General features: G+C 38.2%; 5 protein-coding genes across 10 annotated transcripts in view; 4 read left to right on the top strand and 1 right to left on the bottom strand.

Moving 5' to 3' along the window:
- The first annotated feature begins 1,960 nt into the window (after nt 1-1,960).
- On the top strand, nt 1,961-39,502 carry LOC109092056 (protein spire homolog 2-like). 2 transcript variants are annotated; one of them, XM_042752928.1, is made up of 15 exons: nt 1,970-2,707; nt 15,847-15,887; nt 15,985-16,362; nt 19,320-19,400; nt 27,155-27,319; nt 27,551-27,637; nt 29,113-29,233; nt 29,334-29,500; nt 31,374-31,569; nt 33,700-33,812; nt 36,431-36,568; nt 36,657-36,724; nt 36,830-36,857; nt 37,847-37,938; nt 38,710-39,502. In XM_042752928.1, exons 1-15 carry the CDS (start codon nt 2,443-2,445, stop codon nt 38,945-38,947), a joined length of 2,178 nt encoding a protein of 725 aa, XP_042608862.1. In that variant the 5' UTR covers nt 1,970-2,442; the 3' UTR covers nt 38,948-39,502. The 2 variants fall into 2 exon arrangements, 1 of the variants encoding a protein (XP_042608862.1); XR_006158576.1 differs by lacking the exon at nt 36,830-36,857 and having other exon boundaries at nt 1,961-2,707; nt 38,710-38,733.
- A 925-nt stretch (nt 39,503-40,427) lies between these two features.
- LOC109048802 (beta-2-syntrophin-like) lies at nt 40,428-56,767 on the top strand. Its single transcript, XM_042752553.1, has 7 exons — nt 40,428-41,180; nt 46,151-46,352; nt 47,138-47,345; nt 50,708-50,850; nt 50,947-51,143; nt 52,920-53,098; nt 54,345-56,767. The coding sequence occupies exons 1-7, from the start codon at nt 40,652-40,654 to the stop codon at nt 54,435-54,437; spliced, it is 1,551 nt and encodes a 516-aa protein (XP_042608487.1). The 5' UTR covers nt 40,428-40,651; the 3' UTR covers nt 54,438-56,767.
- Nucleotides 56,768-56,845: 78 nt separating this feature from the next.
- Nucleotides 56,846-72,527, top strand: LOC109065805 (vacuolar protein sorting-associated protein 4A). The gene is made up of 11 exons (XM_042752552.1): nt 56,846-57,019; nt 58,534-58,645; nt 59,140-59,284; nt 59,380-59,441; nt 59,547-59,666; nt 62,773-62,929; nt 63,001-63,149; nt 64,338-64,419; nt 64,510-64,729; nt 67,203-67,343; nt 71,912-72,527. The coding sequence occupies exons 1-11, from the start codon at nt 56,999-57,001 to the stop codon at nt 72,011-72,013; spliced, it is 1,311 nt and encodes a 436-aa protein (XP_042608486.1). The 5' UTR covers nt 56,846-56,998; the 3' UTR covers nt 72,014-72,527.
- A 1,770-nt stretch (nt 72,528-74,297) lies between these two features.
- Nucleotides 74,298-89,644, bottom strand: LOC109062898 (cyclin-dependent kinase 10-like). Of its 4 annotated transcripts, none has more exons than XM_042752678.1 (15): nt 89,285-89,644; nt 88,038-88,279; nt 87,311-87,479; nt 87,150-87,222; nt 86,609-86,680; nt 84,931-85,033; nt 84,761-84,842; nt 83,860-83,927; nt 82,387-82,439; nt 81,982-82,051; nt 81,829-81,888; nt 77,799-77,922; nt 77,549-77,688; nt 75,722-75,774; nt 74,298-75,631 (listed from the first exon to the last, which is right to left on the bottom strand). In XM_042752678.1, exons 3-15 carry the CDS (start codon nt 87,398-87,400, stop codon nt 75,537-75,539), a joined length of 1,083 nt encoding a protein of 360 aa, XP_042608612.1. In that variant the 5' UTR covers nt 87,401-87,479; nt 88,038-88,279; nt 89,285-89,644; the 3' UTR covers nt 74,298-75,536. The 4 variants fall into 4 exon arrangements, with proteins under 4 accessions (XP_042608612.1, XP_042608614.1, XP_042608613.1 ...); XM_042752680.1 differs by having other exon boundaries at nt 87,311-87,448; XM_042752679.1 differs by having other exon boundaries at nt 88,038-88,174.
- An 8,030-nt stretch (nt 89,645-97,674) lies between these two features.
- Nucleotides 97,675-121,896, top strand: part of LOC122142422 (coiled-coil domain-containing protein 136-like) — a 26,162-nt gene continuing 1,940 nt past the window's right edge. Inside the window, exons 1-9 of one of the 2 annotated variants that reach the window (XM_042753051.1) lie at nt 97,675-97,821; nt 101,479-101,644; nt 110,444-110,647; nt 114,948-115,022; nt 116,119-116,421; nt 117,900-118,011; nt 119,110-119,374; nt 119,459-119,590; nt 121,656-121,726. In XM_042753051.1, the coding sequence (XP_042608985.1) occupies nt 110,476-110,647; nt 114,948-115,022; nt 116,119-116,421; nt 117,900-118,011; nt 119,110-119,374; nt 119,459-119,590; nt 121,656-121,661 (1,065 nt within the window). In that variant the 5' untranslated portion in view covers nt 97,675-97,821; nt 101,479-101,644; nt 110,444-110,475 and the 3' untranslated portion in view covers nt 121,662-121,726. The remainder of the gene's footprint in view (nt 97,822-101,478; nt 101,645-110,443; nt 110,648-114,947; nt 115,023-116,118; nt 116,422-117,899; nt 118,012-119,109; nt 119,375-119,458; nt 119,591-121,655; nt 121,727-121,896) is intronic. The other variant, XM_042753052.1, reaches the window with a different exon arrangement.

Genomic DNA, 121,896 nt, shown 5'->3' with positions numbered 1-121,896 from the left:
GCTGTCGCCTCTGGCTTGCTTAGTTGGGGACACTTCATTTACAGTGATATTGTTGACTTGATTGCAAATGATTACACAGATACTATTTAAACTGAACTGAGCTGCATAATGACATCACTGAATTCAATGATGAACTGCTTTAACTGTGATTTTGCATTATTGACACTGTTTTCCTAATTAATGTTGTTCAGTTGCTTTGGCGCAATCTTTTTTGTTTAAAGCGCTATATAAATAAAGGTGACTTGACTTGACTTGACAGAATGGAGAAAACCACATTAACCACATTATTTTAGAAAGCTGAGTTAGTGAGTTTCACTAGCCACACCTAGACTTGATTACTGCCAGACCTGGTGAATAAAAAAATCTCTTAAATAGAAGCTATCTGACAAAGTGAAGCATGCTTAAAGAGCAACACATCATGTTGTGAGCTAAAGAAATTCAAGAACAGATGATAAATACAAAATAGCTGACATGTATCAGTCTGGAAAGGGTTATTAAGCCATTTCTAAGGTCATGGTCAGAGCCGTTATCCACAAATGGACAAAACTTGGAACAGTGGTGAACCTTCCCAGGAGTGGCCTATCTACCAAAATTACCCCAAGAGCATAACGACGAGTCATCCAGGAGGTCATAAAAGAACCCAGAACATCATCTAAAGAACTGCAGGCCTCACTAGCCTCAATTAAAGTCAGTGTTCATGCTTCAACAATAAGAAAGACACTGGGCAAAAATGCGATCCATGGGAGAGTTCCAAGGAAAAAACCACTGCTGACCAAAAAGAACACAAAGGCTTGCCTCACATTTGCCAAAAAATGTCTTGATTATTCCCAAGAATTTTGGGCAAATGTTCTGTGGACTGATGTGACAAAAGTTTAACATTTTGGAAGGTGTGTGTCCCGTTACATCTGTCATAAAACCAACACAACATTTCATAAAAAGAACATCATACCAACAGTCAAACATGGTGGTAGTGTGATGGTCTGGGGCTGCTATGCAGCTTCAGCACCTGGACGACTTGCCATAATTGATGGAAGCTTGAATTCTGCCCTCTATTAGAAAATCCTGAAGGAGAATGTCCGGCCATCAGTTTGTGACCTCAAGCTCAAGCGCACTTGGGTTATGCAGCAGGACAGTGATCCCAAACACACCAGCAAGTCCACCTCTGAATGGCTCAAGAAAAACAACATCAAGTTTTGGAGTGACCAAGTCAAAGTCTGGACTTAAATCCTATTGAGATGCTGTGGCATGACCTTAAACAGTCCATTCATGCTCAAAAACTCCAGTGGGGCTGAATTAAAACAATTCTGCAAAGAAGAGTGGGCCAAAATTCCTCCACAGCGATGTGAAAGACTCACTGACAAACGCTTGATTGCAGTTGTTGCTGCAAAGGGTGGCACAACCAGTTTTTAGATTTAGGGGGCCATTACTTTTTCACGGAGGGCCAGGCAGGTTTGGACATTTTTTTTTCTTAATAAATTAAATCACCAATTAAAAACTGCATTTTTGTATATACTTGCATTATATTTGTGTAATATTAAAATTTGTTTGATGATCTGAATCTTTTAAGAATGACAAATGCAAAAAAAAAAAAAAAAAAAAAAAAAAAAAACAGGAAGGGGCAAAAACCTTTGTTGTGTATATATGAAAAGTTAATCTGTAAAAACGGATAACTCCGTTTTTAACAATTTTCAAAAATCATGTTTTTTCATTTAGCATTCCAATTAATCTCAATTAAACTGCAGTTGGGCTATTTTGATTAAGTAAAAATAACTAAAAAATACAGCTAACCCAATAAAAACATGATAACATAATAAAAACATTTTGAAAATTAAAAAAAACGGAGTTATCTGTTTTTGCAAATTAACTCTTCATATATATTTCTGCCTTTTTCAAACAGATACAACACCAACAACATCCGGCATTTGAGATGCATTCACACCGTGATTTTGTCCAGAATGTGCTGAATAATTTTAAGTTGTCCCCGCGTCCCAGTGTGCATACTATCCACCCTATCTGCACTACTAAATAGTATTGAAAATTACTAATATCACATGGAATTTAGGATGGATAGTATTCACATTGGGACGCAGGCTATGTCTCACAACTAGTTCCCCTGCAAGTTCAGCTCATCTGTTTCATTGGTCCAGTATGTGGGAGGAGCTCGGAGAGCACTTTGCAGAGGATGCAGGATATGACACCCATCCAGACATGAGGAAGGAAACTTGACCGATGCGAAAGATTCATCATACAGCATACATGCACTAGGCAATATAATGGTCATGAAGTTTGTTTTTTCTCTATCTTGCACTGTCTTCTGCTACAATTGCGCCGCCTCCGCTCCTCTGACTGACGTTACTGCATTCGCTTCGTTCCCGGAATGAACCGCAGAATCATCACTGCGTTCCCAGACACACTCGAGAGGGTCCCGAGGAAATTGTAGACATGGCCAGATCGGCGACCAGAAGTGGCAAGGACGGAGACGCAAGGGTCTCCTCTCCCGCGGAGAGAGCTGAGATCAGGGAGCTGTCTCTGAAGGAGGTGCTGGAGTCTTACGAGCAGCCCATCAACGAGGAGCAGGCTTGGGCAGTGTGTTTCCAGTGCTGCAGAGAGCTGCGAGCGCCGCGCCCGCCGGAGCTCCTGATCCGGGGTCCGTCATCGATCATCCTGCACAGAGACGGCACGGTCACCGCGCATCTGGACAGCGGCGGTGAGCACCTGACATTCACGCAGAGAAACTTCTGCAACAGGCTCAAGAAAAAATTTAAGAGTTGAAGAGTTTCTTTCGTCCATGCACATTTGATTTTACATCCATTCCATTTTATTCCATCAGTAATTCTATGATAGCTGCCTCCTCCATTGAAAGATACGACTAATAAAAACAATAATATTAATATTAAAACAATAAAGTCAGCACTTAAACGCATCCGCGACGATGCTCATATTTGTTTTAATCCCCACCTGTGCGATACCACTTATTTTGTTTTGATACGATACCGATACTTTTAATGTCCAGTATCGTCGATATCGATACCGATACGATACTTCTAAACTGAACTTTTAAATTATGAAATTTCTGATATCATTAAATTACTAAGAGTACAATTTGTAATAATACCTACTTAACTTTATATATGAAATGTATTTTAACATTCAGTACGCCTTAATTATAACTTATTAGGTTATATCTTTGTTTACACATGGTTAAAATATGTTTACTGTAGTGGTAACCATGGAAAACTACAAATACTATAGTTAAACTATGGTCACTTTAGGAAAACCATGGTTCATTGTCATAAGAGACTTATATAAGAGACTTATATATATGACTAAAGTCATAAGAGACTTTGTATGAACAATACAGAATAGAACATGAGTAATATTAACTTTTAATATTCACATTTAAATAAATTTACTGCACAAACTAGGATACAATTTCAATATGTTTATTGTGAAATAACTCACACATATGTTTTTTTTTTTCTGCATTGTTCTGGGCTGGCATTCCCAAAAACATCAATGCTTTCTTATTATAGTCTACTTTTGGGAAAGCAGCTCTATTTAAATGCACTGTCAGAAGTGAGTGAAAAAATAATTTATTGATTTATTGATTCTGCCTTGCAACATTTGTGTGTGTTCAGATGAGCAGGGAAATCCCTTCCACACAATTATTTGCTAACATAGGTTATTTGTCCAATTTAATGCATATTGTATGCATTATTTTTTGTTAAATAAACAAAAACACTGGAAAATAATAACACCTTTAGTATCGATATTTTTATTTGAGTATATACTTTCGATACTCGCATCAGTATCGATTTGTGACCCTGGACCACAAAACCAGTCATAAGGATCGAAATTGAAATTTAGTATGTTTGGTTTGTTTAGGAGGACGATATTTGGCTGAGATACAAGTATTTGAATATCTATAATCTGAGGGTGCAATAAAATCAAAATATGGAGAAAATCGCCTTCAAATTTGCAAATGAAGTTCTTAGCAATGCATATTACTAATCAAAAAATCAGTTTCAATATATTTACAGTTGGAAATTTACAAAATATCTTCATGGAACATGATCTTTACTTAATATCCTAATGATTTTTGGCATGAAAGAAAAATCAATAATTTTGACCCATGCAATGCATTTTTGGCTATTGCTGCAAATATAGCTACCCGTGATACTTATGACTGCTTTGGTGCTCCAGGGTCACATATTATAGTTTATATTTTTGATTCCTTATCTTCCTAATCTTCTGATGCATTATGACTTGCTCTGTGTTTATTGATTACATAAGAGTCTAGTGTTGTTTTGCTGAAGCTTTTGTCTTCTTACCACTGTTTTTAAATTCAATTAACAATACAATGTTTTGTAAACAGCTGCAAAACTTGGCTATTGTGTTTTATTCTAGAATACTTCTGCATTGGCCTGAGACAAATGTAGCATCAGAGGGCCCTGCGGTGTGTGTTTGTAGGCTTACACTCATCTCAAAACACGCTGCATGAGCGTGCATTCACTGTTTTGGAAATGAGGCAGAGGTCGATAGACAAAGGATGCTTTAACATGCCTTTTACATTGTATTTTAGTAGGATTTTCCATGTCTTGTTTAATGATGACAATAGACTTGAGAAATTTCATAATTTTACATGAGCACAACTACATTTTCAGTTCTGCTCAATCGCTTTCACACAGTTCAGATCTCTGAACAATAAAGAGAAAGTAATTTTTTTTTCCGGTTTGCACTAATAAAATAATAAATTAATGTCAATATAGCATCCTGATCAAAACTGAACTGATTATGCAGTGAAACTGTCATACTCTTCACTTTTAAACATTCTGTCATTGTGTGAGCCATCACCTGTGTTCTCCCTGTGTTTTTCGTACATTGCTTGATGTAACAGACTTTTCTGAGTTCTCCTTCCTATAACTCTACTCACTAACAGGCCTCATCATCAATGAAAAAACTTTCCAACAAACAAAAAAAACACTGTAAAAAATAAGTGTCATTTTAACTGTACAATTTTGTAAAAACGCTACAAAAAAAAAAGTGTTAATAGGTTAACAGTAAGTTCCTGTACTATATACAGGGAAAAACTGTAAAAGATCTAACCAGACATTTCATGTAATTTTACAGTAAAATGCTGTTAATTTTACAGTTTTTAGAAATAAAAAAAGAACAACAATCAATGTATAATTTACAGCCAAAAACTGTAAACTGATATTCCCAGAATTCCCTGTGTGACGCTCCACATTTGAAAGTATTTTGTTTAAATAATCATGTTTTTTAATAGTTTTTTTGTTATCAGTTGTACATTTGGGCTTTATGTTACATCTTCTGCTGTTTAATGAAAGTTTATTGAATTGTTTAAGTATCGTGTGTCACCATGATGGTGTTTTGTGTTTTTGCATGAATGACTTTGTGCACCTTCTATATATTAATATAAACTTCTGCTTGTGGCGAAGCTACTTGTGATGAACTTCGATTCTTCATGTGGCTTTCTCTTTTACCACCTGCATTATTATGGTGGTTGTCAGTATGTTAAAGGTACAAAACAGATTTTAATAGCAGTGTGCGTTGTTGAATTTACTGGTTTACATTAAAATTTTCTTGTTTGTAAATAACAGTTTTATACTGTAAAATTTACAGTTTTTGGCCGTAATTGTTTTTACAGTTTTTCTGTATTTTTTACAAAAGTATTCTGGCAACCACAGCTGCCAAAATTATTTTGTAAAAAACTACAGACTTTTTTTTTACAGTGTATTTTTTACAAAAGTATTCTGGCAACCACAGCTGCCAAAATTATTTTGTAAAAACTACAGACTTTTTTTTACAGTGTATGCTTGGGTTCTTTATCTCTACGTTTGAGTCACAATTGCTAGAGGAGGAGACTGCAGACAGAAGAGCATACGTGATCCTCAGCAGGCATCCCTTATACCAACCCAACAACACTGAATCGCTGAGTCGTAATTGGAGAAAATGTACAGTCAGTTGCTTCACAGATGGCCTGAGATCCCAAGTACTGACTAACAGGCCTCATCATCAATGAAATACCTTTCCAACACTGAGTTAAATCGTTCTGTAGAGACACTTGGATCAAATATGCAGACATTGGCTAAAATTTGACCTCTTTGATGCTATTGAACTGAATGTATGAAGCACACTGTTTGCTGAAATTTCCACAACACTGAACTGAAGAGCTCACAGTATTATTATTATTAAAATGCCTTAAGATTTCAATCATCAGTGAAGATCTAAATATTTGAACTCAATGCTACTCTGCTGCCTCAGGGTCTGGACACTTTGCAATCATTGAAAGAACAATGGATTCAGAAGTCTATCAAGATATTTTTTCTTGAAAATCAAGGATAGCAGGTTATGATTTAAACTCTATAGAGTGGGAGTGCTGCAAGAAGACAATGACACAAATCACACAAGCAAATCAAGTAAAAAAGGGCTAAAAAATGTTTTCCTGGGTCCCGACCTGAAGCCCAATGAGATGCAGTAGCATAACCTAAAGCAGGCTGTGCTATCAAGAGAGACAACCCAGGAATAGTGATAAATTAAACAGATTTGTGAGGAGAGATGCTCCAAAACCAATCAATACTTTAATAAGTTTGGTGGAGGTTTTGCTGCTAAAGGAGGATCTACAAGCTCCGATATTCAAAACAAGGATTAACACACTTCCTCCACCCTTTGAATGATTACTCAATATAGTATAATATAATAAAAATGTGATAAGTGTGTGATTATTTGTTTAGTCCGATTTGTCTATAATTGTGAGTTAAATAAAGACCACATACATATATTTTCAAAGGGTTCATAAACTTGTTCTTGCCACTGTATATTTTATGCATTTAGCAGACGCTTTTATCTGGAAAATTAATCCAGTCTAAATAGTCCAGCTTTGTTTTTGCTATAATTGCTGTGCATATGTAAACATACTTAGCCTATGTTGATTTTAATAAAGACTGGGAGCAGTGATTTCCTTGTTAAACGCACAGATCAAAAACTGCGTCATACTTTATTGCTTGTTCAAAGAAAGTGTACATCTCTTCTTTAGTAAAAGAACCAGAATACAAAACATATGCTTGGGGCCTTAAAGAATTTAGAAGAATTCAAATGAGACAGCTTGATAAATTAACAGCTCAAGCTAAAAACATAATTATTCTGGTAAGAATGTATTATTTTTTTTTCCAACACTCCTTCTCACTCACAAACAAAATAATTAATTAAGCCAACTGTCTCAGCATTGTGAACTTTTCTTCACTCAGTCCTTTGGTGAATATGTCAGCAACCATGTCTTCAGTCTTGCAGTATTTCAGGTCTATGACTCCACCTACAATTTGCTCTCGAATGAAGTGGTATTTGATGTCAATGTGTTTGGCATGTCCATAAAATTGTGGGTTCTTTGCCATACAGATAGCAGACTGATTATCCTCAAACATCAACGTCAGTCCTGTTTGGTTGACCTTTAGACTCAAATCTGACTACTGGACTGAATGTTTTGTCATAGTCTGATCCAAACTTTTGTGAAAAACCTTGTGCAATCAAGACGTGCTTTGTGTCTCTCAAATGTTCCATCAGCATCAACTTTGACTTTGAACACCCATTTACTGCCCACTGCTTTTCGATCTTTTGGTAGTTCTACCAGATTCCACACATTGTTTGAATACAGCGACTCTATCTCTTTCTTCAAAGCTTCTTTCCATTTCGCCTTGTCTGGACTGCTGAAAACATCTTTTACAGTTTTGGGTTCAGTTGCCTGGTTAAGTGTTACCCACTCTCCATAGTAGTCAGGTGGTTTTCTCACTCTTGCTGATCTTTGGATATCTTGTTCCGCTGAGTCCTCACTGTAAGGATCTTGAGAGTCAAATTCCACATACCGTTCACAGTGTTATCCTCACTTGCATTAGGCTCCTTCTCAACTGCATGATCAGACTCATTGAATATCACATCTCAACTGTAGAAAACCTTTGCAAGTTGTGTATCATAGAGTCAATATCCTTTCGTTTCTGTTCCATAGCCCAGAAGGATACATTTCTTTGCTTTGGGATCAAGTTTCTTCCGTTCATCTTTGGGTACATGTGCATATACATTATTTCCAAATATATAAGTAGATGATCAACATTTGGTTTCTCACCTGTCCAGGCTTCAAAAGAAGTCATTCCTTTCACTGCTTTCGTTGGACTTCTGTTTCTCAGATACACAGCAATTTATAGTGCTTCAGCCCAGAACTTCTGAGGTAGCTTTGCATGAGCTAACATTGATCTCACTGTCTCCATCAGTGTTTTATTCATTCGTTCAGCTACTTTATTTTGCTCAGGAGTCTTTGGCACTGTGAGCTCATGTCGAACTCCTTCTTTCTTCAGGAAATCTTGTAATTCAGATGAAGTATATTCTCCTCCATTATCTGTGCGTAAGACTTTCAGTTGTCTTCCAGTAGATTTTTCTGTCATGGCTAACCATTCCAGGAACTTCTGAAAAACTTAATCTTTCCGCTTCAGAACATTAACCCATATAGTAAGTATTTTCATCAATGAATGTCAGGAAGTATTCATCTCCACTCAAAGATTTTGCATTCATTTTCCCACATACATCATTGCGCTCTAAGCCAAGTGGTTTAACAGCTCTTTTGCGATCACTAGTTGTGAACTTACTGCGATGATGCTTTCTCTTTAGCACATGAGTCACAGAAGTCTGTCTTTTGACACATCAAAGTCAAAGCCATTAACTAGACACTCATTATGCAGCTTCTTCAGATTTTTTACACCTAGATGACCATAACGTCGGTGCCAGGTTTGTTCCTTAGTCTCTTTATGCACATTCACATTTTCTGTTACACACACATTTTCACTTTCTCTACAGTTCACATCGAAAAATACTGCCTTTTTTGTTGCAGTAGCAATCAGCTTTTGATAAACATCCGTGATGCAGCATCTGTTCTCTGTGAAATTTCCTTTTTTTCCAGACTGAGTTACCTTGGACACACTCAGTAAGTTGTATGACAATTGTGGTACATACAAAACATCATTCAACTTGCATTCTTTTTTCTTACAATCAGTCAGTGTTATCTTCAGCTGCACAACTACACGTCCTGTTGCTTCAACAGAGTAACTATCTCCCAGTGCTTCTGGTGAGGGTTCCAGGCCTTTAAATACAACAAACTGTTTCTTGTCATTACACATGTGACATGTTGCTCCTGAATCTACAATCCAGCAATCGATTCCTTCATCAGAACTTGTTGATAGTGCATGACTCCCCCCCCCAAACAACTTAGTCACTTGAATCTTTAGAATTTGTTCATCAAAAACGTTCAGTAGATTACCGCACTAGAGACTTTTTGTCTATTATGTGTGTGTGAGTCATTGAATTACTCACTCAACAGATTAAGAGATATTACTAGGCATAATAGACAAAGTATTTCAAGCATGCCAAATTGCTCCACCAGTCAGTCTACAGGATGCAGACTCTATACTTCAAACTCTTAATTTTACATGTACTTACAGTTCAGATAATAGGAAGTCAAAAGCAGTTGGCTTTCTCACATTAATAGTCAAGTCAAGTCAAGTCATCTTTATTTATATAGCGCTTTAAACAAAAAAGATTGCGTCAAAGCAACTGAACAACATTAATTAGGAAAACAGTGTGTCAATAATGCAAAATGACAGTTAAAGGCAGATCATCATTGAATTAAGTGACGTCATCATGCAGCTCAGTTCAGTTTAAATAGTATTTGTGCAATAATTTGCAATCAAGTCAATGATATCGCTGTAAATGAAGTGTCCCCAACTAAGCAAGCCAGAGGCGACCGCGGCAAGGAACCAAAACTCCATCAGTGACAGAATGGAGAAAAAAACTTTGGGAGAAACCAGGCTCAGTTGGGGGGCCAGTTCTCCCCTGGCCAGACGAAACCAGCAGTTCAATTCCAGGCTGCAGCAAAGTCAGATTGTGCAGAAGTTTCCTGTGGTCTTGTCCCGGTGGTCGTCTGAGACAAGGTCTTTACAGGGGATCTTTCTCTGGGGCTCTAGTTGTCCTGGTCTCCACTGTCTTTCAGGGCTGTAGAGGTCCTTTCTAGGTGCTGATCCACCATCTGGGCTGGATACAGACTGGATCCGGGTGACTGCAGTGACCCTCTGACTTGGATACAGACTGGATCTGGTGGCTACGGTGACCTCGGAATAAGAGAGAAACAGAATAATATGAGCGTAGATGCCATTCTTCTAACGATGTAGCAAGTACATCGGGTGTTATGGGAAGTGTTCCCGGTTCCCGGATATTAGAAGTGTATTAGTATGTTATGTGTAAGCCAGGTTAAAGAGATGGGTCTTTAATCTAGATTTAAACTGCAAGAGTGTGTCTGCCTCCCGAACAATGTTAGGTAGGTTATTCCAGAGTTTGGGCGCTAAATAGGAGAAGGATCTGCTGCCCGCAGTTGACTTTGATATTCTAGGTATTATCAAATTGCCAGAGTTTTGAGAGCGGAGCGGACATGGAGGACTATAATGTAACAAGAGGTCGTTCAAATAATGAGGTGCTAAACCATTCAGGGCTTTATAAGTAATAAGCAAGATTTTAAAATCTATACGATGTTTGATAGGGAGCCAGTGCAGTGTTGACAGGACCGGGCTAATATGATCATACTTCCTGGTTCTAGTAAGAACTCTAGCTGCTGCATTTTGGACTAACTGGAGTTTGTTTACTAAGCATGCAGAACAACCACCCAATAGAGCGTTACAATAGTCTAACCTTGAGGTCATAAACGCATGGATTAACATTTCTGCATTTGACATTGAGAGCATAGGCCGTAATTTAGATATATTTTTGAGATGGAAAAATGCAGTATTACAAATGCTAGAAACGTGGCTTTCTAAGGAAAGGTTGCTATCAAATAGCACACCTAGGTTCCTAACTGATGACGAAGAATTGACAGAGGAGCCATCAAGGCTTAGACAGCGTTCTAGGGTCATTACATGCAGAGCTTTTAGGCCCTATAATTAACACCTCTGTTTTTTCAGAATTTAGCAGTAAGAAATTACTCGTCATCCAGTTTTTTATATCGACTATGCATTCCGTTAGTTTTTCAAATTGGTATGTTTCGCCGGGCCACGAAGAAATATAGAGCTGTGTATCATCAGCATAACAGTGAAAGCTAACACCGTGTTTCCTGATGATATCTCCCAAGGGTAACATGTAAAGTGTGAAGAGTAACGGCCCTAGTACTGAGCCTTGCGGTACTCCATACTAATCATTCTTGGGGACTTTAATAAAGCCAATCTCTCCCGTGAACTGCCAAAATACAGACAGCATGTTACATGTCCCACAAGAGACAGTAATATATTGGATCACTGTTACACCACAATAAAGGATTCATATCACTCTGTTCCACGAGCAGCTTTGGGACGTTCTGATCACTGTCTGGTTCATCTTATACCGACCTACAGGCAGAAACTAAAATCAGCTAAACCTGTAGTAAAGACTTTAAAAAGATGTCCATCTTTTTACAGTCTTTACTACAGGTTTAGCTGATTTTGAGCTAATGAAGCAGAGCAGGATTTACGATCTTGTTTTGACCTCACTGATTGGAGTGTTTTTGAAGCTGCTGCCATCGATCTGGACGAACTCACAGAGACTGTAACATCTTATATCAGTTTCTGTGAGGATATGTGTATTCCTACCAGGACTCAACTAATTTACAACAATGACAAACCGTGATTCACTGTAAAACTCAGACAGCTCCGTCATGCCAAAGAAGATGCTTACAGGAAGGGGGACAATGTCTTGTATAAACAGGCTAAATACACACCGGAAAAGGAGATCAAAGTGGCAAAGAGGAATTATTCTGATAAAATAAGGACTCAGTTCACTTCCAACGACTCAGCATCAATGTGGAAAAGTCTGAAAGAGATCACCAATCACAAGACACCACCCCCCAGCACTGTGGAGAATCAACGACTGGCAGACGATCTGAACGAGTTTTACTGCAGGTTTGAAAGAAGAACACCCATCACCTGCCCTGAACGCCTCTCCACCCAACCGTTCACACCATTCACAACTCCTGCAACCCACCTTGAATGCCTCTCCAAACAACCATTCTCACCATTCACAACTCTTGCAACCCGTCCTGAACACCATTCCAAACAACCGCCCTCACCATTCACACCTTCTGCATCCCCCCTCTCCCCCACACCTGCAATACAGATAAGCGAGGATGCGGTGCGCCAGGTCTTCCGGAAGCAGAAAAGGAAAAAAGCACCAGGCCCAGACTGTGTTACACCAGCTTGTCTGAAATCCTGTGCTGACCAGCTGGCCCCCATCTTCACAAAGATCTTCAACAGATCACTGGAGCTGTGTGAAGTCCCTTCATGCTTCAAATGCTCTACCATCATCCCCATCCCAAAGAAATCCAAAATTACAGGACTAAATGACTACAGGCCTGTGGCTTTAACGTCTGTGGTCATGAAGTCATTTGAAAAACTGGTGCTGGCCCACCTGAATGACATCACTGGACCCTTACTTGATCCTCTTCAGTTTGCCTACAGAGCAAACAGGTCTGTGGACGATGCAGTAAAAATTGGACTGCATTATGTTCTGCAACACCTAGACAGACCAGGGACTTATGTGAGAATCCTGTTTGTGGACTTCAGCTCGGCCTTCAACACGATCATCCCAAACCTCCTCCTGCCCAAACTAAATCATCTCTCCGTGCCCACCTCCATCTCTCAGTGGATCAACAGCTTCCTGACAGACAGGAAGCAGCTAGTGAGGTTGGGATCATATAATCAGCACTGGAGCTCCTCAGGTTTGTGTTCTCTCACCACTGCTCTTCTCCCTCTACACAAATGACTGCATATCTAAAGACCCCTCTGTCAAGCTCCTGAAGTTTGCAGACGACACCACACTCATCGGCCTCATTCAGGACGGTGACGAGTCTGCTTACAGACAGGAGGTTAAAGAGCTGGCTGTGTCTGGTGTACTCTCAACAACCTGGAGCTTAACACGCTCAAAACAGTGGAGATGATCGTGGACTTCAGGAGAAACCCTCCTGCTCTCCCCCCACTAACCATCATGAACAGCACTGTGACTGCAGTGGAGTCATTCAGGTTCCTGGGCACCACCATCTCTCAGGACCTGAAGTGGGACATTCACATTGACTCCATTGTAAAAAAGGCCCAGAATACAACCTACCACATTCGCAAACAAAGGAAGTTTAACCTGCCACAGGAGCTGCTGAAACAGTTCTACTCCACCATCATTGAATCCGTCCTCTGCACTTCAGTAACTGTCTGGTTCAGCTCAGCTGACTGCAGAGAGAATCATCGGTACAACCCTCCCGTCTATTCAAGAACTGTACTTATCCAGAGTGAGCAAAAGGGCTGGCAAAATCACTCTGGACCCCTCACATCCAGCACACTCCCTCTTTGAACTGTTGCCATCTGGTCGATGCTACAGAGCACTGAGCACCAGAACGGCCAGACACAGGAACAGTTTCTTCCCCCAGGCAATCCATCTAATGAACACTTGATAATAACTGTGGAACACATTACACTATTTATATTTACAGACACATACACTTATTATCTAACACACATACTTAGTGTACACTTAAATTAATTATTTTTTTTGCACATAATATACCTGTACATACATAACTGCTCGTAATATATCTGCCATTTGTATATTGTCATTCCTTACCTACTGATTTGTATTTTTTGTATTTTTTATTCTTTTATTGTGTGTTTTTTGGAGCTTCTGTCACAAAAACAAATTCCTCGTATGTGTAAACATACCTGGCAATAAAGCTCATTCTGATTCTGATACCTCTAGTTTAGTTTTCCTCCAGCTGCGCTCCATTTTCCGGGCTGCTCTCTTTAGGGTGCGAGTGTGCTCATTACACCACGGTGTCAGATTGTTTTCCTTAACCTTCCTTAAGCGTAAAGGAGCAACTGTATTTAAAATTCTAGAAAAGAGAGAGTCCATAGTTTCTGTTACATCATCAAGTTGTTCTGAGGTTTTGGATATGCTAAGGAATTGGGATACATCAGGAAGATTACTTACAAAGCAGTCTTTTGTGGTAGAAGTGATGGTTCTACCATACTTGTAACAAGAAGTAGAATTTACAGTTTTAGCTATATGAAGTTTGCACAAAACTAAATAATGATCTGAGATATCATCGCTTGGCTGCATAATTTAAACACCATCAACATTTATTCCATGTGACAGTATTAAATCTAGAGTATGACTTCGACAATGAGTAGGTCCTGAGACGTGTTGTCTAACCCCAATAGAGTTCAGAATGTCTATAAATGCTGATCCCAATACATCTTCTTTCATTATCAACATGGATATTAAAATCACCAACAATTAAAACTTTATCTGCAGCCAGCACTAACTCGGATGTAAAATCAGCAAACTCTTTAATAAAGTCTGTATTGTGCCCTGGTGGCCTGTATACAGTAGCCAGTACAAACATCACAGGGGATTTATCATTAACATTTGTTACTCTGGATAATGTTATATTAAGCACCAATACTTCAAACGAGTTATACTTGAAGCCTGCCCTCTGAGAAATCCTGAAAACATTGTTATAAATTGAAGCAACACCTCAATTAAGTTTGTTTGAGCTGTAGCCTCTACTGTGCAGAAGTAAATTTACATTTCAGCCTGAGGCTTTTGGTGTGAAAGGGCTTTTACATTACATTACAGAACTTTTATATATAAAAAAAAACAAACAAGCAAAGCCCAGCCCAGATGAGACAAAGTGATGCAATGCATTACTTTCCATAAAAAGTAATAAAGTAACGCAACAATCACTTTTTTAGGGAGTAACACAATATTTAGTTTTCAAGTTTTTTTTTTTGTTTACCTACATTACAACACTAGGACGATAAAATTATTTACCAGTTTGGAATATATTTGGCCAGGTGTTTCACATTTGTGTCTTTTCAAAGGCATTCTATCAAATAGTCTTGCGCAAAACCCCATTCGGACTTGCCAGTGAAGTTACAGCCACTTCTTCATTGTTTTGTGCATAATATACATTGGACGGTCGGTGGCGGTGGAGATGTGCATCCCCAGTTCACTTCATGGCTATCTGGAGTTTTCTGCCAGTTACTGAATATGGCAAATAGTCTCACATCTGTCACCCATCTAGGAGACTTGGAATAATGACTTTTACTGAGTCTGTCACACCCAGTTAACTTCTAGACCTGAGGAAAACCTTGGATGGGCTTGTGCTTCTGCCATACCATTATTAAACTGCAGAGAGCATCTAGTCTTCTTGGCATCTTTTTCATAATGGAAATCATGATACTTTTGCATGTTTTGTTTTATGTTGAAATATAGAAAACTTTCAACCTTTTTATACTCAAGTACTTTGCTTTGATATTCTCGAGTAGCCTTCCCTGTCAGAACCTCAGTGTTTTCTCTGCTATTCTTTCAATTTTCATGATCTTGACATATTTTTACACGACACTGACCCCCTGAAAGTATAATGGTATTGCATATTGAGAAACTGTAAAAGCCTTCCCAAATAATAATAAGCTTAAATATTCAATGTATTCAACACATCTCAGTTTATTTACATTTACATTTTCAGTAGACTGCAAACAAATTAACTGTTATTTAGTGTGATTCATAAAAAAAAAATTCGTCTGTAAGTAAAATGTGGCAAAGTAAGCAAAAACCTTTGACATCTTTAACATTTCTTGTATTTTCATTCACCTGGATGGTTCCAACACTAGTACAGTGTAATTACATCTGTTGGGTTAGAAGGAAAAGTAAAGAAAGAAAAGTCTAGAATTTCAAGTGTCACTTTCCTGTTCCTTAATTATTCTTTTCTTTATTTTCTAGATGACTGTAATGCAAATCATGTTTCTGCTGCTGATGGAAAGGTGAGACTGTAATGAGACTATTGTGGTAATATGGGACATTTTGGCACTCTCCATCCCCTAACACAACCCGTTTTTTCTTCATTATATGTGGGTGCAGCTGGTTCAGTCCATGGGTGTAGCAATCTACCATGCTCTGGACTGGGGCCTGAATGACAGCGAGGAGCGGGAACTGAGCCCTCAGCTCGAGCAGCTCATTGAGTTTATGGTCGGTGGTCAGGACAGCAGTGAGAGCAAACACTGCGGCAGTAATGCAGCTAAAGACGAGGGCTACAGTGGCCAAGATGAGGATGAAGAAGAGGAGGAAGAAGGTGCAGTGCATAGCTTTCATACGGTTCATCAAGTGATGGCGCTTTGTGCCCGCAGACTGGCAAATCCAGCGCTGGCTCCCGAGCACTACCAGGCCGTGTGTCGAGCGCTTTTTCTGGAGACCCTTGAGCTGCAGACGTTCCTCAGCAGGATAAGAGACGCCAAAGAGGTGAGGAAAAAGAAAACTAGGAAAAACACACAAAATTACATATAAATAACATATGTGAAGACAGCATAGGTTTAAACCAGGTAATTTATTCTGATCTCAGACAGCAGAGAAATGCTAAATGCAATTAATAAAATGCAATGCTTAAAAATAATAAAATTTAATACTTTTCTGTAGGATAGGTTACTTTCCCGCCAAGCAATACGAAATACCTCTAGTTTTGTTTTCCTCCAGCTGCACTCCATTTTCCGGGCTGCTTTCTTTAGGGTGCGAATGTGATCATTATACCACGGTGTCAGACTGTTTTCCTTAATCTTCCTTAAGTGTAAAGGAGCATCTGTATTTAAAATGCTAGAAAAGAGAGAGTCCATAGTTTCTGGTACATCATATAAAGTTTACACAAAACTAAATAATTATCTGAGATATCATCGCTTGGCTGCATAATTTCAACACCATCAACATCAATTCCATGTGACAGTATTAAATCTAGAATATGGTTTCGACAATGAGTAGGCCCTGAGACGTGTTGTCTAACCCCAATAGAGTTCAGAATGTCTATAAATGCTGAGCCAAAACGCGCTGTTTTTTTGTGTTTGTCCCCTTTAAATGAAAATGAGCTGCTGCTCCTGCCTCCCTTCTCAGAAGAGTGCAGAGCATCAAGAGCTCATGCTCATGGGCATACCACCGGTGTTATGGTTTAACTGGTGGTGACCATGTTACTGACCTCACATTGCTTCCAAATGCAATTTTTAACTACCACATTCCTATTTGCAATCATTCTGGTAGCACGTGAAGGCAGCATTAGTGAAAACAGGCAGAGACATTGGAAGCTTTATTAACATTAGCCTTACAGAGATCCAAGAAGCTCTTTTGGAAAACAAAATATGATGCGTGATGCTTTGTCTGGAGTCTGGATATTTGCGCACAAAGCATTGGTATCGATCCCTCTTTCAGAAGCAATCTTTGCACAACTCCAGCACTGAACTGACCCTCGTTTGTGAGGCAGTTCGGCGTAAAATGTTAGCACAATCGTATAGGATTTTTCAGGGTTTTTTTTCCCGGGACATTTCCTTTGAAAATGGCAACCTAAGTGAAAGTGAAAGTTGTACCACCAACACTCCTATGTTCGTTGGCGCATCCCAAAACACAACACTTTTAATGGGGTTTTTGGCGCTGACATTGTATCTCCAGCAACTACAGAAAGAAAACAGTAATGGACCACTGCTTCTCACTCAGGGCTGTGTATATGCTTATAGGGCAGAGAGCGTCACAAATGGGCGGGACTTTCCCCTAGTATGACGTCATAGTAGTAAGAAATCTGGAACTGCTAGTGTGGAGAGACTGTTTATGATTTATTAGGATTATAAAACAATGAGTGGGTGGATTTTTACCATTATAGGCTGGTTGTATTCACACACTGCGGCCACACAACTGTGTTCAAACACCTTATAAAAGTGATTTTTGCATTCTATGGCACCTTTCAAGTAACTACATAAATTATCCTGGTCACACTTTAGATTAAGGTCCAATTCTCATAATTAACTAACTATTAACTGACCTTTGCCTCAATATACTTCTAATTACGGCTTATTAATACTTAGTAAAGTAGTTGTTATGTTTAAGAATTGGGTAGGATTAAGGATTTAGAATAGCGTCTTGCAGAATAATACATTAATATGTGTTTTTTAAGTAATAATAAACAGTCAATATCCCAGTAATATTCATGCTAATAACCAATTAGTTATTAGTGAGAATTGGACACTAAAGTGTTACCAATATTCTTATTAACTCAACAAAGTAATAAAAGTGAAAAGGGTACATAAAAGCATGCATTTAAGGTTAGACTTTATATTTTGATGTTAAATCCGCTATTGTATTGTAAATGTTCTACAGTCTATACACAGTATTAAGTTCAATTACATAAGAAGGTACTGTAATTAAATTACAGAAAAAAAGAGTAATCCCTTACTGGGAAAATTATTACTTAGTAATTAAATAATTACTTAGTAACTAGTTACACCCAACACTGGTTGACAAAAATAATTTTAACACCACTACAGCAGCGTGGTAGTGATCTCACACACACATCTTACGTGCACCATTCATCCACATTTAAACCGAGTGGACAGTGAAATTGTTGTAAATACAGACTGAAAAGAAAAAATCAAGCTTGTTTTAAAATCCAGCAACACAACTGTAGCTGTATAGCTTTACAACAGCAACACTGCTTTAACAACAACAAAAAAAAAACACAGCAAGATTTATTTGACATCATCGCTCTGATGTCATACACAGTACGCTCTGTGCAGTGCTGCTTCAAGTCAAACACCTGTGTTTTGTTAGGAGATGCACAGTTGTTGTGCTGGGGCTTTATAGGTAATATTTTCGTTTACACAATTTAGCAAAATCATTACAATATTGTGTCTAATATATACCAGAATATTAATTTCTTATTATTCAATCAAAAATATCCCATTTGCAACTGGTCAGTGTTAAAAAATGCTGGGAAATCATTTCGTATAACCCTAAAGAATGATTACCGATAGGCTGCCAAAAAAATCACATTTTAGAGAAGAAAAAAAAAAATCACCCACTGACTTTCAAAGCTGCTACATAGTAACGACTTTCTACTTCGAGGACCTTAAATGTAGTGAAGTGAAAAGTACCATATTTGTCTTTCAAATGTAGTGAAGTTAAAGTCGTATGCTTCCTGAAAAAATTAAAAAATACTCAAGTAAAGTACAGATACTCAAAAAGTGTCATTACTGTCCACCTCTGGAAACCCTGAAATCCTAGACTCAATCAAAGCTTTAGAATCGACTGCAGTGCGGGATTCGCTCTTCACCAGTTGGCAGTTTGGGGAAAAAGCCACACTTTTATATAGTTTGAAACACCACAATACATAGCTTGTGTGAGAATTTAGGATTCTGTTCTGATGAGTGTCTGATATTTTACTGCAGATGCTGAAGAAGATCAGGACGGAGGAACCGCAGGAGGACAGTTCCACAGCTGAGCTTGACGCTCTTCAACACACTGACTGGGTAAAAGACGTGCTTAATACAGCTGTAGCTGAAAGGGTTTACTCATATTTACTCATATGTGTGACCCTAGACCACAAAAATTTGATTTATATATCATCTGAAAGCTGAATAAATAAACAAGCTTTCCATTGATGTATGGTCTGTTAGGAGGACAATATTTGGCCGAGATGCAACTGTCACAAGGTGACGATCTTTAGGGGCGGAACCAAAATTCGGGAAGTTTGGTTCCGCCCGGAAGTGTTTCCGCCCGGACCGGAAAAACAGAACACCGGAACTTCCGGTAGCGCCGTAAGAAGGAAAATCAGGGAATTCGATGCACCTGTGCCTAGTTAGGGACAGCGGTTGGTGATTGGAGGATACGCTGGACAAGGCAGTACTTAAGGCCAAGTTATTTCACAGTCTGACAGCTCTTTCTGGTGTGTGTGAAGCACTGTGTTGTGCCCGTCTTGGTGCGCTGCTGGTGGCTGTCTAACTCTCTCTCTCCCTCAGGCTGGAATTGTATGATTGTGAAGACATCGCGAACCTTAAAGGTTGAGAAGTGAACGGATTATATGGCGAACTGAGACGACGTGAAAAAGGGGATTGGAAGCGGCATTGATGTGAGTACTAAGAGCCAGTCGAAAGTGCCCTGTATATTGACCTGGCGTTGTGTAGATCTCTCCAGGAGGAGGAGGGCGGCCCTACCCCTAATATAGCGTGGGTGGGAGAGCCGAAGGAATACTTATTGAAGTAGTCACAACGACGACATCACTAGCTAGGCCGCATATTCCATCGCCAGATCCGAACCAAGCGAAGTGAAGGAAGACGGGTGTCCTTTTCGTACACTTCGTGCTGTGAAAACCTATAATTTTGACGTGGTGTTGTATATTGCTGTGGGCTGCTGTGTATTGCCGTGTGTCCTGTCAGATAAACCCCCGCCTTCACGCACTTCGTCGCGGGAGGACAAGGAGACTGCTGGTCCTAGCTGGTGGAACCACGGCCGGCGCCCCGAGACCGAGTGTACTCAGAGGGAGGCCGAGAGCCGTTCAGGCGCCCGAACCACTTTAACCGGCCCCGTTTTGAATGGGACGAGCAAGGGCGACCCATCTGCAACCGCTGTGGCAAACCAGGTCACTATAGCCGCCAGTGTGGGCCCCGCAGGGCGTCAGAAGGGGGTTTTTAGGTCGGCCGGCCACTGTGGGTCGTGTGGCCGGGACCCCTCGAGAAGACCCTGGAAGAGGATATGGCTCTAGGAGCCAGATGATTGGGCGTAGCCCCGTGGCGAAGGTGAGAGTGTGCGGCAAGGAGATTCAATGCCTGGTAGACACAGGCTCCCAAGTGACGTTATTTGCTGAGAGTTTATCCGAAGAAGTGTTTGGGAAACAAGGGGCACCAGGGGCAGAGGCTCCCTGGCTTACTCTGAAGGGCGCAAACGGCCTCGACATCCCATATATTGGCTACCGATTGACGGACCTAGAGGTTCACGGAGTGATTGTCCCCCAGAAAGGTGTGATTATCGTGCAAGACCATTGTCTGGGTGCACATCGAGCCCTGTTGGGCATGAATGTCCTCGCTGATTGCTGGGAAGAGCTATTTCGGGCTAGGCCCGTATCGAAGATACCACCTGCAGAGAGGCCCAAGTGGGAGTGTGTGGTAGCTGACTGTCAAAGGGTGCAAATGAGCCAAGTCCGCAGAGAACAGGAAGAGGTAGGAAGAGTTGATGTGTCGTTTTGCTTTGTCTGTCCCCGCAAAAAGTGAGGCTGTTGTGTGGGCGCGAGTACCGCCCCGAAGAGCGGGCCCAGAAGAGTGGGTGCTGGTGGAGCCCCATGTGGATTGTCCACAAGTGGAAGTGGCACGAGGACTAGCGATGGTCCGGCGGGGGAGAGTCCCCGTGAGGATACGGAATGTACATCCATACGCGGTGCAACTACATCGGCACCAACGATTAGCCCGTCTGACAACGGTTACACCCCACCAAGTAAGGGAAGAGAGGGATATTAGTTTTCGTCAGGTGTGCCCCACTGTCATCGAGGTGGCCCTGACACAAGTAGACACCCCATGGGGTGGTATGGAGAGGAGTGTGCCGAGCCACCTGGCGGGTGAGTCATTACAAGGGGAGGATTTAGAGCAAGCACAGACACAGAAGTTACAGGCCCTCCTTCGGAGATGGCAGCATGTGTTCGCCACCCCACGATGAAGACTACGGATGCACCCAGGTGGTACAACATCATATACCTACCGGGGATGCAGGGCCCAGCCGGGAGAGGTATCGCCCAATTCCGCCCACTTTGTATACCGAGGTACGTACACTCCTGCAAGGCATGCTGAAGCAAGGAGTTGTCAGGGAAAGCAGCAGCCCGTGGGCGGCCCCCATAGTGCTGGTGCAAAAGAAGACGGGGGCTTGGAGATTCTGCGTGGACTACCGTAAGCTGAACCTCGTGACTAAGAAAGACGCTTTCCCTTTGCCACGGATCGAAGATTCGCTTGCCAGCCTCACGCAGTCGGCATGGTACTCTACCCTAGATTTGGCCAGTGGCTACTGGCAGGTGCAGGTGGCCGAAGCAGACCGGGAGAAGACTGCCTTTACAACCCCGTTTGGACTATTTGAATGGGACCGGATGCCTTTCGGGCTCTGTAACGCTCCGGCCACCTTCCAGCAGCTGATGCAGCGGTGCTTGGGAGGTCAGTTAATAGAGTCAGTATTAGTTTACCTGGATGATGTGATTGTCTACTCCCCAGATTTTGATTCACACCTGAGGCACCTCGAGGAAGTCTTTCGGGCCATGGAGAAGTACGGATTGAAACTACAGCCCAATAAGTGTCACTTACTACGGAGAGAAGTCAACTTTCTGGGCCACGTGGTCAGTGCGGCTGGAGTGTCCGTAGATCCTGGAAAGGTATCGGCCGTGAAGGACTGGAAGGCCCCGAGGACAGTGAGGCAAGTGCGATCCTTTTTAGGATTTGTGGGATACTATAGGCGTTTCATAAAGGACTTTTCAAAAATTGCTCAACCCCTTAATCAGTTGCTGGTTGGCACAGGTCGTAACCGGGGCCGGGGGGTTGCCCAACGTAGACTGGGATGCAAATTGTGAGTCGGCGTTCCAGACATTGAAGCAGGAGCTGCTACAGGCCCCTATCTTGGCATACGCAGATTTCACAAAACCATTCCTTTTGTATACAGATGCCAGCAATCTCGGGCTGGGAGCGGTGTTGGCTCAACGGCAGGACGGAGTCGAGAGGGTCATCGCGTATGCCAGCCGGAGCCTCCACCCAGCCGAGAGGAACGATGCGAACTATAGTTCTTTCAAATTGGAGCTGCTGGCGTTGAAGTGGGCCCTAAGTGAGAAATTTAAAGACTACCTCTGGGGTGCCAAGGTGACGATCATTACAGACAATAACCCATTAGTACACTTACAGACGGCGAAGCTGGGAGCCGTGGAGCAGCGGTTGGGTGGCCCAACTGGCCAACTTTGACTATCAACTACAGTACCGACCAGGGCGTGAACACACGAACGCGGACGTCCTCTCAAGGCTGCCCGAAGCGGAAAGCCCCGGAGGGGCCAGCCCGGAGGAGGGCTATATGGTAGGAGAGCAGTAGAGGCACCAGGCAGCAGACAAGAGGCCGTGCCTGAGAACTGGGGATGGGATCCCCGTCGGTGGAGGGAGAGACAGGCCAGGGATCAAGATGTGCGGCTGGTAAGAGAATGGCTGGAACAGGACCGACGGCTGACGCCAGCGGAGAGGTTAGCCCAGACGGATACTGGGAGGAGGCTGCTGGGGCAATGGGACAGGCTGGAGCTGAGAGATGGCGTTCTGTGCAGAAGGGTCAGTGACCCGAAGTTGGGCGAAGAAGTACGCCAGATCGTGGTACCCGCAGATGAGGTCACGGCGTTAGTTTCGGCGTACCACAACCAGTTGGGGCACCAGGGACAGGAGAGGACCGTGTCCCTGCTTAGGAGATTCTTCTTTTGGCCCGGGCTAGAGGCATCGGTGCACGCCCTAATTCAAGCTTGCCCGCGATGCATATTGTTTAAGTCCAGACGGGAGGTCCGAGCGCCAATGGTACCCATCCATGCGAAGGCCCCCCTTCATATCATGGCTATGGACTTCTTGACACTGGGCCGACCACGAGATCGCTACCAGAACATCTTGATAATAACGGATTTGTTCACAAAGTACGCTTGGGCTATCCCCACCCTCGACCAGACTGCAACCACCACCGCTACAGTTTTATGGCGGGCCGTCTTCCAGACGTTCGGATGCCCGGAGTTTCTGCACTCCGATCAAGGAGCCAACTTTGAGTCCAGGGTAATTAGAGAACTATGCCAGTTGTACGGTTGCACGAAAACTCACACCACTTCGTATCATCCTCAGGGGAACGGCGGCTGTGAGAGATTCAATCAGACCCTATTGGGGCTGCTGGGGACCTTGGACCAACAACGGCAGGACGATTGGGTGAGTGCCTTGCCAAACCTCCTACAGGCCTATAACAACAGTATACATAGTACTACGGGTTACGCCCCCACTTACCTGATGTTTGGCAGACAAATACGAATGCCTACTGACCTGGTCCTAGGAGTGACAGCCGACCAAGAGGAAGCAAGTGTAACGGAGTGGGTGGGGCGCCATCACCAGCGCTTGCATTTCGCCTACGAGCAGGTGTCGAAAAGGATACAGACGGCAGGAGAGAAAAGTAAGCGGTTGTATGATCGGACTGCTAGAGAAGCCCCTCTACTGCCAGGAGAGAGGGTGTTGGTGAGAGATAATCGGCGGCAGGGGAAGGGGAAACTGAGTGACCGTTGGGAGGCCACCCCTTATGTAGTCTGCCGGCAGCAGAGGCCGGGACAGCCGGTCTATACCATCCGGCCAGAAGGGAAGTCAGGCCCCGACCGTGTGGTGCACCGGAACATGATTCGCCCATGCCCTAACTACCCTGAAGCCGTGGAAGAAGTCCCCACGGAACCTGTACCAGCAGCCCCCTGGATTGAAGGTTGGGCTGTGGTACCAGGGAGACCCGTGGTGGCACCACCCCCGATTGCCCCGAGAGAACCAGAAGCAGCCCCCCCTGAACAAGCTGAGCCCGATTCACCAGTGAGACGATCCCAGCGAGAGAACCGAGGCCGACCCCCTGCCCGCTATGGGGAGTGGACAGCCCGAGGACGTTCTAGGGACTAGAACGGATTGGCGGGGGAGGATGTCACAAGGTGACGATCTTTAGGGGCGGAACCAAAATTCGGGAAGTTTGGTTCCGCCCGGAAGTGTTTCCGCCCGGACCGGAAAAACAGAACACCGGAACTTCCGGTAGCGCCGCAAGAAGGAAAATCAGGGAATTCGATGCACCTGTGCCTAGTTAGGGACAGCGGTTGGTGATTGGAGGATACGCTGGACAAGGCAGTACTTAAGGCCAAGTTATTTCACAGTCTGGGAGCTCTTTCTGGTGTGTGTGAAGCACTGTGTTGTGCCCGTCTTGGTGCGCTGCTGGTGGCTGTCTAACTCGCTCTCTCCCTCAGGCTGGAATTGTATGATTGTGAAGACATCGCGAACCTTAAAGGTTGAGAAGTGAACGGATTATACGGCGAACTGAGACGACGTGAAAAAGGGGATTGGAAGCGGCATTGATGTGAGTACTAAGAGCCAGTCGAAAGTGCCCTGTATATTGACCTGGCGTTGTGTAGATCTCTCCAGGAGGAGGAGGGCGGCCCTACCCCTAATATAGCGTGGTGGGAGAGCCGAAGGAATACTTATTGAAGTAGTCACAACGACGACATCACTAGCTAGGCCGCATATTCCATCGCCAGATCCGAACCAAGCGAAGTGAAGGAAGACGGGTGTCCTTTTCGTACACTGAGTGTGGTGGGTGAGTCTTCGTGCTGTGAAAACCTATAATTTTGACGTGGTGTTGTATATTGCTGGTGGGCTGCTGTGTATTGCCGTGTGTCCTGTCAGATAAACCCCCGCCTTCACGCACTTCGTCGCGGGAGGACAAGGAGACTGCTGGTCCTAGCCTAGTTCAGTACAGTATATGTTGTGAGCGTGCTTCAGATCTCCGGAGATAGCACGGTACGCTGTGTCCAGCCCAGAGGTGAAAGCCATCCAAAGCAGAGTAACTGTGCTTTGTGTCCAAGTTGATACCTGTGGAGAGGAAAGGAAAGAGAGAGTGAGTAACACAAGGAGAACCAGAGGGAACCTGTACTTACAGTACGCTGTGTTCAGCCCAGAGGTGAGAGCCATTCAAAGCAAACTAACTGTGCTATTGTGCCCAAGTTGATACCTGTGGAGAGAAAAGGAGAGAGAGGGAATAACATGAGGAGAAATAGAGCGAACCCTGTACTTACAGTACGCTGTGTCCAGCCCAGAGGTGAGAGCCATTCAAAGCAAACTAACTGTGCTATTGTGCCCAAGTTGATACCTGTGGAGAGAAAAGGAAAGAGAGTGAGTAACACAAGGAGAAACAGAGGAAACCTGTACTTACAGTACGCTGTGTTCAGCCCAGAGGTGAGAGCCATTCAAAGCAAACTAACTGTGTTATTGTGCCCAAGTTGATACCTGTGGAGAAAAAAGGAGAGAGAGTGAATAACACGAGGAGGAATAGAGCGAACCCTGTACTTACAGTACGCTGTGTCCAGCCCAGAGGTGAGAGCCATTCAAAGCAAACTAACTGTGCTATTGTGCCTAAGTTGATACCTGTGGAGAGAAAAGGAGAGAGAGTGGGTAACACGAGGAGAGACCGAGGAAACCTGTACTTACACCACTGCCTGTGGAGAAAGAGAAAGCGAGTGAGCACCCAAGGAACGAACTGTGTGAACCAGTACTTACTGTGAGCTGTAATCAGCGAAGAGGTGATAGCAAAACCAAGCTGAACTAACTGTGCCTGTGTGTCCCAGCCGTTGCCTGTGGAGAAGAGAGAAAGAGAGTGAGCACCCAGAGAACGAACTGTGTGAACCAGTACTTACTGTGAGCTGCAATCAGCGAAGAGGTGAGAGCAGAATCAAGCCGAATTAACTGTGCTTTTGTGTCCCAGCCGTTGCCTGTGGAGGAAGAGAAAGAGAGTGAGCACCTCGAGAACGAACTGTGTGAACCAGTACTTACCGTGAGCTGTATTCAGCGAGGAGGAAGAAGGAGGGCGCTACGGATACCTAAGACTCAGGCCGGGGCCCGAGTCCCACGCCCCGGATCCCCGTGGCCCCCTTGCTCCCTGACCTCTTCCCGGCCATAGCCCATCTGGAGGGCCGAGTCAGAGTTTAGTTTTAATTGCCCTTTCCCTATTCCCCAAGCTATTTTTAAATATTTAAATAAAGATTGTTTTATCACTTACTTGTTCTCGTGTTGTTTGGCCATTGGGTTGGCTTTGGGGACCTCCTCGAGGTGGAAGTTGAGAAGGGGTGTGGCTTAGTCAAAGCATAGCCAGCCCCTGGGTGTGACACAACTATTTGAAAATCTGGAATCTGAGGGTGCAAAAAAATCAAAATAGTGAGAAAATCACCTTTAAAGATGTTCAGATTAAGTTCTTAGTAATGCATATTACTAACAAAAAAAATAAGCTTTGATATATTTACGATAGGAATTTTACAAAATATCTTTACTTAATATCCTAATGATTTTTGGCATAAAAGAAAAATCAATAATTTTGACTTATACAATGTATTGTTGGCAATGGCTACAAATATACCTGAGCTACTTATGACTGGTTTTGTGCTCCAGGGTCACATTTGTGTTTGTGATGTCCAGCTGTATAAGCTGATGTAATGATGGAGACTGTGTGTTTGGTGACCTAGGCTCGTCTGTGGGTGCAGCTGATGAAGGAGTTGAGGCAGGGCGTGAAGCTCAAGAAGGTGGAGGAGCAGCCCTTTAACTCTATGCCCACAGAGTTCAGCCTCACACCCTTTGAGATGCTCATGCAAGACATTCGCTCGTGCAAATATAAACTACGCAAAGTTGTGGTGAGTGCATTCTGAGTACACTCACTCGTGCCAAAGGCACTGAGGTTGCTGTAGTAAGCACATGTTGAGTGGTTTATCCCTCACTTAATCTCGTCCTATCCCACTAAGTCGACTATATGTCTGAGATTATGGCTTTGAAAAGACTTTTCAGTTGATGCAGCATGACAGTGATTAGCTATTGTGTTTATATTTGATAATAACTATAATATCATGACTCTTTGTCTTCTGCAGGTAGACGGAAATATTCCCATGTGTGTGAAACGAAACGCTCATGAGCTGATCTTGGACTTTATCAGATCAAGGCCCCCTCTTAAACCAGTTAGTTCCTCACAGTATCTTATAACTACTGTGCAGCAACACCAGACAAAGTACTACACATAATATGAATATAATCACTACAATGCAACCATGCAAATTTACCATTTGCAGCCACAACATGCAGCAGGATAGTTTGTGTGTCACTTCTTTTCATTTTTTTTTTTAAATAAATATTTAATTACAGTTAAATGTACATTAAATGTAAGTACAATGTAAGAACATTTAAGTACACGTACACTGCATCAAATGCTGCCATGTAAGTACATAGTAAGTAAAGACACATTGAAATAATTTTTGCTTTCAGTTATGAGAGACAAACTATGTTTCATGTCATACCGGGTTTGGTCACTGTAAAATTTAGCATAAGTATTTTAAAAGTGCCTAGGTTTTTTCTTCTACGATTGATTGTGTTCAAGAACTGTTTGTGTTTGAAGGAAACTTTCCTTCAGTGCAATACAAACTGTAACACTGTAGCTTCTGCATTGCTTTAGTAAAATGATCCTAGATTATCTGAAGAAGAGAAAGAAAGAGCGGTGAACAATCAGTGAAAACAGTGTCTCCCAAAATGCATGCTGTGTTGGTTTCACTGTTGCCAACTTATTTTCAGAGAAAGTTCTTAAAGGAAGGTCAATTTGTTGCTAAATGACATTGTGATGTCATTGCAGTATGATGTCATTGCGTAAGCATGACGTGTAACAACATCAAATCTCAGCAAAAAAAATAGATTTTATATATGTTAATTTAGATTTGTGTGAAAAACAATATGCATAATATAATATTAAAATATAAATAACTGTATTTTTTAATACATTGAATTATTGAACACACATTTTTGAATGATTACATTTTTTTTAATAGCTTTTAAACTATTAATACTAAACAATTATGCTTTAAGCAGTGTATTAGTAGTTAGTTAGTATACTACACTCTAGGAAAAGTCTGTAACAAATAGGGCACAATCTACTAGGTTAATATGAAAGAAATTTCCGTATTGGTTTTTACCTGCATTTTAAATTACGTATTGTGTTTTTGGGTTACAGGGTTACAATGGATAATGGATAATGTCCTGGAAATGAATAGTATCTTTTCCATTTTTCTTAAAGTGTACTAACTGATCAAGAATTGCAGGTACAAGCTACTAACAAAGTGTTTCATAAATGAACAATTATTAAATTATTATTATTAAATTGAACTGTTGCAAATAGCAGCTAACTCAATTCCCGTGATGTGTTTAGGCGTCTTTGGTTTCCTCCTTTTGTGTAATTTCGATGGAAAATGTGTGCCTTTTTATTTTGTCTGAGTCACTTATCAAAAGTGGCTAAAAGTAGCAAAATAAATAAAAAAATTGCAAAATTTTTGCTAGGTGCTTTTGGAAGAAAAAGTTGCCAGGGTAGTCTGAAAAGCTGATAAATTTAGCAGCAAAATTGCTAAGTTGTCAACACTGGTTGGTTTTGAGACTGTCCTGACGTCTGTAGGTGTCCGAGCGCAGCCTGCCTCCTCCTCCTCAGCGGCAACAGTCGCTCCATGATCGAGTCCTGGCCGAGATCAGACAAGATCACAAACTCAGACCTGTGGAGCCGTCCAGTTCAAAGAGATGTACGTTAACCACCGTGTTAAAAACAGTATCGCTCCTCCATTACTTCTGTAGCTCTCTTGTGTGTTAGACTATTTACAGCAGTGTCTTGTAACTCTTCAGCGTTTGGCTCATTACCATGTCTGGCACACACCTGCCAGTGTGACATCAAATCCCCTTCCTGCATTGACCTGTCAATCACAGGAGCACGGTCCCGCCCACCCTCTTGCATACGTGTTCTTCTGAAAGCTCCAACACTGGCAGAAATGGAGGAGATGAGTATATTTGAGGTGAGAGATTTCAGTGCAATCAGCATTACTTCTGTGATCTCGCTCATGCAACAACAAAAAAAAAAACTTTTTTATGGTAACACTCAATTGGGGACCAATTCTCACTATTAACTAGTTGCTTATTAGCATGCCTAATAAGCAACTTAAATCTAGACTCAAAAATCTGTTTAGCTATGCATTTACTGAATGAGCATTGTGCTACATCCGAGGTGATTGCACTGTATTTTATGTATAATAATTTTCTATTCTTATGTTTTAATTCATTTCAAATCAATTGTCAAATCATTTTAAAAGTTTTTAAATTCCTTTTTTTGTTTGTTGTTGTTGTGATTATACTTTAAAAAGGGGTCATATGATGCGATTTCAAGTTTTCCTTTCTCTTTGGAGTGTTACAATCTCTTGTTGATTAAAGAAGATCTGTAAAGTTGCAAAGACTAAAGTCTCAAATCCAAAGAGATATTTTTTATAAAAGTTAAGATTCAACTGCACCCCCCTGGAACGGCTCGTTTAAACACGCCCCCACATCTCTACATCACTATGTGGGAAGATTTGCATAACACCGCCCAGATGTTCACGCAAAGAAAAAAGGCGTACCTTTTATTCTCGTACTGAGTATTTCACTTTCAAATACAACCAACTCGTATAGACACTGTGTGCTTCACTGTGAAAGAGAAACTACTTTGTTTGGTCTTCCAAAAGAGGATGATATCTGCTTCGTTATGCCTGGAGCTGATCCGTGCTGGTCGCTGAGGAAATACATCAACTTCACACTGTGGATCGCCGGATCGGCTTTCACCGTATACGAAGCGGAGTCCAGCCCGGGGTCGTCACGTGGTTGCTGCAAGCCCAACGCACGCTCCTTCGTAGAATCTACTGGCCGCGCTGTTCTCAAGCCGGCCGCGGCTCACTCTAGGCCTCTGGTGTGTGATGCTGTTTCGTTGAGAAAGCGAAACTACTTCCAAAAGAAGCCACAACTAGAAATCATGTTTATATCATGTATATAATGGGTTTTATGTTTATGTCTTAAGGCATCACAGTATGTTAAGGGATGTAACATTTGCATCACACACACTTGATGCATTCGGCCACCTCGCTTTTCAGAGCGATGAGCTTTGTAAACATTTACGCGTTTCAGAAACAGTAATGTACAATATGTGGAAAACAATGTGTTTTTTTTAACCTTAAACCGCATAAACACATTTCATTACACCAAATACACAAAATAATGTTCTTTTTAGCAGCATCATATGACCCCTTTAATGATTATTTTACTTCTCTTTATATAAAGCACTTTGAATTACCATTGTGTATGAAATGTGGTTTATAAATAAACTTGCCTTGCCTTGCCTATTATTAACATATGAAAGTGACATACAGCCAAGTATGGTGACCCATACTCAGAATTCGTGCTCTGCATTTAACTCATCCAAAGTGCACACACACACACATATACACCGTGAACACACACACGGAGCAGTGTGTATCATTTAAGCTGCGGCGCCCGGGGAGCAGTTGGAAGTTCGGTGCCTTGCTCAAGGGCACCTCAGTCGTGGTGTTGCCGGCCAGAGACTTGAACCCACAACCTTAGGGTTAGGAGTCAAACTCTGTAACCATTAGGCCACTACTTCCCCATATTGGCTGTTTATTAGTACGTAATAAAAATATCTAACTAAAGCACATATAAAAAATAACTATTCTATATCCCAAAAGTCATAGTTAATGGTTTGTTAATAGTGAGAATTGGACATTAAAATAAAGTGTGACCCTTTTTTTTTATTATTTGAGGTTTACAAGCTGGTTTGGTAGATCTCCTTGACTTCATGTTTAAATAGTGTTTTTAATTAAAACGATTGCCTGTGTATTGTTGGTGAAGGATGAGGACTCTCCAGACGGCATGGATATCAGGCGGGTGGAGAGCTCTCCTACACCTCTGAAGAGAGATCGCTCCTTCTCCGAACATGACCTGGATGAGCTCAGAGGGGAAGTGATGTCAGAATCCCCGCCGCTCACAGGAGAGAGACCTCGATCACACACGCTGACGGGTGTCGGACCACCACACATCTATCAAGGTCAGACCTAAGACGTAATGGACATAAACAAAGTAAGATGTGCTTTAAAAAAAGTTAACTGTAGTTGATAACACTTTATTTTAAGGTGTCCTTGTTACACGTTACATGAACTTTCTATTATAATAATACTTTTTTTTTTGATTAATTACATGCAAGTAACCCAAATCGTTACCCTAACCATATAGTAAATACATGTAGTTAATTAATATTACTCTGTACTTAAATGTATAATTACACTGTTACAAGGTCACCTTATTAATTGCATCCAAAATATATGTGTTTATACCGTGTATATTTATTATGTATGTATAAATACGAACACATGCATGTATATATTTAAGAAAAATATGTTATGTTAAATATTAAATATATTTATAGATAATATGAAATAAAATAATATAAATATATAAATGTATATATGTATATACATGTAAATATACTGTATGTGTGTGTATTTATATACTGTATACATAATAAATATACACAGTACACACACATATAGTATGTAAACAAAAACTTTTATTTTTGATGTGATTAATCATTTGACAGCACTACTTAAAATAAAGTGTAACCCAGTGGTTATGTTACATTTAAGCTTCTCTTTTGACTTATATAGTACTTCTCACACAACAAACTACTAGCATTATATTTCAAAATTGTAATTTTCTGGCAAAAAAACATCAAGCTGGAACACATACATTTACACTAAATGCAATTAATGACAGTTATAAACAATGAATTGAAAACACACTAATGAAAAAAGCAGTATTTAACCAAATGTTTATTTCAAGTAAAGCTTTAGTGATGAAAGGAAAGCGGTTCTGTTTTTGAACCAGTTACCTGAAATGAACTAACTGATTTGCTAGAATGAACTGGTAGCTGCAAAGTTTAAAGACATATTTACTGGTAGCTTAAAAGCATGTGAAGTATTGTCACAGTGAGGTAAATTTAAGCTAGTTACTGACACAGTGTATTACAAACTCCAATTATAAATGCAATACAAGTACTGTAGGTTTTGCATTTTCAGTGTTGATGTTGAAACACTGACATTATCATCTTCTTTTCAGTTTTTGCTTTCAGGTCAACTCCTGTCATAGCAGAGCAACAGTTCGAACTTTTAAAGACATGTTTAATTTATGTCTGTGCTTGCATACCTGCATGAAGTTTTTTTTGCACTTATACCATGTACAGCTGACAGTCTGCTCATTGACTCTCTGATGCACATTACACATAAAACTTGATCTAGCAAGCTTTATCAGTCCAGCGGTTGATACAGTAAGCACTTTTGAGGAAGAAATCATAACTGGATTTTTCGAAGTTCGCCAGGTTTGTTAAATTTTGAAAGAAATTTAAGCATTTTGTTTGAAACAAGTTATCCAAAAGCCAAATTTTAGATTCTGCTTTGTTGCCAATGTCTCTGTGGAGTAATAAGCTTTACATATTATATGAGGAACAGATGTGAACATGCAAAATGCCTCACATCTCTTGCAAAATAAAGCACTGCATTCAAAATATCACAAACACATCTCAAAAGCAAGCATTTGCAAACACCTTTGCCATAATACCAATTTCTGTTAGATTGTTGTGTTACATAAAGAATTGTGTGTTGTGTTTTGCAAAAAGTGTTTTATGAAATTGAAAACTGAGTCAAAGGCCGAGAATTAGTGTATGGTTTTGCAGATTTGGTGTGTGCTCCTGAGTATCAGGTTTCATAAATTGTGTGACAAGTAAAAATTTTGTGTGTAAGCAGTTTAAAAAAAAAACTGTAACTTGTATTTGTGCCTTAATTTAACGCCCAAAAAAACAAGTCTTAAACCAGATGCTCATTTGCGCTGCCCTTTGTGGATTGTGCTGGTCATTATGGAAATTATAGGGCTTTAATGTGCTCTTTAATGTGCGTATTGTCAGTAGACTGGTGCCTTTAAGGGATTGTGCTCTCACGCTAATTTGCCCTGTTTAGTAAATCTGGCCCTATGTTGAAATAAAGAAAATTCAGTTTTCCAGTGTGTCAACACTAAATGGAACTCTTAAACTGGTCAAATGGAGAGAGATCAACCCGGCCTTTCTGAATGATTAAACTGAGATGCCTGGTGGTCTTTCTCTCTTCTCCACTGTTTTCTTTGTGTCCAGCCTCATTCCCGGTGTTTGACAGGATGCCCTCGTCTGCATGTCACTCCCTGAGCTCCAGTGACAGACGATGTGATGGTGCTGCATCTGACAGACTCTCCAGACATCAGTGGATGGTCAGTGGCAGTGTTGGGGAAAGTTACTTTTAAAAGTAATGCATTACAATATTGCGTTACTCACTAAAAAAGTAACTGATTATGTTACTTAGTTATTTTTTTCTGGAAAGTAATGCGTTACATTTAGGGATGTAACGATTCACTCAACTCACAATTCGATTCACGATTTTGATTTCACAATTCAATTTTTGATTTTGAGATTGAAGACATTATACAGTAAATGAAAAGGTGTTGTTTTATTAATCTGTTGTTGCACGTTTCTTTGTGAAATTGAAATATACTGTAACAATGAAGCGACGACAATACTTGTTGCACACAAAGAAAACAAAAATAATAACTTTATTCAACATTTTGTCTCCTCTGTGTCACTCCACATCAGCGTAGTGCCATTTTGGAGAATCTGAGCAGTACGTTGGCAGCTTACGCTCTTCTGTGTCAGCTGCACTGCACTGATGCGCTGTTTTCTTTCAAATCAAAGCGTAAATAGACATAGAAAACGTATCCTTGTGGCACGGCTGACACAGAAGAGCGTACGCTGATGATGCTTTTCATACTTTTCTGGACCTTGACAGTGTAATTTACTTGTCACTCAATGGGACAGTCACAAGCCTCCCGGTTTTCATCCAGAATATGATATTTGTCACATTTATTTAAAATTTAATTACTACAGGTTTGTATAATATTCTGAGTTTGTATTCGACTGTTTTTATTCTTTTTTCAGGAATACTGAATCTGTTTTTGAGTAAATACATGTTCATATTTAGTCTAGAACTAGAGTAAGATCATATTCACACACAGCGCTCTGCACTTACTCCCGATTTCTCTCAACATGAGGACAGGAGAGCTGTCAGTCAAGACATGGGAAACAAAGTAACTGGCGTTACTTGTTTGAAAAAGTAACTCAGATATTTCCTTCTAAATTAAAAAGTTACTTTACTAGTTACTTAAAAAAAGTAATCTGATTATCTAACTCGCGTTACTTGTAATGCGTTACCCCTACACTGATCAGTAACATAGTTGTCAGGATTCTGGACTGTTCTGGATCTCCCGTTTCTGTTCCTGTTTTTCCTTATTTGGTCATGTCTTCATTTTGTTTGGTTATGATTCCTGACACCTGTGTTTAGTAATTATCCCTTGTATTTAAGTTCCTGTTTGTTCAGTCTTCCTTTGTCGGTTCTACTCATTGGATGTTGTGTAATTCCCCTGTCTTTCCAAGGATTAAACAGATCGTGACAGAAGAACAGACCAAATACAGTTACCTCCGTGTGTTCCCTCCGTTTTTGTTTCCATTTTTCTCTCAGTCTTTTTGTTTCTGTAGTGTTTTCGTTGTGTCTAAGGATCCCTTCTTTCACCCCAAATTCCTCCTCCTGCTGGAGCAGGGGGAGCGCTCACTTGAGGACCATACCAGACTGTTTCTGGCCCTCGCCGAACTTACCATCTACCCGGACGACACGCTCTGCGCGTTCTATGATGCTAACCTGAACACTGCGTGCAGTGTGCCGTCGTCCGAAGATGGTCCTCGAGCGGAATTCGCTGCCATCGTGGAGTGGACTCTGGCGAGAAACGCCACGAAGGAGAAAGGCGTGGACGGTGTGAGCGCGGAGAGGAGCTCCGCCCCCTGCACCATGGCTGAGGGTACAAGGGTATACATAGAGTATGGTGTGGTAAAAGTGCCAAAACAAAGAGGAGAGGGCTCCAGTCCCCGAATCCAGTCCAAAGCGCCCTCCAGTGTCTACTCTGACAAAGCGCCATCCTGTTCCCGTCTTCAGCCTAGAGGGGGTTCCCAATCCAGAGTAACCCTGAATGCCCACCCACTCCTGCCTCCTCCTCTGCTGTCGTCTGGCAGCCCCTTTGTTCACCCTCAGCCCACCATCTATGCAGTGCGAGCTCCATGGGACAGCCATCCTCCAGCGTCGCTGTGGCTGGAGTTTGCCCTTGACTCCGCCTCCAGCCTCTAAGTCCCGGACTCCGCCTCTGCCTGTTGGCCAGTCGGCTCCACCATGGCTCCTAGCTCCCTCCTCTCCGCCGTGGCCCGGCAGTCCACAAGCTCCACAATGCTACCTCGTCCCTTCTGCTCTGCCTAGGACCTCCGGATCCTCCTCGTCACCCTGGCTCCTAGGCTTTCTGCCTTGGGCTCCTCCACCACTTGCTCCGCGGCCGTTGGTCGCCCCCCCGGAGTCGGCGGCCATTCCTTCTCCATGGCTCCTCCTTCCGTCTGCTCCACCTGGGTCAACATCATGGCTGTGGCCTGGGTCCAGATGGTCTCCTCCTGCTCCAAGGCCCTCCTGTCTCCTCCCTGGACTCTGATTATGATTCCTGACACCTGTGTTTAGTAATTATCACTTGTATTTAAGTTCCTGTTTGTTCAGTCTTCCTTTGTTGGTTCTGCTTGTTGGATGTTGTGTAATTCCCCTGTCTTTCCAAGCATTAAAGAATTTTTTTGTGACAATAGTGGGCAGCATCTGTGACATGCTGTCAATTATTATAGACAACACTTTCCTTCATTTCTTAAAATTAACAGGAAGTGTTTGACGAAGCTTTCCCCATAGTGACTGTAAGTGGCCTACATTATTGTAAACAAGGTTCTGAGTCGTCTTCTTTGTCTTCCTCACACACAGGAGGAGTTCAGTCATCCAGTGGACAGTCTGGCCTTAACTGTGGAAGAAGTCATTAATGTTCGGCGGATACTCGTCAAGGCTGAGATGGAGAAATACATGCAGAACAAAGAGCTTTATAACAATCTGAAGAAAGGCAAGGTGTGAATATCTGTATGGATCACATGCTCAGTCCAGCAAGCCAAAGAAAACAGTGTTCATTTCAGTTTTGTTCATCTTTGTTTTGTAGATATGCTGCTGTTGTCGGGTGAAGTTTCCACTGTTTTCATGGCCGTCCACGTGCCTCCTGTGTAAAAGGTCTCGGTTTCATTTTCATAAATATTTCCTGCAGTGTGGAATATTAACATTGTTTGATTCGCTTTTCTGATCATCACAGTCAAGGTGTTTTTTCCTCTCTTTTAGGTCTGTCTGTAGCTCTTGTAGTGCAAAGGTACATAGTAAATGTTTATTTCATTTAAACTCATGCATCTCTTGGTAGTAGTCGACAGTAGTACGTTTTTCACACTATAGAACACTGACAGTGATCAATGTTCAATGTTTAGTTTCATAAAGATATTACTTTACAGCCTCTGCAAGCCAAATATTATGAGGAAGTTCTTGCTTTAAATGAGTTTATGGCTGCAAGTTGATCCTTGGTTCTCGTTTTTAAAATCAACATTTAGTTTATGACCATGAACATAGGTTCAATATATGCTAAATTAATAACATGAAATTGTCTTTTCTGGTGAACTACAGTGAGAAAGACACAAACTCCAGAAACAGTGCAGTTGTACTTTTAGTATACGAAACTGGTATACTTAAACTGCTAAACTGGAACAACTAATTTTGTGCTTTATGCACTTTAATTGTGAGCTCGGAAGAAGTGCTGAAGTCCAACTAAAGATGTACTGAAGTATATTTGATTGTGCTAAAGTGGAACTATTGCAAGTGCACTTAAATTTCTTGCATTTAAAGAAATTACAAAAACACTGAACAATTAAATCCAGCTTCAGTGCAGCTGTAAAAACAGAACAAATAACATTCACATAGTCAGTGAGTAACTCATTCACATATCATGACTTGTCACACAACTTTTCCATGTTGGCATCTGCATTTTGCTACTAGCAAGTACCAGATGGATTTAATCCAAAGTACAGTAGAGTTGGATTGGACTCACAGCCTCACAGACGTCAGTAACAGATGATATGGGAAAACCTTTCTCCGCCAAAAGTTAATGTTTATTTATTTTGCTAACTATGCATTGATTATATGGTTGGCTGCATTCTTCTATTATTACCCATCTGCTCTCCTACCATTTAAGGACCAGTACTTTAGGGCTTCTTTTTCTAAATTATTTTTTATGACACACTGCCATTTCAGCAGTAGAAGCAATGTCACAAACTCCACAAGTGATTTTGCTTTATTTTGTCCCTTTAACAGATGAAAATTCCATACAAAAAGATGGCACACATTCCTGTGTACACTGTGGGATTTCACAGCAGTGTGAAGAGTCACAAGAGTGAAGTCTATAAGTGAGTAAATATATGCTGTGTGTCTACAGCCACATTCCACATGGTCTGTGCTGGCCAGAAATAAGCTTTGAAATTACATTGGTAGTAAAGTCGCAACTTTATTATTACCAATTTACAAATAACATTTTTCCAACATCAACAAAAAAACAGAGGCTGCTTCTGACATTATGTTTATTTACACAGACTGTTGCTCAAAGGTGACATATGCGTACACTAGACATTTGCATAATGTACATTGTAGTCAAATTGATCTTGTTCCTAGTTTTGAAGAACTTTGCACTATTTTTAAACTGAACTGACTCTTTATAGCGATGCTTTACAGTTGAACTGAGTTTGTTTCATAACTGATGAACTTTGTGACAGTCACACAGTTAATGAACTAAATTAAATCAACACTGAACTAAATTGAGCTGAATAGAGCCACTGTTGTCTGTAGAGCTGCACAGCTGAAATTGAATTAATTTCATAGTTGAGGAGTTTTGCAGCACAGTTATTTTCGGTAAATGATGAAAATAACCATCATTTTTACCGTTCCAAATTTTGGGCTATGAAACATTAACAGCTTTAACTCTTAAATGCTGGTAAATGAGCAAGGTATAAGCGGGATAATGCATGGCTGTGCATTAAATGTTGGGTGGTTCTTGGCTTAAAATTGTTTAATGCACAGCTAGCCATGCATGCATTATCCCTTACAGTCAACTGGAGTGCTGGCATTTTACAAAAGTTAAAACGACTATAGAAAATGCTAAAAGTCTGTCTGTTTGTCTGCAGGTCTTTGTGCTCTCTCTCCAGACACTCTGTGGAGGAAGAGTTTCCCCACCTGTACGCTGCAGGCTGCAACCTGAGAGACGTGTGCTCGGACTGCACAAAGTTTGTGGTCGATGTCATTTCCTCCAGTCGCAGGAGCTTGGACATCATCAACAACACACCCAAACGCAATAAAAGGACGACCTCGACACATCCACATCCCACATCACAACCACACGCTTTCTGTAGGATGAGTAAATGAATGTATCAGCTCCTTCTCACACTCTGCACAAACTCTACACAAAGCTTCCAGCTGGCAGGCCGCAGTTTTCCTCTGAAATATTTGCCAGTTTTAGAGGATAGAGAATGGGATCACATTTGAATATCGCCCCTTCTGCACTATGTACATCTAACCACCACATGTATAGATTAAGGGATGCAATGCTTGAAGGCTAATGACGGAAGACAATCCTTTTGCATCGTTTCTTTGATTTTAGCTTGAGTATAATGCTATATAACTGAGCCAGGACTGTCCATGCTTAGGATACATCCGTATACAGTACATCTGTAAATGCATATTTCTCATATCTAATAGCAAATGTATTTTTATGCTTTGGGGTTTAGCTCTGTTTAGCACCAGAGGGTGATGTAATCACCCTGGGAATGAGTCAGGCTAGTTTGTGAAAGTGAAGGTCAGAATGAAGCAGATAATAGTATCTTATTCTGGGTAGACTACCTTCTGACTCACTCATATTTTGTAAGTTCTGCAAATCTGCAATAAAACCTATGCCACAAAACGACTTCTCTCTGTGATGTTTCCACACATGTGGTTGCAATACTGTTATTGTGTGATTATCATAATATATAGGCCTATTATGTGTGTGTGTGTGTGTGTGTGTGTTTAAAGACTATATGGATAAATATATATTAAAACCTGCCAAAAAAAAAAAAAAAAAAACAACATTTTTTGGGAAACCTTTTACACCAAAAAAAAAAAAAAAAAAAAAACATATTTAAAACATATATTTTGCATAAAGAAAATGAAATACTTTTATGGTGAAGATGACTTAAGTTGTATGCTAACCTGCACACAAGTGATGAAAAGCTTTTGCCAAATGGCAGTGTAATGAGGTAAAAATCTGTACATGGGCTAATTTTAAAAGCCGAGCCGACCCATTTAGAGTAAGAGTAACACTTTAGAGCAAATGAGAAGAGTCAGCATTGTTTACTGTGAGTCAATATTATTTACAGCTGACACATGTGCTATATTGATTTACCAAACATTTGACCAAAAAAAAAAAAATTATATATATATAATAATAGATGGTAATCATGATTGGTTTTTGCCTTTAGAATTTTTTTTAATTGTATTAAAATATAAATTATTTTATTTTTTGTATTTTTAATCTATCTATCTATCTATCTATCTATCTATCTATCTATCACTAGTGTATGTTATCATTCAGCGTGGTGTCCTTTTACAAAAGAGATTAGATTTGAATCTAATTAATTATCAATGAGAGAGGCGGGGAATTAAAAAAAAATATATATATTCCCAGCAAAAGTAAAATGCACAAAATAAATAAAGTCCGTTAATAAGGCCGTTGCAGTGATTTCACCAGGGTAAAGTTAACTTTAGTGAAATCACAACACAGCACAGGGTGGCTTGTTGGCTTTTTTTTTTTTTTTTGTGGGGAAAAATAGTTTTAATCCCCGCCCATCTCATGAATAATTAAGCACATACAAATCTTATGGTTATCTCCGCCGTCCGATCTAAGGAGGATGATTTTAATTTTATAGTTTTTATCGTGCAGCGATCACAGATTCAAGCCGCTGCAGAAATACACCGATGTTTTAACTTTTTTAACAGATACAAAATCTGTTCCTGTTCCTTCCTCCGGGGAAATGCGCGTGTGAGTGGGTGTGTCGAGCGAGTTTAAACTTTATGATGAGTTAAAGTTTGATCATGGCCGTGTGGACCCGCGCGGAGAAACAGGGTCATCTGGACCTTCTGCTGAGTGACCGCTGGGTCCGGGTCACCGCGGAGCTCACGCGGGACACGCTCACCCTGACGGCGGAGGGCGAACCCGGCGGGCCCGCGGGATACTCGGAGCACAGCTCTCAGTTAAGAAATGGCGTTTCCAGTGGCAACGAACAGAACCGAGATGTTTATCAGAGTCGCAGGCAATACGACAGCCAACGGGTCAACGGGTCCGACTCGGAGTCCAGCGGTTGTTGTGACCCGGATGGGGTTCGGAGGGTTCGGATAGTCAAGCAGGAGTCCGGCGGGCTGGGGATCAGTATTAAAGGGGGACGGGAGAACCGTATGCCCATCCTCATATCGAAGATCTTTCCCGGTTTAGCGGCGGATCAGAGTCGAGCCCTGCGGGTAGGCGACGCGATCCTGTCCGTCAACGGCAGCGACCTCCGCGACGCCACGCACGACGCGGCGGTGCAGGCGCTGAAGAAGGCGGGGAAGGAGGTGACGCTGGAGGGTAAGCCGATCACTCGAGCCGCGGGGATTCTGCAGGCCCGCACGGAGCGCTGCACTTCTCACTTCAACGAAACAGCGTTTTTATCATTGATGATGTCACAAAGTTCAGAACTTTTAGGCTGGCACTATGAAGAGACTAAATAGGTTTTATAATGTACTTTAGTTATTGTTTCGCTGAGTTTAGAATGTGCTCATGTTAATAAACAAGTTCATTTGACATTTTAACCTTTTAAATATAATTGATGTTTAAGTGTGAGTTACATTAACATTTAAAAATCACAACTGAAGTTTGGATATAAGAATGATAGTGCATGAATCTAGGTCTTTTCTGATAATAATAGATAATTTCTTTTGCTCTAACAGCACATGTTCATTAATGTTCCTCCAAACGCCAGAAGTGAACGTGTAGAGACGGATACTTTCTTGGCTAGCAAGCCACTTTAGTTTGCAAGGCCCACTTTCTATCATCTAATCAATTCCCAGTTAACAATTTCAAATAACGCCCACCTTTCTTTCGTTCTTTCTTGATTGATTGATTGATTGATTGATTGCTGGAAAGTATGCACCGATAGGATTTTTCTTTGGCCGATACGATTTTAACAAACAACTAGTGGCTGATTCCGATACCAGTACCAGTATGGCCAACTGCATAAAGCAGGGCTTAAAAACTAAAAAAATAAAATAAAATAAATAAAATCGATTGGTTCATTCTTAGCAAAATCGGTATTTGAACGTTTCTGTTCCTGTAATCCTCTGTATTAATACCGTCCCGGTTTTAGTAGAAAAAAATACTGGTTAAAAACTTTATTTTTTAAAACTTTTTCTTTGCCAATAATAATAATAAAGTACAGCGTTTTCTTTACTCAAAAAGAAAAATCACGAAGAGAGTTTTGATCTGGTACTTGCGCTTAGACAGACAATACAGCATCATCTTTTCTAGACTTTGACCAGTGGCTTTAAAGACGTTAGGCATTCAAGATATTCAGAAATGTTTGCAGCATGGATTAAAAAAAACCCTACTTCTGTAAGCATTTTGAGAGGAAAAAACTGCCTAAATTAGTAGGCTGTATGTCACATTTTATTATTACATTCAGAAATAATGTAGGCTAAAATACCGGTAAATAAAGCAAAATGCATACAAACATCACAAACACAATTAGACTATTTTAGATTCCTTCTTTCCACAACAAAACCTCTAAAGTTGTATTTAGGCTAAAGATAAACTTCAAGCCAAAACAAATTCATTTAAAGTGAAACTGAAGCCTACACTGATTTAATCTATGATAATTGAATGGTTTTCCTGAGGTAAATTTCTCATGATGTTTTACTAACCTTTTTCTGACTGATTGAGTGATTACATGAGACATGATATATTTCTGTTTCTTTCAAACTGTTTTCTGATGTTCATTCATGTTTATTTTGTGCTGCAACTAGTAGTAAAGATGAAGATGATCAGTTCATGTGCTGCTTGAGCTGAGGTGGCTACAGTGATCTGTCTCGCCACATTAAATATCACAATCCATCTTTATTGTTTGAACTTGGTGATACAATTTCTAGAATTTCAAAGCTGAAAAGTAACAAAGAACAAAACCTGTTGCAATTATTGGATGGGAGGCGCTGGAAATTATACAGTTATACAGGACAAAATAGTTCTAGGCCCCATTTTATAGTTGTATTACTGATAGTCTCTGCTGACGGTGGCCCCGTGTCGTCAGCGGTGGTACGTGTTGTTCTGCAGCACTGCGTCATGATCAGAGATCTGCAGGCTGACGCTCAGATATGTGGAGCAGTGTCTCATGGGATGGGCTCTGCTCACACATACATTATCCTCTGTGGCACTGGCCTAATTAAAATGAGAGCTGAAGCTGTTTGATGGTCCTGGTGGATCTAATGAGATCTTTAAATGGCTCAGAAATTATCCCATGATGTGGCACAACTACAGTACAGCCAATTCTAGAGTATTCCACTAGAGAACTGCTCAGAGATATGCAGTTATAAACCAATCAGTTCAGTTTCTGGTGAATGATTGTTATCAGATGCATGTCAGATGAGTGTAGCTTCTCAAGATGTTGTGTGAAGCAGCACTGAACGCTGAAGCTGATAAGAACAGGATGCTGGTAAAGACCACAATTCATCTGAGAGTGAAATGGAAAGCAATTCATCCAGCCATAATAATAAGTAACTTGCAGAATAGAGATAACATTTATGAGAAGTTCAGTCTCCATGAGTAAGCTGATGCAAGGTGCCATGCTTTACTTCTTGGGGTGAAATATGTATATGTGATGATGTTTGTTTGATAATGTGAATATTATTTGCTCTTTTTTTTGTAGCTGCTGTTTGAATAACTGTAAGCATAAAAATTAGTAACTTACAATGTTTCTGTTAAATTGTTATCATGTTAAATACAAATTCAGTCTTATTAAAATATTTTAGAACATTCATATGCTACTAGACTAAAAAGATATAGCGTGTATGTGTAGTTAATAAATTACACTAACATTAGGATACTTGTATCCTTACCCTGGAGTTGGATCACTCTCTTGCTATGAAATTAACTAAGTTAATAATTTAAAAAATTTGCTTGATAATATTCAAGTCAAGTCAAGTCATCTTTATTTATATAGCGCCTTAAACAAAAAAGATTGCGTCAAAGCAACTGAACAACAATAATTAGGAAAACAGTGTCAATAATGCAAAATGACAGTTAAAGCAGTTCATCATTGAATTCAGTGATGTCATCATGCAGCTCAGTTCAGTTTAAATAGTATCTGTGCAATAATTTGCAATCAAGTCAACGATATCGCTGTAAATGAAGTGTCCCCAACTAAGCAAGCCAGAGGCGACAGCGGCAAGGAACCAAAACTAATATCATGTATCTCACAGGCTAACGATAGGATGATATGACTATCGCCCAGCACTAGTAAGCAGGCATGTTGATGCTCTATGGTTGTTTATGGATTATTATGGGTTGTATGAATTATAGTCATGATGGGTATTTTCACTTTTTGGAGATTCAACATTGTTGCCTGTTCGCTTGCATTATATTAGCTCACAGAAATGGATAAAAACAAATTGTGTTCGGCTGAAGTCATAAATTTTGGGATGCTATAAATGAGATAATGCATTTAGAAGATGCTTTTGAGATTCTGAAGGTTATTCATAAAAGCTTTGATCATCTTCGGAACACAATTTAAGATATTTTGGATGAAAACCGGGAGGCTTGAGACTGTCCCATAGACTGTTAAATAAATAACAGTGTGGAGAATACTTTTTGTACACGAAGAAAACAAAAAAAAATTACTTTATTCAACAATTCCTCTCCTCTGTGTCTCTCCAAATCAGCGTAGCGCCATTTTGACAAATCTGAGCAGTACGCAGGCGATGCTTTTCATACTTTCCTGGATCTTGACATTTGGCAGTCTATGGGACAGTCACAAGCCTCCAGGTTTTCATCAGAAATATCTTAAATTGTGTTCTGAAGACGATCAAAGCTTTTACGGGTTTGGAATGACATGGGGGTAAGTGATTAATCACAATATTTTCATTTTGGAGTGGAGTATCCCTTTAAAGCCCTTTCACATCAAACCATGAATTAAATAAACTGCAGAACGTTATGCTTCTTATTATAAATCTGCTGTTGTCAACAAAAAGAAGCACTGGGATCTTCCTGCCAAAATAAAAGCTGAGAAAAACCAAGAACTCCCATCAACATTCATAAATGTTAGTATTGTAATTTTACTGTTGTTCTGTAAAATAATACAAGACAATAAAAATAATAATTACAACAGCTCTATTAAAACGTTTATTATAACATCTGTAAAATTTTCTTAAGTTTTAAAAGGATTCTCTTTTGCTCAGAAAGACTGAATTTATTTGTACAGTAACAAATACATGCCTGATTCAAGAAGGGGGGGCTCAAAATGGCCAAAAAATATTATTTTACTAACTTGTTAATTTTAAGTTCAATTGTGCTTGTCTGCTAGAATGTTTATTTATTTATTTATTTAACCAGGAGAGTCCCATTGAGATTAAAAACCTTTTTTTCAAGGGAGTCCTGGCCAAGAGGCAACAACATTTACACAATTATAAACATACAAAGAAACATTAAAATAAAACAGGTTATGAAAAACAGTTGCACATTATTGAGGCAGTCTTCATTGCTTTCAGCTTAGTTTTAAAAGTGTTTAAGGACAAGAGCTCAGTCAGTTTCCAGTCCTTCTGCAGCATATTCCAAGCAAAAGGAGCCAAGTGTTAAAACATGTTCAGTGTTAAGTAAATATTTTTAAATTTTGTAATCGATTATTTTTTTTGAAAAGCAAAACAAAACAGTAAAAAGCACATTTTGGCTATTTAATTTATGCAATGGTGAAAAAAATGGCAAAATACATGGGGAAAAATGCGAAAAACCGTATTCAGCCTTCGGCCCAGTGTTTCATTTTGTTCAGCTTCGGCCAAGAATTTTTATTTCGGTGCATCCCTAGCATGAGCAGCTCTTGAATGGAGTTCTTTATTTTTGTCTTGTTGGCACCCAAACAACCACAATTTACATTCATCTGTCCAAACTGAATTCCTCAGCCAAGCCCAGTGTGTTTCTGCTCAGGCATGTTATCAGTAAGGAGCAGTGTTGCTGTTGTTGTTTGTAAGGATGATGACACACTTGGCTTAATGTTTCAGACATTTGAACAGTTCATGACAGTATGAAGAAAACATCTAAATATGATTTAAGAATTCAGATGTTTTATTTAGGTCCTAGACTTGTGACGAAGTGGCTTTTGGATCTTCCTGTTCAATGTTAACAGTCCTGTCCAGTCCTGTGAAACATCATCAAAACATTTGACTGGACCTAAAGCTCCAAGTCTTTGCCTCTTTTGGTCAATAACACACACACACTGATCCTCATGTGTAAATGCTTTTTTTTTTTGGATGTTTCTGATGTTGAATGCTGAGTTAGGCTGTATGTGTTGTGTGCAGTGAAGTACATCCGGGAGGTGTCTCCGCTCTTTAAGAAGTCCTCTGTGAGTGCGGATCTGCCTTGGGATGGGCGTCTTCAGTCCCCAAACCTCAGCAGCAGCGACGAGTCGCCCAAGAGCAGTGTAAGTCGTGACAGGAAGGTCATCCCACTCAAAATGAGCTTCATCAGCCGAAACCTCACCATGCCTGACCTGGAAAACAGGTGCGTGGTGTAAGTGTGTGAGATTTCTGAAGTAACCAGAAGCAGTTTTTTGCTAAAGTGGTTGACTATGTCTTTCTGCTATGAAGATAACAGCAACATTTGAATTTGAATCTCATAAAAACATGTCAAGGTCCCTAAAATCCACACTTGATGTAAATTAATTTAAAAATATTAACTAACATAATGAGATCATGATATTACAATTATGACAGTAGTGCTGTCAATCGTATCCAAAATAAAACATTTTGTTTGCATAATATATGTGTGTGTACTGTGTATATTTATTATGTATATATAAATACACACATTTGCATGTGTATATACATATTTAAAATATTTACATGCATAAATTTATATTCATATAATTTAAATTATATATAAATATATTTAATATAACAAACACTTATTTTGAATGCGATTAATCGTTTGACAGCACTTATATGACAGTACCTGCCTCGGACATAAATACATAATTTTTTTTTTTTACAAGTAATGCTAGTATTATGTTGTAAATTCAAGTTAAGTAACAAGAACTTTTCACAAATAACTTTCAAGAAATACATTATATTATGTAGCACGTTATATTGTATGTATAAAGACATACTTAGTATACTTAGTATATTTAATGGTGCTAAAGATAAAGGAACTATTGCAAACATAAAATATTTTCACTTCAAATACCTATATTATTCAAAGATCAATTATATTATGTAGCACGTTACTTGTTATTTGTAAGCGCAGCACCGTGATGGGGAATATTTTCAGGGATGCTGTGTTTGTTTCAGGCTGCTGGAGCTTCACTCTCCGGACGGCCAGCACACCGTGGTGCTGCGGTGTAAAGACGGGGCCTCTGCTCACTCCTGGTTCACAGCCATTCACACAAATGTTGCTGCCCTGTTGCCACAGACCATGGACCACATCAACTCTTTCTTGAGCAACCCCAGCGCCAACACACACTGCACACTCAAACACATCGGCTGGACACAAAAACAGGTCTCTCTCTCTCACACACACACACACACACACACACACACACACACACACACACACACACACACACACACACACACACACACACACACATTTTTCAGTGAATTTTATAATGAAATTTAAATAAATGAAAAAACAACTTTAGGTTGGAATGTTTTGATAAATGTATGTACTACAATTAAATTTTTTACCTGTTAGTGATGTCTTAATTATAATTGTTAGATTAACAACAAACTGGAGTAGAAAGTTAATTATATCATTATAGTGCATTGTTCAAATTCACTACCCTTTCGTTATGTTCGGGATGAAAACATCCACTAAATTAAACTGCTGTAAAAATGTATCAGATAAATATTATTTTTCCATTTTTTTTTTTTTTTTTTTGCATAAATCTATTAATCAACCTCAGTCCTGATCAAAACTACCAAATGTTTAAAAAAATCCAAGATTTTAACTCTTTAATTGCGAAGTTCATAAATGATTGGTGGTTTTCCCTGTTGGGAAGAGGTAAAATTTGTTATTTTTACAGTTGATCACTAGGTGGGACCATTAACACTTTAGATAGGCCTGTGCAAAAATAACTTCATTTCTGACTTGTATATGGAGCTATATGGAGCATAACAGCATATTATACACAGGGAATTTTACCTCTTCCCAACAGGGAAAACCGCCAACAATCAAGAATGCATGATTATATGGTGTCATGGCTTTGTAACCAAAAAATTTTGTTATAATGGAAGTCAATGGGGCAAAAACAGCCACCAACCATAAATGAGGGAGAAACAAATAAAATCTGATGCTGCACAAAAACTAACAATGCATCAAAGCCAACATTGTTGTTACTAATCTTTGACATGCCCAAGACTCTGATAAAAGGTAAAAAACAATTACTTTCATATTGAAAATAAGTCACTTTGTGTGTGTGTTTTTTTTTCCCAAATCAGTGACATAATTTATGAACTTGGTAATTAAAGAGTTAAAATCTTGGATTGTTTTTTTTTTAAACATTTGGAAGTTTTGATCAGGACTGAGGTTGATTAATAGATTTATGCAAAAAAAAAAAAAATTAGAAAAAAATTAGAAAAATAATAATATCTGATACATTTTTACAGCGGTTTAATTTAGTGGATGTTTTCATCCACGAACATAACGAAAGGGTAGTGAATTTGCCCACAGTGTATTGTTGAGTTTTTGAAAATTTTCAAAGCATTTTCCCGAAATATGTGTAAAAATAAGATTTGTCACCAAAAATCATTCCATTTGCTGAAACACAGGGAAAGTTGTGGCCAAAATAAGACTCAACGAAAACGTCCCCAACAACACATAAGGGTTAAATTGTTAGATTAACAACAAACTGGAGTAGAAAGTTAATTATATCATTATAAATTTTATATAAAAACTTTTTTGTTACGGTTTATGTGTAATTTAAAAGTTTTTATACAATTGAACAGTTCAGTCTCTGTTGTTAATGTTAACCTTTTATATAATTATCCATTCATATCAAAATATCGTGATACGGTAATGTCGCGATATTAAGTCCACGATATATTTATTGCAATATTTAAAAAAAAAAAAGACAAATGAATTGGAAAAAATTAAAATTTTGTACATTTTAAAGTTAAATTATTCTGTCTAATGCAATTCTAGAGTTCAAAATTAAGTGCTCCAATAATAACAACAATGACAGTAATAGCCATATATTGTAAAACAATTGCACTGTAAAATAAATGAAAATGAGCATTTCATAGGTATATTATATGTGCTTTACACTACAGTAGGGAAATGGGAATACTTCTTTCCTAATTTCTACACTTGAAAGAGATGTTTTGAATTTGGACTGCATTTAAACCGCTAGCTGCCAGCAACTCATACTTCAGCTTCAGTGAAAACATGCTTACAAAAACAAATCTAGTGAAATGCTGGAGTCATCTCCTATGAAAATAAAGCCTAACTGGTGCCTATTGTGCTCCCAAACACGCGCTAAACTCACATCAAAGCAATAAACGAGCTGACTGCATTCATTCAGTGTGAACGAAGCCGTTCTGAGGAGCAGAAAACACCGGATCACGAGCTGATCGCCTGAACGAAGTGTGTGCTTCACTCTGAAACACGCACCGAAGACTTGATGAAGAGATTAAGCCACATTGTGCTTTCGGTTTGAGTTTGTTTGACAGATACTGTGCCAAAGCATAATGGCCCAAAACACAACTTTAAAGAGCCTTTATGTCAGAATGAGAAGTTTAAATATATTTTAAAAATATTGTTGCATATCGTCATGTGACCATGTTAATTTTGAGACAGTTTTGCTATCGCGATATCACGATATTGATAATCGTTACATCTCTAATATAAAATGTTTTAACATCTCTTTTAGTCGTATTTAACAGATAAGGAATATATACTGATATATACAATTTTATGTAGCCAGTTTTGGGAAGGTTACTTTGGAGATGTAATAGGTTACAGATTACAAGTTACCCTGCTTAAAATGTAATAAGTAGTGTAACCATTTCAATTACTTTAGTAATGTAACCGAGTACATTTGATTACTTTTTAATTTATTTTCTAAATCTTTAATGTTTTCATCTGTTAATGATTTTGAAACATGTAAAGCAGCAGGTTAACCTTACACTGATTACTGTCAGATTTTCAAAATCCTTCATCACTTTAATCAAGATTATAATAATTTCATTTTAAAGCACAGCCATCACAGAATCAGACTTTAGCACCTCTTTTTACGTTGAGACCGTTCTGAAGTTATATACAGATTTGAAACCATAACAAGATATAGTTTAATAGCTACAATACTGTTTTTGAAATCAAATCTTTGCATAGCTGTGACAGGAAACACTTGCATCTAACAATGCCCTGAAAAACAAAAACAAAAAAAAAACAGTTAATTAAAAAAAAAATAAAGCATACACATAAACCTAAATATGAAATAAAACAGTTACAGAATAAGCACGTGTCCTATTCTGTGTCCTTATCTCCTGAAAAATTGGTGTCTCTTATTTTAAAGCAGTCAGTGCAATTTATGAAAGAAACCAATTAAATCTGTGTATGTATGAAAATATTCAGATGTAACCCTCTTTGTAATTATTAACATTTTCATGAGCAACTGTAATTTAATTATACATTTTTCACAGTAACTGTAACTGATTACAATTGCATTTATTTTGTAATTACATTACGTAATTTAATTACATGTAACTAGTTACTTCAGACACTGTATGTAGAGAGCTGTTCAGTAATATAGATAGTTTTCTGTGCAGTTTACAGCATTAGTTGAGAGATATTTGTCCTTTGCACATGCAAGCGGTGTGTACTGTAAGTGTAACGGCTGGCTGCGGTGTGTGTGTGTGCAGCTGGAGCTGGATGGTGGGCGGCATCAGTACAGACGAGTGGTCATGGCGCTCACAGAGAAAGACCTCCTGCTGTTCCAGTCAGTGCCGTGGACGCATGAGAGCTGGACCTCTCCTCTCCTGACACACCCGCTGCTCGCTACACGGTCAAACCCTTACTTTAGCAAAGCCTGATGTACTGTAAGAGTCACAGTGGAATAAACGCAGTGTGTTCTGTCTTCTGTGTTGGTCTCTGTCTGCAGGCTGGTTCACTCGGGCAGCGTCCGCAGCTCACCGGCTCTGGGTGGAGATCTGGTGTTCGCCACACGAACAGGCACCGGCCGAGGCATCGAGTCTCACGTGTTTCGTGTGGAGACACACTGGGATCTGTCCACATGGACACGTGCGCTGGTGCAGGGCGGACATCTGGCTGCTGAGCTCATCAAAGAGGTTTCCATAGGTGTGTGTGAATATACGAAGAAAAGAATCTACCCTTTGCATTAATACACATTTCTTAAAAACGTTACTGATCAGTCCTACCTTTGTAAAACCTGGCTGTAATGTAAGTCCATAGAAGTCCTGTGTGTTTGAGTAGTTTTAAAGTTCGCATGAAATGAAAATCTGTTTTCTAAATGCATGTATCTTATCATTAACAAAACAAGTAATCAAATTTTATACATCATATAAATAAAAATATAATAAAATCTGGTCACATATGCAGGACTTCTGCAATCATTTAGTCAGCTTAAATCCCGCCCCTGCAAGCTTTCAATGAAATTTTACAGAGCATATTCATAAACATATAATAGAAGCACAAGCTACTGCGAGATGTCGTTTCTAAACTTTAAATACATTTTAAGGAAAATTCTAGGTGCAGTATATGTTAAGCATTTTTATACATTTTAAGTTGTTTCGTTTCTGAGGCAACAAAGAAAAATGTTCTACAGCTTTCCACAGAAATGCTTAAGTATTTTTTTTTTTTATGTTAAAGAGGATTTTTTATACCTCGTGGCTACTGTTGAAATAGCTAGACTTTTGTTTTTTTCTTTTAAAAAAAGGAGGGACAAGTCGAAATAAATTTGTGGCAATCAACATTATGCACACAGTTGCTAGTGAAGGCAGCGAGTGCACAAGTGCAAGCTGAACTTGTTGAACCTGGAATATTCCTGAACACTGTGGGTAAACACTGGTAACTAAAGACTGAAAAGTACCATATCATACTGCAATAACTGCAATAAAATGAGTCAGTTTTTTAAAATCTCACTGCTGTGTAATTTACCAATTTCTTTAAAGGGTTAGTTCATCCAAAAATGATGTCATTAATTACTCGCCCTCATGTTGTTCCAAACCTGTAAGACCCGGAACACAAATTAAGATATTTCAGATGAAATCTGAGAGCTCTCTGACCCTCCATAGACAGCAAGGATCCTTAAACGATCAACGCACAGAAACGTAGCAAGGAGATCGGTAAAATAATCCATGTGACATCAGGGGTTCAACCGTAATTTTACAAAGCTATGAGAATACTTTTTGTGCACCAAGAAAACAAAAATAATTCATCTCCACCCTATAGCGTTTTCTTTGCACACAAATAGTATTCTCGTAGCTTTGTAAAATTACGGTTGAACCCCTGATGTCGCATGGATTATTTTAATGATCTTCTTGCTATGTTTCTGTGTGTTGATCGTTTAAGGATCCTTGCTGTCTATGGAGGGTCAGAGAGCTCTGGGATTTCATCTGAAATATCTTAATTTGTGTTCCGGGTCTTACGGGTTTGGAACGACATGAGGGCGAGTAATAAATGACAGAATTTTCATTTTTGGCAAACTATCCCTTTAAGATAAGATAAACACAAGCTAGAATGCTTTGTAACGTAACACTTTATTCCAGTTCTTTAAGATTAATATCCATTACATTTGTAAGCCCATGAAACCTTACAAGCACATTTGACCAAGAATCATGTTGTTCACCAAAATGTCCAAATTCATTCCTGTTGGATGTTGTGTAGTTCTCTTCTGTTCTGTAGTCTGAGTAAAGCTTAGCAAAGGGGCGACTGTGGGGGAAAAAAGCTGGACTGAAAATGTCTTTTCCCTCTGTGTGGTGTTACAATAGCTGTCCGGAGGAAATGTTGGAAATATTGAGCGCTTTCCTTCCTGAGTTCCAGCCAGCACAGAAAACATAAGATCACGTGAATTCATCTTCTGTTGGTTCACATCTGTCTGTCTGCGCTCCTCAGGCTGTGTGTTGAACAGACAGGACGTGCGTCTGATCCTGCACTATGACAGAGGGTTCACGGTGAAGCGGGAATCTGGCGAATCCGTGCTCTTTCACTTCCCCTACGAGCGGCTCAGGATGTCTGCAGACGATGGAGTCAGGAACCTCTACCTGGACTTTGGTGCTCCAGAGGGAGAGATGGTATGAGACACGTGATGTCTACCTGTGATGATGGGATGAATGAACACACATTTCTGGAGCCCTTAATGAATGGGTCCTGTCGGTCCTGACATTATAAAACTTTCACTCATTAAGGCCTCCATAATTCTCTTATTTTATTTATCTGTTATATATAGCTTTTTTTGTCTGTGAAGTCTCTAAAAATGCATGTAATCTAGAGTGACTAGAAATGTTTGGTAATCATTAGTCAAAATATGTAGGATCCCTGTATCCACCTTTTTCCTACGCCCCATGACACTCTGTGCAAATTATGGGAGTAATTTCCGTTTACACTGTAAACACCCTAGTGAAAAATAAATATACTTAAATGTATTTGAAATGCATTTACTTCATGCTAAGTATACTACAAATGCATCTTCATGTTTATGTACTCAATAAAAATACCCTGCAGTTGTACTTTTAGTATACTGAACTGTTATACTTAAAGTCTGCTAAACTAATTTTGTACTTAATGCACTTTAATTGAACTTCAGCACTACTTCCACACTATTAAAGACATACTTAGTATATTTAATGGTGCTTAAGATAAAGGAACTGTTGCAAGTATACTTTAGGTGCACTTTAAATATTTTGCATTTAAAGACCGATATTATTCAAAGATCATACAATACTCATAAAAAGTGGCATTAAAACACATTTTAGGCTTATTATTAATAAAAGGGCATTTTGCACAAATGTAATACTCCAAATAAATAACTCCTTAAGATCCACAGCAATATTACAGACGTGTTAAACATCATTATAGTAATATATGTCTATATTTCAGAACAATTGCATTTTACAGCGTCCATGTGAAAGCAAATCTGGAAATAGACGTGAGGATTTGGGGAGAAAAATGAAAGATTCTTAGTGCATGCCAGGCAATTATTCATGGTTTATATCGTAAATTCAATTAGTAGAGCAGACCACAAATGCACAGTATATGTTGTTTTTTTTCTTCATTTGCTTACAGTGGAATACAAAGGACACATGAAACACACATACTGTAGTTATATCACATCACATTACTATACCAAACGTAACGCTATTCTCCTGACTTCTGAAAATAGAAAGTGAATGAAAATTTATAGCCTATTTAGTCGACATGGCGGAATCTTTTTTAAATGAATTGTTGCAGTCTTTTTGAGTGGAACTTCCCCAAAATTGGAAGTGCGGGAAAAAGGTGGCTAGTTCTCATAATAATCAGTGTTTCCGGTCTCTCTTGCAGGTGTTTGAGCTTCACTCGGGGCCGAAGCCTGTGGTCTTCGTGCTTCATTCGTTCCTCTCAGCCAAACTGGCTCGTTTGGGACTGCTCTCGTAGAATCAACAGGAAACGATGGAGGTTCATTTATTTCATTGATTTATTGACGGCTAGTATTTTACCCAAGCAGTGTTTTCATGGTTTACTTCTCTTCTAGCCAACACATTTGTTGTGTGGCTTTCTAAAGCAGAAAACTATCCCAGTTTCCTCTGATCAGGAACGCCAGATGTGCCTTCTCATCTAGAGCCAGCAAGCTTTTACACTCACTTTCAGGCTTAAGGTCACCGTAAAGCTTCGCAGAGTAACCAAAATGAACACATTATTCTTGTATTATCTGTGTTGTTTGTTTTTCACCTAACTCACCTGTATTTATGTTTATATGTATCGCATGGCGAAGACTGTTACATCTGTGTGTTATAATCTGAATGAATGTGTGTCATTTCAATGCATATATATATGGAGAAAATGAAGCTTTAAATACATTCCCTCACGACTGACCAAAATAACCTCCTTAAAGTTAAAACTCTAGAAGGTGTTGAATAGGACTGATTCAGTTTAACTAATATTTGAAAAAAATATAAAGTATAGGAATGTTTTATTAGCTTATCTATTCTCTACATGTCTTAAGAAATACTTCTTCCACATTTATGACAAAACCTGCTCCAGGCCTTGATTTATTTATTTATTTTTTCCCCTGCTGTAGTACATTAATGCTCATTAGATGAGTGTTGAGTCCTTATTACAGGCTTCATAAAAACCTGGAAAGATCAGGGGATTTTAAAATTCAGTTTTCCAGGATTGGAAATGTGAAGGAAATTAATGAAACCTTTTTATTATTAAATAAATCATGGGGAAAAAGGCCTATTTCTATAGTCAGTATATATTTTCTAGTTATGTTTAGCTCTGAAGAACTTTGCTTTTTGTGAGTACAATCTTTATAAAATGGCTTTTAATAATCCTAATCCAGTTATCAGACAAGAAGTTTGAGATTAACTGGTCACAACATGTGGGGACCATCAGGTTTTTAGCACTGGTATGTGGTTTGTCATGGTGTGTATGTTTTATGTTTATCAATATAATATCATTATATATTCTTTATTATCTTATTATATAATGCATGTAATGCAAGCTGAGTTTGAGCATGCGATCTTCTATATCATTAACCCATGGCTTCAGTCACAGGTGCTGTAGTTTAGTGTAGTTTAGGAGATTTTCAGTACTGAAGACATTCCCTCATAAGTATACTGCATTAGGCAACATGCACAGCGGAGGCAGCATGTTCTAGTAGAATAAAATATGACAATATATGGAGCTAATGATGTTTTTAAAATGAGTTGAGCAGTATTTCTTCATAACCGTTGCTCAAGATGAACAGAAGCAATATTTCTATAATATGACTTTATTTTAGCATAAGGCTCACTCCACAAATGTATCTGCACAAGGACCACACGTACAACCTCTTTGATGCTTTAAGTGCTCTTAAACTTTTATAATCTATTGTACATACTAATATCATAAATATTTCAAATCAGAGGAAAACACGTTTTTACTCATGTGGAAACCTTCCTTGTTTCTTCTGAAGTGTCCATTAAATGACAGGTGTGATGCTTTCGGCTGTATTTATTGATTATTCTTTGAGTTTGGTGATCAGTCATAATTTTGGATATTATGTTCTGTCGCATTATTTCCATTTATGTCGTGACATCAGACCGCTTATTGAGGACCCACTGCATTGTCTTAACTATGAAACTTTGAAATGAAACGTTGCTGTCAAGCGATTAATCGCGATTAGTCACATCCAAAATAAACGTTTTTGTTTACATAATGCATGTGTGTATACTGTCTATATAAATAGACACACATGCATGTATATATTTCAGAAAAGTGTTATGTTTATATCTTAAATATATTTATATATAAATATATACATGTAAATACTGTACATGTAAATATTTTCAAAATATATATTGTATGTGTGTGTATTTATATAATGTACACAGCACACATATGTAAACAAAAAGTGTTATTTCGGAAGCGATTAATCGTCTGACAGCACTGTTAAACACACCTGGCCAGGTTTACAGATTGCACAGGTGAGGTGTTTGGAGCTGTCGTCAGCCTCAGACTCTGAATGTACTTTATAAACCCATATAGATGCATGCCACAGTTTCAGTATTTGTTCAGCGCCTTTAGTTAATAGTTTGATTTTTCTTTATTTTGAAGAGATAAGGTTTGAACCAAAGTTCACTTGTGGCAGCTTGCAGCACACAATCAAATGCAAAAAAATGCTTATTTGTTGTACATGTATTATAACTCCCAAAGCCTGTAACCTGAAGCTATGCATTATGTCTTTATGTATATGTCATATAAATAAAAACATGTAAATTAAACGAGTGTTAAATAGTGTTAATATGGAACTAAAGCATTGAGCTTTTGTTTCCGGAGAACAGTGCGGGAGTGAGGGCAGTAAAATCCGTTTCTATGTGCACTGCTCTATCACATTATATCAACCTTCATTAAATTATTTATTTTATTGTTCTTGTTATTTAACGGACGATTTGAGTATATTATAAATACTATTAATAGGGCACTGCAGTGAAACCGCTGGCGCGTGAGATGAAATGACAACGTCAACACTGCAGGTGAGTGTACATCATCATCCTTAATTAATCATGTTATAACTAGACATTAAATAAACAAATTAACCGTTCATAATTCACACTCGTCAGGAGCGTTTAACGTTGTAAACATGATATCAGAAATCATCGGAGAGGATGTTAACTGTCTTTGTCAAGCAACCATGTGAACAAACCTCACTTCAGTTCATATTCATCTGAGATATCACTGAGTTTAGGACTAAACGACTATTTCAGAGATGTCAGTCGAAATGTATGTTGAAGTATGTCATGATTTCATGAAGTCATTATTTGAATGGCTGCTGTGGATTTATTCATTACTCGCAGGCCTGTTTATCTGACCGTCTACAATTTAATGACAGTTCATCAAATGAACACACAGTTGCTGAAATTAAATCAGTTAAACGATATTTCTTTGGAATTCATTCTGAAAATAAAAGAATAAGCAGAAAATATATATCCATGGCTAAGCTGTTGGCAGGAGTCTGACAGACAATGACACAGTTATTATATTAGTTTGAAAACCGTCATATACAAAGATAATACAGTTTAAGTTAGATCTACACAGAGTTGCTGAATCTAGATGCACTTGTATTTAACTCAAATAAAAATATTTTTGAAAATAGAAATTGAGCCATATATTTTGGAACTGAAACACACTGAGCAGTGTTTACTGAGTAATGCATTATTTTCTACTGGGGGTTAAAAATACAGTTTTTACCTATTATATGAAGCAGGTCAGAAGAACGAATTTAATCCAAAAATTGGACGAACACAAAAGGTACCCAGTGTTTTGATACTTAATAAATATCCTTTATTTTTCAGGTTTAGAATATATATTTTTTTCAAGATGCATGTATTTTCAAGACAATACGTGAAATGCTTAAATAAGTATTTAATTTATTGCATTGAGAATAGATGTTCCCTAATGGCAGATGAGCCTGTGTTTATAAAAATCATTCAATTGTACCATTTCTTTGGCATCCTAAGAGGAACATGTGATAAACAAATAATATTTAAACTAGCAATTTATCTTGTTTTCCTCAATCAAAACACCTTTTTATTCTTAAAATGAATACATTTTTGAATACGTTTTTGAATACATACTTTTTGAACTCTAAAAATGTAAGATTTGTACATTTTTGTTTGACGTACATCTCTAATTTCAACAAAATTTGTACTCTAGACCTTTGTGTTTTTGGTTTTCAGCCTGTTTATCATTACATCTCACAGCTGTTCAGGACATTCAGTAGCCAAAAAAATAATATACCAATATATTCAAAAAGGATAGTTTGTTCTGAGGGTATAGACACAACAGTTTTCTTTTAATGTACTTACAATGTTTCTTTACAGAATGAAGCTGCAACCTTTCCAGAGGTCTTTTTAGAGCTTGACTTTTGCTTGAAGTATTTGCTGGAAAATGTTATTTCGAACACTCTTCGCGGGTATCACCTGAAAAAAAAGCACTTATAAATCATATAGTAGTCTGTGAGTTCATAGAGTAACTCTGTCATGTTCAGAAAGCGATTGAAATGGTCACTAAAGCCACAGAGGAGGACAAGGCCAAGAACTACGAGGAGGCACTGAGACTCTACCAGCATGCTGTGGAGTACTTCCTGCACGCCATCAAATGTGAGTGAGCTACCTCTGTCTGCTGCATGCTACTCCAAATGAACTCCAAATGAACCCCGTTTACTTTCTAAAATTCTTATTGTATACAGTTCATTGCACAGAGAGTTTGTCTTTGGAATTTTTCTGTTTCTCCCTCTGAAACGACTTTCTGGTTTGGCTGATGTCACCGAGGCCTGGCAATGTTTAAATATCAAATAACGAGAGATTTGAAAAAAAGTGTTTTTCAGAAGAACTGGCTTTGTATTGAAATCCACTGCAGACTCTTAGCCAAAAGTCATGAACTGTGTCGTTTTTTGGGGGTTTATTTGTTTTATGAAAGTTTGATCAAAATGTAATTACATTTAAAATGTCACCTTTATTTATTTATACAGCGCTTTTAACAATACTGATTGTGTAACTTTACAGTATTAAATACGTGTACAGTAATACATGTGTAAATATAACATTTCTTATGAAAGATTCGAAGACGCACCTTTGATCCTTTGGTTTCTCAGATGAAGCGCACAGTGACGAGGCGAAGGAAAGCATCCGTGGGAAGTGTGTGCAGTATCTGGACAGAGCCGAGAAACTCAAGGACTACTTGAAAAACAAAGACAAACAGGGCAAGAAACCAGTGAAGGAAGCACAGAGCAATGACAAGTACTCTATCAGCTCGTGTTTGTTCTGCTGGATGGTGTTGATGAATAAAGTCCATTGCTCAGAGTTAAGAACTGTGTGTGTGTGTGTGTGTGCAGAAGTGACAGTGACAGTGAAGGAGACAATCCTGAAAAAAAGAAGCTCCAGGAGCATCTGATGGGTGAGTCTGTGTGTCTTCAGTGTTTCACTGTGTTAATGCAAAGGAACACACAGCTGCCGTGTTGTTTGTCTGTCATGATGATGAGGTGCTGGTTGATGTTTTCAGGTGCGATTGTGATGGAGAAGCCCAATGTGAGGTGGAGTGATGTGGCCGGACTGGAGGGGGCAAAAGAAGCCCTGAAAGAAGCGGTCATTCTGCCCATCAAATTTCCACACCTGTTCACAGGTCAGTCTGTGGGCCATTGCCACAGTTTATACTCATTCATGTCACACTTATTATTGCCTGGTGATTTGAGAGATTAATGTTATTGATGTATGATTAATGTTTTGCTATCCCCTAGCTTGTGTTATCCAGCAAACACAAAAAAGTCTGCAAATATTAGTTCTATTATTCAGTAGAATCTGTTTATATAATACAATATACAGGTGCTGGTCATTGGTTTGGTCCTCACACTGCATATAGCGTGACCCATTAAATATAACGATAAAAAATTAATTAGTAATAATTATTATTATATTATTGCAGTTTTTTTTTAAATAAAATAAAATAAATAATAATGTGTGATAATATTATTAAAAATAAAAGATAGGCCTTAAAGGTATTAAATACAAATACAATTATTTTATAGTAAACTTAAAAATAAAATGCTAATATTTACTACTACTTTGTTTGCCTCTTTAAGAAGAATTGCTTTATGTATTCCCCAATTGTAAGTCGCCTTGGATAAAAATGTCTAAAAATAAATAAACAAAAGCATTTTCATCATATTCAAACTTAAAATCAGCAGGCTTTTATTTTGGCGGGTTGCCGGCAAGTAAGTATACGCGCTTCCGGATGTAGCGCTGCTGATTAAAGAGTGTCAGTGAATGAATGTCACAGGTTTGCATTGTGCTTTGAAAGCGGCATCGGAGAGTCTAGATCAGGGTTATTCAAATCTTGCCCTGGAGGGCCAATGCGGTGCAGAGTTTGGCTCCAACCCTGATCAAAGTCACCTGCCTGTGATTTTCTAATGATCCCAAAAACATTGATTAGCATGCTCAGGTGTGTTTGTCTAGGGTTGGAGCCAAACTCTGCACCGCATTGGCCCTCCAGGGCAAGATTTGAATAACCCTGGTCTAGATTTATGCTTTTAATTTGAAAAGAAATCTTATATAGTACAGTTTGTCGATCTAAAATGGTAATTATGTATTAACAGCTGTCAACCATGTCGGTACGCAAATGCGCTGTCAGAAATTATTTATAAAGCGCATTTTTTATTGTGGTCGCGCATGTGGACCTGCGGACCACTTATGTGCACCCGTGATTATATTCATTCATTATATACAGACTGATATATTTCAAATGTTTATTTCTTTTAATTTTGATGATTATAACTGACAACTAAGGAAAATCACAAATTCAGTATCTCAGAAAATTTGAATATTGTGAAAAGGTTCAATATTGAAGACACCTGGTGCCACACTCAAATCAGCTGATTAACTCAAAACACCTGCAAAGGCCTTTAAATGGTCTCTCAGTCTAGTTCTGTAGGCTACACAATCATGGGGAAGACTGCTGACTTGACAGTTGTCCAAAAGACGACCATTGACACCTTGCACAAGGAGGGCAAAACACAAAAGGTCATTGCAAAAGAGTCTGGCTGTTCACAGAGCTCTGTGTCCAAGCACATTAATAGAGAGGTGAAGGGAAGGAAAAGATGAGGTAGAAAAAAGTGTACAAGCAATAGGGATAACCACACCCTGGAGAGGATTGTGAAACAAAACCCATTCAAAAATGTGGGGGAGATTCACAAAGAATAGACTGCAGCTGGAGTCAGTGCTTCAAGAACCACTACGCACAGACGTACTGTATGCAAGACATGGGTTTCAGCTTCGCATTCCTTGTGTCAAGCCACTCTTGAACAACAGACAGCGTCAGAAGCGTCTCGCTTCAAAAAGGACTGGACTGCTGCTGAGTGGTCCAAAGTTATGTTCTCTGATGAAAGTAAATTTTGCATTTCCTTTGGATATCAGGGTCCCAGAGTCTGCAGGAAGAGAGGAGAGGCACACAATCCACGTTGCTTGAGGTCCAGTGTAAAGTTTCCACAGTCAGTGATGGTTTGCGGTGCCATGTCATCTGCTGGTGTTGGTCCACTGTGTTTTCTGAGGTCCAAGGTCAACATAGTCATATACCAGGAAGTTTTAGAGCACTTCATGCTTCCTGCTGCTGACCAACTTTATGGAGATGCAGATTTCATTTTTCAACAGGACTTGGCACCTGCACACAGTGCCAAAGCTTCCAGTACCTGGCTACCAGCAACCTGGGCTCTCATAACACCTGAGCAGTGCCACAGACTGATCGACTCCATGCCACGCCGCATTGCTGCAGTAATTCAGGCAAAAGGAGCCCCAACTAAGTATTGAGTGCTGTACATGCTCATACTTTTTATGTTCATACTTTTCAGTTGGCCAAGATTTCTAAAAATCCTTTCTTTGTATTGGTCTTAAGTAATATTCTAATTTTCTGAGATACTGAATTTGGGATTTTCCTTAGTTGTCAGCTATAATCATCAAAATTAAAAGAAATAAACATTTGAAATATATCAGTCTGTGTGTAATGAATTAATATAATATACAAGTTTCACTTTTTGAATGGAATTAGTGAAATAAACTTTTTGATGATATTCTAATTATATGACCAGCACCTGTATAAGATATTCAGCTTTGGACACATCCCTAGTTTACACAATTGTACAAAAGTTTGGGGTCATAAGTTTTTTTTATTTTTTATTAATTGACAGTATAAAAAACTAAATCAAATGCATACATACATATACACACATACATAAACATAAACACCTGTATTTAAATAAATAAATAAATACAGTTTTTAAAAATTCAATTCATTGACAAATTCTGAAACAATATGATATAAAATAATAATCACATATATATATATTAAAATTATTTCTGAAGGATCATGTAACACTGAGTAATGATGCTGAAAATTCAGCTTTGATCACAGACATAAATTGCTTTTAAAGAAAATGCATATTAAATTACACAAACTTGCTCTTTTTACTCTGTTTTTGAACAAATAAATGTAGCCTTTGTGAGGATAAGACACTTCTTTCCTTTTAGAAACATGACAAATTCTTGTTGACCCCAAGCTTTTGAATGGAAGCACAAGTTTTTATACCAAATGATGACAAAGATTTGTAGTAATCTTATTAAAGAATATGGAAAAATATTGCCCACGATGTCCACATTTTTAGCTCTTTATTTTAATGACTCAAGTTCCTGTATGAGTTACAGTTTGAGAGACTGCAGTCTGTGTATGTGCTGTGATGCAGGCAAGCGCACTCCATGGAGGGGCATTCTTCTGTTCGGGCCCCCCGGCACAGGAAAGTCTTATCTGGCCAAAGCTGTGGCCACCGAGGCCAATAACTCCACCTTCTTCTCCGTGTCTTCCTCGGACCTCATGTCTAAGTGGCTGGGCGAGAGTGAGAAGTGAGTTTTTGCTCACTTTGCTGGCTGTCAGTCTGCATGAGGTGAACGATTGCTTTCGAATTGTTTTCCAGACTGGTGAGGAATCTGTTCGATCTGGCTCGCCAGCACAAGCCCTCCATCATCTTCATAGACGAGGTGGATTCTCTCTGTGGATCCAGAAATGAGAACGAGAGCGAAGCCGCTCGGAGGATCAAGACGGAGTTCCTGGTGCAGATGCAGGGTGAGAAAAACCACATCCTGCTGAATAAATGAGCCTTAACATGACTTATTTACATTACAATTCAGTTTGAAAGACAAAATGGTTAGATTAGGGTCGTCTAATGGAAAAAAACAAGAAAACGTAATACATTTATTTTAAAACTTTAATATTAAATATTAATTAATTTATTATTATTATTTATTTATGATATAATAATAATAAATTAATTCATAAAAAATCACTAGCTTCTCTAATCATTTGTATTCTATCTATTTGTTTTCTTTTTATTTATTATACAATTAACAAAAAAGGCCTCTAACACTAGCTTGCTCTACTCTTTATCTATTCTATTTTTTCTTTTTATTTATTTTATATATATATATATATATATATATATATATATATAAACAACCTTCTTACGTATACTGTGTTAAGCTAACTGAGACTGGTTATAGCACTTGCGTATCGTTGCTCTTTTGTTGTTTTTGATTGCTTCCATTGTCCTCATTTGTGAGTCACTGTGGATAAAAGCGTCTGCTAAATGACTAAATCTAAATGTAATATATTTATATTCACTTACACAGTATTGATGGGATTTGTCAAAAATTAAACACAAGTTAACATGAACTAACACTGAAAAATATAAAATACTTGACATTTTTAGAAGTCATTCATTTAAAACAAGAAAATGGTAAAAAAAAATATTAAACATGACATTTTTAAGTACATTTTAAACTTTAGGTAAAAAAAAATAATGAGGTAACACTATTTTACAGTGTCCTTGCGTGTTACCTCATTTTTTTTTTCATAAAAAAATTCAACATTTTAAGCAGCTAACCCTAAACCAATCACTAACCCTAAGAGTAAGTACATGTAGTAAATTAATATTACTCTGTACTTAAATGTATAATTGCATTGTGACAAGGACACCTTAAAATAAAAGGTTACAATTGTAATATTAACAATAATAAGTCATATTATTTAACTACATGCACTTACTATATGGTTATGATTAGGCTTACTTGCATGTAATTAATCATAATTTATTGTTATTGTAATAGTAAGTACATGTAATGTGTGTAACAAGGACACCTTAAAATGAAGTGTAACCGAAAATGAATGGCCCCACATACAGAGCGCTGCAGGATTTCCTCACAAGCTCTTCTGTCGTGGGATTGTCTGATGGTTTGTGGCGTCTCTCTTCTGCAGGTGTTGGTAATAACAACGATGGGATATTAGTTCTCGGTGCTACTAACATTCCTTGGGTGCTTGACGCTGCTATTCGCAGAAGGTCAGTCTGATAAGCGCTTTCAGAGTAGAAAAGTGCTGATGTTTCAGCTCCAGTCTTTAATCTGTGGAGTCCTCCCGCTGGTCGGTGCAGGTTTGAGAAGCGCATCTACATCCCGCTCCCCGAGGAGCCGGCCAGAGCGGCCATGTTTCGCTTACACCTGGGAAACACGCCTCACAGTCTGAGCGAGGCAGACCTGCGTCAGCTGGCCCGCAAAACAGACGGATACTCCGGAGCCGATATCAGCATCATCGTGCGAGACGCTCTCATGCAGCCTGTCAGGAAAGTGCAGTCCGCTACGCACTTCAAAAAGGTAACGAAGCAATGATGGTCAAGCAGCTCTGTTGACATGCTTTCATACATGAGCCTTAACTTGACTTCTTTGTGTCTGGATCTGCTTTTTAGAATATTTATAGTATAATAGTATAATTTTTAAATTAATTTGTGATATTCAACAATTACCAATTTACCAAGACATTGTTAAAATCAGAAGTTAATATTATTTAATGGACCTGAGCTAACATGGACTAACAATGAACAGTCATATTTTGATTTACTAACAATAACAAATACTGTAACAAATGTATTGTTCATTGGTAGTTAATGTTAGTTAACACATTAACTAAAGTTAACCAATGAAACCTTATTGTAAAGTGTTACGAAAAAAATCTCTACCTTGAAAAATATGTTTGAAAAAATGCTGTACATGTGTATGGGACTGTACATTGTTGGACAAAATATGGCCAATATAGACAACAGCAGTGAATTGTTTGCTTGGATAGACAGAAACAAAGTTGCAAGTTCAATGAGTCAAGTTCAATTTTTAAAATGAAAGCTTTTCTTTAAAGGGGTCATATGATGATACTTAAAATAAGATTATTTTGTGTATTTGGTGTAATTCAATATTTACAGTTTAAGTAAAAAAACAAACAAACATTATTTTCCACATACTGTACATTATTGTTTCTCCTCTATGCCCCGCCTTCTGAAACGAATACATTTTTACAAAGCTCTTCATTCTGAAAAGTGAAGTGTGCTCTGATTGGCCAGCTATCCAGTGCGTTGTGATTGGCCGAATACCTCAAGCGTGTGACGGAAATGTTACACCCCTCACCATATTTGGAAACACACAGCTTCTCCATGACAACAATACTACAGTGAGAATAAAAGTTACGCCTTCTTTCTTTGCGTAAACATTTGGGCGGCGTTATGCAAATCTTCCCACACAGTGATGTAGATTTGTGGAGACATGAGGCGTTTCAGGAAGGAGTGGACAATTCTTAACTTTTATAAAGAATATCTTTGGGTTTGAGACTTAAGTCTTTGCAACTTTACGGATCTTATATACAGTGATGTATAAAGTACCTGAAAGCCATACTCAAGTAAAAGTACAGATATCTTACCAGAATATGACTTTGGTAGAAGTTGAAGTCACCGTTTAGAATATTACTTGAGTAAAAGTCTTAAAGTATGTGATATTTACTGTACTTAAGTATGAAAAAAAATATATATTTTTTTTTATATATTAAACATACTTAAATATTGAAAGTAAAAGTACAAGTAAATTCAAAATGAAATGGAGCAAATAAATATAAAAATGAACCAATTCTTCCATTTTGAATCTTTGGGTAAGAATAAGAAGCACTTCATCGGTACTTAGTGTGTTTCATTCCACCATAAGAAAACATGTCTGGAATCTGCATCTGAACTGATATTTAGATGTATGTACACACAGTTTAATGTATCTCAGAGGGCACAATGATGCATTTAACCTGAGAGTTACAGATGCATAAATAATGTTTTGTTTTTGATATAAAACGTTAAATACTGATATTTGAAATGATTTAAAATATGAAAGAAATAGTCGAAATGTGAAATTAAAACCACCAGTAGGTGGCAACAAGTGTCTGTTAACGAGTGAGTCATTGAGATTCAAACGATTCATTCAAACAGCTGATTCATTCAATAAGTAAACACCGTTTAGAGACCGCTCAGAGACGCAAAACAGTGCTATGATCTTTATTTGGAACTATTTTCGTTGACAAAATTGAGTAAAAAGGAGCTATATTTTGTTTAAAATTTAAGTCACTTAAAGCAAACTTTATTAAACTTGTATAAAATGATTATTACATTTGCATGCTTATATCTGGAAAAAAACTACACTCTTTGTGTGATATAGATTAAGTTAAATATAATAAAAAACGAATACAGAAGCATTTTTGCTGTCGACAATTTAGAATGCCTTAAATTTTGAGTTTTAACTGTGTGTGATTTGGTGATATACTTGATAATGTCAGATCACACATCATGACAAAAACACAGCATATTATCACATAAGATATGCTGTATATTGCACACGCAGACTCGACTTGAGTGGAAAATGAATCATCAGCGGTTGTGCACGCACTTGTTTGCACGTGAGCAAAAGTCTGACTTGCAAACGCCAGACCACTGATTCATTAAACCTGCTCTCCTGCAGTCCGTGTTCTTCCGAATTATTTTGTGTTAAGTAACAAATATGCTTCAGCGGAAATGTATCGGAGTAAAAGTATACATTTTAATTAGGTAATGTAGTGGAGTAAAAGTGAAAGTTGGCTGAAATATAATAACTCAAGTACAGTACAGATACTTATATACAATAAGTATTATGACTTTGTTACATTACACCACTGCTTATATGCACAAACAGCTTGTAGCACTCGAAAGACTTTAAAAGTCATCATATGACCCCTTCAGTCTTCATAGATCTAGAACAGCGAGTTGAACGTGTGCTTTCGGCTCGTCAGGTGCGAGTGCCGTCTCGCAGTAACAGCTCTGTGATGGTGGATGACCTCCTGACCCCGTGCTCCCCCGGTGACCCTGATGCCATAGAGATGACCTGGATGGATGTCCCTGGTGACAAACTGCTGGAGCCCATAGTGTGCATGGTGAGATCCCGACAGTCTCCCTGTCAGTTTGTCTATCACAACACAGTCTGGTCTGCTTGGCATAATGTGCTGTTAGTAAGTACTTGCTGTTACACTTATATAACCATTAAAATAGGATCAGTGGATAGAAAATGAAATATGTAGTTCTGCCCATCGATACTAAGTTTACTTGCTCTGAATATGAACTCTGGGTGTATTTCAAAAATGACTTTACATATATGTCTTATTGTTTCTTGGCCTACTTATAAAAACAATTGTATATATAGAACACACACACACACACACACAGTATGTATAATATAGACGATGCATGATGCCAAGATTACATGTTCACACTAAAATAAAACAACTGTTTTCTATTTTAAAATGTATTCTATATATATATATATACACACACACACAAACACACACACAGTATGTATAATATAGACGTTTAATCGGTCGCACGCGCCTGGCCCTAAGTTAACTTCTGTGTTTGTTTATCAGTCTGGCTATGGCGACGTCTACAAACGCAGTTAAAGTTAAGGTGATGAGTAGACTGAAGTTGGGCTCAGGTAGTTGTGCTATGTGATGTGTTTCCCAAACATTTATTTATTTGTGGTGCTCACAATATCAAAACTGACCGATTTTCCAAAAGGCTTTGTTGGATAAAAATGAGCACGTACTGCACGTTTAAAAATCAAAACGAGGCGCAGATGTTTTTATATCACTGTATTTCTGAAGGAAGACTGTCTTTAGAAAATCTTCGATGTCATTTTCATTTCATCTTGCATGTCCCCTTACTGATTCCAAATAACACTGTAGTTAGTAACATAATCCATTAAATTACACATTAGACAATATATTTAGATCTCATTTTTAACATTGATTTAAATAGGATAATCCAAATTATCCAATTTGATACCAAACTAATACAAAAACAAAGACAGGACAGTGAGAGAGAGAGAACTATGCAGGGCCGGCGCGTGCCTATAGGCGAACTAGGCAGCCGCCTAGGGCGGCAGCTCAGCCAGGGCGGCAAGAGAGAGAGAAGGCGAGAGAGCGAAAGCGAGAGAGATTTTTTTTATTATTATTTGTTTGTTTTACATTAGGTTACAATTATCGCACTTATATCAACAGCATTTTTTCCCACTCCATTAGTATAAATTTAAATTAACTTTAAATTTAGAATAAAAATTCCCGCCCGGCTGCGCCCCCACCACACTTAGAGCGGCATCGATATGCGTGCAAAATACGTTAATGTATATTCAAATATGTCAAAACGAATAAAATTATCTGGTCATGAGTACAAAAGATGACGGCTTTTAAAAGAGCAAGCACTGGAGAAACAAAGAGGCTCCTTTTTGAAATTCATCGCCTCTGGAAGTCAAGAGGACAGGATAGTAAAAATCAGCAGCGACCATGCTAATGACAGCGAAGGTGTGGACGTTGGTAGTAATGTCCTGGAGGAGGCAGACTAGAGCTGAAGATCTTTGCCCGAACCCGACGGGACCCGATGGGACCCGACGGGTTCGGTCGGGTTCGGGCTTAATTTATATCATCTTATGCGGGCTCGGGCCGGGCTCGGGCTTGCGCTCCGGTTTGCAAGGTTAACGAGCGGGCATGTCATACGTTTCGATTAGCGCGAAAAAGATGCGAAAATGGATGCTGAGTAGGTGTAACAGAGGCTTGCCTCCGGCGATTATGTTTTGGTTGCACCAGCAACTAAAGCAAAGTCTGAGGTGTGGAAAAGTTCTGACCATGTTTATAATGAGAAGAATGAATGAATAATGACGCACCATCAGTGAGCGCAGGAACGCGCTGAAGACATCTACAGTGGATTCAATAATTTTCCTCCACAAAAACATGTAGGCTTAGCCTAATCTTTGTGAGCAAAAGTTTTTCAAATGATAACTAAATATTCATTGAGTCTTAAATGCATAATGTGGACAGAGTATATACGCTATTGTTGGCATTATTCTTTTATTAAATGTCAGCTGCTGGCGAAGCAAATCTGTCGGATCTTTATCTTAACTTCGTTATTGCCAAATACCCATCTTAATTTAAAATTTATCTTAACTTATTTTGTTAAAAAGACTCGTTTTTATTGGTGCGTTGGTCTATTTATAGGCTAAATGAGCCTATGCCTATATTTAGAGTGCTGAGATGTTACGATGTTACAGAGGACTTATTTTATTTCTTTATTCCAACTTCCAAGTGGTCTAGTCTACGTTAGTTATGAATAAATTATGTTAAAACATGTATAAATGATTCATTGTTGACACAAGGAAAAAGAGAGCTGTGTGTGTGTGCGCACATTTGAATAATATCGGGCTGTAAACGGGTTCGGGCTTTTAAAAAGCTGTCAATCAAAATGTACTTGTCGGGCTCGGGCCGACATTTTCCCAAAAGACAGTTGGAACAGGAGATTTTCAGAGGCTCATTACAGTCGCACATTAGCTAACGGGGAGAAACTTGACAGACCATGGCTGGTTTATTCTATTAGCAAGGACGCAACGTTTTGCTTTTGTTGTAAACTTTTTTGTGAAAGCGAGAGAAAGTCTGCTCTGGCTAAAGACGGTGTCTTAGTGTAATTTTATAGATAAATAAAATATTAATTTGTTTACATGCATCTTAAGGATACCTAATTGTGAGTGTGAGGTGGGGGCGGCACGATCGTGCTCTGCCTAGAGCGGCATTCAAAAAAACGCCCAACCAAAAAACATGAAGTGCACTGAACTTTAAACATCAAAGTTTCCCAAACTGGGTTTGTGAAGGAACTTCAGGTGGTTTGTAAGTTTAACAAAAAGCTAATAATTAATTAAATCATAAAAATGTTCAATTAAAACTTTAGGGTTAAGGTTGATTTATACTTCTGTGTCAAATCTACGCTGTAGCATGACATGCACCTCTCCAAAAATGTAACAGCGCGTCAAATCTACACGGACCGCAAGCGATGTGATTGGTCTGCTAGTACCCCTCCCTCCGTATGTATTTGAGTTTTGTGTGTGTTTTATACTTTAATATATTTAAAGTTACAAAATAAAACAAAGCAAAAACAAGTGTCTTATCATTTATTATAAAATGCAGCATTGCATCACTTTGTTGTCCGTGACAAACAGTTGTTCTGCTGTGGTACAAGTCCTTGTGGAGATTGAAAGAATGCCATCTTCTGCTGCTCATTGTCGTCTCTTTTGTAGTTTTAAATCAATGATCTGTTCTTTGATACTTATTTGCCGCCGTCACGGCGGATGCTTCTCTGACAAGCTGCTGCTTCTTCAGCTTTTGCCGTGGTCTTCAGGTTACACCAGCAACAAGCCCGTGGACACTGCGGACTCGCGGTTTCATGTGTACTGCACACTGACGAGGACAATGATGCAGAAGTATAAATGAAAACTGATGCACATCCTACGGCGAAGAGGCTACGACATATGTCTGACGCAGAAATATAAATCAGCCGTCAGGGTTAGGGAATTTTGCTTTTGGGGTTATTTTAAAATGAATTAAAATAAAACACTTACTGAAAAAATCATATATTTGTTTACCTGCATGTCATGTGACCACAACCTACAGGGAACCGTGAACATGCACATTAGTTAATTATTTATTTAAAAATCTCAGGTGTACTTCAAATAAAAATATATTAGGTGAAAGAGGATCAGATGAATTTGTGCATTTTAATGTGTCTGAAAGACAAACGCCATGGTAAAATAAAATAAAATGAATGTGTTCATCAGTAGTTGATGCAGTGTTGAAACACTTCTTAAACCTGAAGTGATTTTTATAAATCCAGTGTTCAAATGCGGTGTATAAATATGACTAATGACTGATCCCTGTGTGAATCCCCACAAACCTGGAGACTTTCTGACTGTATGTATGCAGAAGGACATTTTAGAAAGGAACATTTAACAGATGAAGAGGAATTAGGAAGAATCAATAAATTATGAATTAATTATTGCTATTGTGTAAATAATTTTATTATGTATTCATAAAAAAATAACTGTAGTTTGATTATGAGTGTTTTAAAATGTAAATTACTGTAATTACAAATACTTAATATTTGAAATCTGATTATGTAATCCAGTTTACATGTAATCAGTTACCCAGCTCTGTGTATACTGTGTGTGTGTATATAAATATAATAAATGAGAATAACCCCCCCCCCCCCCTACACACACATATATATATATATGAATGTGTTTGTGTGTGTGAATATATATGAACAATTTGATACTTTTCAGCAAGGTTGCATTAAATTTGTCAAAAGTGACAGTAAAGACATTTAAAATGTTACAAAACTAACACCTTTTATTTTCTGTTAAATGCTGTGCTTTTGAAATTTCTATTTATCAAAGAATCCTGAAATAAAATGTATCATGGCTTCCACAAAAATATGAAGCAGCAAATACTATTTTTAACACTGACAATAATTAAGCATCAATCATAATTATGTATTAGAATGATTTCTGAAGGATCATGTAACAATGAAGACTGAAAATTCAGCTTCGATCACAGGAATAAATTACATTTATTCATTTATTACGTTTATTTATAAATTGCATTTGTGTGTGTGTGTGTGTGTGTGTTAGTCTGACATGCTGCGCTCTCTGGTGACCACACGCCCCACCGTCAACACTGAAGACCTGCTGAAGGTGAAGAAGTTCACAGAGGATTTTGGACAGGAGGGCTGAACGACCCACGACCCACCATTCCATCCAGTGTAGCTGTCCCAGCTCAACCAGGACTACTGCTCTAAACTAACCCCAATCTGACATCTCTAACCCAACACTACACCACGTCACAGTCAGCAGATGGGAAAGACGGAAGCGCAGCAGAGAGCATGAAGCTTGCTGTAAAGTGATATGTTTACATAATCAAATTTGTTGAAGTATTCATTTTATGAGGATTTTGTCTGTCTGCCCTTTATTCTGAACCGGCTACCGACATTACAGCTCTCACCGATGAGTATTTATATTAATTTATTCTCAGTCTTTGTATTGTGTGAGTGCAGACCAGTTTGAGCTTCAGTATGTTTTGTGTCCAGCTGAGTATTGCAGCACTTTCCTGTATAAACATGGTCTGGGTGAACCGCTCAAAAACTCGTCTGGGTCACGTTAAACCTAAGAATTAAACAGGAGAAAAAAAAAATAATAGAAAATATATATATGTGTGTATATATATATACAGGTCCTTCTCAAAAAATTAGCATATTGTGAAAAAGTTCATTATTTTCCATAATGTAATGATAAAAATTAAACTTTCATATATTTTAGATTCATTGCACACCAACTGAAATATTTCAGGTCTTTTATTCTTTTAATACTGATGATTTTGGCATACAGCTCATGAAAACCCAAAATTCCTATCTCAAAATATTAGCATATCATGAAAAGGTTCTCTAAACGAGCTATTAACCTAATCATCTGAATCAACTAATTAACTCTAAACACCTGCAAAAGATTCCTGAGGCTTTTAAAAACTCCCAGCCTGGTTCATTACTCAAAACCGCAATCATGGGTAAGACTGCCGACCTGACTGCTGTCCAGAAGGCCATCATTGACACCCTCAAGCGAGAGGGTAAGACACAGAAAGAAATTTCTGAACGAATAGGCTGTTCCCAGAGTGCTGTATCAAGGCACCTCAGTGGGAAGTCTGTGGGAAGGAAAAAGTGTGGCAAAAAACGCTGCACAATGAGAAGAGGTGACCGGACCCTGAGGAAGATTGTGGAGAAGGACCGATTCCAGACCTTGGGGGACCTGCGGAAGCAGTGGACTGATTCTGGAGTAGAAACATCCAGAGCCACCGTGCACAGGCGTGTGCTTTTGAACCAGAAACAGCGGCAGAAGCGCCTGACCTGGGCTACAGAGAAGCAGCACTGGACTGTTGCTCAGTGGTCCAAAGTACTTTTTTCGGATGAAAGCAAATTTTGCATGTCATTCGGAAATCAAGGTGCCAGAGTCTGGAGGAAGACTGGGGAGAAGGAAATGCCAAAATGCCTGAAGTCCAGTGTCAAGTACCCACAGTCAGTGATGGTCTGGGGGTGCCATGTCAGCTGCTGGTGTTGGTCCACTGTGTTTTATCAAGGGCAGGGTCAATGCAGCTAGCTATCAGGAGATTTTGGAGCACTTCATGCTTCCATCTGCTGAAAAGCTTTATGGAGATGAAGATTTCGTTTTTTCAGCACGACCTGGCACCTGCTCACAGTGCCAAAACCACTGGTAAATGGTTTACTGACCATGGTATTACTGTGCTCAATTGGCCTGCCAACTCTCCTGACCTGAACCCCATAGAGAATCTGTGGGATATTGTGAAGAGAAAGTTGAGAGACGCAAGACCCAACACTCTGTATGAGCTTAAGGCCGCCATCGAAGCATCCTGGGCCTCCATAACACCTCAGCAGTGCCACAGGCTGATTGCCTCCATGCCACGCCGCATTGAAGCAGTCATTTCTGCAAAAGGATTCCCGACCAAGTATTGAGTGCATAACTGAACATAATTATTTGAAGGTTGACTTTTTTTGTATTAAAAACACTTTTCTTTTATTGGTCGGATGAAATATGCTAATTTTTTGAGATAGGAATTTTGGGTTTTCATGAGCTGTATGCCAAAATCATCAGTATTAAAACAATAAAAGACCTGAAATATTTCACTTGGTGTGCAATGAATCTAAAATATATGAAAAGTTTAATTTTTATCATTACATTATGGAAAATAATGAACTTTTTCACAATATGCTAATTTTTTGAGAAGGACCTGTATATATTTGGAAAGAAAATCAAATTAAGCCTATTTGGATTACCTAATTGTTCATGTAGATGATTTTTATCTCTATAGTAATATAATCTAATAATATATACTGTAATGTAATAATCTCTATAGAGATTTGCTTCATGAAAAGAGTTTCACAGTGCAAAAAAACTAGCTTGATGTTCTTTAATTTTATTTTGGTTATTTGGGTAAAGAAAAACAAGCCTGTTTTACAACTTTTCAGATTTTTATTTCTTTTTTTTCCGGTGACAATGTTTGTGACAATGACGATGTATTTTCCTTTGAGTGCGGGCTGAAATATGACCTGGCCGTGTATTTGACAGACTCACCCATCAACATTTCACTTGTTTTAAAGTTCCTGATCAAGTGTTGTAGTAATGAAGTGTGTTACAGCTGTCATTCATTTTGAAGGATAACATTAACCTGATCTGATAAAAAAGAAAAAAGACTTTTAAAAGAATCTGTGCATTGTTTGTGCAGCTGTATTTACTTCAGCCTATCCACGATGGTTAAAATGGATAAACCTGCCTTCTGACAGTAGTTCTGTAACATTATAACGGAGGATAATTTTCTATGAACATGCTGTGTATGTTTCCAGAAAAAAGCCTACTTTCTATTTGAGAAGGGGAGTTGGATAATGCTGGGACGAGAATGTGCAAAAATTAAACACAATGTACCGATACAGAAATTTAATCTTGTGTGCCTCACAAAACCAGCTCAATATCTTACTGACTGTTTCTTTTGCTGAATGATTTTTGTTGATAGAAAGCATTTTGAGATTCATAACTCGATGAGGGGTCTGAAGGCAGTCATCAGCTGTTCCCTGCCGAGGAGAACTCGTTTACTAATGTCTCATTCAGAGGATGACTACATTTAATCTGAGACTAGAGCTGTTCAGACAGGAGACCGCTTCATCAGCTCTCGACTATACTTTTCAAGCTCATTCTCATGAAGACCCATGTCTTCACAAGTTACACAGAAATGTTATGATCTTTGTATTTTCCTGACGTCCTTGAATACCAGGTTTATCAAATCTGTAACTGTCCAACTGAGAAGGCAATCAGAATTTCATCTCCTCCAAAGACAAAAAAAAAACATCTGCCAACAGCTCAGTAATATTTTTTAGTAATTTGGCTGATCTGATTAATCAGCTACTGATTCACAGATCAACAAGAATACTAAGCAGATCAAGCCCACAATCAACACATCAAAGGTGACATTTTTTATACTGTATAAATAACGTGACATTCAGAACAGAAAACTTTTTTTTTTAATCTTTGCTCAAAAAAGCAGCAGCAGCTGCTCACCGCTCCGCTGACTAAGATTCATTTGTATTATTTACATCGTATCTCATGTCTGCAAGACTGAACTTTAATTTGTACAATATCTTAAAAGTATAAGAACGGAAAGTATAACACATCTGTGATGTCAGCAGGCAGCAGGACGTCAGACTTTGCTTCTTTTGGACTGGTTTTCGGTCACAGAACCTCCTGGTTTGTTTCTGTGATGAGGAAACGTGGGCATCAGCTCTGGTTCACAAGCTGCAGAGTGAAACATGGAAGCAACAGTCAGAAAATCGGCCTGAAACAGCATCTAATAAAGAGAAATGTGTAAAACTACGCAGTACGTACGCAAGGGCTTCTCCTTGAAGTAGGAACTATCTAAACAATCTTTCGCTGTGGCTCTGTAAGACACACATCATCATTATTACACTGAACCAGTACGTGAAGTATTTCACAAAGATATTTATCTTTAGACAGCGGCTATCTGCACTAAGTACTGTTACCTCAGTATTGTAGCACTAAATTATTATAATTAAAAACAGTATGCAATAATAATGTATTGAGAGTAAATTATAATTTTAATAGGCATGCACCGAAATTAAAATTCTTGGCCAAAGCCGAACAAAATGAAGCACTCTGCATTTTTTAAAAGTCTAGCAGACATTATACCAAAGCACAATTTAACTATTAAGTTATAAATAAATGCAGCCTTGCTGAGCAGAAGAGAATTATTTTAAAACATTAGAATACATTACAGATCCCAATTTGAACACTATGTGTGAATGTTATAATAAATGTATTAACAGAGCTGTTGTAACTACTATTATCATTATTATCGTCTTATTTTATTTTACAGAACAACAGTACAAATACAATACTAACATTTATGAAGGTTGACGGGAGTTGTTTTTCTCAGCTTTATTTTGGTGGAAACTCAGAAGACCTCAGTGCTTATTTTTGTTGACAGCAGATTTATAAATGATTCTCTTTAAAGGGTTACTCCACCACAAAATGAACATTTTGTCATTAATCACTTACCCCCATGTCGTTCCAAACCCGTTAAAGCTCTGTTCATCTTCAGAACACAATTTAAGATATTTTGGATGAAAACCGGGAGGCTTGAGACTGTCCCATAGACTGCCAAATAAATAACAGTGTCAAGGTCCAGAAAAGTATGAAAATCAGAATAGTTAATAACGTTACGGTTGAATCACTTATTCAACAAAAATAACTTAAATTACGATGCTTTTCACCCTTTCCTGGAACTTGACACTGTTATTTATTTGGCAGTCTATGGGACAGTCTCAAGCCTCCCGGTTTTCATCCAAAATATCTTAAATTGTGTTCTGAAGACGAACAAAGCTTTTACGGGTTTGGAATGACATGGGGGTAAGTGATTAATGAAAAAATTTTCATTTTGGGATGTAGTAACCCTTAAAGAATTTGGGAAGATGTTTGTCACACATATCGCATTGTCACAAATTCATAAAAATGTTACTGAGCAGCTGACGTGCAACATGTTTCAGCTCAGATTATCGCGCGCCTCTATTTGATCGTGTCACGTCATTGTTCGGTACAATTTATTCGGCCTTTTCGAACACTTTTTTTTTTTTTTTTTTTTGCAATTTTCAGCAGAATAAATTTGGTTGTCAAACATTCTGTGCATCCCTAAATATTAATTCAAATTATTAAATGGATGCCACTTTACTGGGAAAATATAAGCCCTCCCTATACCTACCCAAGACTTTATTTTCAACTTTCCGATTATTTCCTTAATTTTTATTGAAAATAAATGCCTTTCTGATGTAATATGAGATTTAAAAAGGGAGAAAAAAAAAGTTTGGCAAAAGCCAGATTTGCTCTTGGGTCGAATGGGTCAAAAATGACTATGGCACGCACTTCACCATCTACATCACTGGAGCTGTTGTTAAAGGATCTCTTTTGTAGTGTGGACTATCCCAATCACACACTGGTGGGTGGAGTTAGTCTAAATAGCCTCTGCCACCAAGGCAGGCTTTTTGCACCTAGTGTAAATAGACACTCCAATTTGTGTCATAAAAACTTTATTTCATCTAATGTTTGTCAGTTAGATTCAAGACATTTAATGTAATATTTACAATACATTAAAAACCAAATAAATAAGACATGCTAAAACTGACTCGGACTTTGTTTTACCTGCGCTGTGGGTTGTACATGAACAGCAGGTTGAGCAGTCTCAAGCCAGCTTCTGATAACCAGGTGAACTTGTTCTTTAAGTTGTTGTAGGGCTGCTTCCTCAGACTGTACTGCCCAACCAACGGCAGGCGCGAGAAGCCCTACAATTCACAACAAACTCTGGTTAACCTGTATCAGATGTTCTCTCTGAACACAGAACACAAGAAAACACTTCTCATTCAAGCATCTGATTCTGAAGCCGAACTCGTACCGGCCAGATGCTTTCATTAGGTGTTCCCAACAGCTGGACGATCAAATCCAGCTGCTGGATCTCTGAAGCTCCAGGCAGAAGAGGCTTGTGGGCAAGAAGCTCAGCAAAGATGCAGCCAACGGCCCTGCATGAGGAGAACAGACATCTGTTCATGAAGAACACAACACACCACCGGCCTCCTGCTACAGATGTTTCTGTGATATCAATGTCTCACTAAACTGATATGTAACAAAAGACATATGTCTTTTTTATACATAAAAAAAAAAAATTCACATGTACACAAGTATTCACAGCCTTTGCTCAATACTTAGTTGAAGCACCTTTTGGCTTCTGTCCTGAGGCCACAAGAGGGCGCATAGAGCAAAATATTACTAATACACGTTTCTTCAAAGCAATAAAACAGGACTACCTTTGAAAAAAGTGCATAGTGTTTAAAATAAAGTTTATAAACCATATAGGTGACCCTGAACCACAAAACCAGTCATAAGGGTCAATTTTCCAAAATTTAGATTTATACATTATCTGAAAGCTGAATACAATTACTAAGTCCTTAGCAATGCATATTACTAATCAAAAATTAACTTTTGATATATTTACAATAGGAAATGTACAAAATATCTTCATGGAACATGACCTTTGCTTAATATCCTAATGATTTTTGGCATAAAAGAAAAATCAAGCATTTTGACCCATTCAATGTATTTTTGGCTATTGTTACAAATATAGCTACCCGCGCTACTTAAGATTGGTTTTGTGGTCCAGGGTCACATATTTAAGTTGCTTAAACAATTAGAAACAAAACAGCATCATGTATGTATGCAGAGTTTAATACAAAGGACCGAAAACCATTCACAAAGAGTACGTGAGATGCAGTGGGGTGAGGAAAACCGCCATAAAGTCTCAAGACATGTTTTTTTAAAATTTGAACTTAATTTTAACATGGCTTTCTAAACATGCTGTTCTCTTGTGCGAGACATGAGTACAACAGTGATAGATGTCCCTCTAGAAAATTTGCGAAATATACGTTCTGTGTGAACGGCTTGGTTTCAGTTTTGACATTTCATCCTCTCCTCAACATTGATGTTCTCTTTTCCCGTAATATTTTGAATGAATAACGTAGCAGCGCCTCATCCAGTGGGTTCAGGCTAAAAAAAAAAAAAAAGGCATTAAAATGCAATGACACTTACACTGTCATCACATCTTGTGTGCCGCTGATAAGGCTGCCTGACGCACACAACAAATTTGAATGAGAATTTCTATTTTAAATTCAACGAATATTCAAAATTCGATTTTTGTGACAGCCCTAATCGGTGGATTAGTGTTGCAGTGATATTTGTCCTGTAGGTTTCTCCCATCTGCATATATGATCATGGAGCTCAGCTACAGAGATCATCAGCTTCTTGGTCACCAGTCTAGACAAAGCACTTCTCCTTCAGTTGGTCAGTTTGGCTAGGAGGCCAGCTCCAGGAAGAGTCCGGGTGGTTTCAAACTTCTTCCATTAAGGGTAACAGAGACTAGATGCTTCTGTGACCCTTCAATGAAGCAGAATTTTTTTTATACCCTTCCCCAGATCTGTGCCTCGATACAATCCTGTCTCAGAGATCTACAGACAATTCCTTGGCTTTCATGGCTTGGCTTGTGCTCTGACATGCACTGTTAACTGTGGGACCTTATATTCACAGATGTGCACCTTTCCAAATCATGTCCAATCAACTGAATGTACCACAGGTGGACTCCAGTCAAGTTGTAGAAACATCTCAAGGATGATCAGTGGACAAAGGATGCACCTGAGCTCAGTTTTGAGTTTAATGGCAAAGGCTGTGAATACTTATGTACATGTGATTGGAATAGGGCTGTAACATAATATGTGGAAAAAGTGAAGCACTGTGAATACTATATATTATATACAGTGCCATGAAAAGGTTTTTGCCCCCTTCCGTGTATATATATATATATATATATATATATATATATATATATATATATATACAGTGCCATGAAAAGGTTTTTGCCCCCCTTCCTGTTTTTTTTATTTTTACACTCAAAAGATTCAGAACAAACAAATTTTAATATTACACAAAGATAACCTGAGTAAATGCAAAATGCAGGTTTATATATATATATATATATATATATATATATATATATATAGGCTATATTTCATTTATTAAGGGAAAACTGGCCTGGCCCTCCGTGAAAAAGTAATTGCCCTCTAAATCTAATAACTGGTTGTGCCACCCTTTACAGCAACAACTGCAATCAAGCATTTGGCACTTGGGAATTTTGGCCCACTCTTCTTTGCAGAATTGTTTTAATTCAGCCCCACTGGAGGGTTTTTGAGCATGAATGGACTGTTTAAGGTCATGCCACAGCATCTCAATAGGATTTAAGTCCAGACTTTGACTTGGTCACTCCAAAACCTTAATGTTGTTTTTCTTGAGCCATTCAGAAGTGGACTTGCTGGTGCGTTTGGGATCACTGTCCTGCTGCATAACCCAAGTGCGCTTGAGCTTGAGGTCACAAACTGACGGCCGGACATTCTCACACACTCACACACAGGATTTTCTGATAGATTGCAGAATTCATGCTTCCATCAATTATGGCAAGTCATCCAGGTCCTGAAGCTGCAAAGCAGCCCCAGACCATCACACTACCACCATGTTTGACTGCTGGTATGATGTTCTTTTTATGAAATGTTGTGTTGGTTTTACACCAGATGTAACGGGACACACACCTTACAAAAGGTTCAACTTTTGTTGCTTGGAACTCTCCCATGGGTGCCATTTTTGCCCAGTGTCTTTCTTATTGTTGAATCATGAACACTGACCATAATTGAGGCGAGTGAGGCCTGCAGTTCTTAGATGATGTTCTGGGTTCTTTTATGACCTCCTGGATGACTCGTCGTTGTGCTCTTGGAGTAATTTTGGTAGGCAGGCCACTCCTGGGAAGGTTCACCACTGTTCCAAGTTTTGTCCATTTGTGGATAACGGCTCTGACCATGACCTTAGAAATGGCTTTATAACCCTTTCCAGACTGATACATGATACATGTGTGTATTGCTCTTTAAGCATGCTTCACTTTGTCAGACAGCTTCTATTTAAGAGATTTTTTTATTCACCAGGTCTGGCAGTAATCAAGTCTAGGTGTGGCTAGTGAAACTCACTAACTCAGCTTTCTAAAATAATGTGGTTAATCACCCTTCTTTCATGATTTAACAGGAGGGGGCAATTCATTTTTCATGTAGGGCCAGGTAGGTTTGGACGGATGTTTTCCCTTAAAAACTGCATTTTGTATGTACTTGCATTTTCTTTGTTTAATATTAAAATTAGTTTGATGATCTGAATGTTTTAAGTGTGACAAATATGCAAAAAATAAAATAAAAAATAAAATAAAAAAAAAACAGGAAGGAGGCAAAAACCTTTTCACGACACTGTACATATAAAAATATGGGGGGGTTGGGATTATAGACATTAGTACTTCTATCCAGCAAGGATGCTGCAAATTGATCAAAACAAGTGATGATAAAGACATTTATAATGTTACAAAATATTTCCATTTCAGATAAGTGCTGTTCTTCTGAACTTTCTATTCATCAAAGAAACCTGAAAAAAATTCTCAGGTTACTCGCCTGTCCTCAACACAATAATGATAATAAATGTTTTTGAGCAGCAAATCAGAATACTACAATGATTTCTGCAGGATCTGGACTGGAGTAATGATGCTAAATATTCAGCCTTGAAATCACAGGAATAAATCACATTTTAAAAATATTCAAATAGAAAGCAGTTATTTTAAATAGTAAAAATATTTCACAGTTTTACTGATTTTGCTGTATAAATGCAGACTTGGTGAGCAGAACAGAAAAACAAAAACAAAAAACAAATCTTACTGTCTAAAACCTTTGAACTGAGAGAGTACGTCTTAGGTCACTCCCTACCCTCTCTGTTTTTCCACTCTGTCTTGGGTAATATATAAAAAGTCAATCTGATTGCATAAGACTTTATTCTAGCACTGTTCATCCAGTTCTCACCACATGTCCAGGGCAGTCGTCTGCGTCTTGGTCCCTAGGAGGAGCTCTGGGGCTCGATACCTGTGAAGAAAACACTCTCAGTGATGGAAAGAGGGATTTGAAAGATTATCAGGATGATAGAGAGACTAATCAGCATGAAGTTCATCTGCTTACCACAGTGTGACTACTCGAGGAGTCATGGGCTGTAACGGGATACCGTAAACACGCGCCAGACCGAAGTCAGCTGTGGAAAAACCACCAGACGTCCATCACTGACCAGACAGACGTCCACACACAGCAGATTATTGTGTTTCTTATTCAGAACACGTGGGTGAATCTCAGAAATCGGTCAGGGACATGTCTAGATCAGGTTTTAACCCAAAATCAAGATAGAAATATACAAGAAATACTCTGCATATAGAAAATTAAGCCTGATTTCAAAAGCATTCAAATTTTTCACATTGTGCCATTATTTATTTTATTTATTAAATCACATTTCCCCTGCAAATTCTTACTATTCTCATGATTTCATAATAATCTCCTATGTTTTAATTTATTAAATGATTTATGTTCGCTCACCTATCTTTACACAGCCCTTGTCTGTCATCAGTAGATTGGAAACCTTCAAATCCCTTTGATAAATATCAATATGAGGATCAAGAAAACTCATTATCAGAAGTTCAACATTATTTATATTTAATCATTGGTCTCATAATCGTGGGAAGGAAAATTATTTTGGGTCATTCTGCGTCAAATCTACCACATATCAAAAATTTCCCTGACTCAAATTTTAGATTTTGCTAATAATTTTTTAAAGAAAGATAGACATGTATATGACACTTATTCTTCAGAAATTCTGCTTTAAATACAATAAGCATCAACTGTAAACAAAGTGACCAACATCTGCTTTTTTCAGCCACTGAAAATCAGTAATATTCAACAATCTGGCCACAGAGCTTCATCGAGATCCCCATATCTCTGGGACTGAAGGATGTAGGGCTTTGAAAAGATTCCAAAAGAAAAGTTTATTGAGAACTAGAATATAAAATCATAATGCACTTTAATCTTTAATACTTATTGAGTTATAGGCACACAAACCTGTGAAAAGTAAAATTTTTGGCACTCTTACACGTACACTCTTTTGTGTCAGCCGCGTCACAAGGATACTTTTTTTTTTTTTTTTTTTTTTCATGTATTTACACTTTGGTTTGAATGAAAACAGCGCATCAGAGCAGCGCGGCTGCCACAGAAGAGCGTACCATGCCTGTGTACTGCTCAGATTTGCCAAAATGGCGCTATGCTGATTTGGAGAAACACAGAGGAGAGGAATTGTTGAATAAAGTCGTTATTTTTGTTTTCTTTGTGTACAAAAAGTATTCTCGTCGCTTCATAACGTTACGGTTGAATCACTGATGGCAGATGGAGTATTCTGATGATGCTTTTCATACTTTCCTGGACTTTGACACTGTTATTTACTTGGCAGTCTATGGGACAGTCACAAGCCTCCTGGTTTTCCATTCAAAATATCTTAAATTGTGTTCCAAAGATGAACAAAGCTTTTACTGATTTGGAACGACATGGGGGTAAGTGATTAATGACACAATTTTCATTTGGTGGTGGAGTAACCCTTTAAGTTATCTTTAATACTTCTTGAGTTACAGCTATGCAAACTTTGGACAGAAAACTTGAAAAGTTTCCCCATTTTTGAAAGGTCACCACTGGCACATAATGCAAGAAAAATTGCTAAACAGACCTATTAATCTCTGAGTAAAAATAACATTACGATGCTGCCATCTTTCTGAAGTCATTTTTACCCTCCTGTAATTTGGCTCAGAATCTCAGGTAAAAAATTGCAAATATACATCCATGACATTTAATATTTTGGATTTCATCATTATACAGGTCTACCTTTTTTCAGAAAAAAATATTTGTGAAATCAAAAATTTGAGCCAGGGACCTCTGGTTGAGTTGACAAGGAATGACCCTTTTGTGCAGTTCAAGACATGGCAATGTTTTAGTGAACAAAACAAGCCTGAATGAACACACTCTGACCTGTGAAGAATGAAGTTGTGATGTAAATATGCCAGTCCTTTAAGCAGCTGAAGAACTATACACTTCACCTGTGCAAAAACACAAAAAGAAACAAACAAAATAATAATATTAATAACATAAATAATAGTAATATATCCTTGACATTGAATTAAACGCATTATATATAAACAGTTTAACCTGTCAACAATTTTATACAAACAAAGTCTGAAGATAGTCAAACCACAATTTGTTCTTGTATGTTTTCAATGAAATGACGGACAGGAAATGAGGCAGTACTGGTCTGACTTAAAATGCATGACGCATGCTGATGACACATACCAAAGTGTTGGAAAAATACAGAATTTTAGTGCAAAACTAAAACAGGCCGACAGTAATAAAGATAATTCGGGAACATAGAGTGTTCACAATATGGCCCAATTAATTTTTTCAGATTTAATGAACTGTACTGCCACAGACGCTCAGGGCACAGTCAAAGCATTACATCCTCAGCCCCACTTTACGTTTCTGTTCTCAAACAAATTTGTCGATGCATTATATAAGAACAGTTTGGCATATCAAAAAGCTTTAATAACTTTTGATCATGATGAGGAAGAGCTCAAAACAGCATGTTTTTTTTATTTTTATTATTATTATAATTTTTTTTTTCAAAATGCAAGAAATTTTTGTAGGGCAAAATTTTAAACCACAGTACACATTCGACTCTACAAACTTCTGCAGGTGCGTAGATGTTCTGTTTAGACTTTGAAATATAAGAACTCCACAAATGTACTACACACATATGAACTCTACTTTTTGCATGTCTGACTGCACAGTGTCTACACCAACCAATAACAGAATCAAAGTCTATTCTGATTTATGACATAGCATTTGAGACTGAATACAGGGGCATTCATCAACACACCTGAGCTTCAGAGAACGGCGACTGCATGTTCTCCAGCAGACTGGCCAGATCCTGCTCACAGTAACTCATCACCAGAAAGAGGCTGACATTAAAATAATAAGGTATTATGAAGACATGACTAATTCACACATTATATCTGTAAATGTACAGTATACATTTTCTTCAGTCACCTCTCCAAATGGCTTCCCACCACCACTTCTTTCAGCTCCACAATGTTTGGGTGTCTCAATCTGAGCAGTAAGTTAATTTCCCTCAAACTGCTGATTGGAATCCCTTTACACAGATACATAAAATAAATACCATTCAAGGTTTCTGTTTCTACAGATAGTCAGTTGGTTATATTAACTGGGATTGTCAAGCTCCAACAAAAACACCATAAAATAAACCCATATGACTTGTTTGCCATATTCCAAATCATTACAGTTTTGTATGTGGTCACACATTTAATATATTGAAAATCTTGCCTTTAGTCCTGACTGTCTATGTGTTCACTCACACTTCCATATTAAACTCTCTTCTCAATGTTATTAACTCATCACTTTCAACACCAAAGAGTTTCCAGATGGCAGTGATCAAAGCCTTCACCCACAGAGCTTGATCCTGGAGAATTAGTTAATTATCTCAAATATTCCATTTATACTGAAAATACTAGGAACAGTAGTGGTGTGACACTCAACTATGTTTATCTGTGCAGAGAAACAGTTTCAGGGAAGCGTTTTAGTCACGATTCAGGCCTTAACATAGTACAGTGACTTGCTCTTTTTATCCGACCAAAGCTGCATCTCCCTTCTAGTAGCCTACTTCCTTTAACACATAGACCACAACATTTTGTCTTGAGAATTATGCTTGGATAGAGCCCACCTATCTGATCACTACCAGCTTGTTTGAGCTAACAAAGAAATGTCAGACCAAGCACAGGTTAAGTATGGAGTGCCACAAGGATCGGTATTAGGTCCTCTGCTTTTTTATTTTATGTGCTTCTCCAGAGAGAGATTTTCAGGAAACTTGGAATCACTTGAAAACATCTTAATTTGTCATTTATTATCTCTACACTGGCTACCTCTCAGATCGGGTATCAATTTTAAGAAATTACTTAAAAGCCTTCAATGGCATCGCTTCGCAGTACTTATGCAATCCTCTATCATAATATAATCCATCGTAATCACTACAGGTACAAAATTCCGGCTTGTTGATAGCACGCTTGGTCAGTTTCACTTCCCTCACTCAATGTTGATGTCTACAATCACAACCTGTGCCACATGACTGCTGTAGCTAAATGATTACTTTTCGGCACCCCTCTTTTATCCACGTGAAGGTAAACTGCTACCATTCCCAAACTGTCCCAACATCTGCCTAAACTGTAAATCCAGCCAGTTTAATTTTTACAATCTGAACAATATAGTGTATAGTTTTCGTTCCTTGCCACAGTCACCTCTGGCCTGTTCACTGAGGGATTAAAAGACTACTGCAGCTCCCTGATAAAAATACTTCAACCTCTAATCTCGTACCAAGAAATTTGTTATTTTCTATTACAGTAATGAGAGATATCAAGTAGTAATCCACTCTGTAAGGCTGCTTTGAAGCTGTGTATTGTCAAAAGGTGCTATACAAATAAACCTGAATGACTTGAGTACATGTAAGAACTGTTGAAGTTTTTGTGTGTAATGGAGGCCAGCTATTAAGAGCTGTGCAGGTAAACCTCAGTTTCTTCTTTTCCCTATTTGGACAGATGGATGCAACTTTATCTGCAACGGACAGGAAGAAAGCACACTTTCCAGTGAATAGCAACCGCCACTATTGGAAAAGAGCGGCAAACATGACTGCTTCACATTTTAAGATCCAACTGACCATCTTTCTCTTTATCCATTCGCACTTTCTTCAGGGCAACAATTTCATTTGTCCTTGTATCACGTGCTCGGTCTGTAAATCACAAATCATTAAATAAATCAATCAAGAAATTTAAATCCTCCCTGCTGGAAAACAAACAAACAATAGAAACCATCACAGAGATTCGAATGGTTTCCATTACAAACCATCAACTTTTAACCATTAAAACCATAAAACAGGTTTTCTGTAGTGTGTTTAGGGACATATTCCATCAGGATTGGTGGTTTTAACAAGCCACAAATAAAAGGTGACCAGTTACCAGCAGAAACCCACACAGTCTATTACAGTTCCCATTAAAACCAATTCAAGTGTCACTGTAACCAGTAAACCCATTACAAATACTGTGATGGTGTCTATAGTGTTTTTCATCAGCGTTGTCAGGCAGCACAACTGTTTGACAACATTGCTATTTATGGACGACAGATTACAGATATAATGCTACATGATATTTGAATTAATGTGTAATATACTGTACTATAATCATTCATTATATGAGACTCACAAACGATGCCATATGTTCCCTCTCCGATCCGGTTCATCTTCTCAAACTCCTTCACACTCCTGCATCTGCCTAACTACACACACCATGCACAAACACCGCAGTAAGAGCTCATGTATCTCTTCTTTCATGATAAAAACAGTTTATAGGACAGTAGGTCTCACCCGTTCACTCTGCGGTATTATAAACGTCTTGTCGGTTCTTAAAGATTTCAGCTTTAACGGCCCTAGATCCGCCTCTGCTGTGTTTTCCATCTCCACGGTCGTCCGGATCAATGATTAATGTGCACATATAACACTTTACTGGACGTTTGCATGAAAAGAGAGAGAACATCTAGAGACAAGAGGAAGAGAAACTCCGTGAAAGCTTACAGTCGCTCACTTGGGCGTCCCTATGGACAACTGTCAGCGTTCAAAGAGTTTCTTTTCTCGCGCAACATACAGCGCACCAAAGAATAAGAATGGTTTTCACAAAAATAAAAGTGTTAATTGACGCTGATAAATCAAATCAGGCACACTAAATGAGACTGGATAAAAAAGCGAGGAAGTCAGAAGATATTTGTAATTGATTCCTTTGTGATATAAATTAATTTGTATTTTTATTTAGTTTTTTTTTCCTCGTGTCCTTTTATTATTTAAATAATAGATTAATAGTTTAAAAAAGTGTATAAAATGGGCGGAGCGTAGCAGACGGCGTGCGTTTTAAATAATTATTTATATAATGATATGATTATTTATAATACAAACAAGGTTATCCTGTCACGTGGTAGCCTACTTGTTATTTTTATGTAATCATTGATGTAAAAAATAAATAAATAAATGTGTATGATTTATGTTTAACTCTGTAACATTTACCCCCATGACTACATTAATAACATTTTTAACTTCATACCTGTGTAAATCAGGCTGTGCCGGTGACAAAACGACCCCGACCAACAAACACCGGACCTCCCATGGGCCGCGGCTCTTTATTAGCGTCCGCTATCTTCAGACCCACTGGCGTTTCTAAGAGGTTTTCTCGAGACGGAGCTGTGATGATGATCAGCGGCACAGCAGAATTATTAAACGATGAAGGTGGTGTTGAGGATGAAGATGAAGATGATGATGAATCAGTGCTAAGAGACTGCTCCACTACTGTGGAAATTAAAAAAAAGTAAAAACATAACAGTGGCAGGGACATACATGTAACATACATTTTTTAATAGTCTATAATAATTATTAATAATTAATATATATATCAAACGATTAATCACATCCAAAATAAACGTTTTTGTTTACATAATATATGTGTATATATTTATTATGTATATATAAATGCACACACATGCATGTATATATTTAGGAAAAATAAATACATTTTTGAATATAAACTGTATGTATGTGTATGTACTGTATTTATATATACATACTAAATGTAACCAGTAGCCTACACACACACATTATGTAAACAAAAACTTATTTTGGATATGATTAATAGCGATTAATAGTTTGACAGCACTAATATATATATATATATATATATATATATATATATATATATATATATATATATATATATATATATATATATATATATATATATAGAGAGAGAGAGAGAGAGAGAGAGAGAGAGAGAGAGAGAGGAGAGAGAGAGAGAGAGAGAGAGAGAGAGAGACTATACAATTATTTGGTACCATTAAATATATAAATATAACGCAGTTAATTGTATTGTACTCCAGTGAAACCTGATGCACCATAATGTAAATGACAATATTTTACATTACATTATATTTTACACATTTTACCATAATGTAAAAGAAATATGCTGCAATGAAAAGGGACAGGATTTTTTTTACTGTATTCTGTGAACTGTTTCTTGTGTTGTTTTCTCTAATAACACTGAAGTGCACTCTCCTTTCAATTGGATTACAGGGAAGTTTACGTCAGAAGAAAAAACATTATAGATTAACCTAATTAATCCGGCACAGCACGACAGAGAGACAGTCTGACAAAATTTCACAGTAGTCTAGCTGAAATTTAGTTCATATTCATATTTATATTCATATTCGGCTATATTAATGTCTGCTTGGAAGTGTTAAATTGTCCTTACCGTTACCTCTGGTTTCTTAGAAGCATAAAGCCGATAAAGTGAAATGTTACCTGGGAGAACCTGCTTTCTCGGAGCGGAGCCCATTCCCCATCACGCACTGAAATGAGTCTCTCCGGAACGAATCTGTAGCTCCATGTGAATAATATTCTTCTTCTGAGCTGATGGTGGGCTTACAGTCCTGATCCACTGTCAGTCTCGCACACTGCAGGGATTCCCCATCATCTAACCACAAGAAATCCCTTCACCAGGTCTCCGACGTGGACTGTTTTGTGTTTTTAAATAGGCTTAGGCGCACAGAACCGGTGCTTAGTCTTACTCAGGCATTTGGCTCGGTTAAAACATGCATTTCCCCGGAAACCTAGGCTAGGGAATACAGCAGGCTACTAAGCAAATGCTGCAGTACAGTGCCACCTGCTGCTATAGAAAGTCATCTCCTCTCATGCAGACACAGAAGGACAGTGTGTGCTAGTTGGCCATTGGCTGTGTTCTTTGTGGCGTGTTCAAATGCCACCTTTTGGCCAAGACTCAGGCAATGTGAAGCAACAACACAGTTGGCTTTGGCACTGCTAGTTCACTGATGTCAGCTTGGTGTCACAGGAGGAGCATTTTTGGGTTGCTCCGGAGGTATCCTCAAAGCTTAATGTCCAAAAGATGGGTAGTATTCATAAGTGGGTAGATTTTGTCCCATCTGAGCCTTTAGCTTATCATCCTCACCACCAGAAGGCCCCTCCTCCTAAATATTGACTATCATGTTTCCTGTTTAAAGAAGTCTACTTTTGTCTGAGAAGGTGTAATAAGAAAATGTTTTTTATCTCAATGGAACTTGCTGAGTTGGTACAGGGCAATTTGAAATAAATCGGCTATTTGTTCTCATGGTGCCTCATGGGCCAATCACCTGAGCCATAAAAGCCATGTGACCATTACTCTAGATCTGCAGGAACTCACAATGTCACAACAATGCTGACTGACCACACATAAACCTTTCCTTAGTAGCTATACTGAGCTGAAACATCTTAAAAAAAGTATTACGTCAAATTTAGATTAGATTAGATTAGATTAGATTAGATTAGATTCAACTTTACTGTCATTGCACATGTAAGGTACTGTACAAGGCAACGAAATGCAGTTAGCATCTAACCAGAAGTGCAATAAGCAGTATATACAGTGTCTACAATATGTTACAAATGTACAATAAATATACAAATAAGGCAGTACTATGGACATAATTTACAGATTTTTAAATACTATCAGCATGATATACAGATAGGTGTAGTATGAACATACTATACAGATGGATTATGTAATAAACAGAAACTATGAACATATGAACATCGTTTACACTAATGCAATGGACAGTAAAAAAGTGCATAGAAAAATATTGTGTGCAAATGGATTATGCAGTATCCTGTATGAATGAACAGACAGTAGTGCAAGTAATAACAAGTGTAACTGTTTTTTGTTGTTGTTAACCAGATGTAGTGATGAGGAGGGGTGAGGAGACAGTCTCAAGCCTAACAGTTTTCATCCAAAATATCTTAAATCGGGTTCCGAAGATGAACGAAGCTTTTACGGGTTCGGAACGACATGGGGGTAAGTGATTAATGACAAAATTTTTATTTTGTGGTGGAGTAACCCTTTTAAGAATGTTGTGAGCTCCACGTAGACAGTGTTTTCTTTGGATGTCCTCAATATCAGGAAGTGTTGTCCCTGTGATGCGTTGGGCAGTTTTCACCTCCCTCTGCAGTGCCTTGCGGTCAGCAACTGAGCGGTTCCCATACCAGACTGTGATACAACTGGTCAGGATGTTCTCGATCGCACACCGGTAGAAGTTCACCAGGATGGCTGAAGACAACTGGTTCTTCTTCAGTGTCCTGAGGAAGAAGAGGCGGTGGTGAGCTTTCTTGACCAGGCTGGAGGTGTTTGTGGTCCAGGACAGGCCCTCCGTGATGGTGGTTCCCAGGAACTTGAAGCTGGAGACACGTTCAAAAACTATCCCGTTAATGTGGATGGGGTCATGCGTATTACCTTTCTATGAGCTCCTTTGTCCTTTGTCTCCTTTGCGTGTTACCACTATGAGCTCCTTTGTCTTGCTGGTGCAGGTTGTTGTCAGCGCTCCATGCAGCCAGGTGCTGTACCTCCTCCCTGTAGGCAGTCTCATCGTTGTCTCTGATGAGGCCAATCACCGTGGTGTCATCTGCAAACTTAATGATGGGGTTGGATCCATGCACAGGTTTGCAGTCGTGGGTGTAGAGGGAGTACAGGAATGGGCTCAGCACACAGCCCTGTGGTACGCCGGTGTTAAGTGTGATGGTGGTGGAGCAGGTGTGGCCTGACTTAACATGCTGAGGTCTGTTGGTCAGAAAGTCCATAATCCAGTTGCAGAGGGAGGTGTTAATGTCCAGGTCTCCAAGTTTTGTGGTCAGCTTGGAGGGAATGATGGTGTTAAATGCTGAGCTGAAGTCAACAAACAACATCCGTACATATGTGTTGTTATGTCCAAGTGTGTGAGTACCTAGTGCAGCACTGTGCATACTGCATCCTCTGTGCTCCTATTGTTATGGTAGGCAAACTGGTGTGGGTCCAGTGTGGGTGGGAGGCAGTCTTTGTGGTGTGCTAGGACCAGTTGCTCAAAGCACTTCAACAGTAACAGTGGCGGGAAGTTATGGTCTAATGGTTAGAGAGTCGGACTCGTAATCCAGAGGTTGTGAGTTCGAGTCTCGGGCCAGCAGGAATTGTAGGTGGGGGGAGTGAATGTACAGCCCTCTCTCCACCCTCAATACCATGACTGAGGTGCCCTTGAGCAAGGCACCGAACCCCCAACTGCTCCCCGGGCGCCGCAGCATAAATGGCTGCCCACTGCTCCGGGTGTGTGTTCACAGTGTGTGTGTGTGTTCACTGCTGTGTGTGTGCACTTTGGATGGGTTAAATGCAAAAGCACGAATTCCGAGTATGGGTCACCATACTTGGCTGTATGTCACGTCACTTTCACTTTCACTTTCATTACAATAGGTGTGATTTCTACGGGGCAGTAGTCATTCAGGCACGTCGGGGAGGAAGGAGTGTTTTGGCACTGGCACAATGGACGTGGACTTTAAGCATGTTGGCACAGTTGCTTGGGTGAGGGACAGGTTGAAAATGTCTGTGAAGACCCCTGCAATGATGACCTGGATGCCCTGCCACATGCGTCGGGGGTCAGAGTAGGAAAAGTGTTCCTCTACCTTTAGCTTGTAGCAATACTTGGCTTTTTCGATGCCCCTCCTCACGTTAGCCCTGGATTTGCTGTAGGCCTGAGCATCGTCTGATTTGAAGGCAGTGTTGTGGGCTTTCAGCAGGAGTCGCACCTCCTTGTTCTCCTCCTTGTTGGCTTCTGATTAGGGTACGTTGTGATCTGTTTCTCTGTTGTAACACTGTCAATGGTGGTGTTGATGTAATCCAGTACAGTGGAGGTAAAAATATCAATGTCCGTGTGAGAGCCACAGGCAGCCTGAGAAGCAAACATACTCCAGTCCGTGTATTGAAATCTATCCTGAAGTAAAGAGTCTGCTCCAGTTGGCCACACTTTGATTGTCCTCACTGATGGCTTCACACGGCTTTCACATGGTCTTTGTTATAATGTTGGGGGTAACACATTACAAGTAACACGAGTAACATAATCAGAGTACTTTTTTAAGTAACTAGTAATGCATTACTTTTAAATTTACGTTTATGTTGAGAGAAATCAGGAGTAAGTGCAGAGCGTTGTGTGCGCTGCTGTGTGAACATGTTACTTTAGTTCTAGACTAAATGTCAACATGCATTTACTCATCTCACTGCACAAAAACAGATTCAGTATTCCTCAAAATCAGTAAAAACTGTGAAACACAGTCTCAGAATGACAAAAACCTGAATTAATTCACGTTAAATAACACAAATATCTTTTGTGTATTTAATCCCATTTTATTAAGCAGTGTCTTTGCTGCTGACCTTTGATTATCCAATTCAACCATACTAACAAGCAAATATGTTTTGTGTGTGTGTGTGTGTGTGAATGAGAAGACCGTGTGACAGCTGAAATGTTTGTTTAATCTGTGCCCACTACTGCACAGATTTATACTTATTTCCTCGTTTATTCCATTTGCTTTTGATGTGAAAGTTGTTTTACACTGCCAAAATATTAAAAACAAACCAGCAAGCACCGCCCAGATGAGAAAAAATAACACAAAAGTAATGCAACACATTACTTTTCATAAAAAGTAACTAAATTAGTTACTTTTTTTTGGGGAGTAATGCAATATTGTACTGCATTACTTTTAAAAGTAATTTCCCCAACACTGACTGATCTTCAGTGAGATATTCGAACCCTCCTGAAACAGGACAGAGCTTGATTAGCCATCCAGTGTTGCCAAGTCTGCATTTTCCCGCGGGATTAAGTTACTTTAACAATGTGGGTGCAGGTTGTTTTTCAGGTCTATGGGTTAAAGCAGGGGTGTCAAACTCAGCTATGCAAAGTTTAGTTCCAAGCCTGCTCCAACACACAAACCATGTAGTTTTCAAATCCGCCTGAAGGACATGATTAGCTGGATCAGGTGTGTTTAATTAGGGTTGAAGCTAAACTGCAGGGCTTTGACACCCCTAGGATAAAGCGACTCTAATAATGTGATATTTAGCCCCTGGAATACACATTTTACCAGGGGAACCCTGCCAAAAAACGTGTAGCTATTTTACCCACTTGAAGCACGATTTTTCCCGGGGGACCCCCATCGAAATGTGATTGGGCTAGTTTTGAGTAGCAATTGGGCAGGTTTTGTTGTGAAAACCTGGCACCCTGCAGCCATCACCTGTATAGACCTCATTAACCAGCGGTACATGTCATGTTTCTCTCTCAGGGTTTAATAACTGCAAAGCCATAACCAATTTACTGCTGTCACAAATCATCTCATCGCTGAAGAATGAGGACTGCTAATAAATTAATTTATTTATTCTGAGAACCATTATGCCACTCAGGAATCTGCTGCACTGATAAGCTACTTATCAGTCTCATGAGTGCTATTATATAAAATGCAGAACAAAACTGCAGTGGTCAAAGCCGTTTGCATTTCATTACTTGTTGGCATGACAACTAACCGCGATGACACATGGGTTATAGAGGAGAGGCGAGGAGGTCTTTATAAATGTGGTTATTTGCATGTGGAGATTTTTGTGAAGTGGTGACATCATTTACTGAAGCATCCTTCTCATATCGTATGAAATATGAAGAGTTTTAAAAGGAGCGAAACATTGAGTGTGCTTGGTAATGTTGCAACGAGTAAACAGTTTTTCTTCGGTTTTAACGGTCATATTCATCACCCGCTGTATGTGTGCTTTTCCTGTCTGTGTTATAATCTCAAACTGTCCTATTTCTACTGTACGTTTCCATTTAGTTGCTTAGCAACAATGGACTGCCAGAGGAAAGTCTGATGATAGGAATTACTGCTTCATTTGAAAAAGGACATTTAATATGTGAATGAAATATAAAATAATAACCTTCTAAGTCAAATAACTTATGTTTATGACTGAAAAACTTTTAGATAAATAAAAATCATTTTAAAGCTTCAAATGCATCTATTGAAATGTATTGCAATCCACAAAGCACCAAAATTTTATCTATATATTTAATCATTTAAATCACTTATCATTTAAGTAGCCTATAACTTTACTACAACTTATTATGTATTTTGCATAAAAACTAAAGGTAAGGGAAGAAATACTTCTCTTTGTTGAAGTGGACACACAGTTTCTGAAGCTTGTAGTTTTTTTTTTTTCACTGTTGTGTAATTTAAAAACACAAAATAGCATTTTTTTTCAGTGCAGTTCAATGGGATTTGGATACTTTAGATTTAGAGCACCATGTGTAAATGATGAATTTTTATTTTGATGTGAGCTGTTCGTTGAAAGCAGTTCACGATGTCTTGTGTTTTCTGGTGTTTTCCCTGTGCATTTCCACATTGGAACAGAAGATCAGTGTCCTGAAGCACATTATATTCCCTTAACACATGAGAATGTATGTGTGGATGTTTTTGTGTGATGTGTTTATGTGTCCCCAGCCCCTTTCTACCCACCCACCAACCCACACACATCACGAAGCTTTACAAGACCTCATCACTAACTCTACAAACTCTACCTCAGCTTTAAAGAAATATATTTTAATTATATAAATATGTTACATGGCTCACAGTATTGACTCCTATTGGTCTGCTGTGGACAAATATTTTTAATAATGGAGTGTCTATTTGTTAACTCCGCCCACCAATGTGTGATTGGCCGGGACAACATTACAAAAGATGGCCAGCAATCGATGGCTTCAGTAGCATAGATAATGAAGCGATTAACGCATTTCTTATGACGCGATCGACCCGAGTTCGAATCTGCCTTTAGTCGAACTTGTTCTTTTCCTTTTTCACATCTCTTATCACATTGAAAAAGCTTTTATTTTCCAGAAAAAATAAGGAAATAATCAAAAAGTTTAAAAAGTTTCAAGTAGGGTTTGGGTGGTTGTAGGGAGGGTTTTATTATCCCAATAAGGTAGCATCCATTAATAATACTAATAAAAATGATAATTTACATGTTATTATTGCATACTGTTTAATGCAGCTACTACAATACTGAGGTGCAGATATTTTCCACTATTTATATGTACATTTACATTTAGTCATTTAGCAGACGATTTTATCCAAAGCGACTTACAAATGAGGACAATAGAAGCAATCAAATCGCTCCTTCGTAGAATCCACCTCAAGCCACCCGCCTCTGATCACTCAAGGCCACGGTGAGTGACACTGTTTCGCTGAGAAAGCGAAACTACTTTGTTTGGCCTTCCAAAAGAAGACATGACTAGAAATCATGTTTATATCATGTTTATAATGGGTTTTATGTTTATGTCTCGTCCCTCCTGCCGGACAGGGCATCACAATATGTTAAGAGGCGTAACATTTCCATCACATGCTTGAGGCGAATGCCAGTCACAATGCACTGGATAAACGATGCGTTTCAGAAGTCGGGGCATAGAGGAGAAACAATAATGTACAATATGTGGAAAATAATGTGTTTTTTTAACCTTAAACCGCATAAACACATTCCATTACACCAAATACACAAAATAATGTTCTTTTTAGCAGCATCATATGACCCCTTTAATAAAAAAGTCAGTGAAAGTGATTTTGTGCCTCTTTGAGATGGCACAATAATGCGTCGTTCACTTGCAGAACGCAAACTTCTAAAGGGCACATAAGTCTGAAGTAATGAACTTAGGTAAAGGGGTGCAGAGCCAGTGGTGGTTTTGTAGGCAAACATTAATGCCTTGAATTTTATGCGAGCAGCTATTGGTAGCCAGTGCAAACTGATAAACAGAGGTATGATGCGCATTCTTTTCGGCTTATTAAAGATTAATCTTACAGCTGCATTTTTGTAGAGGTTTGATAGTGGCTGGAAGACCTGCCAAAAAAGCATTGCATTAGTCCAGCCTGGACAGAACAAGAGCTTGAACAAGGAGTTGTGCAGCATGTTCCGAAAGAAAGGGCCTGATCTTCCTAATGTTGTATAAAGCAAATCTGCAGGACCGGACAGTTTTAGCAATGTGGTCTGAGAATTTCAGCTTATCATTATTCACAACTCCAAGGTTTCTAACTGTTTTTGAAGGAGTTATGGTTGATGAGCCTAACTGGATGGCGAAATTTTGATAAAGTGATGGGGTTGTAGAAACCACAGGCTGTTCTGTCTTGGCCAGGTTGAGTTGAAGGTGATGGTCCTTCATCCAGCAAGAAATGTCTGTTAGACATGCTGAGATGTGAGCAGCTATCGTTGGATCATCAGGATGGAATGAGAGGTAGAATGAGTGTCATCAGAATAGCAGTGATATGAAAAGCCATGTTTTTGAATGACATAACCTAGTGATGCCATGTAAACAGAGAAGAGAAGTGGTCCAAGAACAGAGCCCTGGGGCACCCCAGTAGCTAGATGTTGCGACTTGGACACCTCACCTCTCCAATAAGTCACCTCTCCAATACTATTTCCAATAAGTACTATAAATAGCATAAATACTGCTATTTGTACATAGTGTAAATAGAAACTATAGCTATTTGCACTTAGTTTAAATAACATATATTGCTATTTAAACCTTAGTGCAAATAACCGCTGCCAGTTAATAAACACTAGAATCATATAGGCTAATAATGACTAATGACCAGGCAAGTGATTTCTATGGTTTCATGTGTCTTAACTGTATTAAGTTGTCATCGCTTTCTTCTTACGTAATAAATAGTTAAACTTTACAATTTAAAAAGTATAAAAAATAAAAGTTAAACTTAAATATTTCATGTCCGTTTAATAATTTATTTGATAAGTACCTGCGTAATAAATGACTCTGCTTGGCGTAGGAGACCTGATCACCCCGTCGGGTTTATTGTGTGTGGTTATGACTGGCATATTCTACCTTACATAATATGTTGGAGAGCGAGAGTGAGAGAGAGAGAGACAGAGAGAGAGGCAGGAGTGAGTGAATGTTTCTCTCCTCACTCTCTCTGTGCTCTCGTCTGCTGCGGTTATCATGGACAAGCAGTCTTCATATCAGCAGGTAAAAAAAATCTCTTCCTCTGTGTTGATTAAGCTTGTATTTTTACTCTTGTTGAATGCTTTGCTCTTTGCATACTGGCTTTATTCAGTCTCCGTTCTGTGTTTTGTTGATCAGTAGGTCCGCTAGATATTTACAATGTCAAATACTTTTCATTAGCAGTTATACAAATCTATTAAAAGAAGTCCATATGCATTTAAAACGAGTCTACTTGCCACATTAAGTGTACATTAAGAGTTACCTACATTTAGTAGAAGATGACTACCACAAACATAAAGTAAACAGTTTTGCTTAATCTTTTTACTGGAAAAAAGGGGAAAGTACACATTCTTGTTGTCTTGCTTGTATCTCTGTGCATCACAGTTGAAATTTTTCCAACCGAATGAATTTGCTGGTTCTGGATCTCAGATGGACAGGAAGTTTGAAGGAGTGGGGTGTCATTTTGATGGTGTGATGAAAATTAAACAAAAATTTAAATGTGCTCATGTTGGATGATAGCAAGGTTTGGACAGCAATATTCATAACAGACCTTATCTTTTAAGTAAATTAGTAACAAAAAGAGCATTCAATTATAAAAGTGCTGCATGATTAAGCAGAAAATTAAGTGTATTGAATTGAAACCATTAAACTGATAATGAAGCTCATTTTCCCATGTTGATTTGTAACAGAGCAGAATCTTTGGTGAACACACAGAGGGTATCACAAATAAACCCTTTACTTCCATTAGGGGTGTTTAAAAGAGTTGCTGCATATATTCTATTTTATATTAATTAATGTGATTCTTTGATCCTCCTCCATATTCACTGCCTCATTTCACCCCTTCACTCCATTTTCAAAGCGTTCTCTCTTTCGCCCACACAGCACATTGTTGTACCTGCCAATTCGCAGCACCCACACACACTCTCGCCCACTAACACCCAGCCACACTAATGCAGTGGTGCCCCAAGCCCACACACACATTAACACCAAACCACAATAACACATAGGAGCAAATATGCCTTGAGGGCTGATGAGCTTTTCCTAAACTTTAGCACAATCATGCATATATTTAAGTGATGTCAAACGAGTGCTGTTGTACTGAATATCAGTGGCCTAGTTCAACTACAGCTGTTATAGCTGGACTGATATCCTGTATAACAGCACAGTTCCAAGTGTGAGATGTTGTTCAGTTTTCCAAATGTTCTAGATATGTTGTCACTATTCTTTCAGTTCATAGACAGTTGCTTCTGTCTTTTCCCGACTGACTTTTATTATGGTTAAAAGACTCTTAGTTCGAACAAATACTTACTGGACTATTGCAATAATTACAAAAGAAACATATGGAAACATAAAAGTGCTTTCACACTAAGAATAAATAAATAAATTAATAATAAAAAAAAAAAAAAAAAAAAACAATAAAAAATAAAATAAATGACAACAAATCTCACAACATCTAATCATGCCATTCAAAAGTTTGGGATCAGTAAATGTTTCTCATGCTCATCAAGGCTGCATTTATTTGATCAAAAACACAGAAAAGTTTTCTATTTTAATATACTTTAATATAATTTATTTCTGTGATTAAACCTAAATTTTCAGCATCATTTAGTGTCACACGATCCTTCAGAAATCATTCTAATATGCTGATTTATTGGTAATGTTGAAAATATCTGATACTTTTTCAGGATTCTTTGAATAAAAAGTTAAAAAGTACAGCATTTATTCAAAATATAAATCTTTTGTAACAATATACATAACCATTCATTTTTTTTCTTTCTTTCTTTCTGCAAAAAATAATACTTTTATTCATCAAGGGTGTCTTCATTTGATAAAAAGTGATAGTAAAGACTTATGTTGTTAGAAAAGATTTATAAACAGAAAGTTCTTTTAACTTTTTATTAATCAAAGAATACTGAAAAATATCAGACGTTTCAAAATAAATAAATAAAAAAAAAAAAAATAATAAAAAAAAAAAAAATAAATAAATAAATAAACAGCACAATTGTTTCCAATGTTAATAATAAATCAGCATATTAGAATGATTTCTGAAGACTGGAGTAATGACTGATGAAAAAAAGGCTTCTAACACTAACTTGCTCTATTCTTTTTCTATTCTATCTGTTTTCTTTTTTATTATATAATACGTGTACTGCATTAAGCTAGCTGAGACTTGTTATTGCACTTGCATATCATTGCTCTTTAGTTGATTTTGATTGCTTCCATTGTCCTCATTTGTTTGGATAAAAGCGTCTGCTAAATGACTAAATGTAAATGATGAAATAAGAATTGTGGTAGACCCTGTCCTTAATTGGGGAGTAGTTGCCTTTGTGCTGTAGCTGGGCCTTGGAGCAGTGGCGGACACAGCCCATAGAATAACTGCAAGGCTGTGGAAGAGCAGCAAGAGCCGTGGAGCAGGAGGTATGAAACAGAACAGGACCATGAGGAAGCGACAGGGCATGGAGCATGGACAGATTTCACAAGTCTGTGGAAACAGACATAGAAGCATAATCTGGTGAGACGTCATGGACACGTGGACACAGGCCGAGGAATAGCCAACTCAAGGGACTCAGTAAGCTCATGGAGCACAGGGGCCTCTATGACAGAAATAAAGTGAAACTTTTCCCCTTATCCAAGATGACAAACACTGGGGTTCTTCGGAAAGCTCTGCAGAGATGCTGAGACCCTCTCTATACCTCAACATTTTCCAAAAACATCACCTCAGTGAAGGTCTTTCCCTAAAAGTCTTTCCTTAACCATTTGTCCTGTTGTCGGAAGTAGTGTGAGTGAATATGGGACATCCATCTACTATTGGCACTTTTTACGTAACACTCGCATTTAATGTAGAGCGGATGTAATTTTCCACATCCACGAACAGCATAGCATCTGCAGGCTATGGAAGTGATATGGCAAAGTTAGTGTGGAGGTGTTGTTGTGGAGGCGGTGAGATGCAAATGTGATGTCATGCTGTGGAGAAAGAAGACAATTAGTTGTTTCAGCTGCTTGCTTTCTTTTTCTGCAGTAAGAGATTTTGTACAATGCAACATAAGGCAGGCAAATTATTAATTTCCACAAACAAATTTATTGTCATTAATCATAGAATTTAAATTGAACAAAAACTAAGACAAACTTAGAAGTGTTATAGGATACTGTACACAGGATACTGTGGATCTTTGTGTGTGTCATAACACCGACCCGAACTGAATTTACACAATTTGAGCTGTTATTCAGTGGAAAACCAAGAGAGCTGCTGCTATATCATATGAAGCTCATGAGGAGGTGACTGTAACTTAACCCACAGCTGGCAACCCTTGCAGCGAAGACACTGGGAGATCCGTTACGAGTAAACTTGCTTATATTGACTAAGAAAGAGCCGTTTTCAAATGTACTTCCCATAAGAACTATTATCATACAGCATGATACATGTCTAATCTACAGCGGCTCTACAATGTGCCAGAGGATAAAAAGATACAGGAACGGAGGTGACAGAAGAGTCCCAGAGTCCCTGGTCCAAACCCATTGTGATGATCCCTAAGCTGGACCGCTATACAGTGCCCTGTGCACTAAGAATTAGTTAAGAGTGTGAATTGGTCCTTAAATTAAAGTGTTGCCATAGCCACTTACCTATAGGTTAGGTTAGGTTATGTTCTTCTGTTTATTTCATTCCTAACTTCTCCTCAACAGCTTGCTTCCTAAAGGACGTGACAAAGAAGTGACAAAGGACGACAGAGTGGTGTTGACTGGGCTTCTGAACACACCTACATGCCTCATACTTTCAACAGACCCTTCACCCTTCAAACAGGCGCATCACAAACTGGACTTGGAGCTGTTCTTTCTCAGACAATACGAGGTAAGGAGCTACCTGTGATTTTCATTAGCCATAAACTGTCCCCTGCAGCAATGCGGTAACAATAGAGGGTAAGCACTGACGTCACTTTCCCGCTGGGACACTCCCCCTCAGCCGGACTGAGTGGCAAAAGAGCCTGCTGCTTGAATGGATTTAATAGGGAAACTGCACAAACACGAGTAAAACAAACGATAATCAGTTTAAAGGGGTCATATGATGCGATTTCAACTTTTCCTTTTTCTTTGGAGTGTAACAAGCTCTTGGTGCATAAAGAAGATCTGTAAAGATGCAAAGACTAAAGTCTCAAATCCAGAGATATTCTTTATAAAAGTTAAGACTCGTCCACGTACCCCAAAACACCTCGTTTAAACACGCCCCCACATGTCTATATGATGTTATATAATTTGGGAACATTTGCATAATGTCGCCCAAATGTTCACGCAAAGAAAGAAGGCATAACTTTTATTCTCTCTGTTGCCGCCGGTGCCATGTTGTGAAGACACTGTGTGTTTCATTGTGAAAGTGAAGATACTTTGTTTGGCTTTCCAAAAGAGGACACAACTAGAAATCAGTGGTTAAGTTGTATTTACAACACTGTTCAAGAACAGTTCAACCCAAATATTCAGTTGTGTGCAGTGCATTTTATGGAGGACTGTTTCCTGGTCCTGGGAGAGAACACTACAATGCCGGCGCTTCTGACTCACAGACTGTAATTATGATTAAAAAACGAGTTTTGAGCCGTGTAGAGTAGCACTTGTTGTTTGTTGTTTCTCTGATCACAAATGCATACATTGTTTTTACTCTTAACACAAAAACACACAACGCTTAAAAATTATGCGGCATGATCCAACGCAACGCGTAAAAAGACAGTATATGTCATCGGTTCTCAATTCCAGTCCTCTTGCCCCCTGCTCTGCACATTTTGTATGTTTCTCTTATGCTTTAGATGTTTGTTCTATTCGAACGTAAGTGCCCTGCGAAGTGGACATCACAGCATATTCTGGCATGATTCCAGTTCGAAGCGAACATATATGTTCCATTCAAAGTGCATTGAAGTGTGCAAGACATGAATTTAAATTGTATTTATTTACAGAGGTATATGATGTACGTGTGTGAAGATGTTGCGCAGTGCAAATCTGGGAATGAATGTTCCGCAGTGAGGTAAACTTGAACAGATTTCCCTGCTCAGGGAGTAGGGAGCAATGAACACTGTGTAGGGAACATGTCAATGGGAACACAGTTCATGCACGGAGCTTACTTCTAAAGAGCTGATTATCTGAATCAGGAATGTTAACAAAGAGAGACATGCAAAATATGCAGAGCTGGGGGGCGCGAGGACTGGAATTGAGAACCGCTGGTATTGTCATTAAAATCTGTTATTATGTCCCCACTGGATGCAACAAATGCATAGTTTACAATGAGTTTTAATATTTTTGACTCTGCACTCCATGACACACGGCATCACAGTATGGTGAGGGGTATAACATTTCCATCACATGCTTGAAGTATTCGGCCAATCACAATGCACTGGATAGCTGGCCAATCAGAGCACTCCTTGCTTTTCAGAATGATGAGCTTTGTAAAAATGTACTCGTTTCAGAAGGCGGGGCATATGTTTGTTTTTTTACTTAAACTGTAAATATTGAATTACAGTTTTTTTGAAACTTAAACCGCATAAACACATTTCATTACACCAAATACACAAAATATTGTTCTTTTTAGCAACATCATATGACCCCTTTAAAAGGTTGCTGGAGTCTATATAATGTTCCTTACAACTTACCAAATATCCAGTGGTCCATGATACTGATATGCAGAAAGGAATCGTGTTTTCTGACATTTATATGTGCCTGATTTAGATGTTGGGGAAATACATAAAGCTAATTTGCCTGTGAATGCTTTATTTAAATCCAAAATAGGTTGGTCTAAATCCGGGGTGAGCACTTACATCAATGTTATATATATATATATATATATATATCCCCATGTGACCGTCATGTAGTTTCTTCTTGTTCTCAGCTCTCATGAGACTTGGAATAACAATCCTGTCACTGTAGATCAGAAGATTATCACACACTGATAGCACATCTTTCTCAGCATAATAAGGCTTAATGTGCTCCGGCACTTGTGACAGATATCTTGGCCATCCTTGTCTGACATAGTTCACCACTATCATCTGCAACCCAGGATCGATCTTTGTAACTTCAATGACCTCATTAATCCATGAGCATGTCATCAGCCAGGCAGCTCTCGTGGACTTCTCCAGGGCTGTTATGTCATCTGCAAGCTCTACTGAATTCAGTTGCGGTTGCGAAGATGGATGTCTTGAAAGGGTATCAGCCACAGTTAGCGATTTCCCTGGCACATACTCTGCTTTAGCATTGAACCTTATCAGCTGAATCAAAAGTCGCTGACATCTCAGAGGAACCATGTCAATTTCCTTGCTATTGATGAGCGGAATCAACGGCTTATGATCTGTGTGAGTTAGAAAACTGTCCAGTCCATACAAGTATTTGGAAAATCTTTCACACGCCCACACCACAACAAGGCATTCCTTTTCAATCTGTGCATATTTGGATTCAGGGTTGGTCAAAGTATGCATACAGTAAGCTACAGGTTTCCAATTTCCATCATGCTGCTGGAAAAGAACTCCTCCAAGCCCATAACTGCTGGCATCTGCACTTACTACAGTAGGCTTGCTCACATCAAAGAATGAAAGAATTGGTGCTTCGGTCACAAGCTGTTTGACTTTTGTTAATGCTTGCTCTTGTGCATGACTCCAAGTCCATACTGCATCAGCTTTTAGGAGATCATTAAGAGGACGGGTAATTTCAGCTAATCCAGGTAAGTATCGACCTAGATAATGAACCATTCCCAAGATCCTCTTCACTTCTGTCACATTTTGTGGCGGTTTAATGTTCATTATGGCCTCAACCTTTTTCTCATCTGGTCTGACTCCACCAGCATCAATGATAAGACCCAGAAACTGTATTTGTGTTTGTCTCAACAGGCATTTATCCTCATTGAGTTTCAGTCCCGCATCGGAAAGTGTGCTCAAAACTCTCCCTAGACGACACTCATAAACCTCTGGCGTCTCTCCATAGACAATTATGTCATCCATGTAAGCTGCTGTACCTTCATGGTCTCTTAAGAGAATATTCATCTCTCTTTGGAATATCTTTGGTGCACTGGAAATTCCAAAAGGAAGAAATACCTCCCAAACGGCATTATGAACGTTGTGAGTTTAGCGCTTTCACTCTCCAGTGGAATTTGCCAAAAAACATTGTTGCACCTGACAGCTGAGGAAGTATATCGTCAAGGGTTGGTAGAATGTATCGCTCACGTTCAACTGCTTGATTTCGACGATTTAGGCCTACACAGATTCTCACCTGACCATTCTTCCTGGGTACAGGCACTATAGGTGCACACCATTCAGTCGGCTCTGTAATTTCTTCAATCACACCACATTTCACCATTCTGTCTAATTCAGCTTTCACCTTAGGAAGTAAGGGAATCGATATTCTCCTGGCTGTTGTGATTGCATATGGGACTGCATTTGCTTTCAGCTTGATTTTCACAGGAGTAGTTTTCAAAAGTCCAACCAATCATTGGGTGAGCGTACATTTTCAATCTGCTGAACTAACCCGAGAGCAGCAGAAACTCCTCGACTTAGCAAGTTGTTAACAGACTGACCTGCTATGATGAATACAGTAAAGCAGTACTTGTTTCCTTTGTGGTGTGTGCTCATCTCAAATCTTCCTGTGCTTCTCATTTTCCCACCTGGACAATCTAGTGCAGCATTCACAAACATTAAATCAGGCTTTGTGTTGAGAGCTTCATAAGTTTGTTCCGATATGACACTCTGCTCCAGTGTATATATTAAACTCCACATCTGTATTTTGAATCCTTAAAGTTACAGACCATGAATCACTTGAGTCATTTACAATGATTGCTCCAAGGAAAAACAAATTTTCAGACTCTTCTTGCATTACATTCACATTACTAACATGTAGAGTGTGACACACTATAGCGTAATGGCCTCTCTTACCACACTTTCAACACTCTGCTCTTCTCGCTGGGCAGTTGACACTCTTTGGATGTTTCCCCATACATTTCCCCACGAATGAATAATTTGATTGTGTGTTCGTTTGGTTGTCTGGTCTTTGTGTTCATTTTTCTTTCTGGCTTGAACACTCCTTTTTGCTGAAAGAATGTGCTGTTTCCTCCGAACAACTTTATTCAACGCTGAAGAACTGCTTTGTTCAGAAACATGACTCAACCTGTTCCAATTGCCTTGCGTCTCTGCACGCACTCTCTAGTGACAAGTAAGACATCATTTGTAATCTCTGAGACAAATCTTTATCTAGAACACCGATCACCAGTCTGTCTCTTATATTTTTATTTTTAGCTTCTCCAAATGCACGTTTCAGCCAGTTCATGTAAGCTACGAATTAATTCTTCCACTTTCTCACCTTGCTTTTGAACACGCTGATAAAATCTTGCACGTCCATGCATCACGTAGACTTTTGGCACAAAGTAATTGTTTAACTTCAAACCAATGTCGTAGCTATTGTCATCGTTGACAATATATACTCTAGTAGGATCTCAACTATTACTACAATTCTGAGATAACAACCGGCTGGATGTACATTATCCCGCTTATATGGCAAAAACAAATAATTTTAGCCTTGTAATATGTTGAAATTAATGCTGAAGTCTTCCATTGTAACACGCGGTGGTTAAGTGTTTTCAGTCACAAGATGGCGCCAGACAGTCAACAATAGCAGAGTGACTCGTTAAGCATATAAGTAGTACCGGTCAAGATAACTTGTAGTACCCGGATGAGCGGTGTGTTATTCAATTTGGTGGTTGTTATCTGGGAATAACATAGTGCTGGATGGCGCGATTGAATAACCCCCGACAGTGACGCAAAGCAACCTCAAAGACTTACAAGTCACCAAATAAAATACCACTTGAGTAAAAGCCTTCTAGTATCCAGTGGCAGCTCGTTGGGGGAGGCAGGGGAGGCACAGGAAAGTGAAGTTATATTATCTTACGGTATGTGTCGTTTTATTTATGTTTTCTGACTAAAAGCCACCAAAAAGCCATTTTAAAGTGGTTAAGCAAATAATAATAATAATAATAATCAGTAAGGATCCCCAGACCAATACAATTAGTTTGCCTCTTCTATTTTAAAACCCATGAGCCACCACTGCAAGTATCTGACAATAACGGTGATTGATTGAGGAGCTGTGTTGAGGGTATCAGATTTCTTTTCCAAGTAACTAGTAAAGTAAAACATTACTTTTTTATTTTCAAGAAAGTATCTTTTCAAAATTCTTTTAACCTTTGGGTTAAAAGTCTGACTCTGCCCTAAAAGATGCACTTTACGATGAGGATGGGATATCCTTATGTTTTATATGTAGTATGCATTTAATCACATTTTATTTACCAATGACAACCGATCAATCAATCAATCAATCAATCAATCAATCAATCAATCAATCAATCAATCAATCAATCCAGAACAGCAGCACAGCTGAAAGGTTTGTTTGAGGTGCGCTCTCTACTCTGCAGACATAATTTTACACTTCTTTCAGTCTAAGGCTTATTCATTTCACTTTTGATAAGAAAGGGGTTTTACATTTGCCAGAAATATATATATATATTTTTATATTTAAATCAAACAAAGCTCAGCCCAGATGAGGAAAACATACGTAACGTAACGTAATGCATTGCTTTACATTAAAAGTTACTAGGTAACACAATTAGTTACTTTTTAGGGAGTAACTCAATATACTAATGCATTACTTTTAAAAGTATCTTTCCCCAACACCGTTAAGGAGACATGCAAAATGCTCAGTTTATACTCTAGAATGACTGATCTAGACTCTATAAGCCTCTGCTAGCTCACAGAAACTACAACTACAAATATCTTCTTCCATTAAGCCGTTCCAAATTAGTTTGAGTCTACTATTAAAGCATCAAATCAAATAACCCCCCCCAAATTAAATCAAGCCAAATCTCCTATTTTGGTGGTGTTGTCCACTTGAATCTTAAATGATCTTTGCTTGTGTTGATGGTAAAATGGTCTTTAAATGCTATTAATATATTTTTTTCTATTTTATTTTGTCACTCTGAATGAGTTGTGTCTGTTTTCATCTTGCTCTTGTTCTCTGCTCAGCTGCTCAAAGGGTTTTTGATGTGCTGCTGTGGGTTACTGTGAACATGAGGAGCTGCTTCAAAGAATCACACAGGGATTGCGTGGATTATTCATGGACGCCTACACATATACAAGACATCAACAAACAGTGGACACACATTTTTGGCCTTTGTATTTTTGAAATAACGTAGTCATACATGCACATGTTTGCTAAAGTAATACTAAGGACAGGAACGTAAAACAATAGATGTGCTCTTTCATAAATTTAAGCCAATTTCACAGATAAAATAGCAGTTTTATGATTTTGCTTCCCATATGTACATCAAACAAATTTTTTTTTTTTCTTTTTTTTTTTTTATGAAAACTTTAGCAAATGGAGTTGGATTTATTATTATTATTATTATTTTGTATAAACATAGAGTACTGTGATAAGTTTAATAGAGTCAAAACTAGAAAATCCAAACTAGAATAGAGAAATGAAAATGCTAGCACACTGTGTATCATGGATAAGTCGTTCTTCAGAGCTAACACTGCGCTTGCTTTGATGTAAAACTTCATTTCCTAGTCACAAGCCGACTCTATCAAACTTTAATGAAACATCCTCATCCCAGCGACAGATTAATCCCTTCACGTCTGAGAATATTCCCACACTGACGTCACATCTGTAGAGATGTTTGACTGGATGCGATCCTTATTACAGCTCAGCATGCTGAAACGAAGTGAGCAGAAGGTGCTGCTTTATAATTGAAAGATTTTAATTCTGTTAATGACTTTAATTCATTTAAACGTCACAATATACATAATGAATTTGAGAGATAGGCATAATTCAAACAGGAGTTGGAATCTGAATTGCATTGAGCAGTGCATTCATACATTGAGGTATTTTGTGAACAAGATGAACTTTTCTGAGATTTATTTATTATTATTTTTATTTTTTTAACATACAAAAGCTCCAACAACCAGAATAAAAAGAGAGATAAAAAGAAAGAATCTGGGATTCTCTAAAGCTTTCAATCATTCATCTCCAGCTGGTTTTTGTTTCTCATTCCTCTCCATCTGCACTCCTTAGAGAGGCTGTCAGGTGTACAGTTGACTTCTCTTTAGCAGCTCGATGACTTTCCTGGCTTGTCAGCACATTTTTTTCCTGACACTCCAGAAGTTTTTCTCCGACACTTTCAAAAACCCGCTCCTTGTCACAGGCAAACCACACAGCTATAAATCCTGATGGATGAATTTGCTTTTCCTTTACCCCTTCATGTCCAGTGTTGGGGGGTAACTAGTTTTATGTAATGGAGTAATTTACAGTAATTACAAAATAAATGTGAGAAAAAAAGACTAAGAAAAATTTTGCAAAATTGAAATTACAGTTACTTATGGAAATGTTAATGATTACAAAGAGGGTTACATTTGAATATTTTCACACACACACACACACACACACACACACACACACACACACACACACACACACACACACACACACACACACACACACACACACACACACACACAGATTTGATTGATTTCTTTCCAAAATGTATGCATATGCTTTACTTTTTAAGATATTTTTTATGACCATTTTTCCAAGGCATTGTTAGATGCCAGTGTTTCCTGTCATAGCAATGCAAATATTTAATTTCAAAAACAGTATCATAACTATTAAACTATTTCTTGTTATGATGTTATATCTGTACATACTGTACATTCTGTATAACTTCAGAATGATCTCAAAGTAAAAAGAGGTGCTAAAGTCTGACAGTAATCAATGTAAGGTTAACCTGCTGCTTAATATGTTTCAAAATAATTAACAGATGAAAACATTAGCAATTTAAAAAAGTAATCAAAGAGTAATCAAATGTAATCAGTTACATTACATTAATAAAGTCATTGAAATAGTTACACTACTTATACATTTTATATAACTTGTGATCTGTAACCTATTATATTTCCGATGTAACCTTCCCAAAACTGCTCATGTCATACCAAAGACATTAATTACATATGTTACTTTCTGAAGAATAAAGCCAAAATCAAGCAGCATCCAAGCAACAGCAATGCTTGTCTACCGAATGACAAAAAGCATAGAGTTACAAAAAAACAAATAAACTATCAGTTTAAAATGTGTCAGTATATGTATATTTTATTGAAATTGTCTCATAATATCTAATTTAGTACATATAAGAAAAAAATATCTGTTTTTCAATAATTAATAGTTTTTTTTTCATGTCCCTCTTCGCCACAAGATGGAGCTATTAATCAGATTTTATGCTAAAACAGTAATACTAATTTCATAAACATAAGAAGTCTAAAAAAATATTTTAAGTCATAAAAGAGTTTCATCAGCTGTAATTATATACTTTTATTTTATATTAATTACAAAATCTGAAATGTAGGTTGTTTAAATGCATTTTGCTGTATGATTATATGATTTTATTTATGTAAGTGTCTGTTAAGTATGGGATTTTAAAATTAAAATCTGACTGGATGAGCTGATTGAATGTTACATGCCGTTGTAAATAAACACAAGCACACCAGGGAGCGCACATGCACTGAATTGTTTTTATTTTAGAAATAAATGTCATTATTTAATCAGTTCAGCTGGTCATTCTAATTAAACGCTGTTACTGTTGTTGTTTCAGGTGACAGAGTGAACTGACATCAGGAGAGCATCATGAGCACAGAAAAAGAGCGCAGCGTCCTGAATGATGCTGGCGAGGAGAAGGAGGTGAAGGAGGAGCAGGAGCTGGAGGAGCTGAGGGCTCAGGTGCTGCAGCTGCTGCTTGAGCTGGAAGAAGCTGGAGACACGGCTCAGAAACACGAGGAGAGCTTTCTGGAGCTGCAAGGTGACACTCCCTCAGAAACACAGCTCTTTCACACCAGTCACCTGACAGTTCAGTTACAGAGCTCATGATTTTCCCCTGCAGGTCCACCTATCATTTTTTTTTTTTAGGTAACACTTAATTTTACGGTGTCCTCGTTACACGGTACATGTACTTACTATTATAACAAGTAAGGAATAATTGATGACGGGCAGTTGAATTATTACAAAAATAAACTTGGGTGCATTAGGGTTAGGGCTATTCAGCTTATACTCATCAATCAGATGATATATTTAAAGGGATTCATCCGGTTTTTGTACTTAAATCGCTATTGTGAGTAGGATTATTTCTTCCGCATCTCATCCAACGTCTCTTTTGCTGGTTCCAAAACGTCATTTTAAAGCTGGTAATGGAGGCTTGAGCCGTTGATAGCATTCTAATAAAGTTATTAGAAAGAGAGCGAGAGAGACAGAGACACACAGAGCTTGTGTGCGTCCCTCAACAGTCTTCTGCAGCAGCGTCTCTAAACAGCACTGTTATTACCCCGCTAGTGAGAAATGTCATGTGTATCTACTTTTGGAAAATTGTCTGTCATGTTGTTGTTTTTGTCAGTCCTATAATTTCCGTTATTACAGTTAAAAGGTTACTCCATCCCAAAATGAAAATTTTGTCATTAATCACTTACCCCCATGTCGTTCCAAACCCGTAAGAGCTTTGTTCATCTTCGGAACACAATTTAAGATATTTTGGATGAAAACCGGGAGCCTTTGAGACTGTCCCATAGACTGCCAAATAAATAACAGTGTCAAGGTCCAGGAAAGTGAATCAGTGATTCAACTGTAACGTTATGAAGCGACGACAATACTTTTTGTACACAAAGAAAACAAAAATAACGACTTTATTCAACAATTCCTCTTCTCTGTGTCTCTCCAAATCAGCGTAGCACCATTTTGGCAAATCTGAGCAGTACGCAGATGGTGTACACTCTTCTGTGTCAACCGCGCTGTGCTGTCACTGATGGCAGATGGAGTATTCTGATGATGCTTTTCATACTTTCCTGGACCTTGACACTGTTATTTATTTGGCAGTCTATGGGACAGTCACAAGCCTCCTGGTTTTCATCCAAAATATCTTAAATTGTGTTCCGAGGATGAACAAAGCTTTTACAGGTTTGGAACAACATGGGGGTAAGTGATTCATGACAAAATTTTCATTTTGGGATGGAGTATCCCTTTAACTATGCGAAGTGATATGGGAACTGTAATGCGGTCAAGAGAGCTGCCTGGATCTACGTTCACCGTGTGTTTCCCAGAAAATAACTGCACACCTCAGAACATTCATCAGCCAATCAGATTCAAGCATTCAACGCCCCATAGTATAACAATACATTATGCATAACTACATGCAAGTAACTCTAACCCTAATCATACAGTAAATACATGTAGTTAATTAATATTACTCAGCACTTAAATGTAGAATTGTATAATGTACACTATAACAAGGACACCTTAAAATAAAGTTTAACATTTTTGTGTGTGTGTGTGTGTGTGTTAACGATGCCCTCTGATCATGTGAAACGGACACATTTATGTGTCACGAGCCAAAAAGTTGCAGATTTGTGCCTTGTTGTTTGTGCATTGGAACGTTTTGAGTTATGGCATTTACTAAATGTTTGTATAATACAATTAATGATTAACTACTGTATATATTATAGAATAGCCTTCATGTTTATTTAGTTCATGATATACACTGTATTATAATTATTATATCATATGATCTGAAACCATTCTAAGATGTTAAAATAGCTGAATACAGAATCTGTTTATTAATATCTATGTTAAATTTGCATAAGATAATAGTGAGTGCTAAATGACTAACACTTATAGGAACCCTGTTGCACGAAGTCATGAAAAAAGATGTTACAGAGCGTTATTTGTCAGAGATATAACTGAATGTGCTCTGTCCTTGTGTTTCGCTCGATTTACTCAATGACAGGCCCAGTAAAATAGTGTCTATATATAGCATTTATAGCTCTTTAATGAGTCACCTGCTGTATCAGACAGACTCCTGGGACTCTGTAATGATCTGGCTGTGTGGACCGTGGGCTGTGTGTGTGTGTGTAACATGACAGACATGTGAGAGGACAGCTGCGCTGAGGGAAGCTTCCAGACGGGCTGTCCTTACGCCTTTATCCAAACTGGATCATCTCCAGTGAGCCGCTCGGCTCTTCCCGCTCACTTCTGATCGCAGACAGAGCATTAGATCAGTTTCACCCGCTCGAGTGGCCACCGTTTCATACTGAAGAACTTTCAAGTATTTTGAGTTGTGCACTACGTGACTGAATTATCAGGTCTGAAACAGAAGATACAGTATAAACTCCCAGAAATGAGACACCCATCTGAAACAGTGCTTGAAATGTGGGTGGAGAAGTTTATAAAATCAGCCTGTGCAATCCAAAGATGAGTTTTGGGTTGCTAAAGTATTTTATTTTTTCCACTTGCATGTAAATGTCATTCATCTGGAGCCCATCCCTGCTTCTTGGGTTGCAGACGGGGTTATAAATGTTAAGTTATGTCATCGCTCTCTCTTTAAGTTAATTTAGGTTTTTTGTTCTGTACAGTATGTAGTATATAGATATTTTTATTTTTTTAAACAGAAGATATTTTGGTAACACTTTACAAAAATGTTCCACTTGTTAACCATCTTTGGTAACACTTTATTTTAGGGTCTCTTAACTAGTTGCTTATTAGCATGCATATTACTTGAATATTAGCCATTTATTAGTACTAATAAAGCACATATTAATGCCGTATTCTACATTACCCTATTCTACATCCCTAATCCTACCCAATACCTAAACTTAACAACTACCTTACTAACTATTAATAAGCAGCAAATTAGGAATTTATTGAAGGAAAAGTCATAGTGAATAGTGAATAAGTATTCCCTATTCTAAAGTGTTACCCTATGTTTAATATTTGATGCATTAAGTAACAATGACAGTATTTATTATCTTTGTTAACGTTAGTTAATAAAAGTACAGCTGTTATTCCATGTTAGCTCAGGTCCATTAAAAAACATTAAAAGTATTGTTCATTGTTATTTTATGTTAATTAATGTTAAAAAATGGAAATTTATTTGTAAAGTTTTACAGATTTTTCTTAATATAGGATATGTGGGTTTCAGTTTTGCACACAGTATAGACAAATTAGGACTGCCTAAGATAACTTATGAGTTATTCATTAAGAATAAGTAATGAACTGAATGTAAGCTTTTTGACATTCACCAAATTTGACAGAATCTTTTTTCTGTGGTGTGTGGTGTGTTTTTTTTTTTTAAACCTTGTTGCATATAATTGTATATACAAAAACAGAAAAATTACCTAAATACACAAAAACAAAAAAGAGAATTCAAACCACTAAATTAATATAATCAACACACAAAAAAAACAAAAAACAACATAAATCCAATAATAATATAATAATAATAATAATAATAATATATATATATATATATATATATTATATATATATATATATATATATATATATATATATATATATATATATATATATATATATATAATTTTAGAGATATATATTTATTTAAATATTTACAATCCACAAAACACCTACTCAACCAATCATCTTCAATAAAACTACTAATCAACCAATCAACTTTTTTTAGGCAAATAATTGTAAGTAAACAAGAGCTTTACTTGAGAATTTACTTGACTATTGACAAACTACTTTCAATCAGGTCAAGGTCGCTGCTAAATGTCACAGGACCAGGGACAAACATTTTATAAGTGGGGGCTCATTCTCTGCCTCTGATAAGGAGGGGTTTTCTACTGCATTGTTGTGTAAAATACCTGCCTTTATTTCCAGTTCTATGGACACAGAAATTGGGAATATATATAGAGAGTAAAGCTGAGAACTGGCCTATTTCAAGCCCTGCCCCGAACTTACATATTTCACTGGTTTGGGGTTCAACATACAGCCATACAACAATTGTCCTGGTTGTCTGATTTCATTGGTTAAGAATTGTCCCAAGAGTGCAGATTAACTATCACTGTATGTCACTGCAACACTTCATTTGGCAACATGTAAAGAGAGGATCTGATTTAGCTAAGTTCAGATTAACTGTCATTATCAGAGCAAATATAAATTATATCATAGGCCCACTTTTGATTGTTTATCTGTGATGATATTAGATAAAACAATACTCTTGCTTGTGTGATGTAGCTTGTTATACATAATTGTGTTGTTAACATGTTCTACATTAAAGCTAAGTATTTCAAATGTTTTTCTCAATCTCTATCCAGGTCTTCTTGAGGAGGAGCGTTTAGCTAGCGCTCATCAGGCCGAGGCCTTCACGAGGCAGATCCAGCGTCTGCAAGGTAACAACGGCTCTGAATACTCAAACCCAAGATGATGTGAAGATTATCATTATATTAGATAACAAAATAACAAAGCATATGCTGTCTGTTTGTGAGGAGTAAACTTTTCTTTCAAAATACTGAGAAGAAGGGAAGTGAACTTTCCACGCTTGTCAAACAAAAAAGTCATGCGTTTCTTATAGGGGTGTAACGATTAAACAAAGATGACTGTTCGGTACGTTCCTGGTTTTCATGTCATGGTCCGGTGGTTTCAGTACAGCGGGTGGAATAAAACTAAACATAATTTTTATTTTTATATATAATTTTTTTTAACTTAGTTTACTGAAAAATTGCTCTTTCTTTATATAAATTCAATTATAATAAAAAATTTCTTATTGATAAAAATCTACCTCAGCTTCTGCTCTAAACCATAGGGAGCTCTTTTACATTACTATAAGGTTACAATTAAAAACAGAACCCAAGCTTAATAACTATAATAACACTCAAATTAAAAAATTGCATGCAAAGATTTAAATTGTTTTTAAATTAACTTCTAAATAATTCAGTTTCTATTTATTGTTGAAATATAATAATTTACAGAGTCATAACTTGTTTCATAAAATATTTTTTTTCAAACATAATTAAGACATCACTAACATGTAAAGTAAAATATAATGAGTTCTAATATTTCACAAAAATGCTCTTCACCAGACTTCATTTCTCTGGTGAACTGACGAACTCTAGACACTGCTGCCTGAGATGAATGAAATCACAAGCTGTATTAATGACGTCTTTTTGCAGTTGAAACACTGATTGAGCGATCACACACGGCATGAGATGTTCATTCATGTTTATTTTGTGCTATAACTAGTAGTAAAGAGGAAGGGATGATCGCACTCACTCCCACAGTTTGATCTGAGACGATATTATACAGAGATATGTCGTGCCACATCAAAGAGCGTCAAAAAGGCATTTATTGTCTGAATTTCCAGAAAAAAATGGAACAATCTGTTTGGTACACATGCATACCGAACCGAAAGACCCATACCGGAAATTTTCAGTACGAATACATGTATTGTTACACCCCTAATTTGTTATGATCTCCCGACCCCTGTAGCACAGCTTCGCTCTGTCCAGGAGGAGATGGACAGTCTGGAGGAGGAGAAGGAGAGCGAGCTCCTGGAGGCGCAGGAGGAGCTGCGGGCGGCGCAGGAGGAGGTGCTGCTGCAGCAGCAGGCGGCGGAGGAGGCCGCGGCCGAAAGAGAGAACGACATCGCCAGTCTGCAGGAGGAGCTCTGCCGCTTACGGGCTGAAATCTCACGACTGGAGAACACGGGACAGGAGTACGAGCTGGAGATCGTCACGCTCCGAGCAGAAATAGAGATGAAGAGCCAGAGCCGTCTGCAGCAGAGGAAGGAGGGTGAGAACAGAAACACACTGAAAGAGCTCTGAGACTGTCTGAGTACTAGAGCTAACATAAACAACTGCGAACATTATCAACATTATTACAGTATAAACTATTAAACATTAGGAATTATACCTAAAACTATGGTTAGTTTTACAACTGAACTGAATCAAGTGACAAAAACAATAACAACATTATGAACAAATGTGTATTAAAAATGTAATTATTCATTTTAAAATAAATTCTGTTTATATAACATGCAATATACAATCACAATTTACATTGATGATAAATGGAAATAGTAGATAAAAAAAAATAAAAATTATAGCAGGTACACTGTAAAAGCTTTTGATGGTCTAAACTCAGAATGTTGTGTTGATGCTGCATTTAACATTCTTAGTTTACTCAATTTAATTCTGTGAACTGAATATGTTTTAACATTTTAACATTTTCAATGCAACAATAAGCATAAAAGTTGAGTTTTGACCTCCAAAATCTATAACAGTGTGCACATACAGTGTGTAATAAATTCAATCCAAAAACAGGCTACGCAGGCACATTGCAGACTTAAGCAGGACAGAAAAAAAAAAAAAAAGTTTTTTTTTTCTTTGTGGACATGTATTCAATATTTAATGAAAAACTACAATCCCCAGTGGAAACAGATATCCCACTTACCCAGTCTGGTCACACTTTAGTTTGGGGACCAATTCTTACTGTCTTACTAACTACGACTTTTGCTTCACTAAACTCCTAATTTGCTGTTTATTAATAGTTAGGTATGGAGTCGGATTAAGTGAATTAATTATGAAACCTGACAGGGCAATAATAAATTACAATTTAGGTGGAGTTCACACTCTCCATATTTCATTTTTTTTATTTATTTTTTTATTTATTATTTATTGATTGATTTAGATTTCACAATAAATTCAACTAACTGTAAATTTTCTGTCAGATATGTTGATGTTTTTATTTAGACTATGTCTGACATATCCACTGATGTACATGTTGACATCATTTTAAAATCAATGCATGATGGATTCGCTCAGTTTGTAAAGCTGGTTAGCGTCCTGCAGTGATGACCATAAATCACACTAGTTTTAATAAAGCATTTCCGAAAAGTTTGCAGCACACAGTGTCCAGTGGGAAGAGCTCCTGGAGAATAGCTTATGGTGTGGATAATCGTCAATGTTATGTGAAGATGCAGGACACTTTTGAGAGCAAGGATGACTGCATGCATCCCACTGGTTATAATGATCATTCCTGTCAATGAAAGGCAAGAAAGGGGTGAGGAATGGTACAATATAAATCTTGAGAGATGGCTGTGCATAGGGAACATTTTTTAAGTAAAACCAACATATTTACTGTATTTCAGGATATGTACAATTTATTGTATGTTGCTTTAATCAGAAGTGTCTTGTACAGACATACACTTTAATATGGTTAATATTCATGCTAATGTCAGAGCTTTCTAATTTCTTGCGTTACTTGATTAGGTGAAGTGGGTCTGTTGATGGATGAATGTAACAATCTGAAGGAACAATGTCATGCACTGCAAGAAGAAAACACAAGACTGAATCACAGACTGCAGATGCTGCAGAAGAGGAGGTGAGCAACTCTGGCATTTTCAATGCAAATCATAAAATTGCACATAGAATGAAAGCTTATTCATATTTCTAAAACAACAACAACAAAAACATAAATTATGTTAAATAATTTATGTTAATGTTTATGTTAATATTATGTTAAATTGTCAAAAAATGTGATAATCAAATTCCAAAATTTGCTACAGATTATAAAACACTAGTCATCATAAACATGCCGACTTTGTTACAGAGGAAAAACTGGGCGGAAACTGGGGGAAAACCTTCATATTCTGTTTTGGTTAAGATGGTGCTTCATGTTAATCAGCAGATGTTAGGAAACTCCTGCATTCTGGAAAAAAAAGTCTAATTTAAACAGTCTGACTAAACAAGAGAGTAAACACATGCCCAAGCAATTATGCCACATTAGATTTATGAATGTCACGATAAATCATAAAAACATAATTACCTACCTTCACCAGATTTATTCTCCTCAATCAATAAGCCCGTCGTCTTGTGCTGCTGCTGCTGCTACCGTTCCACTAATTTAATCGCAAACGGCCCCCTAGAGTTTGGGAGTAATGCTGCGTTCCAGGCAGGTTTTTGAGCCCGTGAATCACGACTTCAAAACATGACTCACGACTTTGTAGCGTTCCAGGCAAGTCACGCCAAACTGCCTGAGCGCGAGGAATTGTAGCTAGATTATTAAATTTAATGCAACGTTATATTGGTCTAAAGTCTATTTCTCACCATGTACCACTTGCATAAACACCGCATCCGTAGGCAATATTATCCGTAGGGGCTGCCATTGTTGTTTTGCGGCCTATGTGACGTCAGAGCGCGGAACTGGGAGTACATTGATCTAGTACGAGTTCACGGGTGGGACATCACGGGTTTGACTGCCGTTCCCTGAAACGCGGCATAAAATGTCAAAGGCGGAGATAATGAAATATGGGTGGAAAATAGGACATTTGAAAGAGAAAAAATAAGAATTAGTGAGAAATGTCTATTTTAGTAGCACAATAGCATGTAGTCAACATCAAAGCTGAAAGATATGTTTTAAAAGCCACAGCACATTCAATATCCTGAGTTTCTGTGTCTTATTTTGGCTGTGATGTTACAGTTCAGGCAGTACCTGCATCACTGTTCAAGAAGAGCAGAACGAGACAGAAGAGGCAAAACACACACAGTGCGGCACAGAGACAGAAACGGCAAGCTCTTATATGAGCGCCAACTGCAGGCTGGTGGACGCTGGGATCCAGAAGAACATTTCGTTTGATGGCAAGCCTGTGACCCCCACCAGCTGGACAGGAGGTTTCTCAGAGATCCTCTCCCTGAGAGATCAACTCAAGCAGACAGAAGAGAAGGCCACACACGTGCAGAGAGAGGTACACCACCCTGACATCCATTATTCACATATGAGACTTTCATAAGAAAATGTATTCTAAACTTTGCTTAATAATGTCCGTTAGTGCGATGGACTAAGGAATGAAGTAGAAAATCTGCGGGAAGTGTATGAGAGCAGTCAGAAGGAGCGAGCCGAGCTGGAGCTGGAGTTACTGCGCTGCAGGGAAGAGCTGGAGAGAGCTGCTGATGTCAAAGAGGTACACTGATCATATAAAAACAGGCATGAACAGCAAGATTTTTAAGGTTTTTTTTTTTTCTTTTCTTTTTTTTTTTTCAAAGTAGACTCTTATGCTGATCAACGATGCATTTATTTGATAAAAACAAAAACAAAACAGCACCATTGTGAAATATAGTCACAATTTAAAATAATGGATTTCTATTTTAACGTACTGTAAAATGTAATTTATTCCTGTCATTTCAGCATCATTATTCCAGTCTTCAGTGTCACATGATCTTCAGAAATCATTTTAATATGATGATTTATTATCAATGTTGGACACAGTTGTGCTGCTTTATATTTTTTTAAACCTGTTATACTTTTTTTTCAGGATTCTTGATAAATAAAAAGTTAAAAAGAACAGTGTTTATTTAAAATGGAAACCTTTTCAAACTAATTATGTCTTAACTATCACGTTTTAGCAATTTAACACATCCTTGCTGAATAAAAGTATTAATTTCTTTATTAACACTTTATTTTAGGGTGTCCTTGTTACACGTTACATGTACTTACTCTTATACTAACAATAAATTATGCATAATTATATGCAAGTAACCCTAAGCCAAACCCTAACCATAAAGTACATGGTTAATTAATATTACTCAGTACTTAATTGTATAATTACACTGTAACAAGGACACCTTAAAATAACGTGTAACCAAAAAAATGTACTGACACCAATCTTTTGAAAAATATTTCTATTTTGAATAAATGCTATTCTTTTATATATGTTACAGAATCCTGAAAAATGTATCAGAGGCTACCAAAAAAAAAAAAATGAAGCAGCACATAACTGTTCCTGACACTGATAATAAATTATGTGACACTGAGGATTGGAGTAATGATGCTGAAAATTCAGCTTGACATCACAGGAATACATGATGTTTAAAAGTATATTAAAATAGAAAACCATTATATTAAAGTGCAGTAATATTTCATAATTTTGCTGTTTTTTTTGTATATTTGATCAAATGAAGGAAGCGTTAATGAGCATAAAAAAAAAAAAACATTTAAAAAAAAAACATTTAAAAATCTTACTGATCCTAAACGTTTGAACAGCAGTGTATCTTTAATTATACAGTACATTTTAATTATACATGAATAATCATTTTGTTTAATATTTTGTATATATGTTTCAAATGCCTGAATATAAAATCTGAATGTATAGTTTTTTATTATGTAAATATGAAATTATGATCTGGGTTTTTTATTGCTAGACAAGCTCTTTTAATTTCCATATTCAATAACATATTAACTGAAACAGAACACATGCTTTATGCAGTAAATTTAGTTCAATGCTTTTGTACTAAAAGAGGGCCAGCCTTCCAAATCAAAGAGAGTCTCATTCCTCTGATTTCCAGACAGCAGGCAGGTCCGATACAGAGAGAGTGAAATCATTAGCAGTGTATCAGCAAGTGGTGATTTCAGTGACACGTTAGCGGCGGATGTGACAGGTGCAGAGCACACAGACCATCAGCGCATGGTCCTTTAGACATGATTGTGTGCTCACCAAACGACAGATCGTTATTCCTGATCATCACTCATCAATAGACCTGATTACTTCACCTTTCTTCATTTCATTTCACAAACACAAATCACAAACATTAAACAACAACTTTTAGGACACACCTTTGCCCTTTGGCTTCCATATTTAGTACGCCTCTTTTTTGCTGTAATGACAGCAGCATTCATGCTGGGATATGATCATATTACAGCATGATCTGATAATCTTCGTGTGGACGAAAGGATCCTTTAAAGTTCACATGGTCAGAGCCACAGATTTGATTATTAACCTAGACATAGTGCAGAAGCATAAATATTGAGCGAGGAGAACATTTATAGCTATTACTATATTGTGTGTTTTAGCATGGCTGAGGAACTGTATTAACTATTATAAATAAATGAATGAATAAATACATCTTTACTATTAACTATATTTTAATATAGTGCACCATTCAGTCATTCATTACATTTGGTCTCATTTTCCATGCTTTTTTTTGCAAGATCATGCCGTCATCACCTTCTCTTTCTTTTTCACTTTCTAGGAATGATGCTGATAAAAAACATTGATTTGCTGCCGGCGGCCTGAACTACTGTATATTGTGGAGAGCAAAAGGTACCGCTAAACTTTGAAACAGTGTAATTCATTTTTTTTTTGCTCTTTATGACTTTATGTTATCTGTTGTAAAAACAAATCAGAAATTTGATGCTTTCTAATGACTCGACTAAAAGTGAAAGTGAAAGTGAAAGTGACGTGACATTCAGCCAAGTATGGTGACCCATACT

This window comes from Cyprinus carpio, chromosome B25, assembly GCF_018340385.1.
Source record: "Cyprinus carpio isolate SPL01 chromosome B25, ASM1834038v1, whole genome shotgun sequence".
In the NCBI taxonomy this organism is placed as follows: Eukaryota; Metazoa; Chordata; class Actinopteri; order Cypriniformes; family Cyprinidae; genus Cyprinus; species Cyprinus carpio.
The sequence above is the reverse complement of the archived record's forward strand: the minus strand, read 5'-3'. Positions and strand labels throughout refer to the sequence as shown.

What these genes read in the sequence shown, in the direction of transcription:
- LOC109092056 (XM_042752928.1), top strand. Translation starts at nt 2,443, where the DNA reads ATGGCCAGATCGGCGACCAGAAGTGGCAAGGACGGAGACGCAAGGGTC. An exon ending in TTTCTGCTGCTGATGGAAAG is followed by an intron (nt 15,888 to 15,984) that starts GTGAGACTGTAA and finishes ATGTGGGTGCAG; the next exon opens with CTGGTTCAGTCCATGGGTGT. An exon ending in ATAAACTACGCAAAGTTGTG is followed by an intron (nt 27,320 to 27,550) that starts GTGAGTGCATTC and finishes TGTCTTCTGCAG; the next exon opens with GTAGACGGAAATATTCCCAT.
- LOC109048802 (XM_042752553.1), top strand. Translation starts at nt 40,652, where the DNA reads ATGGCCGTGTGGACCCGCGCGGAGAAACAGGGTCATCTGGACCTTCTG. An exon ending in TCGGCTGGACACAAAAACAG is followed by an intron (nt 47,346 to 50,707) that starts GTCTCTCTCTCT and finishes GTGTGTGTGCAG; the next exon opens with CTGGAGCTGGATGGTGGGCG. An exon ending in CACCCGCTGCTCGCTACACG is followed by an intron (nt 50,851 to 50,946) that starts GTCAAACCCTTA and finishes CTCTGTCTGCAG; the next exon opens with GCTGGTTCACTCGGGCAGCG.
- LOC109065805 (XM_042752552.1), top strand. Translation starts at nt 56,999, where the DNA reads ATGACAACGTCAACACTGCAG. An exon ending in GAAGCACAGAGCAATGACAA is followed by an intron (nt 59,285 to 59,379) that starts GTACTCTATCAG and finishes GTGTGTGTGCAG; the next exon opens with AAGTGACAGTGACAGTGAAG. An exon ending in ATTTCCACACCTGTTCACAG is followed by an intron (nt 59,667 to 62,772) that starts GTCAGTCTGTGG and finishes GCTGTGATGCAG; the next exon opens with GCAAGCGCACTCCATGGAGG.
- LOC109062898 (XM_042752678.1), bottom strand. Translation starts at nt 87,400, where the DNA reads ATGGAAAACACAGCAGAGGCGGATCTAGGGCCGTTAAAGCTGAAATCT. An exon ending in CACAACTTCATTCTTCACAG is followed by an intron (nt 82,440 to 83,859) that starts GTCAGAGTGTGT and finishes TATTTATCAAAG; the next exon opens with GGATTTGAAGGTTTCCAATC. An exon ending in CTAATGAAAGCATCTGGCCG is followed by an intron (nt 77,689 to 77,798) that starts GTACGAGTTCGG and finishes TGTGAATTGTAG; the next exon opens with GGCTTCTCGCGCCTGCCGTT.